Source organism: Erigeron canadensis, chromosome 4 (assembly GCF_010389155.1).
Source record: "Erigeron canadensis isolate Cc75 chromosome 4, C_canadensis_v1, whole genome shotgun sequence".
NCBI classification, from domain to species: domain Eukaryota; kingdom Viridiplantae; phylum Streptophyta; class Magnoliopsida; order Asterales; family Asteraceae; genus Erigeron; species Erigeron canadensis.
Window position 1 is genome coordinate 29,894,518 of NC_057764.1, and position 144,179 is coordinate 30,038,696.

At 31.6% G+C, this 144,179-nt stretch overlaps 11 protein-coding genes and 1 long non-coding RNA gene across 21 annotated transcripts; 7 read left to right on the forward strand and 5 right to left on the reverse strand.

Moving 5' to 3' along the window:
* Positions 1-30,760: 30,760 nt before the first annotated feature.
* Positions 30,761-35,966, reverse strand: LOC122598276. 5 transcript variants are annotated; one of them, XR_006323575.1, is made up of 9 exons: positions 35,865-35,966; positions 35,115-35,497; positions 34,817-35,010; positions 34,667-34,704; positions 33,554-33,649; positions 32,116-33,135; positions 31,884-31,995; positions 31,044-31,153; positions 30,761-30,979 (listed from the first exon to the last, which is right to left on the reverse strand). It is a non-coding gene; the product is annotated as an uncharacterized LOC122598276 (long non-coding RNA). The 5 variants fall into 5 exon arrangements; XR_006323573.1 differs by having other exon boundaries at positions 31,884-32,236; positions 32,816-33,135; positions 35,865-35,961; XR_006323572.1 differs by having other exon boundaries at positions 31,884-33,094; positions 35,865-35,964.
* Positions 35,967-44,427: 8,461 nt separating this feature from the next.
* On the forward strand, positions 44,428-45,996 carry LOC122597365 (zinc finger protein WIP6). Its single transcript, XM_043769965.1, has 3 exons — positions 44,428-44,708; positions 44,751-44,934; positions 45,514-45,996. The coding sequence occupies exons 1-3, from the start codon at positions 44,428-44,430 to the stop codon at positions 45,994-45,996; spliced, it is 948 nt and encodes a 315-aa protein (XP_043625900.1).
* Positions 45,997-62,315: 16,319 nt separating this feature from the next.
* On the forward strand, positions 62,316-65,021 carry LOC122596195 (transcription factor HHO3-like). Of its 2 annotated transcripts, none has more exons than XM_043768728.1 (5): positions 62,316-62,613; positions 63,336-63,637; positions 63,917-64,226; positions 64,346-64,422; positions 64,539-65,021. In XM_043768728.1, the coding sequence occupies exons 1-5, from the start codon at positions 62,463-62,465 to the stop codon at positions 64,842-64,844; spliced, it is 1,146 nt and encodes a 381-aa protein (XP_043624663.1). In that variant the 5' UTR covers positions 62,316-62,462; the 3' UTR covers positions 64,845-65,021. The 2 variants fall into 2 exon arrangements, with proteins under 2 accessions (XP_043624663.1, XP_043624664.1); XM_043768729.1 differs by lacking the exon at positions 62,316-62,613 and adding an exon at positions 63,160-63,181.
* An 11,076-nt stretch (positions 65,022-76,097) lies between these two features.
* LOC122596227 lies at positions 76,098-80,058 on the reverse strand. Its single transcript, XM_043768769.1, has 8 exons — positions 79,665-80,058; positions 78,989-79,073; positions 77,655-77,780; positions 77,113-77,271; positions 76,869-76,987; positions 76,585-76,773; positions 76,384-76,474; positions 76,098-76,283 (listed from the first exon to the last, which is right to left on the reverse strand). The coding sequence occupies exons 1-8, from the start codon at positions 79,847-79,849 to the stop codon at positions 76,203-76,205; spliced, it is 1,035 nt and encodes a 344-aa protein (XP_043624704.1). The 5' UTR covers positions 79,850-80,058; the 3' UTR covers positions 76,098-76,202.
* Positions 80,059-84,938: 4,880 nt separating this feature from the next.
* LOC122597366 (umecyanin-like) lies at positions 84,939-85,334 on the reverse strand. Its single transcript, XM_043769966.1, has one exon. The coding sequence runs from the start codon at positions 85,332-85,334 to the stop codon at positions 84,939-84,941; it is 396 nt and encodes a 131-aa protein (XP_043625901.1).
* Positions 85,335-86,725: 1,391 nt separating this feature from the next.
* Positions 86,726-89,233, forward strand: LOC122597741 (F-box/FBD/LRR-repeat protein At1g13570-like). 3 transcript variants are annotated; one of them, XM_043770311.1, is made up of 5 exons: positions 86,726-86,802; positions 87,615-88,398; positions 88,507-88,665; positions 88,744-88,866; positions 88,980-89,233. In XM_043770311.1, exons 2-5 carry the CDS (start codon positions 87,619-87,621, stop codon positions 89,091-89,093), a joined length of 1,176 nt encoding a protein of 391 aa, XP_043626246.1. In that variant the 5' UTR covers positions 86,726-86,802; positions 87,615-87,618; the 3' UTR covers positions 89,094-89,233. The 3 variants fall into 3 exon arrangements, with proteins under 3 accessions (XP_043626246.1, XP_043626244.1, XP_043626245.1); XM_043770309.1 differs by having other exon boundaries at positions 88,744-89,233; XM_043770310.1 differs by lacking the exon at positions 86,726-86,802 and having other exon boundaries at positions 87,558-88,398; positions 88,744-89,233.
* Positions 89,234-90,074: 841 nt separating this feature from the next.
* Positions 90,075-92,989, reverse strand: LOC122596160. The gene is made up of 6 exons (XM_043768690.1): positions 92,792-92,989; positions 91,902-92,066; positions 91,554-91,815; positions 91,078-91,244; positions 90,842-90,991; positions 90,075-90,759 (listed from the first exon to the last, which is right to left on the reverse strand). Exons 1-6 carry the CDS (start codon positions 92,831-92,833, stop codon positions 90,412-90,414), a joined length of 1,134 nt encoding a protein of 377 aa, XP_043624625.1. The 5' UTR covers positions 92,834-92,989; the 3' UTR covers positions 90,075-90,411.
* Positions 92,990-95,530: 2,541 nt separating this feature from the next.
* LOC122598038 (mediator of RNA polymerase II transcription subunit 25-like) lies at positions 95,531-102,783 on the forward strand. The gene is made up of 15 exons (XM_043770643.1): positions 95,531-95,750; positions 96,066-96,090; positions 97,298-97,361; positions 97,470-97,600; positions 97,714-97,920; positions 97,987-98,052; positions 98,129-98,336; positions 99,968-100,035; positions 100,385-101,269; positions 101,365-101,418; positions 101,516-101,544; positions 101,676-101,744; positions 101,830-101,914; positions 102,001-102,087; positions 102,169-102,783. Exons 1-15 carry the CDS (start codon positions 95,650-95,652, stop codon positions 102,544-102,546), a joined length of 2,457 nt encoding a protein of 818 aa, XP_043626578.1. The 5' UTR covers positions 95,531-95,649; the 3' UTR covers positions 102,547-102,783.
* Positions 102,784-106,434: 3,651 nt separating this feature from the next.
* Positions 106,435-110,266, forward strand: LOC122598040 (lysine histidine transporter-like 6). Its single transcript, XM_043770644.1, has 8 exons — positions 106,435-106,550; positions 107,517-107,653; positions 107,769-108,152; positions 108,598-108,991; positions 109,094-109,199; positions 109,309-109,400; positions 109,527-109,595; positions 109,990-110,266. Exons 1-8 carry the CDS (start codon positions 106,518-106,520, stop codon positions 110,086-110,088), a joined length of 1,314 nt encoding a protein of 437 aa, XP_043626579.1. The 5' UTR covers positions 106,435-106,517; the 3' UTR covers positions 110,089-110,266.
* LOC122598041 (GDT1-like protein 4) lies at positions 109,134-114,040 on the reverse strand. Of its 3 annotated transcripts, none has more exons than XR_006323517.1 (14): positions 113,783-114,040; positions 113,611-113,679; positions 112,389-112,448; positions 112,241-112,288; positions 112,046-112,134; positions 111,928-111,964; positions 111,797-111,844; positions 111,583-111,651; positions 111,468-111,512; positions 111,324-111,385; positions 111,171-111,243; positions 111,007-111,093; positions 110,488-110,662; positions 109,134-109,432 (listed from the first exon to the last, which is right to left on the reverse strand). XR_006323517.1 is itself a non-coding variant. In XM_043770646.1 (14 exons), the coding sequence occupies exons 4-13, from the start codon at positions 112,437-112,439 to the stop codon at positions 111,022-111,024; spliced, it is 594 nt and encodes a 197-aa protein (XP_043626581.1). In that variant the 5' UTR covers positions 112,440-112,448; positions 112,576-112,628; positions 113,611-113,679; positions 113,783-113,800; the 3' UTR covers positions 110,379-110,662; positions 111,007-111,021. The 3 variants fall into 3 exon arrangements, 2 of the variants coding, with proteins under 2 accessions (XP_043626581.1, XP_043626580.1); XM_043770646.1 differs by lacking the exon at positions 109,134-109,432 and adding an exon at positions 112,576-112,628 and having other exon boundaries at positions 110,379-110,662; positions 113,783-113,800; XM_043770645.1 differs by lacking the exon at positions 109,134-109,432 and having other exon boundaries at positions 110,379-110,662.
* A 3,636-nt stretch (positions 114,041-117,676) lies between these two features.
* Positions 117,677-119,518, forward strand: LOC122597820 (protein ASPARTIC PROTEASE IN GUARD CELL 1-like). Its single transcript, XM_043770396.1, has 2 exons — positions 117,677-119,266; positions 119,354-119,518. Exon 1 carries the CDS (start codon positions 117,763-117,765, stop codon positions 119,248-119,250), a length of 1,488 nt encoding a protein of 495 aa, XP_043626331.1. The 5' UTR covers positions 117,677-117,762; the 3' UTR covers positions 119,251-119,266; positions 119,354-119,518.
* Positions 119,519-125,300: 5,782 nt separating this feature from the next.
* On the forward strand, positions 125,301-128,713 carry LOC122596449 (CTL-like protein DDB_G0274487). Its single transcript, XM_043769028.1, has 7 exons — positions 125,301-125,406; positions 126,672-127,144; positions 127,232-127,415; positions 127,515-127,739; positions 127,820-127,936; positions 128,025-128,258; positions 128,345-128,713. Exons 1-7 carry the CDS (start codon positions 125,338-125,340, stop codon positions 128,558-128,560), a joined length of 1,518 nt encoding a protein of 505 aa, XP_043624963.1. The 5' UTR covers positions 125,301-125,337; the 3' UTR covers positions 128,561-128,713.
* Positions 128,714-144,179: the final 15,466 nt, after the last annotated feature.

Consider the following 144,179-nt stretch of genomic DNA (forward strand, 5'->3'; position numbering starts at 1 on the left):
TAAATTTAAGTTTTAAGATACAACTTCAAAGCTAAATATGCATATACATACATTTCTATGTCGTGGTGTATATACCTAAGTACACACATGAGTACATGACACATCAAACAAGTAAAACAAATTATCTGCATAAAGAAACAAGTAATTTAAGCAACTACTTACTCATTCTTTCTCTGTTTTTTGGTCAAACAAACATAAAAATGGAAGGGATCTTTCTGGTCACATAAAAGTGTAAAACATTGAGTTATATTGTCAAATGGAAGGGATCTTTCTGCATAAAGGGTTGTGTTTCTGGCCGAAAACCAACAGCAACCAAAAGATGAATTTCATCAGGGTATGCCAAATTTTGAAAATAACAGGGGAACTCTACTATACACTCTCTTCTTCTATAGATGATGAAGGTGGGCCATGGCCAACCCTACCCAGGGCCGGCCCAACAAGTTAGTTGGGTTAGGCAGCAGTTTAGGGCCCCATATATTCAGGCCACAAATTTTATTTAAGTTTTGGGCTTTAAAATATTGATTGGGCTTTTTTTTAACAAATAAAACTTTGTATGGCCTATGTGTGGTGTCCTGGAACTTCGCCTTTCACTCTTTTTCTTTATCTCTCTCATTAACACGCATATAGACAGCCTTTTACATACACATCTTATCTTATAATTTATATATATTTCTTTTCAAACACATTGAAAGAGTTGTCTCATTTTCTATAATTCTACACATATACATGCTACTTTATAATGTCTTTTATAGTTAAATTAATGGCATTTTATTTTATATTAATTTAACCTTAAGTTACACAATATCTTATTTTGAAAGTTAGTACTTAGTAGATCTGATTTCATTATGAACTAATCTGTTAATATTTTTGAACTTTACTTTACCTATTTATTATTTGTTTAGTTTATTGATTTTTTTACTAGGAGGACAAATAAATAAATTGAAGATGTAAAGAACTAAATTAATAAGGATACTCATACTAATTTTAATAATATGAAACAAATCTTATAAATACTAGTCTGTTCACTCCCGATTGTTCAAATATATATTTGAAAATTTTTGCAAGTATAGTATGTTTTAGATATACTTATATAGAAACGTAACAGCTCTAACATGTGCTTAATATTGATCATTAGTTTATTTTTGATGTCTTAAGCTCGAATAAAAAAGAAAAGCTTTTACAAAAAAAAATCTAAAAAAGCCCCTGAAACTGATCTTGTTTTAGGCACTCAAAAGGTCTAGCCGGCACTGACCCTACCCCCATGTACCTCCGCCCATGTGACGTCCAATGATATTTAACTTCAACCATGCATAAACCTTTTATAGGTTACCTATATCGTATTATAAAACAAATTCATTTTTAATTCAAGACAGGAAGAAAAACAAAAGTGAGATATTGCATGTAGATGTTTAAAGTGCGGGAAAAAAACATTGTATTAGTTAATCACTCTTAATCGATTAATATTATAATAACTAATAATATTTATTTTTTATTCTTTGACACAGGAAGCCAACAATTTAATGGAAACTAAAACCTATCAAAAGACGAGGCTAATTTGTAAAAATATCATTATACCTTTATTTATGGTCTTTTTTTATGTTATCCATTTTGTTTTTGCTCAGGGTGGTCTTAGAGTAAAAAGTATTAATATACCAGATATATTTGTTCAGTTTAATTTAAACAACATAAGCCATACGATATTAGTGGAAGCCAATTTTACCATAGGAACTAGTTTTAAAACGACCGGTGGCTTTGAGCTCTCCCCAATATCGGTGCAATACGGGTTGAACACGCACGTTCTTGATAGATATCCAATTAGCATTTCGGCTAATAGTACGTTCCAAATCTCTAAATTGGAATGTAGATCAGTAGTGAAGTTTGAGGATCATCGGATAATGTTGCCGGAAGAGCAAATTTCCATCTTCCAAGAGGAATTGCGTAAAGGGAATGTATGGATAATCCTTGAGGGTGATTTCATATGGCGTCACAAGCACTCTTGGATGCTAATATATCCCGAAACCCCAAGACATACTCGTTTAACATGTACATTTCATTATATTTATATGCCGGTTGTTGATGTACATATGACAGGATGTGAAATGGACTAATTATTTGTATACCCCATGTAATAATATACATAGTATAAACTTTTGGGACTTATTTAATATAATTGCTATTGATATATTCCAAGTCAAATGTTTTACTTTTTAGTTATTATTATTGCTTTTGATTGGATACTTTATGTAATCTTAGATATAGTTGTTAGGTACAGACTACAGTGTATATTAGTAAACAGTATTAATTTAACAGACAGTGTGACCACTATATATTTTTCATATAATAAATGCTCCATAGTGTATCCGTGTTTTGTTTTGGATGCAAAAAATAAATATAAACAAACATAGCGTAAGTAATTAAACTTTGTATTTTAAAAGATACTTATAAGGTTTGTTTGATGATAGATAAAAACAAAACATCATTGGTTAGTAAATTATAAATATTGGCTGATAATAATTACTATATTGTTATTACTGTAAGTTGCAAACTACGTCAAAATCATAAATTTCTCCTTTCTTGTATTATTAACAAGTGATTTTCTGACTGTGCATTTTAAAATTGACATTGTGCTATGTAAGGCAGTTTATTATAAGAAACTTAGTATATTAACAAAAGACGTATTAAAGTTGTGTTTGCAATATTCAAATAAAAAAAAAAAAATTTTAAATACAAAATGTGCTACAAAAGGTCAATTTATATTCTTTAAAATACATTTTTAGCTAATAAAACCACTTCACCAAAATTTATAATTAGTTGAATGACAATGAGTCAATGACCATGTTGCTAGGCATCATAAATAGCTCATGTTGTTCAGATTAATATTTGTGCGTGTGCGTAAAAAGTAAAAACACTCAAGGTTGGAGTAATTTTTCTTTTGGCCTTATATATTAGCAAAATTTTAGTGGTCATAGGGTTTTTCACGATGTGGTTCTTTCTTGGGGGTTTTGAAGTTCAAATCCTGTCACATGTAAATGTAGTCAGTGCCGGTTCTGAGTTATTTAATGTTCAGGGCATGATAGCCAAAATTTACCCATACTAAAACTTTGTTGTTTGTCAGGCTAGTGTCTCATTTATATACTATTTCTTTTTTAAATACGTAAGATATTTCAAATATGAGTTGAGAAAATAAACTCCAGATTAAAAGTTTTATATTACCAATCACTTAAATTGACGTATTTCTTTTCATTTTGAAGCAAAAACATTAACATTTTTAATTATAAGTCAATATTTAGCTAAATTGCTTTTTTGCATACAGATTTTTATTACATTCGATCTATCTTGAAAGTATTTGATAATATTTTTCAACAAAATAGTAAATCGAGTTGTTTCGAGTAATTAAATCGATAGCGCCCTTAAATCAACAAAAGCACAATAATTATTACTTTTTAGTTATCAAGCATCTAGAGTTTTAAATCAAAATATATCGAACATGTAATAATAGAATATTTATGAGTCTTAAACACTTACAACATCAAAAACTTTTATTATTCTACGAGTATTAAAAAAGTATATACATATACATACATGAAATAAAACTACATAGCCTAAAATTTGAAAATATGGGCATGTCTAGTTCTCTGCATAGTTTCTATTTAACAAAAGATAAAATGAAAAAGTGAAAGAGCCACATAGTTTGAGGACTAATATAGAATTTTAGATAGTTATAAGGGGTTGTAGAAAACAAAATAGATACCAAATGAAGTATACTGTAGATCTTCTTCTTTATGAAGAACCCATCTCACATTAAAACAAAAATATAAGTTTTATTTTCAATTTTAACCTCATCATAGTTAGATAACAAATACTTATTTCGTAATCAAACATGGTTACAGTTATACTGATCATACAAAATTTATATAATAACCAATGTAAATCGCGAAACATGCTCAGATCTGGTTTTAGTTGACCCAAGATTTACTGCCCCTTATAAGTTCCTGCTCAGGGCTGTCGTCCAGCCCGCCCATGGCCAGGGTCGGCTTTGAATGTAGTGAGGGGGTCTTAGCAATGTTATATCCATGTAACATATGGGGAGCAAACCCTTTAAGGCATTGTCAGGAATCGAACCAACATGGGCGCATCTGCGTAGGGGATTCATTGCCTAACATACTATACTTGTTGATCCGGCCTCGACTATCCTTATCATTAGTGTCATCTGTAACACCCCGAGCTAGACTCAAAATATTACCGAAAAGATATAACGTATGCATGGAATTATCGTAGAATACGTCTAAATGAATAAAAAGGATCCGGTGAATCCAACCTCAATATAAAGTACAAATGCATAATCAAATATGGCTATCGATCCTAAGCATAAAGTAAAGCAATGGGCGAATAAATCCTTGATCCACAAAAGTCCAAACCCGAGTCCAACATAAGTATCTATCAAACTTCACATCCAATAATTTCTTGATTACCTGAAAAGTGTACTAAACAAGTCAACACGAAGTTGGTGAGTTCGTAGTAATGGTTTGCAAGGAACCATTGTCAATAGTCACAATGTCAAATCACAATGAGAATATATGGCATAAAATAGTTACGTGTAATAAATGAATGAGTGAATGAGCACAAGTGGTGCAAATATCCAAGTCATGTATTGTGTGTATGCATATGTCGGGACGGATATCCAATGTAGACCAACCATGTCACAATGTCATATCAGAATAAGATCATATGTGTAGTTGCGTGTAAAGCGCGACAATATGTATAGTTGCGTGTAAAGCGCGACAATATGTATAAATTGCGTGTAAAGCGCGAAAATATGTATAGTTGCGTGTAAAGCGCGACAATATGTATAGTTGCGTGTAAAGCGCGATAATATGTATAAGTTGCGTGTAAAGCGCGAAAATATGTATAGTTGCGTGTAAAGCGCGACAATATGTATAAGTTGCGTGTAAAGCACGTAAAGTCTCTCATCCCACAAATCATCCAAACCACAATGCACATACATTTCATATGACTTTACATTTAAGGAATCATTGATGCTTATATATAGGGTCACCCGTAGCCTTCCCACCACATCTCAAATTCATTAAATGTATCATCGTCTTCCATATATGTACAACTATCCTAACCACATCTCATAATCATAAACGAATGTATAATCAACCAACTGACATATGAGTATATGATGCATAGTAAATACGTGTAATGAATGGCCACAAGTAGTGCCAATATCGAATCATGCATTGTATGTATGTCCATGTCATAATGCATATCAAATGTATGTCAACCATGTCACTAAAGTACCAAATAGGGTGTGCTTGCGTGGAAACCGCTCCAATCGTGTATAACAATGCGTATATGTTCATAACATTACAATTAAGCCAAACCAATCCAAACAATCAACAAATCCATCAAACCGACAAACAAACAATTCAAGCAATCAAACAAGTAGTAAGACAATCGTAACTCAAGCCAATCAAGCAATCAATCAAACAATCAAGCATGTATGTATACACTTTTCAGCCCGAATCTCAATTGAGTAGGGAGCTACGGAACTCACCTTGATCAGCAAAAGCAAGTAATATTGGGTTAGATTTGAGTTATAACCGCTCAACAACCGCCACGTAATCACCACCTATCAAAGTATTACATAATATCATCATTGTCCATTCTAAATCCCAAACAAGTCGGTCTAGTTAGTGATGTGTAAAATCTAGTCGATCTTAAATTTATAAAGAAGAAAATACTAATAGTTAGACTTCTACACACAGGCAGTGTACCTTATCATTGTATAGTAAAGCTATCAGTAAGTCCAGGATCGAACACAGGGACTGATTTAGAGCAAGCGAGTTTAATGCAGTTTAAAAAGAGTTTGGATTTTAAGGACTCCCGTCACCTTGGATTTTGAAAAGTTAGTTAATTTGAAAAAGTTAGTAATTCCGTAGAATTAATTGAAAAGAGAAATTTTAACATCAATATTAATTAAAAGATCATCTACTTCGACTCCATGACACTATAAATTCAGGTTACACTTAAATGAAGAACCAATTCATATATGTTGATTAATAACCGAGAACTAAACAAAGACTCACCCCGTACCCGTCAAGTTCGTTACTTTATTCAATTCCCTTAATTAACTAGTTTCATTACTAAAACCGGTACCCCAAGACGCCTTTCATAACTTTCCTAGTCAACTAATTGTTTAACAATTGTGTCTATTGATTGTACCCAACCATTAACCCATTAATTCTTATTAACTATTAATTACTTTCTACCGTACCCGTCATAGAAACAATCGCTTCTAACCAAGCAATCAAAATAACTTTTACACAACCTAGTTACCACTAAGATCATGCAAAAACTATCCGCAATTAAGAGTTAAATAACAAAGAATTAATAAGCTAAGATCTCGACACAACGTTAAATCAAATCAACTTGAATTCAAAAGATTTATGCAACCATTATTCAATGTATCATTTCATCTTAGTAGATGATGAATTATTTAGCTACTCATGACAAAACTAATAAAATTAACAATCATCGAATAAATAATATCCATAATAATAATTATATAGTAATATAATCTTGTAATAATATAACTAATAACTTAAATAATAATAATAAAAAGGTAAAAAGAGTTCAAACTAAATTTGGTTGTGATTGCTGTGTCGAAATCAAAACCAAAAGGTAATGTGCTGCCCTCTTGATTTCGTCTTATGCGAACTGACCTCCTAAACCAATTTTAATTCGATCCCTGCCTTAAAATCCTCGACCAACTTGCTGCCGATTCCCTCCTTACTAGCCACGTACGAAATTGTGGCAACCTTTTTTTTTTAATTTGAGCAGCTTCTCAACTATATATAATAGTTGTTGATGTTGTTTGCTCACCGACCTATTTCACCAAAGCCAAAGGCTTCGGCCCATTTGGGATTCTTCTTCCTTTCTTTTTGCTCGAGCCCAGCAGCCAACACAAAGACTTTGGCCTTCTTTTCTCCTTTTGTGGCTTCAGCCCACGTGAACAACACAAGTCCAAACCAACTTTCCAATTCGTGAATAATAGTAATTTAATTATGATGATATATGTAGGCTAGAATTATTTGTTTGTCGGCTACGTATCATCTACGCCGCTTCATCTCTCGGCTCAATTATTAATTTAAAATGTTGTGTTGCAGCTTTCTAACCGAGCTCATAATCAAATCTTGGATTACCCTTATATCTTCACATACAGGATACTTGGTCTTTTCTATAATTCTATAGATCTATGTGACACAAAAAATAATGTGTCACATTCTTCATCTTTTCAGCTCCCATCTTTATTTCTTTGCAAATGGTCTTTATTTAGTCCACTTTCGAAATATTTCATCTTTTAGACCTATAATTCAATAAAAGCATATATTAAGTATAAAGTCTATCAAAATAGTAATAATTCACACATAAAAGAAACGATATCGCATAAAATAAATATATATAAAATAGGCGATATCAATTAGTTTAAGTCATGCCATGATTCCTAAGAAGGTTTGAGTAAGTTCTCGTAACCCATAGACTCCCACAAATCAAGTACAGAAGTTAAACGAAGCAAAAAGTTAGACTCCAGATAGTGAGCCTCACTAAGAAGTTGGTGTTGGTTGATACCTGATTAAAACCAGCAACTAGTGAGCCTCACTAGAATATGGGTGGGGCGCACTAGACTAACTCTGACCACAAAAAATGAACCAGTGGGTAGCACTAGAAACCAGTGATCCCCACTGACCCAGATTTCAAACCAAAAACGGGTTTTGACATCAAAATCGACCAACCTAGAAGCTAAATCGAGTTTTCAAACTTTAACATAACCAAATTCAAGTATAACCACACCATAAAAACATACCAATTCAGAAACCCACTTCCACAATCTCAAGATCCTCTTTTAAACCCGTTTTTAAGCAAAAACAATCATTTTACACTCAAATCGACCACAAATCGTTTAGGTCTATAACACGGAAGTATTCTTTTAGTTAAGGGGAACATTTTGAGCTATAGGACACTTACCAATTTGACCCGAAGCTAAAAAATCCGGTTTTGGAGCTCTTGAAGATGAACACTCATATAACCCAAAAATCTTGAAGTTTTGCAAGAGGTAATTATTATACAATGTTTAATTAACAATTTGATGCTACAAAACCCTAAATTTTTGGATCCAAGAAGAAGGAGGAAGAAAATGGTGTTTGTGTGTGAGTGTTCTAGTGTTTTAGAGAGAAAAGAGAGAGTGTGTGTTTTTGTGTGTGAAGAGATAAGGGAGAAATGAGAGGTGGGGAGGGGTTTTGTTCCCCTCTTGCACTCTCGCGACTAGTTCCGGTTTCTCTTGAGAAATGATTTGTTTCGTTAAGACTTCTAACACGAGACTCGTTCAAATTGTTCGTTGACAAAGCCAAACATATTTTGGAATTACGTTTCTAATGACTATTCACATGCTTACCTTTTCATTACAAAAGTTTATTTACTTGAATTTGACTAATTCCTGTTTTACGAGTTCGCTAGCGTTGACCGGTCAGGCGGGTGTTACATCATCTTTCATGTTCCTTACAAAATACTGCAATACCATCTTTATGTATCCCAGTATTGAAAAATAAATTCGATCTTTACGAATTCGGGATTCGATAGAAATAGCTTTATTGTTTTTTTTTCATGACATTAACATAATTTTAGTACCATCAACTCAAACCTCAATTCTTTGGAATAATGCATACTCATAATATTTGGTGGAGCATTGGAAAACTCATATTGGAGGCTGACTTTATATTGAATAAATATGGTTGTTGATTTAGTAATACGATTATATACAAGTATCTTTTATTTGTAGGTCTTACTTTAAGTATTTAGGAGGCAATTTTGTTAGAGTATTTAGATGGATAAGTTTCTTTTTCTGGCAGGAATCGAGATATAGTTAAGATACAAAATAAGAAATATAAGTAATTAAAGACAAATATTTATCCAAAATTGTCAATTGACTCAAATATAGAGAGAAGGGAGTAGTTATTAGGCTACACCCATAAGCAGCTAATATATTCTCCTAATATATATTTATATATGTACGAACATGGTATCCGTGTAATGCAGTTACGATGGTGGGGAAGACGGTCTAGTGGCGTCGATGATCAATGGTACTATCAGTGGTGGTGGCGATGTTAAGTGGTATAGATTGATGTAATTGTGATAGTAGAAATTTTTTAGAATACAAGGGCTTAAAGTGTTAATTATTTAAAAAAAAGTTTAGAGTGTAAATTAATTCATTAAGAGCAAATTTGGTATTTTTTAAAAACTCTTTATATAGTGAATGTTTATTAAGGGTAATTTAGTTTCGTATGTAACTATTGTGTAACTAAAAATGGAGGGTGTGATAATTTTTATAAAGAAATATAGATATAGATATATACTATTGTATGTAGATGGGAAATGTTATATTAGGAACCCCAAAAATTGCAGGAATCTTTAAGAACCTTTTTACATTTAAAAATTATTTATTATATGATTGCTTACACATGTTCATATGACTATATAACTGCTTACAGATATTTATATAACTATCTATATACATTTGATCATCACCAATATCATGAAAACATAAATTTATAAAATATTTGCATACATATGATCTACATCATATTTGTGCTCATAAAACTATTCGTGCACATATGATCATAAAATTCATGTCTCAAAAAATTATATAATGGATGACAATCAATGTCTCTACGTAATTGTAAAATCCAAAATTACACCTAAATAACTTTAAAAAACAATCAAAATTCAATCACCATGATTAACCTTGATTCAAAAAGTTCCTAGAAATTCTTAGAATTTTTAAGGTTTATAAAATAACTTTTCATGTATGTAGATAAGTCTTACAATAAAAATAAGATAAAATGAAATATTGTTTAAATGTTGTAACATACGTCTCTAATGTTTAGGTATATTTTGTTGTGATTAGAATAACTATTAGATCATTTGTGTTTTAGTATATATAAAAATCAAGATTAAGATGATCAACATATATTTTTATGTAAATGTAAATATAGTATTATAACCTTAGATAAGGAAATTAATATTCATAACTTGATCTAATCACCATTTATCACTGAGACAACAAATACATACACTACAATAACACTTTGCGTATGCTATCCGTTTCATTCCGGGTGTGGTAAGACATTCTGCATCACAAGTACGGCTATCGCAAGGATTTGGTGCATAATCATAAGCATAAGATTTGAAATCATCAGGTATACCACCTGTTTGACAACCAACAAATATCTATTATAAAAACATATAAACAATTTTAAGATTTCTTTCTTTTCCCCGATAGTTTTTCGCATACACTAAATATGTTAGAGAAATGGTGTAAAACAAATTCAAACCCACAAATAAGTTATTACCTCGGTGCCGACAAAATTCTTCAGGGGTTGAAATTACATACATAAAATTTATAACTAAAGCGTAAGAGAAAATAAAACACATTACATGTTTATCCATTATTAACAAAAAAAGTTATATCTATATATATATATTCAATTGAACTGAAGTCCGTGAATTTATAGTGATTATTTACAACTTTTAATATGCTACATTATTACAAGTTATTAGATATGCGAGAATAAATATAAAAACATCTTCAAATATATTATAATATATCATGTCATATCATATATTATAGTATATCACAATGTATCATATTACATATCTACTAATTAATTTAGTTTAATCAAAAGGGGATTGAAAGTTTATTAAAAGACATGTGGTATAGTATTTGAACGTCACGTGTCTTTTATATTAAACTCAATTTCAAAATTAACTAAGTAATTACATTTACAACAACAATAACTAGATTAACACCCGGTTGGTGACCGGGTTATCAAATAAACCTTAGAAACTTTTACCCCAAAATACAAATTTGTATTAAATCGAGCGTATGTTAAAATAAAGTCTTAAATCTTGTATACTTTTTGATATGAAGTATATACAATCGGTTTGATAAGTATTAAAATTGTCAATACTCGACCTTATCCGATATTTGACTTGAAATCGACCCAAAAATTTGGTTAGGGTTTTGAATTCCGATATGGTAACCCGTCAACTTGAGTTTTTTGGGTTGGGTTGAGTTGACATTTTTGTTTAAAAGATCAACCCCTAACCAAGTTTTAATAGGTTGACTTACCAACTCATTTGATCTGACAACCTACAACCCATTTTTCGTGAAATCAACTCGTTAATCCACTAACTCATATGATCTAAATCAACTCACCAAACTATTTAACCCGTCAACCTGTCAACCCATCAACCCATTTGACCTGAAATCAACCCACCAAAATTTAACTTGCCAACTCGATTTCTTTTGGGTTGGTTGTTGGCTTCGGGTTGACGGGCTCGTAGATCTTGGTTGTGATTTTCAACCCACCAACCCGAACCCATTAGCCTAAACTCGTTATAATTATATTATAGTTATAGTTATATATTTATTCTAGTTATTGTTCTATGTAAAGTTATTTACCCGTACATTATAAATTTTAAGTCGACATTTGGTGAAGTGAACCGTTATCACGTTCATCCGTTTTCATAAGTAACTTCTAGTGTGTTGGGTTAGGTTCTGAAATTTTTTATCCGCCAACCCAAAACCACTAACCCGAACCTATTGATCAATTACTATATAGTATAGTATATCAATTAATAAATAGAATTGAATTAATCTATCGTTAATTGCCGATTTTAATATCTTTTAATTTGTTCCTACTTATATTATCAAAATCTAAAATTTTATGTTATATGAATATTGAATGCAAGTTTGATATCAATCAAGATCTTTAAAATAACATAAAAGATTTTGAAATACTGATATATACATTTGAGGATATTCTTAGGATAAAATAGAATGATGTAGTATTAGCTTTTCAGAAAGAATTTTTTTTATTTTTTTTATTGAATTTAACATGGATCTATCTAGTTAATATTTTTTTTATATTGAAGTTAGCATAGATGATAGATGTATCAGGGCAAGCCCTAACACCAAATAAATTGAGGTGACTATTATTATATATACTAAAAAGCATGAATCGGTTTGCATGCGCCACACATTTTCAACACTTTTAGTCTCTGTCGTTAAATTTGTTACAGCAATAGTCCTCATCAGCTAAAGGCTGTTAATTTTTTCCTGCAATTATAGTCTCTGTCGTTAAATTTGTTACAACAATGGTCCCTATCAGCCAACTCTAACCTTTTAACTTTAGGTTTCTTAATATTTGCCACATAACTTTAACCTTTTAAATTTTGTCACATAACTTTAATTTCTTTTACTTTTATCACAAAAGTTTGCTTTTATTTAGTTTTTAAACATATGTTTTTCTAACTTTTGCCACGAAAGTTTCATTTTTTTACTTTTTATGACATAAACTTTTAACTTTTAACTTTATTTCACTTAAATTTAATTTCTTTTATTTTTGGCACGAAAGCTTTGTTTTATTTAGTTTTTAAACTTTTATTTTTCTAATTTCTTCCATGAAAATTCATTCTTTTTACTTTTTATCACAGAAACTTTTAAATTTTTACTTTTTGTCACATAACTTTTATTTCTTTTATTTCTTGCACTAAATTTTTGTGTTATTTACTTTTTATACATTTGTTTTTCTAACTTTTGTCATGAAAGTTTCATTCTCTTTACTTTTTATCACATAAATTTATGAATTTTTCGTCATTTTACTTTTTGCCACATCACTTTTATTTTTACTACTTTTTACACAAAGTTTTGTTCTATTTACTTTTTATACTTTTATTTTTTCAACTTCAGCCACCAACATTTCAATTTTCTTTACTTTTTATCACATAACTTTTTACTCTTTAACTTTTGCCACGAAAATTTCATTTTTTATAATTTTTCACATGTTTACATGTCACGTAATGTCTCCCGGGGCAACGCCCGGAGACAAAAAACTAGTTAGTACCAATTAACATGAACATTTGATTATTTATTTCTTTTCTTTCACCGGAATACCGATTTATTATCCTCATTTTCTTTTTAAACATTTATTGTTTTTCTCATTTAGCTATAAACCTCAGCATGGAAATTTTTTTAGTTAGCATAAACTATCTGTAATAACAATCCGTGTGATTATTAGTAGGGTCTAACATGTCTTGCATACTAACGTCGTGATGCCAAGATACACGAATTAATTTAGGTTTTATTTAGTTTTTAGTTTTTTTTTTTAATTTATATTTATTCTCTTTTCAATTAAGTCATTAAAAAAAAATATTAAAATGTCAGTGAGGAGTGAAAAAAAAGCCTAAGACTATTTTTTGTTTCGTAATCTTTCAGCCAGTGCATATATTTTTTAGGGAAATGATTAATCCTCTTAATTAGTTAGCCTAAAAATCCTCCTAACAACAAGATGATAACATGTGAAAAAAATCAGGGGCAAGATTATGAAAAAGAATTAGTGGATACCACTAGTCACCTTCTTAATGTATTAAGAAGATTATTAGGTTATTTGATTAAGAGGATTTATCATTTTCTATCTTTTTAACTTTTTATAGTTTCGTTCAACCAACAACAAACATGTTAACTAATACCTTACCTGGATGTCATTTTGAGTCATTTTCGAGTTTCAAACTTAAACTTAAATTTTAATATTTGATTTTAAATTTTAACATCAAAATACGTATCATCAATAACCTATATTACTCGTCATCGCCACCAGTGCCGTCACCACCACCCGTGTCATCACCGACGTAGCCATTACATCGCCACCATCTCCACACGCCACCACAACTCGTCACTGCCACCACCAGCTCCATTATGTGACTGCATCGCGCGGACTAACTTTAGTATATAAATATATAACAATTTCGGAATAACTCAACCATTGTGCAATACAGTATATAAATTGATAAATATCCGAGGATGCCTAAATATATAGATATATTACATTTTGGGTATAACTTAACCAACATTGTGTTGTGTAATTAGAAATGATAATTCCTCCTAACTAAACCTTTTAAGTTACCTCCTAATGATAATATCATTATGATATTTGGCAAAATTAAAAGTTGAGATTAAGAAAGAGAATTAATGGAATACACCTGTTATGATTTGAAGGTTTTAAGAGGATATTTAGAAGGATTAATCCTTTTCCTTGTTTAATATATGTAATTAAGTTGCTAATTAATATCTGACACTAACACCATAATATGAATTAAAGAGCCGACGCGTATACGTTAATTCTCTCTGGCATTTTATTAAGAATAATAGAACACTAAAAAGGTGTTTGGAATTGAGTTATGAAATAGTTTTTCATATGTTTAAAAATCGTAAATAATTAACTTTTAGTATTTGGTAAAAAAATTCCAAAAGGTGAGTTTTTGCGTTTGAAATGTTCTAAAACACAGATTTCCAAAAGCGTATACAACCTTAATACACCAAAACACGTTTCTCTAAAATTAGTTTCCCGCCACATATTTTACTTCAATACCTTTTGTTAATTCCTTCTCTTAGATTATTTGTAACCGTTTATTTTTTCACATACACTTTTTCATATCACCTCAGTATCACCTTCTCATTTCCTTCTCTTTTCACTTTTTCCTTTTAACCATTCACCTATCATTTGGTCTCCACTTTTATTTTATACCTCACAATGTAGCCAATCAAAATAAAACAAAATAACAAAAATAATATAGATAAATTAAAGTGGACCCACATCAATCTTTTCACCTAGGCTAAACCATTCACCTATCTCCCTTTCACCTTCTCCTATCACTTATGTGCCTTAAGACCATTCTTAAAGGGAAGGTGAAGAGTATAGGTGAATGAAGATAGTAGATAAGTGAATTGTTAAGGCACATAGGTGATAGGAGAAGGTGAAGGGGGGATAGGTGAATGGTTTAGCCTAAGTGAAAAGATTGATGTGAGTCCATTTTAATTTATCTATATTATTTGTATTATTTTGTTTTATTTTGATTGGCTACATTGTGAGGTATAAAATAAAAGTGGGGACCAAATGATAGGTGAATGGTTAAAGGGAAAAAGTAGAAAGGGAAAGAAATGAGAAGGTGATACTGAGGTGACATGAAAAAGTGTAAGTTAAAAGGTGAACAGTTACGAATGGTCTAACAATTCACCTATTTATTATCTACATTTACCTATACTATTCACCTTCCCTTTAAGAATGGTCTTATATATAAGGGCTCATAGATGATAGTAAATATACTTTATACAAAAATATTCTAATATTCAGATTACCTTTTCGCTCCTCAAGGTCTCTTCTTTGTATTCCTGTTTCTATTTCAGCCGTCATCTACAAATCTTCGGTAATGTACTTTGATATTTAATTGATTTATATGTTACATAATTATTTTTATTGATATCATCTATGTTTCCAAATAAACAAGTGTTTTTAAACATAAATAATAAGATAATATTTTTTTTGAAACCCCAAGATAAATATATAGGTCCCATCAAAACTATAAATTAATAATTCCTTAAATATTCCAAAATTTTAATATGGTTTAGTAAAAATCAAACTATAGTCACTTGTTTTTTTTAACTTTAAATCTATGCTAAATATATCTTTAAATTTCTACATTGCACTTAAGAGTTGAGATATTGTCGCAATAAAAAGTTGTGAAGAGTTGTTTACCGCTTGCAATGCTTCTTTTCGAATGATCGATTTCAAAATTATTGTATCGTCCTAAACTAGATTTTAAACAATATCCATCACAATTTCTTCAATGCTTTAAACCTCATAACATTCATTACTTTCACCAGGATAATCTCGTAACTCATTCACATCTGTTTTGTGCTAATAATGCATACTCGTAATCAATCTCTCAAGCTCACAAATGTCTTGTCCATAATTTACATCGTTTAAATTACTTGAGCCAAATGAATTCATTGCATGAATTTTATCATGTTAAAAGCACTTTGCTTTGAACTCTTATTTCATTTAATGTGCCTAATTAATGTTATCATGGAATACACGTGTTATGTTGTCCTAAGTATTTTAAATAAAGATTTTTTTATTAATAAATATAAGAGAAATAAATAATTAATTAATAAAGGGTAGAATAGTTATTTTGCATGGGGACATATTTATGAGAGAGATTGTTAAAAAGTTTTAGGACATATAGTGTGATAATTTTATAAGAAAAAAAGATTAATGTGCCTAATTTGTATGTCTAAAGATAAGCTTAAAAGAGAGATCAAAACATGTGACAAGATCAAAGGTAGAAATGATAAAAAAAAAAAAAAAAAGGAAGGAAAGGAAAGAAAAAATGAGAGTGTTTTGATCTAAAACTTTTCCAGCCACTTATGACATGATTTGGAAGGAAAAGTGTTAAACTTATTATTATACCCTTCAAACTTATATTGTATATAAGTTTTAATGACTATAAGGCTGACTAATTTGTAAAGGTAACATTATACCTTTATTTATGGTCTACTTTTATGTTATCCATTTTGCTTTTGTTAAGGGTGGTCTTAGGCTGCAATATTGAGTTTTGTTTTGAGGAGATAAGAAAATAAAGGTAAGAAATTTTTTGTTTTTGCATTTTTTAGTTTTTTTATTAAAAGAAAAGGAAGGAAAGGGAAGGAAAAATGAGAGTGTTTTGATCTAAAACTTTTCCAGCCACTTTTGACATGATTTTGGAAGGAAAAGTGTTAAATTTATCATTATACCCTTCAAACTTATATTGTATATAGGTTTTAATTACTATAAGGCTATAAATGTAAAATTATTTTTTTTTATCTCTTTTTTTTCCTTCTCTTCTAACTCAAGACTACATTCAACTTTTAACTTTCTTTTATTTTCTTTGATTTTTCTTTAAACTTAAAAATGCTTTTTTTGATATATTTTTTCTCCTTATCCAATCCATTCTTATCATGAATTCTCGAAAATGCAGTGTTAAAGTATTTTATATACCAAATATATCTGTTGAGTTTAATGTAAACAATATAAGCCATACAATATTAGTGGAATCAAATTTTACCAAATAGGGAAGTATTATAACACCCCTAGTATCCCTATTATTTATTAACTCTTCCACTATATATATGTATTCTTTTTATTCTAGCTTCACTCATCTCCCCTATATATACGTTGATTCACTAAAAGGGTGTCATCTTGTGAGATTGTTAAAGGCTGCATACCAGATTTTGTTTGCTATTAAAATATAAGAATCTTGGCTCGAAATTTTTTTGGTAAGTGTTCGTATAATGCATTCTAGCTAATATTTACTGTGTATATAGATGAATTAATTTAAAAACTTTGATTGTCATATTTCATCTCACATTTTCATATTAGTTATTATATGTTTATGTACTATAAAACCAATATTTTATAGTATACTTTTTTTAATTGTTGCGTCAACTTTTTATTACCTTTAATATTTACCGAACGAAACTCTTAAAAAGCTTCCTAATCTAACAATAACTCCAGTCTTATTTGGATTACTTGAATTTAAAAAATCTATTGTCAAACATGTAGTGTTGTAGAGAAGATGCGAGCTTATATCTAATGTTTACATATATGTATAGTGATTCTTTTCTTTAATCACATATATATATATATATATATATATAATGTAGTGTAATTTATTATATGTCACATAATTTCATTTTTTCCCCTCAAATCTACAATAATGATGGAAATTTAGTTACAGTAAGTTTTAAAAAATACTCCGTTTTAGTACGTAGTTATTACAACAATTTGAATATTGTTCATATGATACATTTTAGCCCTTCAATTTAATCCAAACTATACAATTTTATTAAAAGTGTTCAAACTATATTATCATATTCGTATATCGTACGGGTAATGAAACAACGTACCATATATGTATAATAACTTAGAGTATCATCGATACATTTATTTTTCACAGGATTGGAAGTACAAATGGCCAACGTCCACAGGCGTGTCTGTTGGGTTATATAACTATTTATCAGAACAAATCACAAAGCACGCAACGGAAGACAAGATCTATGCAGTTTAATTAATTAACCAAAGTATAGAAGATGTACCTTATAATGGAGAGATTAAAACAAGAACAAGGTTTAAATTAACATCTCTACGATTGCACACTCAACGTTGGAACGTATGTATGCTAGTACTTGATCACGAACCGAACAACCCTTTGTTTCTTGTTATAATTTTCGACCCAAACAAAAACCAAAAACCCCTTTTTTCTTGTTGTAGTCGAACGAACCAAGAGGGAGAGAGAGAGAAGAGATTTTTAGGGTTTTAGAAAACCTAATTAATTGTGTGTGAAAAACAATTAACCTAGGCTTCTATTTATAGGTTTGGGAAACTTAATGACCAAGTCTTGAGGGTTTTGAGGCCCTAGTCGACCGTCCCCCCCCCCCTAGAACATTCTAGAGGGGTTTCCTAATTGTTTCCTAATTTCAACTCTTCTCCGTTAAGTTCGTTAATTAAGTACCGTTAACTTTTAACTCTTTTAATGAACCTCCGTTAGTTTTTCGTGATCAAATTAATTAATAAATTACATTTAATATATTAATCAATTTATAGTTACATTCACGTTGAGGTGTGACCCCGTAGGCTTAAATATTTTTCGGACATACGTTCATTTTACGTGATCATATTCCAACAGCTCCCACTTGAGCTCGTAACGAATGAAGGTAATAACATTGGTAAGCGTCTAGCAACCCCCAATGCTCCCGAAAACATTTAAGTACTGTTTAAATGGTTAAGGTATTTATTATCCCTTTGTTCTGATACCTTTGTTAAATATGAATATGGATCGAGATCATTTCATAATTTAACGATTATGTTTCTCATTCTATAACTAATTAATGATTACCAAATATAATCGAGAACAATCTGGATTTATTTGGGCACGACCATGCAAACATCTTAATTAGTCCTAATGAGGGCGCCAAACAGTATCATACTTCAATTTCAAATTGAAGGAACAAATCCCATATTGACTACACGTGTCAGTCATCATATTTCACGACACTTTTGAAAATAGCCCTTTATGTACCCCCTTATTCAGGTGAGTTAGAACTATATCAAGTGAGTGCGATTCATATATGCTAACCTACTTGTATCTCAAGTCAAAGGATCAATAAAAGTAACCATTTGCGAATTTCACTTAATGACAATGATCCATAAAGTGATAATTCGTTAGTGGGGTAGTCCGATATGCATCCACTATGGATATCATGTGAGTTTGGTGGGAACCATCCATTACATATTCCAAGAATATAACCAATCACTCACATTTGTCTTCGTTTAATTATATTCCCATATAATTAATCGACAATGGACAATTTAAAATATTCAATAATATATAAATATTAAATGAAATATTCAAGGATTAAACATGCAAATATAGGACACAATTTAATGTTGAATGAAATCAAACATATCAAGTACTTTATTTCATTATGGAAAATATAATTTGTTTAACATCCCTTATCCAAATACCGAAACAACAGATTTACATGAAATAACTAACTAATTTAAGTCCTATGCCATCGGCATGCCTTTCAAGCTTGGGCCTAGATAAAGCTTTTGTGAAAGGATCAGCTAAGTTAAAATCTGTGTGAACTTTGAGTAATTTGATTTCACCTAGTTCGATCTGCTCACGAACATAGTGATATCGTCTAGCATAATGTCTGGCACCTTTCTGAACTCCAGGTTCGTTGGGAATGATTAATGCACCAATATTATCATAGTACATATCATTGGGCAATTCATTTAAGGGGATCACGTCAAGCCCGCTAGTGAACTTCCTTATCCAGACTGCTTCCATTGCGGCTTCTGAGGCGGCAATGTACTCAGACTCTATTGTAGGTACAACAACTGTGGTTTTTAGCTCATAGCATTCCACCGTGCCTTCATTTAAATAATGAAGACGTATCCCGACTGATATTTTGAATCACATTTATCAGTCTAAAATCCAACATCACAGTATCTATTCACTTTGAATTCTGGATCAGGATTTCTTCCATACACTAAGAATAACTATTTAGTAGCACACATGTACTTAAGAATATTCTTTACAGCAATTCAATGATCCTATCCAGGATTTTGCTGATAGGGGTTAACTATATTTTGCGCGAACGCAATATCAGGTCTAGTGCATCTTACCGCATACATAATAGATCCCACAACAGAAGCATAAGGGATTTTTTGCATACGCTCCACCTCATTAGGTGTAGAAACACTGTTCTTGCTAGATAAGTTAAGTCCTTGCATGAGTGTAAACCCACACTTAGAATGCTTCAAGATTCTTATAAATATAAGCACTTTCACTTAGTTTAAACAACCGCTTTGATCTCGATTCCAAGAATAAATGCTACTTTACCTTAATCTTTCATGGAAAAACACTTTCCAAGATGGGATTTAACATCTTGCAACATTGGAATGTGTTTTCCTATGATTAATATGTCATCGACATATAAGACAAGGAAAGTAACATTACTCCCACTAGCTTTGCGATATACACATGGCTCATCGGGATTTTGAACGAAACCAACCTTTTTGATTTCTTCATCAAATCGTTTATTCCAACTTCTTGATGCTTGCTTTAGTCCATAAATGGATCTTTGAAGCTTGCATACTTTGTTGGGATGTTTCGGATCAATAAAACCTTCCGGTTGATCCATATAGACTTCTTCATCCAAGTAACCATTTAAGAAGGCAGTCTTAACATCCATTTGCCATATCTCAAAATCATAGTATGCTGCTATGGCTAAGAGAATCCTAATAGCTCTAATGTCCGTAACTGGAGAAAAGGTTTCTTCATAATCAACACCGAAACGTTGAGAATAACCTTTCGCCACGAGACGAGCTTTATAGGTGTGTACATTTCCATCCATGTCCATCTTCTTCTTGAAGATCCACTTACACCCAACAGATTGAGCATTTTGTGGAAGATCAACCAAGCTCCAGACTTGATTGTCTTTCATGGATTTCATTTTCACCTTCGCAGCTTCAAGCCATTTGTCAGATTCCAGATCTGATAATGCAGCTTTGAAATTCGGAGGCTCACCGAGATCTCCAACAACGTCTTCTTTTACCATCAGACATAGTCTTTCGGTAGGACGTCTTGTCCTTTCGGACCTACGAAGTGGAATCGCTTCATTATCATCGACTTGAGGTTCATCACTTTGAACATCCCCCCCCCCCAAGTTGATGATTGCTAGTATCTTCAAAAGGTGACACATCTTCCTCTTGAGTCTCATCAAGTTCTACAACCCTCACACTGTTCTCTTGAACTAATTTCTTTTCAAAGAACTCAGCATAACGAGCAACGCGAACAGTGTTTCTGGCGGGATCATAGAAGTCGTAACCCATCGTTTCCTTAGGGTATCCGACAAAGATGCACTTAGTAGTTCTGGGTTCAAGTTTGTCAGGCGTATCGCGCTTCACAAGTGCCTCACATCCCCAGACTCTTAAGTAAGACAAATTAGGGACATCACCATGCCATAATTCGTACGGTGTCTTGTCAACCTTCTTGGTTGGAACCATACTGAGAATGCGTACAGCAGTCTCTAAAGCATAACGAAAATGGGAGAGTTGTACGGGTCATCATTGATCTCACCATGTCTAGCAAGGTTTGATTTCTCCTTTCAGACACTCCATTATGCTGAGGAGTGTATGGAAGAGTAAGCGGTTGGACAATTCCACATGCTTTAAGATAATCCTTAAACCCTTGGCTTAAGTATTCACCACCTCGATCCGAACAAAGAATGGTTTTACCGAGTTGATTTTCTACTTCATTTTTAAATTCTTTGAATGTTTCAAAGACTTCATGTTTATGTTTAAGCAAGTAAACATAACCATAACGACTGAAATCATCCGTAGAATAATGAAGTAGCTAGCATTTTTCCTTGACATATGTCTAAAAGGGCTACATACATCGATATATATTAGTCCAAGTAGTTCCTTAGCCCTCTCCGGTTTTATGCGGAAAGGGTATTCTTGTTATATTTCCGAAAATACAAGATATGCATTTTTCAAATGATTCATCATTTGATTGTAAGATCCCTTCACGTTGAAGTTTTCAATGCTTTTCTTGCTAATGGAAATTTGAAAGACACGCATTTATCAAACGATTCATCATTTGATTTGTAAGATCTCTTCACATTGAAGACTTTTAATGTGTTTCTTGCTACTTATAATACCGAAGACACGCATTTATCAAATGATTCATCATTTGATTTGTAAGATATCTTCACATTGAAGTCTTTAAATGCGTTTCTTGAAAAAAATGAAACAAGATGACCATGTCAAAGATAGAGTCCAAGTTAACTTGACTCTTTTGCTATTGAATTATCATTTGAATCTCATCAACACTTATAATTCAGTTAAGAAGATACTTGAAGAACTGGTTAAACCAACTTGCTTCTTCATCTTGTTCAACTCAGCTAGATACTTTAGGACAATTCCTCTTCCAGTGTCTCACTATAGCATAGTGATGACAAGCCTGGTCTTTAGTCGTATGCTCCTTTTTCCAAAAGGTCTTTTAAGGTTTTGAGACTAAACACTTTGTTTCCTCTTACCTAAGTTCTTGCCTTTAGCTTTACGGTTGTTTTTCTTTCTAAACCATTCCCCCCTTGATCATAAGAACTTGGGGTATCTCAGATTTCTTGAAAGATTTTCTTCATACTCAATCAACTTGATATGAAGTCCAACTATGCAAATCTGCAATTATTTTTTATACCAATAAGAATCGACAGAAGATACGCACAGTTTAAACCTTTCCATAATGCTCAAAGTGACTCTTCATCTTGAGTACATGAGCACTTACCGGTTTCCCATACTCGTGTTCAAGTTATGGAGTGACTCAATTAACTCAAGTAATTCAACTCCAACTTGTTTTCCGTACATAGACTTGAGTTATTTGATCTTATCACACGGATTTTGCAATCCAAATTGCCTTTTGAAGCTTAGGAGACATGCTTCTAGCATCAAATAAGCAACCTCAATATGTTTATTGTACCGAGTATTTTATACTTCCAACTGCAAAGCAGTGGCATTCGCATTTGAAATAGCGGTATCTGAGTTTCAATGACATCGGTTTTCTTTTCAACTCTTAGAACAATTCTCTATTGACAAAAACAGTCATTGAAATTGGTTTTAGAAAGTTTCCTCTTTCTAGCATCGACCTGAAAGCCGATTGGTGTATGTTTTGTGAAGGATTTGTTGCCATTTACAAAACAGATTTAAGTTCAATTATCGGTATTTTCGATAATAAATCCTTAAGAATTTAATTACCCAATGTTTATAAAATAAACAATTAATTTCATTAAGGCTAGGATCCAATTGACATGCAACCATTTCATCAGTTGATCTGCTAGAAATGATTGCACTCAAAAGGTTAGTGACGATCAGTAATTGCATTACAAGTGCAATTCCTAGAAAGTATGGGACCTACGTAAGACGCTCGATTCATCAAGCGATCTTTTTGTTTTGTCCCATCTTTTGCCATGGGTCAAGGACTCACCGCTTAACTCGCTTTAAGTCGTCCAACTAAGAACGTGCAAAATTGACCACCACTGTGTACCAGTGAATGGGTTTTGCCATGCAATCGTCATTTCACCACTGTGTACCAGTGAGTAAAACAACGACCCCATGTGTCCTTGACAAATTGGATGACAATGACTTAAGTTTATTGGGTCATACAATTTGATATGTGATCAAAAAGTTATGTTTAGAAGATTTATGCATATCTTCTAAACATAATATTTAATAAAATCATTTGTATAGTCTTAGCAACACAAGAGAGCTCGGTAGCTCCATTTGAACGCACAAAGAAGCGCAAGGGCAAAGGTATACGATAAACGCTATTTAAAAACCCGCCCTTTTAGAAGGCTAGAGCACTTCGACTTATACCTCTCTTACAGTTTGTTCAAATGGTTGAGCCGGTGTATCTCAAGGTTGTAGGACTCCAATTTTATTAAAAAATCCCTTATTTCGATATTGCTTAGTCAAGTTTATCTTTTCTCAAAACAATTTTACATCACAATTTATATCTCAATAAATATGCAAAATTATAAATATAACTATTAAGCATGCAACGAGTTATGGTAGGCCACCTAAACATATCACTATGTTTATTTATGTCTAATCCGGCTCCCCTTTCAAAGAAGAGGACCACATACATCAAGTTGCCTTGATTGCGTAAGCCTTAAACATGTACATCACAAACAATTATCATATAATCACATAGTTAGCTTTCTGGAAATTCCAGTAGCTTCACGACCTGTTTAGACCTGTTTCTGGTCCGATTTAGATTTCGAACAGAACTACAAAGTTTTAGCCCTATGTGTTGAGAATCTACATTTCAAAGCACGACCTCTAACTCATTACGTATTAAAAGATATGAATTTTTTAGTAAACTGTCGCAAAACAGAAAGTTTATACGAAAAATTCACATTGTCACACAATTAATTATACAATTATCTAGCATAATTAACCCTAATGATCAAGATTTTATATCAATATATCTAAGTAAGAATCATGAATGATTTGCATGTAAAATTCATGATTTTTACTTCTTTTTAACAATTTAAATTAAAGGTACAACACATAATTACATACAATTTAGCACATAAACATGTAATTAATCAAAACTTGGATTAGGAACCCTAAAAAAAACCTTTTTTTTTATTTTCTGGAAAATCTCGAACCATATATATATATATATTAAATAAAACTTTTTTCATATTTAAATAATGTAATTAAATTACAATATCAATTTAAATATATACATATATATATATATAGCCAAAAAATTCAATAATCAAGAACCCTAACCCCCCTTCAAGTTTTGATCTTTTGGTAATCAAAAAACATATATAGTAGGCTCGTGATACCACTGTTGGGTTATATAACTATTTATCACAACAAATCACAAAGCACGCAACGGAAGACAAGATCTATGCAGTTTAATTAATTAACCAAAGTATAGAAGATGTACCTTATAATGGAGAGATTAAAACAAGAACAAGGTTTAAATTAACATCTCTACGATTGCACACTCAACGTTGGAACGTATGTATGCTAGTACTTGATCACGAACCGAACAACCCTTTGTTTCTTGTTATAATTTTCGACCCAAACAAAAACCAAAAACCCCTTTTTTCTTGTTGTAGTCGAACGAACCAAGAGGGAGAGAGAGAGAAGAGATTTTTAGGGTTTTAGAAAACCTAATTAATTGTGTGTGAAAAACAATTAACCTAGGCTTCTATTTATAGGTTTGGGAAACTTAATGACCAAGTCTTGAGGGTTTTGAGGCCCTAGTCGACCGTCCCCCCTAGAACATTTTAGAGGGGTTTCTTAATTGTTTCCTAATTTCAACTCTTCTCCGTTAAGTCCGTTAATTAAGTACCGTTAACTTTTAACTCTTTTAACGAACCTCCGTTAGTTTTTCATGATCAAATTAATTAATAAATTACATTTAATATATTAATCAATTTATAGTTACATTCACATTGAGGTGTGACCCCGTAGGCTTAAATATTTTTCGGACATACGTTCATTTTACGTGATCATATTCCAACAGTGTCAACATATCAGAGATACATGAGGTTTCCGATGACGAGAACACCTACACTACGTCAGTACATATACCGCTGCCATCCCCGAACAACAACGCGTCGTTAGAGACAGCCGAGAACCGCCGCTGCAACACAAACAGCATATGGTACAGGTTCTGGACGCTCTTAGATCAAGGTATGTTGGTTTCATTCCCCTTACTCGCGTTCGTGTGTGTATATATATATATATATATATTCTATGTTTAGCAAGTAATAAATAACATTACTACATTGACTCATTACTCATAAGAGATCGATACAAAAACAATGTGTAAGATCGCCAACCCGGTTATTTAAAATAAAAACCAGACACTCTTTTTTATCTACACGAATAAATAATGTATAAAAATGTTGAAATGTTGAATTAAATAAGACTCATACACTTGGATGCATGATCGATTAATTAAACTGATTATACATGCACACACTCTAATATAAAGTGCAAAATGCTTCCACCTCTTCTGCCATGTAGACCTCCATAGGGACCAATGATATTTTACCTCAAACCATGCATGAGCTACGTACAATAAACCTTTTATACTTTATTAGTTTAATATTAGTAATTCTCAACGTGGTGCATCTGTAATTAAAGTTATTTTTATGATTAATATTAATACTACATGTGTTATACTGTAATAGATATGTAAATTACATCATTTTTATGATTAATATTTAATACTATATGTTAAATAATAACGAATACTTTTCATAAGTTGTTGTTTTACTATGTTTGTTAATTAGTTTATGGTCGTGTGAAATAATTATATAAGAGAGTTATATATCGATATACATTGATCAGGTTATTTAGCGATATACAAATTTACATTTTGTCAAAAATTAATTTTTTAAAATATGTTATATGTTTTAATACAATTATATAATACCAACAAATACTTTATTGTGTTCGATAAAATGTATTCAATGATGAAAAAGTGAAATTATATACTCGATCGTATATAAGAAAATAAAAATAAAATATAAGAAAAAAAGCTAGGCCGTGCATAATAAATTTGAGACCATTCACCATTTGTTTCAGAAGATACGTTTCTTTAAGTCTATGCATTTAGAAATTGTACAATCTGCTCTAAGAAGAGTATAGAAATAGACAATATATATATAATTTCATTCACAATCTCATATTACCAAATACAATAGTAAATATGAAAAGCATTCTTATTGTACATTTGTACCCTGAGCATAACATGTTGTAAGAAGCATTTTACTTTTTTAATTACACGAATAAATGATGTATAAAAAGGTTAAATTAATTAAATAAGACTCACGTTTGGATAACTAAATTAAACAAATTAGATTGACTATACAGCACACACTCTAATTTAGTAAGTTACGTACACACAAAGCACAATAAGAATGAATATGATAAATTTCTGATTAATCCAACAAAAGATGGGAAAAGATTACATTTATAGTAGTGACACCACATCTCAAGCCACTACATCGATCCACTAACATAAAAATAGATAAACGTCAACGCGATCGAGAATAAACTAACTACCCACGACTAATATATAACTTCTTGAATACATAATATAAAGTGCAGAACTGATAATTGATAAACCAAATTTTGTATTATAAAGAAGCTTAAAGAGTGAATTCAGGGGTTCCTGGCAGGCGATAGGGGCTTCGGTCGCCGGCTCCCCTGTCATCAAGGGCGGGACTATGTTGGGGCTGGGAGGGATTCTAACCCCCAAAAAGTTCGGTTATATACATTGTTTTTAAAGAAAATAATATGTGATACCTTAGATCAGCTGGTTAATCCACCTATGTAAAGATACTTGCATGAGATAGAGATTGCCAGTTCGATCCTTACTTGCTCATTTTTGTTTCCTAAGTATTTATGTCACTTTTTACTTTTCAATTGTAAATGATAGTGTAAGTGTCTATTTATAATCTACTTAATTTACCTATATATTTGTTATGTTTCAACTATTAATAATTTACCAAGTAACTACTTATGCGAACTATACTTTTTATTTTATAAAAATTGTAACAAATTATATTTAATAATCACTTTATTTGTAATAAGGTTTATTATTTATACATATACATGTACATACCATTGCTTAACATTTGGTAGTGAGTATATATTTTGTATGATTGATCAAAATTCAAATACTTTATGATCTTTTAAGTAGTCACATATCTAAATTTTCTTTACATAATAGAAATAAAAACATGTAAAATTAATTATCTTTTTTTGACAAATGATAAAAATTAATAAAGTCTACCCATGAACATTTGAACTTGTCCCTCTAAAAGTTTTGTTCAAGTTCCGCCATTGTAAAGAAGCATATTACATTATGCAATATGCATTGACAAATTGTACCAAGTGCTGTAAAAAGAGTATACAATAGACAATGTAAATTTATTCACAATCTCATGTTACCAAGTACAATAGTAAAAATGAAAAACATGCTTATTGTACCTTGAGCATAACATGTTGTAAAAAGATTTTTAGTTTATAGATAATGTGTACACATCATCCTATTAATGCTAATTAATAATTAATAACATCTAAATATATGTTTTGTTGTTTGACACAGGAAGTTGACGAATTTATGCAAACCACTACGTACCATAAGTTGAGGCTTGTCCGTAATGTTGTTATGCCTCTAATTTTGGTGTGCTTTTATTTGGTCCACATTGCTTTTGCCATGGGTGGCCTTAGGATAACAAGTATACACATACCAGACACATATGTTAGGTATAATATAAATAATGTTAGTAACACAATCCTAGTGGAAGCAAGTTTTACAATAGGATTTAGCTTTGAAAAACAAGGTATCGTTGAACTGTCCCCCAAATTGGTAAAATTCTCATTGAAAACAGACATGCTTAATTACCTCCCGATAAGCATATCGGCTAATAAAACGTTCCAAATTTCCAAAACGAAACAAATTTCGGTAGTCAAATTTGAGGATCAGCAGATATTGTTACCGGAAAAACAAATTCACTTTTTTCAAGAGATTTTGCTTGAAGGGAAAGTGTGGATGACTCTGGATGCCGACTTCATATGGCAGCCCAAGCGCCCTTGGATGCTCATGTCTCCTGATACTCCAAGACATACATATTTTGCTTGTGGATTTCATTATTCCGTTGATAGTATACAGATGAAAGGATGTGAAATTCCTTAGTATCATGCATCCTTATATACATTGTAATAATAATGTTATAGTGATACTTTGTATTAACTCTTGGACTTACTATTATCATTATTAGTATTACGAGGGTTTAAAACCCGTGCTACGCACGTCATGTTTTAAATATACTATTTGCATGTATAATGTTGCTGGTTTATACTTGTTGGACTTAAAGTGTTGGGAGCCAAAATGAGCCGTTTTGACCCATTAAAGCCCTGCCTGATATATACTGTATATTTGAAGACATATACATGTGTGTGTGTGTGAGAGAGAGAGAGAGGGAGAAGCTATCATATAAACCACATCATGATCAGAACTGGGCTCACTTCTATAATCTATTATACTGAACGCGGAAGATCAAAAACCCCAAGATAATTTAGTAACACAGCTAGTGCAACTAGACCTGGCAATCCATACCCACATCACTTAGATTGGGCTATATTGGATAAATAATTCAACTGTGCGCGGGTCTGCAACAACTCCAACAAACGATGTCACTGATTTCGGTAGTTCTTTTAATTTGACATGTCAAGCGGGCTTGACCACTCATGAGAATCTCACCCATATGAAAGAAACTTAAAGATGATGAAACAATTAGATGTAACCACCACCGCTGGCCGGCAAAACGGCGCAACCACCAGAGCCTTCTCACCGGTTGCGTGCCATTTCCGGTCATTACCCCGTCGTTGTTTACCACGTGGTTGGTGAAGTGCAATATTTAACGATTTTGGGGTTTAAGATCCATTGTTCAACTGCAAGAAAATTAACGGCGATATGTATGTAACTTGTCTTCAAGTATTATTATATGAATAAAACTTTAGTTAGGTTCATTGTATGTAAACAACCCGGTAAACTGAATGAATTATGTAAGTCACCGGACAAAAAATGTTGCGTTCCGGTCACATGCCAACGGGCCATGTCCTTTTCATTGACCAAGTAGTAATCTAAAATTCAAACCCAGTTATCATTTCGACCCGGTTCTTTTCATCCCTCTTTTCTCTTAAAAATACTAAAAAACTTGTCCAAAAATTTCAATAAATCACCACCCAAAAAAACACAAAAAAATATGATTAAACAATATCAAGATTCAAACCCACAACAACACCACCCAACAGTTTGCGGCCAATGTGGAATCGAGAAAAAAAAATAGCTTTTTCACAAGGTTTGTCTATGTGGCAACTTCCGCCGTCTCTGCACAAACTGCATCCTCCATCTCCACCCACAATGTTTCTGCCCATGGATTCTCGGCGCGTTCGACAAAACCCCACCAGATGACACCGTGGTATGTTTCAAATGCTATTCTTCTTCATACCCAAATTGTGTTATTTCACAGCCGATGTCCATGAGTAAGGAGGAGATAGCGGCGGCGATGGAGGCGGATTACATGCATGGGGTCAGAAACAATTCCGGCCATCAAAAGTATATATAGATGATTAGATGGGGAAGTACATGGTGGTGATGTTATCGAAATCCATCCATCCGCCCATCGAAAATTCCAGCGAAAACAACCCAGATAAAAAAATGTAAGGAATCAAGTTAATATAAAAAAAATGTTAACCGGCTGCCATTATGGCAGGTCAGTGATTACACGATTCATTCAATTTTTACATATTGTTTACATATAATAAACCCAAATAAAGTTTCTTTCTTACGATAGTAATTAAAGACAAGTTACATACACAGATACTTTTCCATATATATATATATATATATGTATATGTATGTGCGTATGTCGGAGATGGTTGCCGTTAAAAAAAAAAAAAGAGTGGGAGATGGTGAAGTGATGAACATCACACACACATATATGAATATGAAAGTTGACTGAAGTTTTTTGTGTGGAAGAAACAAGATATACGTTTCTACTTCATTTGTATGTCATTTTATTGATTGTTAAAATTCATGTGTATATACTTCACGTGTATATAACTATATACTGTAACTATCCATGTTTTAAAATAAAAAAAAAAAAAAATTCTTAATTTTTAGCATTAGTGGTTCTAACTAAATCATGAAATAGTGTTTAATGGTTTTGCTAAAAATAATTAATCCGTTCAGTTAACTTAATGAAAATTTACAAAAAAAGTCATTAATAGTACAAGTAATAAATTTTAGTGAAAAATTGTGGGTTGACCCGCACCCGACCCGCTTTGACCCGTACCCGCATGACCCGCAATCATGAAATGACCCGCTTGGACCCGCGCCTGTTTCGACCCGCATCCGTTTTTACCCGTTCCTGCATAACTAATTGGTTAGCCATCAGACATAGAGTTCATTTTATTCAACTTATCTCGTTTTACCTCGTGACAGTAATTTGTGCAATTGGTTCCTTTTATTATTGTCAAGAGTAGCATATACTGCTGCTATGGAATACTGGACTGCATGCTCAACAAAGGGGTTGCTTGATTCACTGTAATATAATCGACAATCGATGAATGTCAGTTATTACACTTTAACTCACACCTTAGAATCATTTTTAGTTATTAAACATACAACACTTGATTACGAATCACCACGATCTATAAACATAGAAGTAAGACAAAGTAAACACATTAAATATTCTAGTACAAAAATTATTGAATAAACACATTAAGGCAAGTATCAACTATGATTACAAAAATCAAACATTGACTCTTTGCAGTTCTACAATTAATTGATCATTCTTTTTGATAAAATTTTCATAATTTAATTTCACCTTTTTTTTTTTGCCTAGAAAGCGTTCAAAACAACAAAAATGATATCATTTGTGTATCTAGCTTGAAGAAATATACACATAAAAATGAGGACTGAACAATTTTAGCATTCAAAAGTGACTGTATATATTAAACACAACTTCGGTACTAAACTACTAATTGTTTTTGGTTTGGAATAATAACTTTGAAATCGGAATTAAAGTGATCGTGATTATTTATAAGCAGCTAGAGTGATAAGCAAACTCCAATCTGAATTTTTAGAATCAGAGTAAATATTTCAGTTGAATCTGAAAAGAATATTATATACAAAAAAAAATACAAACAGATATCATATATATATAACCCGGACTTCTATAAAACAAATCATACATTAATATAGCTGTAAGTCGCAAGGGTCCATGAATTGCCAGCCAATACATGTGACATGTGCAGGGTGCAAAGGGTTACCTTGGTTGGAATACTTGACATGAGCGTTGCATCCTTTGAAATGGAACCGACCATTATCTAGTGTAACTCCCCTTCGGCAGCGGTTGTGGAGTGAAGTTAAACCATCTGTATTCTGATTGACATGTTGTGTCATCTACACGCACACAACTAAATCCAAAAGAAGGCGTACATCCAGTTGACGAAACCTACACTGGGCAACAAATTGTTGCAAGAAAGTGGGATTTAGGATAACCTGAGGGAAAATTTGAATGTGTTCAAGACAGGTATATCATCACTATCAAGCAGAAGAGTGGATGATATGCTTGAAAGGCAGAAAGCATCTGAAACGCAGTCAGAAGTATGAGCATGAGAACCTGCAAGGGAAAAAGGGTTGTGTATAAAACTGAACGTGATAATTCCTAGCACTTATAGCTGATATTTTTTGGGAATGACTCGAATACATTTTGTGTGGTTTTCAGCCAGGTATCTTCAATATATTAAATCGGAGAGCTGAGAGTAAAAGGTTAGCAATTTCAAACCTTCTATTTTTAAATGGTTAGCTTGGGTTGTGTTGTATCTCAAATGAGTCGGGGATAATAATGATTAATGATACATCTAAGAGAAGATCATTTTTTATTTTACAAAATGAAGAAAAATTCACAAATTGATCCAACCGGACTCGTCATATTTTAACTATCTACTAAAAGATGCCCTATTACAACCTAAACCCTTTTGACACATTACCCAACACGCCTAACCCTTATGACTTGAACCATACAGATAGAGGGATTTAGCTGAACTTTGACTTAACTATAAGAGATGATGCACCTGAAGAGCCAAATAAGTATGTCAGAACTATAGCGTAACTACAGATAATAGAATAAGTCGAATTCCTTATGCTATACTATCTTCAGGAACGTTTGCATAAACAGCTAATCACCCATGACTATAACCTTTTGATTTTCTTGTCCGATAGGCCAGTAGGTAGGATGTGGACAGTTCAAATGATGGTTCTTGTTTTTGGGCCGATAATGTAGCCCCAGCTAGGGTCATTGCACCTGAACGACAAAATAAGTAAGCTGGGCCGACAATCCGACATTGTGTTGGCACATAACTCTGCCTTATATCGACCCGTCCACAAAGATATAGATACTGGTGGAGAAGGTCAACATTCGTGTTCTCTTCGGTGGTCCACGCCCGTGTCCACATAGCCCAAGGTGTAAGGCTAGCCCCTGTTTCAACCGGAACACCTTATGGGGTATTAAAAAATCCCCTAAAACCATAAGAAAAACCTTAGTCTAATTTTGAAAAATGACAACATTAATTGGACTAAATATGATCAATAATCTGTCACTGGAAGCTGCTCGTTTTCACCAATGAAGATATTTTGATATGTAAGGACTCTGATGACAACACAACACCAATAGATGGACCAATGCAATAGACCGAATGATGCTTCCATGCCCCCACTCACCACAGCTAGGCCAAAGTTAAACTGCTGGGTTCATGGAAGCACCATGAAACGCACCACCAACCAAGATGTTGGCACCCACAATTACATTCTGCTACACATTGGTTGAACCCAATTTACGCACAATAAGTTAATTTAAAAAATTAAAAGCGAACTTTTCAAAAAAAAAAAAAATTAAAAACGACCTAAAAACTGAAAAAAGGAGAAGCAAAACATGTACCATCTGTCTTGGACTCTCAGCAGATCTCTGCTAAAGCAACTGAACAATATTGCACTTCAGTCCTCGGCCTAATTGCAGACGTATACAACATAATTTCTGTACACAAAATAAAACAATAAAAACTTCTACGTCCCAAAAATCAAAAATAAAAAATTCAAATAAAAAGAAGAAAAAAGAGGAAGTTATTTTCTGATGTGTCTTCTCAGGGTGGAAATTCAACATGGCCAAATATTTGTACGATGAACGCTGAGCCAGGTTAACTGGCTTATAAGCGTTAGCTGCATGCCATTAGCAATTGAAATATAATTTGACTTTACATACTATATTCTTTTGACAAATCTATTTATAGGTTATTGCATAGGAAAATAAATCAATTTCTTGTATAAGTATTCACTAAAGGCACAGATCTTACCTTACAAATCCCTGAAGTAAATAAACCAAAACCATGCAAATTTCTAACCTTATAAAACTTGTGATGACGGACTATGAAAGACATGTCAGTTTAAAACAGGTTGGAAAGATGTCGTGCCTTATTTGTAATGTGTATGTATTTTTTTTTTCAGAAAAAAGTATGCCATAAGTAATACGAAAGCATGAGGGATAAGCATTTATATTAACTTTATACAGGTTGGGTTAGGCTGATATACTTTAGTTTAGGCGAGCAACCTGGCATATAAAGAGACATTTAATACCGAAAGTTAAAAAGGGCGCTATTGACCTCAGGGGGGTGACACCAGTTTTTTTTGTCCAGTTTTCTGTTGAACCTGAAATTACACGGGCTTCCAAAAGGCAACTATAACCAATTTGAGCACTTGTGTTCAAATTGAATCCCAACCTTTCAAAAAAAATAATAATAATAATATGATACACTAAATCAACGTCCCACATTATACAGGCTCCGCGTGCACATGCTGTTGTTTAGGTTTACTGTCGTGATATGCATACTTTGAGCACTTGTCAGATTAATATTGCAACCATAGAACCATATCTCTAAAGTGCTGGTTGATATTATGAATACGTGTAACGGCATACCAGAAATACACAGAACTAAAAGCATATGAACTGGAAATAACTACGGTACAGAATGCAGATATAGATTTTTTACATTAATACCCATAACAGAAGCATTTTCCATAGTGAATCCATCAAAACTGCAATCGAAAGAAACAGGTCAAATGCATCAAAAATGAATATAACCTAATTTATTAATCATATAAAGTTGAGACTGACAACAATAACAAAATGCATAGGAAGCTAACCGACCTGAGAATCAACAAACTTAAGAACCTCAACAGGGTTGTCATGGAACCTATCATATGCAGGGCCAGCAATAGTCTTAAGAGTACCCTCTATTGTCTCAACTCATGATCACTTGCACAAACTGTTGATGCATATAGAATCCAATGGAGCATGGCCACTTGCACAAACTCTAGTTTATTGAACTTCTCCTATTCACTCTGCTCAAAAAATGCCAAATAAACTCAAACTGGATATATTAGCTGGCTAAGTACAAAATAAGTATAATTAATAAATAAATAATTAACATTAGAAAAAGACTTACCGTGGTTGATTAGCAGCACTAACATTGTTTTTTGCTTGTTCAGAAGTTGTATGTATATCTTCCACAATATTATAATATCGGAGCTTAAATCAAATGTGAGCCTGGATTGATTTCGTGTTGCATGACTTTGCCCATAATTAGAACTACGAAATATTCATGGAATTGGCATATTTATCACAGTAGCCATTAAATAAACTCAAATTCCTTGGGTTTTATCAATTCAAAGATGAAAACTCGACTTGATATAATGAAGCATACATAGGATGCATACACCAATAACATTAACAACATAACTTTCATTTGTACTCAAAACCATCAAAATTTCATATAGAATCCAAAGTTGGCCAATAAATACACCTTGCATCCTCTGTTTCATAATTTTCCTGTTCAATAATAAGAAACCAATACCAAAAAAATGTAAGAAAAGTAAAATATCAATAACACTTCAGGAATCATGGTAAGATGATGCTAACTTGAATTCAAAGTTCTATTTGTAGGGAACAATTAAAAACAAAAAATATACACATACGGAGATTCATTTGATCCTTACAAATATCATACACACATAATCAATTAATAATACACAAAATACATATTAACCTCATTAGATCGTTATTAATTTCAACACACATGATCAATGAGAATCGCTACATGACTGGAATGCCATAGTCGTGATCATAAAATGAAAAAAAAAAGTGAATAGATACCGATACATGTATGTATATATGGAGACTGAGAGATAGGGCATACCTTGAGAGAGAAAATACAAAGCGAAGCAGTTAGTCTTGTGGATATGGAAGATGGATAAAGCAATAATATTTGATTGTAACCGTTTTCTTTACATGGAAGAAAGATGGTCGGATAATATCTATCTATCTATATCTATACTATATTATAATTATAAAGCAGATCTTTCCCTTTTTATATTTTAAATTTAATATTTACTTTCTTAAAATACTCATATATCAATTTTATATTTAGCTAATATTCTTTCTCTCTCCTCAAATCTCAACCAATCATTTTTTTTCTCTCTCCTCCATTAATCATTTCTTCCTCCAATTCATTCAAAATTTTTTATCTCAAAAACCATACATCGATAAATTATAAAAATTGTATAGGTGTTCTTAAAATTTAATGCTCTTTCATTAGAGATGTTATTCGATATACTTTCGACGAATTTTTAAATCCGAGGGCGAAACCCGTACAGTTAAGGCATTTGGCTATCACACTCTATGACTTATCATCATCGGCGGAACTTCCATAGGGCGGGGGGGGGGGGTGTTGTCCCCTTCCAAAACTGAGTTGTAACTGTAAATTTTATACAAGAGGGTTTAAAAAAAAAATAATGTTACAAGTTGACCCCTCCTGATCTTTTACCAGTACAAATTGACCCCCTCGAAACAATTGGTCAAGTTCCGCCACTGCCTATCAACCCACCATCTCACCGCTGCAACACGCGGGTACCTGCTCTTGTCTAATATAAAAGTTAATTTTTGAATCAATGCTTAAACTACAACTTCTCTACTCTTAATGATCATGTAAGCATATTTTTGATTTATGTTGTTAATGATCCTATTCTCTTTTCTTAATAAGCATATAAGTATTTATTTTCTTTGGTGATAGTCATATGTCTTATTAAGTTAAATGTTGGTGATTTATGAATGATGAGTCTTTTGATATATATGGCTTTGCATTTTGAATTTTAATGAGGTATAGTCGAACGTTTTTTTCTTTTTTGTTGTCATTCCATTGGTTTTTTGAAATAATGAATGTAAAAGGTTTGACACGTAAAGAAGCTCCATTACGTATTGCTCGCCCTCGGTATATATATTGTCTCTCCACATTCTCCTTTTCATTAAAACATTTGTCTCCAAGAATCATTGTGTCCTCATTTCTCCTTTAGATTTTTTTTTCTATGTGTTTGTTTGTTTTGGTTGATTAATTCATATTTTATCATCTAAGGAGTTTTTAAATTGCTTTAGATCTTCATCTCCTATATATATACTCTAATTTTTTGTGTGGCTTGAGTGTTAGTATAAGGTGTTTGCATAATTTCATTTATATCGATTCCCAAGGTTATATATATTTTTTTATTTCTATCAACAGGTTGTATCTATTTTTGGATTCAACTTCTCCGTCTATAAAAAGTCGCCATTGAAATTGGTAATGTTTTATAACCCAAGGATTTATATTTCATTAAATACTATTTTTGATGGTGTTTATATTGGTGCATTTGATATTGATTGGTTTATGCAAATTCATAGTTTAGTTTTATGATTGTTTACGGTGGTTAATGAGGTTAGCCATTTTTTCTTCATAAATGTTACATTTCCATTATTCTATTTGAGTTGAGAATACATTTTAGTCCAAGCAATAATCATGAAAATTGGTCATGGAATACCATATTGGACAACAAAATACAGTAGATTACTACTACATCTTACAAGGAAGAATTGAAGACGAGAAGGCAGACCATTTTCACCCTCAAAGATGCTAGATATATACGGATAAAAGTAACAATATTCAACAATTGATAATTAAAAAATACTAAAAAACTACATACATAGCAACGAGGTAGTTCGGGTAACACTTTCGAAAGAATAGTGATGGCGAGAAACAGATTTGATAGGGAGGCAAATGAAATGCAAGCGAGCTGACATTACAAATACATATTTGGTACTTAAATATCATAGTTATGTTTATCGCAAATAAGATGAGTAATCTGGTCTGCGTAGGCCGTAGGTAGCTTTTGTACCTTCATATTTCTGTTTATATATTCCTTACCAAGTATGATCTTTTGTTTGTTGGATTTTATAGAAGATGGTTTTCTTATATAATGTAGGTATGAGAAGTAGCAAGTTCATGGATCCACTAATAAATTATGAGTTTATGACCACCGCAGCACGCAAGGGTATTTCATATTTTGTTAACCGACCGAAACATAAGTTATAGAAATCAAAAATTTTGGCGCATTGTTTGCATAAGTCTGTCTCCATGGGAACATGGCTGGTGTGAAGAATTCTTTTATTGGTATTTTTATCGCATCATACGGTTGGACTTATTTTCAATAAAAGAATTCAACTAATCTGTATTATATTATAAAGTAAATATGGTTTCAACTTTTAATTTCAATAATATACAAATGATAATGTATGATGTACCATACATCAATGCCTACAACTTTCTCTCTCTTTCATAAATCATTTTATTTCTCTAATTCTTTCAAAAAAATTTATCTCAAAAACCGTACATCGATAAATTATAAAAATTATATGTGTGTTCTTAAAATTTCATGCTCTTTCATTAGAGATGTCATTCAATATACTTTCGACGAATTTTTAAATCCGAGGGTGGAGCACATACGGCTAAGAAATTTGGCTATGACTATCTATCACATATCACCTCCTATGACCTATCACATATCACCTACCTAATAGGAATGAATAGATATATGTTATAATTATTTCATTAAGGATATTATAGGTATATTAAATAGAGATGTTTTAATTAATGAATAAAGGATATGGGTATTTTAGGTACTTCAATTTCTTAATTGAGATTTTTAAAGAATGAATTGTTGTTTTATTATGTATTATAGATACACTTTCATTTAAAATTTTCAATAAAACTATTATTTTCAGAAAAAAGTTTAAAAATGTAAATTGATGATGTAAAAAAAAAGTGTAAATTATATTATGACATGTTAATTCAATTAAATTAGAAAATTTAAAAGCTCTTTAAGATTAAGATGTAATTATGTATACAATTATACATGATACTATTACCTATATGATATATATGATATGATGTATGCAGACAGTGATGTATATATACTATGAGTGTGTGAGAGTAAAAGATGGATATAACTTGCCTTATGGACTCGAAGTTTGGGTTTATCTTCATAAGGCTTAGACAGTGCTAGTTGGGTCGCTTAGAGGTTGCTAGATGGGTCTGTTTATCTGTAAGTTTGTTATAATAAGCATTAATTTTGATACTTGAAAGTATCTGTTTTTTCCCCCCTTCTTATCAAATAAGGTGAAATGGAGTAGTAATATTCAAATTTATATAAATATTATTTGAATCTTTAATATATATGGGAATAGGGAATATAAGACTATTCGACACCTAAGTTTAGGTGTGGAACCCCTCACATACTAATATTTTATTATTTCTTGTTTAATGAATAAATGCATGACCCCCATGATTTTTATGGATTAAAAAATAATATGTGAGTGTTCCACACCTAAGCTTAAATACCCGACAGCCTTATATTTCCATTCCCTATATATATATATATATATAAAGTTAAACTAACAAGTCATTAGTCCATGTGATCATCTCCAAACTTTATGTGAGGAAACCCACTAATGTTGAAAATTCATAATATGGATCTCTCAATTTTTATTACAAGTATGACTTGAACTTTTATTTTTTTTTTTCCTTTTTAAAACCAAATTTGTAACTTAGAAATTTCCATTTTAGTGTATTTCAGTGACGGTTTAAGATTTTTGAAAGCTTTAAGCAAGATCAAATTTGAGTGCTTAGTTAATTAACATACTAATTGAAGTAAACAAAGAAAGAAAGAAAAAAAAACATGTAACTCAATTTATCTTATTGAACTACTACTACTAAAAAATTATAAAGGTTGATACAAAATCAATAAAGGTATTATTGTAGTGTAAATTGTATGATGATACCTAACCCAAAATCCAAATACTTAGTCCATTATACAAAATTTGTAGCTTCAGATTTTTTGAAGCCTAAAATGATTGCTTAGCCTCTTGTAAATATAGAGCCGGCTATATATGGTGCATTCTCGATCTAAGTTTATAATGATAGTTCTTTTGGTTAAAAACTTCAAAAATGGCGATAACGTGATCAATTTCAAATTTTGTCACGTTTTGAACTCGTTTTTGCCATCTTTATGTCCATTTTGTTGTCACGGTTGACATGGTGATTTTGATAGCTTTGGTGGATGATTCTCGTTGATTTTGGTCTCACATTCGAATTAAATTCTGAATAGGTATTAGGTAATTCCTACCGCTTAAATTACGAGTAATTGATATAATAAATTAGCATACTCCATACTCAAAATGATCGATTAGGAAGAAATTCATTTGTCACATTTACGAAAGTTAAAGGTATGATTGAATTGAATAGGAATAATATATACTACTAGCTCAATGTCCAGTTGAAGTTGGTTCAATTGATGTACTATTTTTCATGACAATTATTATTGTAACTCGCTACTGGCTTTTTTTATGCATATAATTAAACTGCTGTAGACCATACTTATTTTATATAGGTGTAGCAAAAAACCATGATAAGCTTGCAATAGGTGAAACCAAGACCTATACTTTTGAAAACAAGTTGTCCTATCATATCATATATTATGAATATGTTTTGTGAATTAGACTTTTCATGTGACTATATATCATGAGAATAATGAAAAAAGAATATGAATAATAATAATATTAACTTTTTGTTTGTATGATATTTGATAGATCCTTGGTTTGCACTATGTAGTGTAACATCTTCCATCATTGTAATGCTGGCATATACATCTCTTTCAACATCTCCTTTACATGTTAATTACAAAAGTGAGTGTGTGTGTGTGAAAGAGAGAGAAAAAATAGATAGAAAGACCCACGCTTGCCATAAAATTTGTACTTCTTTCATGTAGTTGCGTTGTCCAGATGTACATATATCTCCCTGTCACGGTGAGTGTGAGTGCTTTAATTTTATTATCAACCTGTTTGAAATATGAATTGCTAATTGGTAACGTAGATAGATTCCATACATATATACAAAAAGTAATATGATACATTTGTTCTTCAATTGATATACCCACTAAAAAGTATTCACATTTGTCTCACACTATTTAAACACGACGATTCATTGAAATATAATTGGTATTTACTACTATGTATTACGTAGTCGTATATGATATTAAGCATTAATTTGTTTTAAAAATGGTATTGCTCATAACAGAGATCATGGTTCAATCTTCATCTCATACAAAGGTTGGAGAGCTTTTTCTACCATTTAGGTAGAAACTGAAAGCAGCATCTCTACATAGGTAGGGGTAAGGTCTGTCTACATCTTAACCTCCCCCTACACCGTCGAGGTATTGAAGCTCAAAACCCGCAGAAAGCGGCACTGAGTAGTTTCTTTCTTTAATTCTTTCATTATTTTTTGTTAATAGCATTGTCATTGATGGCACAACTTCGAAATATGAGGAAAAACAGAGAGTTACATCCTCCAAATGGACACCGGAGTCCGGATAAATAACCAAATTTGTATCTAGATATTTTATGGCATGTACGCCGCTAAGAGATGATGAGATGTTTTAGACTCCACAAGTAAAAAAAAAAATTTAACAATATTTACATACTAATTTAGATTCTAATTTCGATAAATGCATATATATAGAATGACACTAAGGGTGATCGTAATGATCGCACCATCACATCAACACCACACTCACACTATACGCTCATCACACTATGTTTGTAACAATGATAACTTTAAAAATTAACCTCACAATACTCTAATTATACACGATCGATAAAAAAAAATATCTACCAATAAACTAAAACAGGATTGAGATATTCTTAAAACGACACGTGGTTTAATCCTTGATCGACATGTGTCCTTTTAATTTATTTATTTTTATTAAAATAAATTAGCTTTCGTAATTGTATATATATATATATTCAATTTCCTTATTAGAATTTTAATTAAACTCTAACTCTTGGCTTATAAATATTAAATACATAACACATTATAACTTAATTTGATTGATCATTTTCTCATTAATAAAATTGTCTCTTTTTCTTTCTCAATTCTTCAACTCCTATTACTTATAATAATAAGTTATTTACATGAAGACTGCAATAATTGAGTTTACGATCCGACTCACAAGACTATTTGCAGTCATCCATTATGCATACAAATTCTGATTTTGATGTGATTGTAAAAATTTAAGGTAATTCAAAACTCTAACTAAACATATATTATATTTATCATTACTCATTGCCTTTTATTATAACTTAGCTTAGATTATTGATTTACTTTAACCACAATTTGTTTCATACTCATGAATCATATTTGAATTTTTTTTATGATACAATCTATATAAATACCGTACATTGTACGGGTATTAGGACTAATATATATATATATACATATATATTTGTATTGAACGACCCCAACTTATGCCCGGCGTCGAAACACAGGCCGGCCTTCCACACCACAATTACCCCCCAACGACCCCATTCGCTCTAACAGTCCGCGCCACCATTCCGGCGTTCTTCGTGGCTCTGTGTCCACGCTAGCTAGTCACAGACGCCTTAAGACCAAACAATTAAGAACACATGAGAACTTGAAATTCAAGTGACCAAATTAAGTGAATATCTAACTTCCAAATTACCCACTATTTAAACCGACTGATATCACTAAAAGACAATCGATCACACCAGTAAAAATTAAAGCACAGACTGGCCGGGATAACCGAACCAGGATCCTCAAGTTAACCGAAGTAAGCTTGTAACCGACTAGAATCTCAGTTTCGACCACACAATGATCCAACCAAATGGGGCATGCACTACAAAAATTAAAGAATAAAGATGCTTAATTCACCGATAACACCTTGAATAATGTATATTGTAGTAATAATAATTCATCTACTGAAAAGAGCACTGCAAAACGTGACCCTTAGTACCCCCTCAGCCATTGCTGCAACAAATCGATAGAGAACAAGCACATGAAAATAAAAATTGACCAAAAACTAACCATTCTCTACCAACACGACTTTAAATGGCTAGAAAAGTCTAGAGACCGAAAATCACTTGTTCCAAAACCGAAATTGACAACTCCAAACTGACCAAAAATACTAGAACTAAATTAGCTGACATCATCATTATTTATCAGAATTAACTCGATGGTCACTCAGCATAGAACACTAAAAGGCCAAATCGATCTGCTTGCAAGCCACACCCAAGCGTACCATGAATTGAACCATCAACTCTAACACGTACACATGAATCTTGCAAAAACTCAAAGGAGAAAGAAAAAAATAAAAGTTAACGAGAGGGAGAGAAAGATTGACCGGAGAGAGGGTAGATTGATTGTCTTCAATTCTTAATTTGTACGAGTATAAGGCAAAAAAAGAAAATTGAATATCTATGTATGTAACTGCATGTTTTTCCTAATTTTTAGGGTTGGCTCCAAGTGAATGACCAAGCTTATACTAAAAGAGCCTTATTAATGAATGATTATTTTGGGGCTTAGGATCGAGACAAGGTTTACTTCAAGACAATCTTGGGATATTCGACGACTGAATCAGGTGTACCATTTGTCAAATCATCATATATGAATTGTATTTTAATTTATATGAATATTTTTTGAACAATTAGTTAGTTAGTTGCATCCTAATTAAGAAAATGCATCCAAACGGACAATCGTCTCTAAGCTAGATTTGAACTCTCGACCCATGTACAGGATAATGGACGTTCATATATACTCAACCCTTGACCAACCCGCGCCTTCTATAATCAAAACTAATACGTGTGGTGTATTTCAGGTGGGTTACCGACAACTATTCACTTTTTATAAGAATAATAAATCCCAATCTTAATTAATTTATTTGGTCATTGGGAATTAAGCTTATATGAAACAACATATGAGCTAGATTTTAGTAAATTTGCTTAGATTTGAAAGATATATTAACCATTTTCCTCTCACGTGCATCTTTCACTACTACTACTACTAATAATATCTTATTGTTGACTATGCTAACATAAATTTTCGATTAAAAAATAAAATAAAAACAAGAAAGCTAATTTTATTCGGGCTATATAGAGATTAGAGGATATAATCGAAATGAAAATAATTGGGATGGTGAATGGTATAGTTACGTACACATTAATCTATGTAGTGCAGTTTCTTTCTTTCTATCTATCTCACCTGTACGTACGTGTTTTGCCAAGTCCTTGTCTCCCTCATTTCCAAACACGCCAAAACATCACCTTCCAAATTTTTACTAACCCTATCCACGTGCATCCCCTGCCCCTCCCTCATCTCAAATTATTCACATTCATAATATTTCAACTATCATCTTCATTTGCCTTCTCTACCAATGCATAAATTAAGCTTTACACCTTCTTTCTTTAGGTATCTTTTTGTACATGTAAATGCACACATGACTCTCCTCTACAATAATTGTAGTGTAGATATATATATCTCATCAAAACCTATTTAAATATAAATCTATTTCTCCATGCAAACTCATCATTCTAGTAGCTTTATAAACATGTCTACAACAAGTGAAAGTAATTATGTATGCTTGGAAGGTGATGAAGATCCTATTCTACTCTCTCTTAGCCCTCCTGGCCAATTAACCCAACACCACCACAATAATAATGTATCCAAATATTCAAACTACGATCCTCACCGTCACATTTCGAATATCTCATTACCTAACAAAGATCTTAACCTTAATCTTAATCTCAGTACATTAAGTACTAATGATAATGTTAAGGAAGGTGTGACCGTGGCACTTCACATCGGTCAACAACCACCAATTAGTACTATGTCATCATCATCTTTAATTGAAGGAGGAGGAGGAGCTGCCAGTAGCTTTTCATCCACTAATTACCAGCTGCTTAACAATAATATGAGCATTTATAATAATGCACCTGATAATTATCATCATCATTTACAATATTGGATCCCAACAGCAGCACAAATCATGGTTGGTCCTACACAGTTTTCTTGCACTGTTTGCAACAAAACATTCAACCGATACAACAACATGCAGGTTATAATTTCTCACCAATCACTTTAGGGCCGGGAATATTATATATATCCTTATTTTATGTGTTTTTTTTTTTATCTTTTGTAACTAACTTAAATATTGAACATATATTCTGCTAATGAAGTACGTCCTACTTTGTACTGTTAATTTATTGTCGCACATGGACAAAAAAATAGTAAACGAGTAATTTTTGAAGGGTAACATTCCTTTTTGGCTATTTTCCTTTTTTGAAAAAAATTTGGCGTGTTTAATGCTGCTGATTATTATACTTAAAATGGGGAGTATTTTTTTCGAGTGTTTATTACTCATGTGTTTTCTTTTATTGTCGACTCATTAAAATTTACTCATGTTTGGCTTTAATGATTTATCATGGTAGACCTAATTAAAAGAAAGTCAAAACTTTTGCATGATGTAATTAAACTCATAAGTTGATAAAATGTGTCAAGGTATAACTTAATTAACATTTGGGATTATTCTAATATATTTCATGTTCGTTAATAACTTTGTACTTCTACTATATTTATTGTATCATATATTATGATGTTATATATTTATAAGATTTTTTTTTATTTATGTATATAGATGCATATGTGGGGGCATGGATCACAATATAGAAAAGGTCCAGAATCCTTAAGAGGCACAAAGCCAGCATCATCAATGTTAAGATTACCATGTTATTGTTGTGCGGAGGGTTGCAAGAACAACATTGACCACCCGCGATCAAAGCCACTTAAAGATTTCAGGACGCTTCAAACGCACTACAAAAGAAAGCACGGCGAGAAGCCTTTTGGGTGTCGAAAATGTGGGAAGCCCTTTGCAGTAAGAGGGGATTGGAGGACTCATGAAAAGAATTGTGGGAAATTATGGTATTGTGTTTGTGGGTCGGATTTTAAGCATAAAAGGTCTCTTAAAGATCATGTTCTTGCCTTTGGAAATGGTCATGCGCCTCATTACACATCCGAAGATTTGATCGAAATGCAGGATGATCATGATGAAGAGGAAATTAATAATCTTGATGAAGAAGACAATAAGAGTAGTAATGGAGGTAGCTTTTTAATGATTTGAGTTGGACTGAATTGTTGATTAGTGACATTATGCTTAGATAAAAATTACTTTTGATGTACACATATATATTGGTCTATTTTATGTCACTAGCAGAGAAATGCATGTTAGAACAATTTTGGAAAACTTTTGTATGGATTCATTTGTTCTCATGTTAGAGAAGACTAGATTCTTACCACGATGCCTTGTCCTTTTCTTTGTCCCCACATTGTTTGCCCTGGATCCAATACCCATTTGTTTGGATATGTACTCTTCTAAACTCTTGACTCATAATAACTTCGGCCAATTAGGTATTGAAATTGAAAGATATACTACCATACATGTAGTAAACATAAAGGTAAAATTACTCTATATGCATGTTACTCGTATAAATTTGATCATGTGTTTATTAAGCCGTCACCAAGTTAACTTTTTTTAATATAGTAGTGGCAACTAAATTTGTATTAGCAGCGTAGCGTCATTATATTAATGGATTGAGATCTATAAAGTTTAAATATCCACTATATTAGTAAAATCAACAAATAAAAGGCTTCAGATGTTAAATCTGTAGTAGATGTATTATGTTGTACTTTCTTTGATGCACTTGTATTGAGACACACACACACACATATATATATATATATATTGATAAATGATAATGTAATTGCGGTTTTGCTTTTCTTCATCACAGTTTGGTACATCGATGATATCTCTTTAGATTGGTCCTATTGGTTGAATGAGTTACCTATTTCACATAACTCTGTACTATAAAGGCTCTAGCTAGCTCACTCCATAATTAGGACACTAGTGTTTTTTTTTAGAACGGCATAAAATTTTAGTGATGCCTTTTTAAAAATAAAATAAAATTTTAATTAGTACACTAGTGCTTAATTTACACAATTTGAATGCCTTCAAAGAACTATTGCATGCATTGGCCTTGTCATATCATGGATATGCTAACATGTTAATTTTCCGTAAAAAACATCAGCAAATATACTGTTAATAAAAAGTACAGTAAAAAAAAATTACTCGTACATCTTTAACCTTGATAATATAGGCCATAGGTATCAGATGGATTTACAACCATAAATGAGACAATTTCTGTGCATGTTTATGTAAGCATAAGGAGTGCACAAAAAGGGGATGTATGCTAGCCATGCATGATGCATTTATCTGTCTCTATGTAACATTAATTGATGTTGGATGATGTCCAACTTCATCCTCATCCATCTAGTGTAATACTAACGTCCACCATTAATTGGCCTAATTATATATAAAGAAGTTCGAATCTTACTAGCTAAACATATTCAGGAATCTATAATAATAAAAAGGGAACATTTGGAAACGAAAACGGTAATTCTATGATTAAGCCACATATATCTAAGTCAAAAATTCTCGCTACAAACAATATTGTTTTTGTTCATACTTTTAAGTGAATGGGAACAAATTAAAAATTTTGTCACGCTTTTTAGTGTATAAAAATATATTGAATTAAAAATGTATGGAAATTTCTTCACGTACACTAAAAAGTGTGTATAAATAAAAGTTCACACTAAAAGTGTGAACATTCATAGTTATTTTGTCATACCTCATTTGTTCACGGTAACTTTTTTAGTTACCGTGGGCAAATGGAGTGTGACAAAATAATTATGAAAATTCACACTAAAAAGTATGAACTTTTATTTCTACACACTTTTTAGTGAGGAGAAATTTCCACACACTTTTAATTCAATATATTTCTACTCACTAAAAATCGTAACAAAAATTTTAATTTGTTCACACTCACCTAAAAATGTAAACGAATGCAATATGATTTATAGTGGCTTTTAATTTTTTCTTTTCTCCATATAATTTGAATAAGAAAAACATTATCGTTCTCGAAAAAAGAAATGAATGAGTCAAAGTGGTGAATAAGTATGGTCAACTGAAGTTCATGATCAATGCAGATAACATTTGTTAAACATATATAGCAGACATGTCTAAAGTACTACTATATCACAGATCATACTACTGTTGCTTAGGTTTGCAACTGCATCATCACACACACTAATATCTCTCTCTCACACACACACATATACAAAAATACACACACATGAGAGATTCATTGCAGTCTTTTTTTGAGATGACTGATACTAATACTAACACTTTGATCGAGTCTTTTGTCAAAAGGTAACCATGGACCACTGATCAATCTTACTGCTTTTGGTGTTTCACCCAAAACTTTACCCATTCTTTCCCTTTAATTATATTATATATTTACATGCAGAAAATCACTATATGATTCAGAAAAAAACTGTTTATTAATTTCAACTTTAAACTAATACAAGATGGAATGCAGTGGGCATGGCAAGCATACAGTGTAACCTTCCTATATTGGACTTGCATTGCTTTAACTTTATATCTCATCAGTTCATTTTCATATACAATTTGTCTTTTTAAATAATACTCCACCATATATATACATTGTGTTTGTATGCATATGGTACATTTATTCCGATGCTACATATATATATATATGGGGATGAGAATATAAGACTTTCGGGTATTTAAGTTTAGGTGTGGAACACTCACATATTGTTTTTTTAATCCATTAAAATCATGGGGCCCATGCATTTATTCATTAAACAAGAAATAATAAAATATTAGTATGTGAGGGGTTCCACACCTAAGCTTAGGTATCGGACAACCTTATATTCCCTTTTCCATATATATATGTGTGTGTGTGTGTGTCTATATTTACTAGTCCTAATAGTAATCGTCGTTGTACGGTATCATAAAAAATTTTGAATATGTCTCATGCATGATTCGTGCGTATGAAATAAATTGTAGTTAAAGTAAATCAATGACCGAAGCTAAATTATAATAAACAGTAATGATAAATATAATATATGTTTAGTTAAATTTTGGATTTACCTTAAATTTTTAGAACCACATTAAAATCGAAACTTGTAAGCATAGTAGATGATGGCAAATAATCGTGTGTGATTTCGGATCGTAAACTCAATTTTTTTATGTTTTCATGTTAATAACTTATTATAATTAATATAACTAATAGGAGTTGAAGAATTGAGAAATAAAAAAAGACAATTTATTAATGAGAAAACGATTAATATCTTTTGTATTAATAAGCTAAGAGTTATAGTTTGATTCTAAATTTAATAAGGAAATTGAATTTATATACAACTAAAAAAGTTAATTTAACAAATAAATAAATTAAATGGACAAGTGTCGATCAAGGATTACGCTATGTGTCGTTTCAAGAACATGTCAATCCTGTTTTAGTTTATTGGTAAATACGGAGTATATGTCATATTATATGTATGAGTAAGTTTAATGTGAAAACAAAATATAGGAGAGAACCGTGAGATCCATTAGTTTTCCTCTTTTTCTCCTTTTTGGTGTGGTTTTTTTATTTTTTATTTTTTATTTTTTGATTTTCTTTTAACAAAAACTTGTTCCAAAAAAAATATATTAAAATTTTTTTATTTTTTTTTGTAAAAAATCATACGGGTTGTGTGTTAAAAACGTATGGATACGATACGGGTGTTTCCCTTATCCGTTCTAAAATGGTTGTCATCAGACACATATGAAAATGGTATAAATTTGGTGGGCGGCGATTTAAGAGATGATGACGATTGGTTACGGTACATTATAGCCCTTAACTCTAACGGCTAAGCCCTTAAAGATAGTTTTTTAATGGTTGTCATGGTTCTCGTCATATTTTGGTTCTTACTCCATCACTTCACTTACATATATGTATATATGCAAAACATTTTTGGTACTTGGCCTTCACACATGCAACTTTAATTTATTACCATTGATTAGCTGTACATTGTGTACTTGGTTTATGGGTTGTGTTGTCGTTGTTTTCTACTATACTAACTGACTAACTGAGCGTAATTCTTTTTAACCTTGTGAAACATAATAATTTTGAAATATATAATATCTCCTTTTAATTGAAGTCATCGATAGTGTATGTACGCATAATATAGCTTGCGTTCGATTAGAAAAAGACACGCAGCAATATCCTTGATAAGTTTAGGCTCTCATCATATGTTTGGATTGGAAGAAATAACAAATTAGTGTTAGCAATGACGATCTTTTAGACTTGATGTGTTTAAGAAGTTCAAAGTCTAAGGGCGTTTTTGGTTTACAAAATGTTTTTGTATGAAATGGAATCTCTCAAATGAATTAAGGTCTCAGAGAATGAAATTTGATTAAATGTTTTTTGTTTTCTTGAAATTCAAGAGAATGAATGAATATATGAAATTTGATCGAATAACCCAAGGAATGAAGATTCCATCAAATGATGGAATGTTTACATTCCAATGGAATAAAATTTCATCATCTTTTGACAACCAAACGTACTTCGGAATAGAATTCAATTCCAATTCCATCAGATTTCATCAAATCAAATCTGTGAACCAAACGCTCCCTAAAAGATTGAATTGAAAGAGATTTTAAAAGAAAGCAGTATTCAATAAAGAATATAATAAATGGGGATATCATTCGTGTTGTAACATTAAGCAACCTTAGCTACTTACTCTCAGATACTGGGAATTAAATTATACTAATCTTCCGACTAGGCTAGTGTCCAAGTAAAACATTTAATAAACTCCGTGGACAAAATAGAAAAAAAAATTAACAAATCTGCATTATGAATCATTTTCTCTATAATTAATTAATTTATTAATTTTGTTTTTCAATACTTCTTCATGCTTCAATCACAACTTTACAACCTCAAATATTAATCCTAAGGAAAACGATCAACTTTTTTATAATTCTTCTAAAAGATCCTTCTAATTAATACCACCAAAATATAACATGGATCTCATTAACTCTCTAACTTAATCCTATCTTTTAGTTTTATCATATGTCATGATTTTGATTTTGTAGTTAAAAACATATATCATTTCCCTTAAATATAATATATACTTGTTTACCCTACATGTTTGCATCCTCCAAACTTTCTCCTTCTGTAAACTATCCAAGGTTTAGGCCCGCTGGGCTGCTGGTCCAACAACTGATCCATATCACCTTCTTTTATCAATCTCTCAAACATATTACTATACAGATAATTCGTCACGATAATTGATCTAGTTTTTTCTTTAGCTCATAAATCTGGGCTTAGCTATTTTATTAGGAAGTGCATTCTTTTCTTCCTTTTTTTAAACGTTAGACCCTCAGGATTTTTAACCCGTCCTTAAAGACCAATTATTTAACAATAAGTTTGATTTTTCAATGTTGTTCAAGTAATATCACTTATACAGTTATACACACATATTTTAACGGTGTAGATAATGTTGGAGTGTGATCATGTTAATTATAAATGTATATCCAGAATTAATTTAAGCCTACGGGGTCACACGAAATAACACGGTAACTCTATTATTAATTAGTATATTAAAGTAATATATTAATTAATATAATCACGAATTAATTAATTTAAATATATTAAAGGGTTAATAGTCTTTAAATTAATTAAAAGGAGGTGTTTAAGTGTAATTAGGATTAGTAGAAGTTTCCTAATTCTAAGTTGAAATAAATTAGGGCCGAAATTTAAACCCTATAATAATAATAATCTTATTATTAATAATATTATTGGAAGCTTTGCGCAAAGGTACATGTTTCAATTCTCTCTTTGTTAATTAATTTGATTACATATGTTTCGATTCTTTCCGCTGCGTACTCGTGAATTGTTATATGTTTATGTGCTCATATTCTAACAGATAAACCCTTTTATAATATAACAAACTAAATTTAAAAAATTAAGGCAGAATTTACTATTCTTCCAATTGCATCACTATCTAAAAGTTCACTAAGGCTGTGGGGAGTGTGGCGAACCCATCCCTGGTTCGCTGGCCATGTCACTCAAAACACCCCCCCCCCCCCCCAGGAGGTGATAGCTCCAAAATTGCGAGGATGGCGATAGAAAATAGTCGGCCAAAGCTTCTCTTTCTCCAACAAAAAGTGCAGGTAACTCTCGCTCTCCCTCTCTCGCTTTATTACCCTCAACCAAGAGACGCTTGTCGAAAGTCCCCTAACACTATTACATAACCCCACTCCCCCAATTTTAAAGGGCTACCCACTTAGTGACATGGCACCACATGACACAAGTTCCTCTTTCCATGGGTAGTCTCACTCCCTTTAGCCTAAAACAACACGCTTTTCTTAAAAGTAAAAATTTTTTTGCATGACTTAAATCCCAAAAATGCTAATACTCTAATATTTGTGACACGCATTTAATATCTAATAGACCCAAGATTTCGCAACCTTTTAGTTGCAAATCATTACCATCAACACTTCGTAATATATGAAAACGCAAATGACAACAACATGAACTAAAGTTTAATACAGTTTTCTTTATTTAGAAATTTCGAAGGTTACATATTTATTGTTGTTCATATCCAGTGACTTTAGCCTAAATTGTGGCTATCCTGGACTTGGAGAAGCAAGTAAATAATGAATATGAAAAGTTGGGCTCATAAAATCAAATACTAAGTAAAGCAAGTAGCCCAATAGAAGGATAGCTTAACCCATATATAACACTCCAGTAGAGCATAAGCCATGGGCCAGAATATAGCCAAGAAATATAACCCGTTATTATATCAACCAATTACATTTATGTCGATTCCCACTCTTTAATATTTTGTAATCTATCGTTAGAACATAATTTTAGACCCATGTATACATTATACATAGACCATATACGAAACGTTAAATTTTAAAAATGCTATAAACATTAATATCTGATTATTAATCTTATATGGATTATATGAGGAGTTATATTACATAACCACATGTTAAAATATTACGAATGAGATGAGTTATATTACATAACCACGTGTTAAAATATTACGAAGTATATATTTAAAATGTTACAAATATTGCTGTACATATGCTGTAGATTATAATGGAAGTTAACATATATATATTTTTTTAAAATTTAGTCCAGTATATAAAAGATATTTGTAAATTTAATACGTCAGATAGTTTCAATTTTGATGCAACTTAATAATCATGATCAGTATATGCTGATACATATAAAATTGCAATGCGATAATATATATTAAAGATGCTATCTCTTTAGAAAAAAGAATTTAAGACAAATAAATAATAAAACATGTGCCAATGACTTATAATGTTGATGGTTGAAAATGATGTCGATTTAAGACAAATAATTAAACATGTGCCAATGACTTCTAAAATATTTACTCTCGCCATGAACAAATGTCACAACTGATCACAACGCCTACCGAAATGAATTTATTTCGATAAAACCTACCACAAATTAAATTAAAAGGTAATATAAGTAGAATGATTTGGTTCAAAAAGAATAACATCAAATGCCTTGCAAAAGAAAAAAGTATATCTTTATTTGGTAAAATGCTAGACGTTATATACTTTTGCTCTTGTTCTTTTTTTCTTAAGGCGTATAGTACAATTCATAAATAAAAGTGAAAATCGATTAAATGTTGCTGTACTACGAACTTTATACGAAAAAGAGGTTTGAAAATTGAAAAGAATGCCCGATACTTTTATTACCACGGATCAATTTCGAAAAAAGCATAGTGAAACTTACACAAAAAATAACATTACGATTATCAATACTTATTAATTAGCGTGAATAGATTATATAAGTTTCTCATGCTTTTATGTGTTTAAAATAATTTAAAATTGAAAATGAGTAGAAATTTATCCACACTAAAAAGAAGTATGAAAGTCCACATGGACATATGTGGTGCAACAAAAATATGAAAGTCCACAACTAAAATTGTGGATTTTTAAAATTCACACTTTTTAGTGTGAATAATACATCTTACACACTAGAACACTCCTAACAATGAGCGGTTATAAATTATATTAGCTCAATATCAAAATTCGTATTTTAAACTGACACCAATGAGCGGTTATGAAGCTTGATCATTCAAGCTTCCTGGCACACTAGAATGCTCCTAACAGTGATGCGCTCATGTTTTTTTTTAATTTGTTAATTATATTAGCTCAGTATCAAATCAGCATTTTAAACTAACACCTACAAAACAACAGAGAAGAAAATAGCTAAATAGAACACATGTACATACATGTATATACACACAAACAAGTTCATCTCGCCGTTTTACGGGGAAAAAATAACTAACGAGCACAAGTAAATAGGTTTATAGGTGATGCCAACGGTGATTATGTATGTATAGGATTCAAAAGTCAACCCGTATCTCATTAGTAGATCCTTTTTAATTTTAAATGACAAATAAATTATACTAGTATTAAACTAAAACCAAATCATATTAAATTATCTCATATACTCATTACCAAATATTGAATTTGATTTTTATCTCAAAAGGTAAAAGTCTCTATTAAACAGGTTAACCTATTGTAGCCGTATCAAATCCAGGCCAGTCTTATTCGCTTGATTCCTCAACGATGGCTTGTCTTATTTAACTATTTATTTTATATCTTCTTTAGTCTTTACCAAGGTCCAGGGTTGTTCTTGCAACAACATAGAAGACCGGCACCATTCTTATATTACAAAGCTGATCAAAGAATATTCCACAAAATATCCACCGATGGATCCAACTAGGATCCGAATTGGGCTGCCGCGCGTTAACTCACGTATTACTATTAGCGAAGGTGGAAGTATTAATTGATTGCGGAAAACGTGAAAAAGCGACCTCGTAGAGAAAAGGTCCCTTGAGGTCCCGAATAGCCAAACAACAATTGATAAGGACCTAACTATATTTTAACAAAATTTTAACAAGGGGATGGGGGCACGTGGTATACCAACCTTCTATTCTATTCTATCATGATAAATAAAATATGAATTCAATTGAAGAATCTTTTTTATTTTTGATGGTTTGTTCTATCTTTTGATTCTTAACCCACTCTTAAAAGGATATTCGAAAATCTAGACACGGAATCTCTATGCTTTAATTAGCCAAACCAATTTCGAAAGGAATATATTGTTTTTTATACAACTAAAAGGCTATTGAAATTAAAATTTGCAACAAAGATTAGATAGGTTATATGCAATATGAAATGTCAAATTGCAAGATTACGTTTTATCTATCTATTTTTTTCAAATATCAGTTGGTTTACGGCATCCGAAAAATTCATCGTATAATAGTAAAGTATTACACATACCCTACACAACAAGATGTTAATTATGGGTCGTCACAAGTATTCGGTAGGAAAAATCTTAAAGCTTGCGATCCATGAGGATCAAACTCAAACCCTTGGATAAAATCGTGAATACTTCTGATCAGCTGGCTGACAATCATTTACTTTTCATATTTTAGTGAAACATACATACTTCGGTACTTGTATTAAAACATAAACTTTCTTATATTTACCACCTTTTGAAAATAATGAGAATATGCAATACTTTTATGTATATTAATTATGTGGTAAGTTTTTGAAATTATTTTATACTCGAAAGATTGGCATTAAGTCTTTAAATCGATCATTTTCTGTATATTGTGTTGGAATTAATATGATTCGTATCGTAAACATAATGAAAACATGATAATAATAATGTGTATCTAACGATCTAGAGGACCTTGTGAGAGCAAGAATGATTGTCATTGATGTCGGGCTTCCAGAACGAGATGATTGATTAAGGATGGGTAAGAGTATGGAAGTGAAAAACATTTACAAAGAGGTGGAAGATTAGTCTTAAAAATGTTGTACATGCCTCTCTATTTATAGAGGGAGCATTTACTATTTTAGCCCCTGATGTTTAGTATGTGCAATATAAGTCTCCATAGTTCCAATCATCTAATGGGAAACCCTATAATATGTCTTTAAGAGTAAATACGCCCATCCTATATTTACTAGACATAGGAATTTCAGTTATCGTCAATTATCATATCACGAATGATAAACGATCAGTGACGGTCACATTTAACGTGGTTCCAACATATTGATCTAAAGCTCGGCTTTTGTCCTACTTTTCACTAATGAATTAAAGACTGGAAAATTGGAATCGAGTTTAAAGATAAAGGAAGTGAATAAATTGATGATACGCCCGCTTTGCACTAAAAAAATTGGATTTATATGTACACATAATAATTTGGTGCGGCTGATTGGCTGAATGAAAAATGAAATGTTTCATTTTAGGAAAATGGTAAATGAATCCCTACACTGAACGTGCATTAAAAGGTTTTACAATTCTATATTAAATGTCGGCCTTATGATTTTTATGGTAAGTGTACAACTAATTAATGTATTTTAACGAAAGCCCTTAGGAATTTGTTTAACAAAATCTTTCCTTTTATATGGTCATTAATTTGTGATTATCATGCTCTGAAACTACTCATTGGACATATAAATCTTTTACGCTTCAGAACCTATTTACACCAAATAGCTTGTCTCGAGACTTGAAATTGTTAGAGTACCCGGTTACTACTTAGACTAAAAGGAGTGGGAGTGTTGGGAGGAGGGGGCGACTTGAGCCATGTGGCATGAGGGATAGAAAGAGTTGCCCCTCAAAAAAGGTGGAAATGGATGGATTTTTAAGGGTGGGACGACTTACGCCATGTGTCACTTTCAATAATTGTTTTTTTATATATATATTTATATATTTAAAACAGAAACATATATTATGATAGCTATATATTTTTATTCATTTTAATAACTAAACCCATATTCTATCAAAAACTCAATAAATACTTAAAAAAAGACTGTTGTATAAGTTTTTTAAAAGAAAAAGGTTTAAGGGTAAAAATCACAAAGACTTGAGGGGTGTAAAATGAAAAACTTATAAAATAATAAAATAAAAACACAAAAGTCCAACAATCCAAACAGGAGTCTTCTTCTCCTTCATCCAACCATGGCCTTTTTTTTTTTACCTGCAACAAACACCACACACACACATATAATATAAAAAATCCATAAAAACAGATTAAATAAAAAAGAAAAAAAAAACCCACTTTTGGCATGGGAGGATGTGAGGGATTCATTGGAGTGTGGGCCGGTCAAAGGAAAAGCGGGCGAGCTCTGGAGATCGGGCGAGAGGTAAGTCGGCCAAGAGGGGTGGTGTGGGGGGCGATTTTTGCTGACTTGGGGCGAAAGTCGGGCGGAGTACGCACCACTCCGTTCAGTCTTATATCCTCCAATATGAACCGTTGGTTAATGGTTATTACTGTATCCTAATGTGAAAATAGGAATAATCGAACTTTTTCAACTTTATATGGTTTTAATCCAACACTTGTAAAAATAAATTTTGGGTTTGATATATATATATATAGGGTAACACTCCGGTGAGAACACTTTTAAAATAAGAACGGTGAGAACACTTAAAAACATCATTTTAATGCATTAAAAGTCCATAAAACTAACATAGTGCTTAACTAATTATCATTATTTAAGTGTTTAACAACACATTGATCCGTCAAAATCGAAAAAAACACTTTTTTTGTACATCCATCTTGGATGCATATTCATCAATATGATGCATCCAACAAAAAACGAGATTTTTTCGATTTTGACGGATCAATGTGTTGTTAAACACTTAAATAATGATAATTAGTTATACACTATGTCAGTTTTATGGACTTTTAATGCATCAAAATGTAGTTTTTAAGTGTTCTCATTTTAATTTTCTTCTCATTTGATTGTCACCCTATATATATATATATTCTTTCATTTAACTTTCGTATGAAAAAGTAGATACTACAAGTGGATATTATTCTTTACATTATCTATCCGGAATGGGATTTTCTCAAGTTTTCCCAACTTTACATTGATTGAAAATCAAGAGCTAAGATTAAATAAGTATCATTGAATTTTAACCCTTAATTTTTATCCAAAGGTCAAGATCCTTCCAATTTGACTGTCAAGTTAGAGAAATTTGAGGGCCACATATATAAGTTCTACGTGGAAAATGAATACTCAATGTAAAGTTGTAAACACGTTCCTAATTCATAGAACATTTGTAACAGAAAATTACGTGGCGAAACAGGGTTTAAAAAAATACAGACGATGGTAATTAAAAAAAAATGGTTCCTAAAACAATTTTTTAATACTGATAGCTGGGTTTTTCAAAGTAATGCTCGCTAGGCATTAATATTAATTGATCTTAATATTTTTAATAACTTATATTTATAATTTAAACTTTAAATAAGTCAAAATTCCATGCTATTAACTTGAATATGTATTTTTTTCTAAAAAAAAAAATTTACGAGTTATTAAATATCTGTAACAAGTATATATCAATTGAAAAACACTTTTTTTTAAAAAACATGTTAGAATTACCAGATATTTTACACTTCCTGACTTTTACATCTTTGTGGCTTTCTTATACAAGCAGTATTTCTACCTTTAATTAAGTAAATATATTACTATCTACAACTCACTAGTCTCACTCAAAGATTGGGTCCTGTTATTGTTGATGTTAGAATTATTTGCCGATACAAATTGTGTTAGGGGGAGAGGTGTATTGCCAAAGATTTGGCTAATTGGCAAATTGGCAAACTTTTAAGCCAATCGTAAGGTGACATGTGTCCGATCTAAAATTAGCTAAAAACTTGTCAATTTACATGCTATGGTGCCAATTCTTGCCAATTTGTCAATTGAAAAAAATTTACAAAACAAACCTTAAACTTTAATTAAACTTAAAAAACATAATACAACTAATTAAAACATTACATTTATTTAAAACATAAAATACACAAATACTTAAAAATAAAAACACAAGATCACTAAACATCGATATCTAGCTCTCCCACTACCTTCGTAATATCATGACGTAACATGTAATGCGTCTCTTCGTTACGTAAGCGATGGAGAAAATTAGGGTCGGTAGCACGAATATCGTTAGGAGGATCCCTGATGTACACCGGTGAAGACGACGACGACGAGAATTCAAGAATTATATACACAGGTAGTTCATCGTCAGACATTTTGCCTTATGAAATTTGATAGTTTGGTGTTTGATGATAGTATAGATGTCTGTTGTTTGAGATGGTAAATATGTGATAAATGTGTATGTATATATAGAAGTTGAAAATGGAAAGAAAAAAAAATCACAGACGCTCCCAACGTTCACTTTTAGAAAAAAAAACAAAAACAATGGTCACTTTCAAACGCTCCCAACGTTAATATGCATCGGTCAAAACTAGCCGATCTTCTTTGCCAAAACTTGCCGATTGTGCTTGCTGATTCACGTGCTATAGTGTAGCCGATTTTGCCGATGATTTTAGCCGATTACACCTCTCCCCCTTATAAGTAAAAAGATCGTGACAATAATCGAATGGATTAAGATCCATCAAATTCTCAAGTTTTATTAATCTAAGTTAGAAATATATTAATCATTGAATTAATTTTAAAAATTAAGATTAAATTACTATTTTTAAACCATCACTTTTAATTTTTACAAATATCTTTTTCATTTGACCTTTTAACTTTTGAAGTGTAAACAACTTGAAAAGGGTTTTATTTTAAATCGAACCGCACAATGCGGCGGCGATGACATTAGTTGCGATGTGGTGGCGTTTGCGTCAAGTGGTGTTGGTAATTTATACAAAGATATTTGATTTTTAGGGATAGTGAATATCTTTTAAAAGATTATGAAATGGTTGTGTAAGTTAATTAATTATGAGTAAAATGGTAATTTTGTATGTCCCAAAATTATAAACTTTTCAATATAGGGCTATAATTTTTATATAATAGTATAGATAAAGTTATAAAAAAAAATGAAAAAGGAAAATGTGGTAAAAAAATCAATGATAATTCAATTTTGGTTGATCTTATCTACAAATCCATGTGATGACGTCACTGCCAACTCAGAGACAGGAATCAGTCTGGAATATTCAAACTACTCTCCCCAATCTCTTCTGCCTTTATTACATCTCTTCCTCTTTCTCTCTACCTAACAAAGATTTCTACTATTTCCAGGTGAAAATTTACATTAAACAAATAATATACAACAAGTTGAGCACAATGTACAACCGTGTGCTGCGTACTTTATGTTTATTAAATTATTATGTGTCTGGAAAATGGTGTTTTTGGAAAACCTCTTATCAAAGATTCGTTTCGTACGCGACGACACGACTTTGATACCTTCTCCAATACACCTTCGATTTCTCCCCGACTTTACCCAATACCACAGTATTAAATCTAAAAAATAATAATAAAACAAGGAAAATGATAATGACAACCTTAAGGGCTGTCACTAACAACATATTACATGCTTAAAAAGTTGTACATTATATATTAAAAATCGTCCCTTGATTTTTCTGACAGCAAGGTACAAAATTTAATGCACTCAATTAGTTTTTACTGACAACCCTAAGGGCTGTCACTGACAAAACTCATAAAACAAAGACTTTCCTTTATAACTTTTCTTTCATATTCTTGTTAAACATATAAAGTTATAACCAAAATTGAAAATGATCCCTACACAAGATCTTTTAGCCATACACATTGTATGTATAATATAATTATACAGTACAACAATATAATGCATGTATTTGTTGTGTATGGCAAAAATAAATTATGTAAGTATCATTTCCCATGCACCATTTACTTTTTTTTTTCTGATGACGATAAATGTCTGATCAGTTGTATTAAATTTTACTACTAATATATATTTTATTTTAATAATTTTAAACAACATTTTTTGTTTATTTTTACAATAGTTATTTATTGGTTAACTCATTACATTCTTATCTATATTTCTTTACTGTTAGACAAAAATTTTACACTTTTATTGTAAAGTTGAAGAAAATAAGCATACAAAATGATCATATTCTGCAAAATTTTGGAGGGTTGCCCGATTAAGAAAAATATTTGATGTACACATACGACGAAAATCCAAAGTTAGGTTGTTCGGAGTGGGGCGCGTTTCCCCAATAATCGTCGCCCCTATATTGCTCCAAGAGGCCTTTTTCTTGAAACAATTTCTCTCTCTTTCTTCACAGCGAATATCTTTCGCTCTTGTCTCATCTCTCTTATTATATATATATATATATATAGAGAGAGAGAGAGGCAACTCTTTGATGGGTCTCATCCCCACAAAGCAGAAAATGCCTCTTGAGACGCTTTTAAAAAAGCCACACTCCTAAAGTATTGTATAGAATGATTCTCATTTTATCACAAATTTGATACAGTATTTGGTGCGTATAAAAGATATAAAAGATGTTTTAGTAGGTGTCTGGTTTACGAGTATGAAAAAAATAAAAATGAGTATATTACAAACTAAATTCAATGGGAATATAGAGGTTTTATATTTTCTGTAAATCTATCAAGGTCCAGATTTTACTCTTCTTTTTTATTTTATTTTATTTGTAGAAGTAGATTTATTGAGATGGTTATTTTAGAGTCTTGTGTTTCATTTCAGACATATGTGGTTCCAACTCTGCATACTATCCTATTGGATGTTATTTGGTGTCTCAAATGCTAACGGGTAACTACTAACTCATTGTTTAGAAAAACCTCTTCAAAATATCAAAAATGAAAAAAATATAATAATAGGTCAAATGAAGTATATAACTAAATGAATAGTGTTTATTTTGTTTCATTTTTAATAAGTTATAAATTCGTTCAGATTGTTTTATATAGCTTTTGAGCTTGTAAAAAACATAAGCTATTAAAAGTTTTAATTTTTAATTAACTTACGAGCTTAAGTTGATAAAATCATACCTTAAATATATTCTTTTATTATATATATATATATAACTTGATGATAATTATACCAATGAAAACATATTTAAAACAATCAATTTAATTATATAACTTTTATCAGTTATCATCTAACACAAACAAAATTATTTAAGATCAAAATTTAAGAAGTTAGACTTAAAATGTTTAAAACATGACATTTTTAATGGGACGAAAAAAGTAATAAAGTAAACTTTCATAAATTTTATTAGGCCGCTCGTATTAGAGGTAGGACAAGCTCGTCCATAGGCTCTTCCTCAAGGAAGTTATCGTTAGCGGGTAGTTCGTGCTCTTCGCCTTCCTCCCCCTTCCTATTTAAGAACCGATTCGACGAGTAAGTGTAGGGCCTGAGGAGCGTTGTTGTCGTCCAAATAAATGAAAACCTTTTTATGCTAGGGTTGAAATAAAGAAGATGTGAGAAAAGGGTCTTAATGCTATGGATAATATTTGGAAAGAAAAAAACCGACGAAAAAGAGGTGAATAAAAGAATGAAGAGAGGCTTTAGAATCCTTGGCTCTTTGCAACAAACACCCAAAATGCCTCTTGTGGTCTTGTGGATTTAATTATATAGTCAAATAAATAAAGTCCTATATTCCCCTTTTTTTTATTCTCTCACTGGCGTTATATATACACAAAAATTATAAATTATCTTGTATTCCAAGTTTATTCCTTTTTCTGATTCTTCTTTAGATCCTTTTATTCTCGTTCAAACCGGATCTCTTTTTGCCCCCTTCTAAGACATAATCTCTTTCACATTTATTAATGCCCCAAATTTCATACCACTACAAATCTTGATCCAAAACAACAACAGAAAGAAAAAGTTATCTCTCTCAATGGTTTTTGATCATAATAATAACAATATGGCTGATTTTGGTGACAAAATGGTAAGATGTAAAGAATATATGGAAGCTTTGGAAATAGAAAGAAAAAAGATTCAAGTCTTTGAAAGAGAGCTTCCTCTGTGTCTTGAACTTGTTACTCAAGGTATGTTACTAGCTTTTCCTTTCTTGAAATACACACAGTTGTATGTGAATTTTTGTGTTAACACCCTTTTCATTTTTATAAACTTTGATGTCTTATTTTTGGTAGCTTTTTGGTGGGTTTTTGCTTTTATGAATTGGGTTCTTGTTGTTTTGGAAAAACATTAAAGTTTTTTGTAAATATACACGCAGTTGTACACATTCACTGTTGTGTGTTTTTCATATTATGCAAGATTTTGGCATATTTCTTCCAAGATATTTGATGGGTTTTTGTTTTTGTGGATTGGGTATTTTTCTTGTCAAGAAATATATGAAGCTTCTGGTTTAAAGTCACCATCTTTAAAATACACAAAGACACATATACTTTGTATGTGCAAATTGATTTTTTTTTCCTTAAGATTTAACCATTTTTCCTTTGGATTCTTGATGGAATTTTGGTTCTTAAAAATGGGTTCTCTACTTTTTTTTTTTTGTTGTTCTTTCAAAAAGGATTCTTGCTAGTTAGCTTGTTCCTTTTTGATATATAGAAATATACAAAACAAACTCAATATGTGTATGTAAATAGCTAAAATGTATGTAAAAACACTTTTTATCTGCATTTATCTCAACAAATTGTAAATAGCTTTTACCTTTTATAAGTAGGTTTTAAAGTTTAAGAATAATATTTTAAATAAGCTCACATATTTTGAAGAAAAATTCATTTTTTTGTATTTTTTTTTTTTTTAGCAATTGAAGGATGTAGACAACAAATGTCTGGAACAACAACAACCGATTACTTCAATGGTCAATCTGAATGTTCTGAGCAAATATCAAGTGAAGGTCCAATTTTGGAAGAATTTATTCCAATAAAAAGAACTTCATCATTAGAAGAAGAAGAAGAAGATGATCATGAACACACACATCAACAATTAAATTATAAGCCCAAAAATATTCCAAACAAGTTTTTAGATAAATCATCCTCATCATCTTCCAAGAAATCAGACTGGTTAAGATCTGCTCAACTCTCTATTCAGACCCCAGATCCACTGGTAATTATCTAAATTCCATAATTAAATTTTTAAGTTTTTATTTAATAAAAAATGGAATTTCTACACATTTTTTAGGAGTATTAATTAAGTCATTCTATTTTATTGGCTATCTACTTGTTTCATTAGTGCTTTTTAATAAAACAAGATATTTTTCAGCTGAAAAGGTCTTATGAATAAGCAAAATCTCAAATATCCTCTGAATTCCAAAAACTAAAATTGTACATTTTCTTGAATAATGTTTTTAATTAATTAAAGATTGTATTTTTATGTAACTTTTAGGAAATATCACCAAAAAGAGTGCCAGTTGTGGAAGTAAAGACAAATGGGTGTGGTGCTTTTCATCCATTTAAGAAAGAAAAAAGCTGCGACGGAGCTCCGGCCGCCGGAAAGGTGAAATTATCAGCTACACCCACCACAGATCTTACAGCTACCGCCAGTTCCACGGCGGACACCCGTAGTGGTAGTGGTGGCTGTGACGGAAACAAGAATGACGATAAAGGACAGTCAAATAGGAAAACTCGACGGTGTTGGTCGCCGGAGTTACACCGGCGGTTCCTCCATGCTTTACAACAACTCGGTGGTGCTCATGGTCAGTACTATTACTATTATCATTTATTACTATCATTATTATTATTATATTATAATGTTTTTAATTTGACTCCATTTATAAATTTTGATAGTCTAACTTTATTTATTTTTATAATACAGTTGCTACACCTAAACAAATTAGGGAATTAATGAAAGTTGATGGGCTCACAAATGATGAAGTAAAAAGCCATTTACAGGTTTGTAATTTTTTTTTTTGTTACATATTGTTTATCATATGTGTATCTAAGTACATTTTACTTATGTTCTGTGATATATGTTATACTAATATACTTAATTTTTTGTAATTTGATAGAAATATCGTTTGCATACAAGAAGGCCAAGTCCTACAATACATAACAATAACAACCCACAAACACCTCAATTTGTGGTGGTGGGAGGAATATGGATGCCGCCACCGGAATACGCCACCATGGCAGCCAACTCAACCCCGACTTCCGGTGATACCAACAATTCCAAAAATGTATATGCTCCTGTTGCTTCTCATCCGCAATCCATAGCAGAAGCATCCATGTCTCTAAACAAAAGCAATTCCCATGGTAACAATGGTGATGATAGCCACCATGATTCGCAATCGACTTCCTCATCCACACACACCTGACACTATGACGACTTATCGATATTTTGACTTTTTGACGAGGGGTTATTTCCGCTCGGCTTTGTGTAGAATATTTTTGTAACGAGGCCATTTTTTGATGTTGGTTTCTATATATAGCCTTGTTGGTTGAATATTGTAAAAGTATAAGAAAATGTTAAGAGGTTATTTTGGTTTAGTTTATAAGTTATGCGTGTGTACAGGGGTCTTAACGAGTCATTGCTATTCAAGTTTGAGCTCATTTAAATGGAGTTCGACCATGTATAGTAATTTTCAAACTCCAAGTCGAAGTTATACACAATCTTACTACTCGCTTAGTTTTACGAGTCAAGCTTGATAAAAGTAAATACTCAACTCGGCTAGTTTGAAAATTCTGTTATTTGAGTCGGCGAGTTCAATTAAAATGAATTTTATTTGTTTTTTAATTATAATAGTTAGATGATTACAAATAATGACATAATTCGAGTTCTAGTAATTATACGAGTTTATTAGGTTTGATGATTAGAAGTTGAATAAAAATATTAAAAAACATAAAGTAATATTAACTTTCGATGATAAATGAATATCTGAACTCAAAATTTTTAAGCGAATCGAACTTAAGAAAGCGTATGGTTCTTGCAATGCAATGGAATTGGAGTTGAAAATTTTAATTACTTTCAATATTCTTATATAAATCATACTAGTTTTAGGCTCGTCCGATAGACGGACAGTCTTAAAATATATACTCGTATATCAAATGTTAATATCATAATAATAAATAATAAAACATTTGAAAAAAATAACAAAACATGAACAAAACAAATTAAAAAAATATATCGTTTTGTAGTAGAATAATAAGTCATAATTGAAATACAATTAATAACAAATTAAATTAAAAAAGATGAAAAATAAAAGTAACATAACAGTTCAATATTAAATAATAAACAAACACGAATTAATTATCAAAAGTAAAGTTAAAGTAATATAAAAAAAAGCGTATGTTTTTTTTTTCTTGAGAAATTTACATAACTTGATTTGTTTATAAAATATAGAACGAAGATGAATAATATGAATGAAAATGATTAATACAAATTTAGGTTGTATATATATTATTGAAAGTTTTAAGGATATTATATATCTTTAAAATTTAAAAAGATTTGTATTGATAAAAGAGGATTTATGATACAATTTTAAATATATCTATTTATATAATAATTAAATAAAAAATTTAGAGAAAAAAAGAGAGTTATAGAGTAATTAGGAGAGAGTTTTAGATCTAAAAAAACTTTAGGGGTGTCAAGTGTATTTCAACCTTCTATTTTGATTGTAGTGTAGATTAAGTGTATCCCAACTAATAATCAATGAATTATTTTAACTAATGGAATTTGAAACTAATGAATTAAAACTATTTAACTTAGGTTGGGAAAATTCTTTCATTATAACTTTTTTTCATTAGTTAAAATTCTAGTGATCAAAGGAGTTCATTACTTTCAAATTCATTCATTATCCAAACTTCAAATAATTTTGAAGGTAAATATTTCTAATTTCAAAGCTATAAACCATTCCATTAGGATATAAACTACAATTTTATTGGTATATATATTTTTCTATTTTTATATAAAATAATTTTTTCTTTTAATATAATTCAAAGTTTAAACATTGAAGTTATTATATTACTTCTCTTTTTTATTTATTAAGCTAAACAACTTCACTTAATACTTTTAATGAAATAATTTATAACATATATATCTCTCAATCTTTAAATAATCATACTACCTCTTTTATATCAATTACTTTTATATTCATTACAACACCACTGCCACCACCATTAGTCAACTCCCCTCATCGTTATTACCACCATCATCGTCGTATTAAGCGAGGATATGTCAAGTATTAATATTGATGGAGTAATGATAAAAAGTCTAGTGGAAGTGACAAATGCTTAGTTTTTTTTTTTTTTTAATTCACATGAACTTCTAATGCATACAAATTATTATGATAATGTAGCTTTTAATTGATCAATCTAATTAAGGTGTTTCTTTGGTACAAGTGATCAACTAATCAAGGTTCAAGGCTTGTTACAAAGATTATTTATTTTTTGACATAATACTCAATGTAGGAAGATCTACGTACGGGGCTTCAACTACCGGTTCAATACCAAGGGAGGTGGGTTTCATCACTAGTGGGTCTTTGAGCAGGTAAGTTTTTCCCGAAACGTGAAGTTAAGTGGACTAGGATCTTCATGCCAATATGTGCATACCTTTAGCTATTAAGACACCACACACGAAATTTCTTACACTGTCTTATTTAATTTGGTCGTTAAAAAAAATGATTTTTTGTTTATCCCGTTAAGGTAAGGGCATGTCATGTATATAAAAAATCTCTACTGCAACAAAATATATTTTTATCTTAATATTTATATCTTAAAATCTAAATTAACCACCTTATATAGTTATATCGACATATTAGATAGTCTTTATTTTACACTAACACTGTCCATTTTTGAACGATGTTAATTGCAATAAACATTTTCACTTAGGATAAAGTTACGTTAAAAATGAAAATTATAATTTTCGTGAACAATAATAAGAGCACAAGAAGTAAAGACATTTATTTATTGTAAGCAAATATTTATGGTTTTGACTTAACAATATTATGCATTTTAATTCAATATAATCCAATACATTTTATCATTTTTCTTCATACTTATATCAGCTGAAAATGATATTTATTATAATAAAGTTTAATATGCAATGTTTTACATGTGTTGCATTCAAAAACATTAAGTAGGATAACCAATTTTGCAAGTTAAAGTCAAAACAATAAATATTTGCTTAGAATAAACTAGCATTGTACCCGCGCAATGCGACGACGGTGACGGCGACGGTGGTTTAGTGGTGTCGGTGACGGGTGGTGATCGATGACATCGACAATTGGTGTCGAGTGGTCTAACCGTGTAAGTTGATACAATGGTGATAGTGATATTTTAGAAGATAAGGGTTTAAAGTGTAAATTAATTCATTAAGGGTAATTTTGGTAATATCTAATAACCCTTTCCTTAAGGGTTGTTTATTAAGAGCAATCTAGTTTTTCCCATCTAGCTATTTTCTAACCCTTTCTTAAAATAGGGGGTGAATAATCATTATAAAGGAATAGTAGATAAATGTCTTTACTTCTTGTGCTCTTACTATTTTTAACGTAATTTTATCCTAAGAGAAAATGTTTATTGTAGAATTGCAGTTAACACTTATAAATTATGACTTCTAGCTGGGATAAGATTCTTTCAAGTTATCCAATTTTTAAATAGTATGAAAATTTTGAAATTTTGACCTTTAATTTAAAATCAAGAGTTAATAAATAAAAGATCATCTTTTAATCTTAACCCTTAATTTTAAATCCAAAATCAAGATTGGTTTAAGTTGACCTCTCAAGTCATTTTTAACTTGAGAGGATCTTTCTATTACCATTATCGTTCATTTAATTCTACACTATGTTGTTAATCACTAGTAATCAAAAATTGGGATTGCTAGCTTCCAATGGTTGGACAATGGAGACCATTGACCGCCATTATCGACTTCCTTAAACGTTGATTCCCATAAAAAAAACCACTAAAAACACAATTTCAAATATTATTATTGTTTGATAAATTGTGAGGAATTGTTTCTACGATTGAATTTGCATATATGACGATACTTTATTAGAAATTAAAGATTTATGCTAAATTTATTTTTGTACAATCGTGCTTAAAAGTGTTGAACCTTCAAGATAGTTATATTTTTTTAAACTAATATATAAGATTTTTAAGATTAGTTTCTTATATGTATTTTTCGAGTACAAGAAAGCTATTATTTAAATTTTATCAATTACGAAGATTTTTTCTTGACCAAAAGATACTACTATGCCCAATAAAAATAATCTTGCAAATTCTTATATTATTTTACTATTAGACTACTCAATAAAGGGGCATGATTGATTTGTAATTCTTATATTATTTTACCACTTAATTACTCAAAACTCAAAAGGGTTAGAGGGGTGGGGGGTATGTAAGGGGAAGGCCGGTGTAATGAGATCCAACCTCCACGTTAAAGAATAATCAATGAGGAGAAGATGGAGAATCTTGACTATTTGTAACATATATTATCCTTCTTCATCTTTCTATAATTCTATATCATGCGTTTGCATGTACGTATATAGGTAACCTATACATACATTTTTGAATGTATATATCGTATTATATATATAATTATATATACACACATTGATTTTGACTTTTGAGTCAATCAAACACTTGACATAGCTATTTGTCTTAAAATTATACTTTTTATATCAAAATTTACACTAAATTTTATGTGAAGTGTATAATAATATTTTATACATGCTAAATATAACTTTGTATCAATCCAAAATCATATAGTGAAATTTTGGATTATAACTACCACCAAGATTGCGTGCAGTAATGGTTAGCCATCATGTTTCCACATAATTAGGTGGTTCAAGTTCCAAATATATTTACATAAACATCTTCATATGATAATCTAATTAAATTGTATATATCTTAAAACAATATTCATCGTCTACGCATAACCATAATGGAAAGAAACTTATTTGTAATTGAAATTTCGAGTAATCTTCCATGCAACGTTACATAGTGTGCTTTGGAGACTTTTTTTTTTTAGTAAGGGCAACAAATTAAAGAATAAAAACTTTTTAATTAATAATGTAGAAAATGAAAAGTTATACGAGCGGAGTTTGAGTAAAAGAGTAAAGACGACTGACTTTGGAAATTATGGAACTCGAACCAATTTAAGCTATTCCGACTCCTTATTAACCATAACATGTATTATTGATTACATACAGGCCAACTACAATATTCACACATTTTATATTAATTCAAACCAGAAGGAAAACAAAAATCATAGTGTCAATTTCTTATATTCATATATATATGACTCCAAAATCCGTACGAGATTGTTACTAACGTGGCGCCTTGATATTAATTTGGCGACGGTACCAAACACAAATAATACAAGCATCATTTCGTTTTCAAAGCCTCGAAGCATAAGACAACCCTCCTCTTTAACCTTCCAATTTCCACGTACTTATATTAAAAAGTTATATGATGGATTAGCTAAAGTATTGTACAAGATAATTTTTTTGAAAACGTACGTGTTTTAATTAGAAAAGGTTATATTCATTTGACATTTTGAAAAATTAGAAAACATGTTATAAATAAATATTTTTTGAAAAACTATGATGGGAACGTAAGTATTTTCAGTTTTCAATGTTTTTATGGAAAATAAAAATGAAAAGCAAAAATGTTTTTTTAATTAAACACACCTTAAAATTGTTTTTTCTTGGAAAATTTCATTATCAAATCAAATGTTGTTATTTTCTTCACTCTTCAGTTTCAAAGATTGAATATATTATTAGTTTTCTTGCAAAGTTTAGTTAATAGATGGTCCTAAGAAATTAGATAATATAAATTAAATAAGTAGTACAGTATATGGTTTTAAAATTTAGATAATATAAATTAAATAAGTAGTACAGTATATGGTTTTAAAATTTAGATAATATAAAATATTCTTTGGGGTCCATGCTAAATAAATGTCTATATCGGACTTATTTTAGTGGTTAAATATTCGAATATTCGATGGGCATTTGTTAGATATATAGTCATTGCCCATTGGTGGAGTATATTCTTCATTTTATTAATATTATCATCTAGACTAGATTCTATTTTATTACAAGTAACTTCTCATGCATCCAGAGCCCCAGAGGTGCCGAAAAGTACCGGTTTCATATCCGGGTTCAACTATTCGAGTTTTGGATAATTTGGCAGTTTAAATCTGGTTCGAGTACTATTCGGGCATTTAATTGGACCAGGTATAGATGAAGTAGAGATCGGGTATTCGGTTTAAAACCAATCCGGTTATGATCAAAACCGATTTTAATTCCTTTAACCAAAGACCGGTTCAGGCTCATGTCTGGTTTGCTTTGGGCAAAAGCAAAACCCTGTTTTTGGGCACGACTACATGTATCACCACCGTCTGTTGTATTACAAACACATTAAAACTTTGATTTATCATTTATTTAGTTCGTGGACACAAACATATTGGTAAATTCAGTTACAAATATATTATCGACTTAATCTAATCAGGCCGGTTATGAAAAGAACACATATTTTCTTATCTTACTAACTAGAGGCAACTTATTATATAAGGAGTGATAAATATTCTCATGTATACATACGCATATTTATGAATCAATGTGTTTTTTGTTTAGTGGTTAGTTTAAGGAAAAAGTGAAAGGTTTTGCCTATCAAATATATTTCACGTTTAAATCTAGGCATGAGTGATTAATCATTAATCTGAAGTGTCATCTTACAGGTTGTTAAGTTAGCCTAATGGATTATGCCAGGCCATTAAAAGAATATATACATGCTATGTGAATGTGAATATAGATATGTATGTATTTATTCATAAAAATTGTGGGAGTATATTCATTTAAAGAACTTGAAAGACAAAAGGCCAGTAACCTAAGAATGTGAATATGTGATCTTAAAGATATACATGAATGTGAAATCCAAACGAATTGAAATGCAACATGTATGGATAGATTTCAACTCGTAGCCAATCTTTAAAAGATTCATTGTATACTTTGACTTTTTGTATTTCGAAAGGCAACAATACAGCTTATAATAAATCTAGCACGTATTTATTAGTATATATCACTAGCACGTTATCCGTACAATACGTTGATAGTCGTGGCGATGACGTTGTATTGGTGGGGAAGACTGTTGGTTGTAGATGAAGCGTCGAATGGTGTAGATAATTGATGTTAAGGGTTAATAGGGATATATTAAAAAATAAAGGATTAATAATATAATTCAATCATTAATGTTAAGTGGATAGTATATGTAAAAATATTTTAAGGGATGCTAAGTGATAGTATTACATATTTTTAACACTTCTAAAAATAAAATGGTACTTTTTTATAATATAGTATGGATACGGATAAACTAGAATTTACAAAATAAAAACTTATGGATCATAATATATACAGAGTATTATACAATGCAAAAGTTTAAATTCCACACTTATTTATAAAGTGTGTATAATGAATTAAATCAAGAAGTTATTACCGGCGGAACTAGTATTGACCAAAATGACCCTTAACACATATTTTTTTTTGTTATTAGGCTTGTATCGGTATAAAGTAACAATAACGACTCAAATTGTTACGATTTTTAGCATTTTAAATATTTTTTGGCTATTTTTAGTGGTTTTTAATAGTTTTTTGGCATTTTGGTAGCTTTAATTTCTTCTTTAGTTGCACAAATATGTTTTCATAATTTTTATTGTTAAAAAAATCTTTTAAAAGTTTATAGTTAAAACATTGACCAAAATCCTTTATTAGTTTAACATGTAACATCAATAAATAATACATCAATTGTAAAAAAAATAATTGTAATATCATTAAACTTTGAGTTTATGAACAATGCTACATGCCACGTGGCACCGTTAATTGGCCCACCCACTTAACTCCGAATCACTATTCGGATTTTGTTATATCGGATTCCGTTTGAGTTTTTTTGTCTTTCGGGTTTTTTTGGTTGTTTTATTTTTTTTTGCTTTTATGCCCTCTTCTATTCGTTCATCTTATACCTCACATTAGTATTTGGATTATGCCATATCAGGTTCCGTTTGAGTTTTTATTTCCGGTTTTTATTTACACTAAGCTACGACTATCTGTTATGTGATTCCACCTATGCTAACTTATAAAACAATGAAATTATAACTTTATGCTACATAAAAGAAAGTAGAAAGATTAAAGATTCATTGAATCTGATTTCTCTGCACAAAATATTATCCTTACAACAAACAGAAAAGGGTTAATTATTTTCATAAAGCGTGTGTTATCTTTTTATGAATAAAAACTTTTTTGGTACAGTATATAACAGGATTGTATTCATATGGATCCTTAAAAAATAGTGGAAACCAAGGGACTAATCTAAGCCCTTGGATCGATTATCATCAAAATCCAATCAAACATGATTGCTTACTCCAATGAATTACTCCGACGACTGTGCAATCATATTTGATTGGTCAAGCCAATCAAGCTTGATTGGTTACTCCGGTGACATTGTCCAATCATATTTGATTGGTCAAGCCAATCAAGCTTGATTGGTTACTCCGGCGACATTTTCTAATCATATTTGATTGGTCAAGCCAATCAAGCTTGATTGGTAATCACTAAGACACTAACGCCGTCGAATCTTCTCCGGCTAATCAATTTTGTTTTCGGGTGGATACGGAACGGGCCAGAGACCCTTATCCGTTCTAAACTGACCGTCAAGGGACGCATATGGGAATGATATGGATTTGATGGGCGGCAATCCAAGAGCTGGTGGATTTTTATTTTTCCGGCGACACTATGATTTTTACGGCGAGCTCAAAAACAGTATTTATTGGCTAGGGTTTGTGCGGAATGTGTTTCTGATTGATTTGGCACAAGTTTCATGCATTAATTCGAAGAAATAACAAAGCTATAGTGTTTTTTAATTTTTCTGGTGAGTTTTTCAAGTTTTCCGGCGAGTATAGATCGGACTAATTTCTGGTCAAGGTTTGTTTGCGGTGTGATTGTGAGTGTTTTGGTGTAAGTGTGATGTTATAATTCGAAGGAACGAAGGTTTTATCGGCATTTGAAGTTTTCCGGCGAATTTGTTGCATTTGCCGGTGGTTGTATCGCCGGAAAAGAAGGAGGAGGAGTTGGTCGCCGTCGCCGGTCAGAGATAAAGGTGGAGATGGCGGTAGTTCAAGATCCCGTCGCCGGAGAGACGTTGCTGGAAAAGTGGGGGAGAGAGTGAGAGTCAGATTTTTTTTGTGTGTGTGGTGGGGGGAAGGAGACGACGGGAAGGGGAGGATATCAAGGGTTGAGATTTATTTTTGAGGGGATAATCCAATGGTTAAGATTTATCCTCTAGTTTCTGAAAAAAATTCAAGACTCAAATGAACAAAACTTGTATATAACAATTTAAAAAGCTAAATCCACAAGGTAAATTATATTTTGTTTACATTCAAAATGTATAAAAATTAAGGTGTCATATACATGATCGATCAAGTTATCAAACAATGAAATACGTCCCTTGGGCGCTCGAAAGGTCATTTTGTCTCTTTCTACTTCAACATCAAAATATGCATTAAACATGTACGAAAAGAATATTCGAAACAGTCAGATTAAGAATCAAAATTCATCGATATCCTGTATAAATGTTCATGATACATGATCTGTAAATATAGATGTGATTTTGGATTAATCTAATAATATCAGTTGGCTAACTTTTAATAGTCAGATTAAAAATTAAAATTAATCGATATATGAATGCGAACGATACATGAAACGCAATGGTTTTGGATTTAATATCATGAGTAAATAAGCTAGTCCTTGCCTGACTAGTTGGCTACATATTAATAGTCAGATTTAAAATAAAAATTCATCGATATTTCATATAAATCTAAATAACGCATAACCCGCAAATACTCGTATAAAAGTGGATTTCGATTAATTAACATAACAAGTAGTAAACTAGTCGTTGTTTACCAGTCAGCTCATTTTTAATAGTCAGAATAAAATTAAAAAACCTCAATATTTTTGTAAGAATGTGCACAATAATACATGGCCCAAAATTATAGAGGTGATCCAATAAGTGAACTAGTCGTCGCCTGACCTATTAACTAACTTTTAATCATCAGATTAAAATTCAAGTTCATTTGATTAATCTATTAAGTGAAGAAGTCCATAGACTGTGTTCTTCGCTTGTCACAATTATTACTAGAATCATATCTAGAGTTATAGACAATTGTGACATAATGTAACTGAATGTATGTAAATGAATAAGCCAGAAAAATTGGACTCACAATCTATGAATCCGTAACTCTTTTTAATACTTTTGTGTCTCTTTCTCTCTCTTTCTCGATAGTTAATTTAACACTAAATTAGGCTCCAAATGGTTAAGAGTCAATGATTTTTTGAAAAATTCTTCGATTTTGATCTGTCAAAGTAAAGAAAAAGACAGTGAATTGATAAAAGGACTTTTTGTATAATATCTTTAGACTTCGATTTTGTTCTATACTTGGATATTTTACTAATGTTTATCACTTGCTAAAATAAGGTCAAACATCATTTGGGATTATTTTTTATGTTAGAACCACATGACCAGGCCATATTTAGTTTAGGTATAATTAATTTACCCATAATCAAATTGGGCCATTGGGCATATAAGTTCTCATGAGACTCGTGAACTCATGATTGATAAAATCGAATAGCTAAAAGCTATTACAGACCAAATTATGTAACCAGGTCTATATATTTATCAGAAGTGAGACTTGAACCTACACTATATCGTTGAGCCAAAAGCTCGACAATGTTCCTTTATAAAATAGAATCAAACTAGCCAATTCGATATGTATATATCCATGTACCGTGGTTGACCACAGACTCACTTTTCTTATATAATATATATATATATATAGGGGACAATCAAATAAGAACAGTCTTAAAATAAGAACGGTGAGAACACTTAAAAAACATCATTTTGATGCATTAAAAGTCCATAAAACTAACATAGTGCATAACTAATTATCATTATTTAAGTGTATAACAACACATTGGCCTGTTAAAATGAAGAAAATCATGTTTTTTGTTTTATGCATCCATCTTGGATGCATTTTCTTCAAAATGATGCATCCATAAAAAAGCGTGATTTTTTCGATTTTGATGGATCAATGTGTTGTTAAACACTTAAATGATGATAATTAGCTCTACACTATGTTAGTTTTATGGACTTTTAATGCATCAAAATGATGTTTTTTAAGTGTTCTCACCGTTCTTATTTTAAGACTGTTCTCACCGGAGTATTATATATATATATATATTCTAATATCCATTCGGCAATTCATCAAATATATACAAACTAGAAGTAAGGCTAGACTTTACAAACAAAATCTCTGATATACAAGTATAATCTGTTACCACCAACAGACTGAATTTTTAACTGTGAAATACACTACTACTACTAGTCTACTACTACATAAACACAAGTCACATGTCTTACTGTTCAGTTTATGTATATATATATATTATTTTTAACTACAAAATTTATTTTTATAAAAACAACAGGCATATGTGCATATCTAATGCCCTTCTAGATCAGCCCTCGTCAGCAGTGGCACTGGCACGGTGACTGTTTATCTATATAACAAGAAGCTATACACGAAGGAATGAAGAAAGGGAGGATGTGGGACCATTCCACTCATTCGATGTACGGCTTTGAAAGCTTACACATGCGAAATAGTCCAGGAAATTAGATAACACGTATAATGGAATTTAAGATACTGATATATCGAGGGCTACACCAGGTATAGGCTCTAGTGTCTTTACACCGGGTAGTTCCTTTGATAAAAGCTCCTGCATCACAAAGTTACCAGCATTTCACTTGCAACTTGTATTAAATAAAATAATAACAGATGCAACCGTTTTACTTTCAGTAAAAGTCTAAGACCTATACCTTGAATGATTCTGTGGTTCCGGCAGACTTCACTATAGCTGCAAGAATACCTTTACCATCAAGATCTCCATTTTTCATTGCCACGACAAATCTGTAGAAATAAAGAAGAAAAAGACCCGTTAAGGCAACACTATATCAATGTCTCCACAATAATAGCATCATTTACTTCACAACCCAAGATCAAGGTTCTTCTTAAATTACTTGGAATGTAGTAACTTTGCAAGTTGAACAGCATCTTCCTGTCCTGATACCAATGTAAAACCTGGCAAAAGCTGCTTAACAACAGGTGTAATGACGATATCGGCCTTTTCCTTTTCAATCTTTTCATTGTCGTATACACAATGAGGTTCATAGTAAAGACTTTGCCCTTGTGGGGATGTTACAATGTACCTAAACCATGTAAACAAATTGAGCTTCAACAAATGATTTTCTCATTCTTTCCTATTTACAACTCAAAAAAAAAAAAAAAAAAAACTAAAACGTACCCATTTTCAGGTCGTTGCCAAGGAGGACCAAGAACTGGCCCAGGAGTTGCCCTTACTTTGACGATAGAACCGTTGCTTGTTTGAATCTCAAAGTTTTGACCAGGTTCTAAATATATTACCTGAAGTGTGAATGCATGATGTTAGTTATTTACTACTTACTTTTGAACATAATAAATCAAGATTATCAACGTCATAATATTTATTTAAAATTTTAAGTGATTATAAACTGTAGCATTATACTTACATTTGTGAATAGAGGATCCAAGAGTACTTTTGCATTTGGAGTGGCTATCACTCTAAGATTGGGTGACTTTTCAGAAAGTGATCTTAATGTCCTCAAATGGCAATGATCATCAAGGCTTTGGGTAATCAATACACAATCAAGTTCAGGAAGATCGTTAAGCTGCAATAAAGCTACATAATGTTAAACATAACACCAAACTTTAGAATCAAAATGAGTATGATAATAATACAGTAATCTCTACGGCAATATGACCAGCATCTAAGTCGATATATAGTTTTAGGATGATTCATCAGATATCAAAAGCACCAGTAAATTAATTGTCTGATATCCATCAGATAAATCAACATTGAAGTTAGATATTCCTTTTATCCTCAACCTGTGTAACCTTTCTATAGTTAGGCTCTGACTTATATGTTTAAAGTTATCAAACTTCATAGAGTATTAGTAATTAGCAATTGACATCAAAGACAGTCCAATACCATACATAATAAAATATAGGCATCAATTTGAATAAAGCGTAGTTCAAGACCTCAAAAATGTACCGTGAAATTCTTCAAGTATTTCTTGGCAGCGTCATAAAGGATAGGTATTCCAAAATCCAAGTTACCCACCAATATTGGATCAACCAAAATCTTCACTCCACTAACCTCCCATAACCAACTATTGCCCTGAATTAAAACCGTCCAACAATGTGCTAGTTAAAGACCACTACAAATAAAACACATAAAACTTGATGAAACAAAAGCCTTGTTTGGGAATTCATGTGTGATCTACAAAAGCAAAAAATGTGCAGCTTGAATGGTATCCAGGATTGTACCCCTTTTGGTGACTCAATAAGGATTTTTGGCACCACTATTCACAGACAAAGCGACTTTGATTGCATTGAGAGTTTTTATACTGTTGTAGTTATGCTGATTTTGCATACAGTGATTACTATAACTTATGCCAATTATAAACTCGGATGTCATAAGTCAAGACAAGGTTGTTATCCTCAAAAGGAATTCAGAAGTTGGGTGTTGAAAGTAAGTACATGACAATAAATAAAATCCGTCGTTATAAAATTTGGTGCAGCTGAGATATAGTTTGTAAATGTTTCTACTGCTGCATTACACATTACACTTATTCAAGGAAGAAACATATATGAAACAGTTTGTATCTAAATGATCATTTGTATATGACATCTTAAAAAGATCAAAAGGGTTAGGTGTGGTATGTCCACAAAAGTATTGTATGTATACTACTTTAAAACTTGTTATTTAATGTATATGATCTTTTATAACTTATAACTTGGTAACGTGACGATTTTATGACATCTACTGTATATATTGTTAAGAAGTCATCAAATACACACAATATCACTTGTTCAAGGCTCAATATATACAATATCGAGGTTAGGATATACAGTACTTTACAGAAAGTTGGATAATTTACAAACAATTAACCCATATTATAACCAGGAACAAGATCAAGTTTGGGAACCAATTCAGTTTTAAAGTCTATTGTATACATAAACGCATCGGACTTAAAATATTCTATCATGTATATATAACTTGTCGGGGTCATCGAACACCCCATATATGTAACGCTATGTAAATTTTAGCCTATAGTTTGATAGGACCAACCGGGTTAGATCAAAAGAGCCCGCCTCTGAAGACAGAGGTCAAGGGTTCAATTCTCATGTCAGGAAGGCTGGAGGTCTGGTTACCTTAAATGGAACCAGTCTTTATCTTAAGTAGTGGCAGAGGCTGACTATATCTCAACCGCCCCATACACCGTATTGGGTCTCATACTAGTTTGATACATTTTCAAATGTCTAATCTAATATATATAAACAGTAACATACATCCCTAAAGTATCGACGAATTACAAAACAGACCTCCAAATAAGTTAGCTTGAACGCATCAGCATTGTTGGAAGCCGATCCTCCCACTCTCTCTTCCGAAACCAAGGCAGAAACAACCCTGCATAATGCATACCATCATAACCATATCCATATATCCAAAATTCAAATTGCGGCCAAAAAAAAAACCATCATCAAGTAGTCTAGCAGCAAGAAGCCCTATTTCCTAGGTCTCCGGTTTGAATCTGTACACCTAGGTATATATATTGGGGGTGCCAGGGAAACGGTTCGAACTGGACACGGGCAAAGGAAAAGAAAACAGGCTGGGCATTTACATTACTCACCATCGGGTAACCCGAAGCCGGCTCTACAGTATCCTTGGGCTAAGCAATCGCTTTGGGCCCCAAAAAATCTTGGGTCTCAATTTTTTTTTATTGTAAGCTTGGTGTTTGGAATTTGGACTAAGTAACATTATACAATTTGCATATTCTTATTGGTTTTTTCATCAACCTATACAACTTTTTTTTAGTAGTAGTTAAACAATATAAGTTGACGCTTTAAGCTGTCCTTTTTTTTTTTTACCTTTCTTTGTTTAGTTTAACTGTATGCTAATGAAATAGACCCCAAAACTAATCTCAACCTCCAAAACCTACTTAAGTAAGCACACAGACAATATAAAAAAATTAAATAATCTTGAAACCATAAAAAACACCTGTTATTCGATATCTTCCGGGCATTAGAGATGATAGACAACTGGTTAATTTTTCGAGCTGAAAAGACACGATGACAAGTGTTGAAAATAAATAATGGGCTAAATTGTTGTTGGTATGTTGATATTGTTTTGTGAGGGAATAGAGGAATAGAATTGGTATTAAAACAATGGACAGCCATCATCATAATCTTGACAGTCACAGACTCACAGTCGTATGATGTTTGAGTGTGTGTTTTGTACTCATTGTTTTATTTATTTTTATGATGATGATTTATTTTAAATTTTCTGTTTTGGTTAGTTGGTAGGCGTGGATGGTTGAGATCCACGGGAGGAATTTGGGCGCGAATTGCTTTTGTTGACTTCTACCCACCCAATTGTGCGGCTCAAATTCTCCCGATAACATAACACACCTCATATTCCCACCACGCCACCAGTGACCAGTTTTTCAACTAGTGATATGAAGTATGCCAATATTCAGGTAACTTTAGGATTATTTAATAGGGAAATGATTAATTTTCCCAATTTCATTAGCTTAAATTTTTTTTAAAATTATTGAATGATGACATGTGAAAATTCAAGAGGGAAAATAAAAAAAATATTAAATAGAATCCACTTGTCACATTCATAGATTTTAGCAAGATTTTTATGCTAACGTTTAAAAGGATTAATCATTCCCTATTTAATAACCTAAGTTATTAAACGAAAATTTAAACATATGACTAGATTGTGTTATTTAAAAAGATAAATACAATCAAAGAACTTTAAGTATTAATTATAAATTATAAAAACATTAATTTACATTTTTTTTCATTATTAATTTACACTTTTCATTAATTTATAGTTTTTCACAATGTTTTAAATACCGGTAAATACCGGTCGGTATTACCGGTACCGGAAACCACGCCGGTATTTTAAGTCCGATATTTTTCTGGTATTTTCATTATTCAATACCGGCCGGTATTTCCGGTATTTTCAAAAAATAAATTTTGATTTTTAAAAAAAATTAATTTTATGATACTTTAATGTTATTTTTTGTTACTTGTGAACTTTAAAACCTATATTTTGTTATGAAATACATATTTGGTATTATTTTTGTTAAATTGTAATAAGTTTTGTAAGATTTTTACACAAAAAAATATAATAAATTAAAAATAGTCGTACCGGCCGGTATTTCCGGTATTAACGATAATACCGGAAAATTTTTCCACGCCGGTATAACTAAAATACCGGTTTTTAAAACATTGGTTTTTCAAATGAATTTGAGGAAGCTGATAATGAGAGGGATGTAAACCACTATTTTTGAAAAACCATAGGGATGAAATTTTTTTAAAAAACTAGAGAGGGATGTAAACCGCAATTTTGTGTAAACCACATGGACGTTTTATACAATTAACTCAAAGCGAAAAAACGAAACAGCCCTGGCATGCATGCACGTGATGAGCTTTAACACGGAGAGAGTGATGTCGTTAGTGAAAGGGATGTAAACCACTATTTTTGAAATGAAAGTGATATTCGTACCACATGTTCTGATAAATCTACCACACATGTGTTTTAATAACTTGTACAGTGTGTTCAAAAATTTATACAGTATGGTACATTTATCAACATCTGTGATACGAATATCATTACCCCTTTTTGAAAACCATAGGGATGAAAAACTTCAAAAAAAACATAAGACGGGTTGTAAACCGCAATTTTGTGTAAACCGCATATACGTTTTATGCAAGTAACTCATACATTAATTTACACTTTTTTGTTTTCTATGTATTACTTTTTTGCTTTTCATAATTAATTTACATTTTTTTATCACTAACTAGCATTATATCCGACCTTTGGTTAGAGACAACACCAGGAAATGGACTTAAGCTCAAATTAATTGCTTTAACATGTTAATACCACCAAACAAAAAAAAAACATACGTTATAAAACAATACACTGTAAATCTTAGCTAAAAAAAATTAGTTTATAAAATAAAGGCTAAAAAGTTTGGTGGCTACAAAAGAAAGACCAAAATCTTATGACAAAATTTTAATATAAAAAACCATTGGGTAATAGCGCAGTGGCCATCAGCCGTCACTTTTCAGGGGAGGTCTTGGGTTCGAGTCTTGCCAAAAGGCAAACTTGAGATAATCGGGGCTTATTAAGTGGTTGAGAATCACTTGGACACTAGCTTGAGTGGGGGATTAGTGGGTATCAAATGATACATAGGATCATGGGTTTCCATCCAATTATTTTTTTTTAAATTTTGATACAAAAAAAGATAGAAAAATTTGTGGGTAAAATAGAAAAAGCAAGAGTTTGGTGACTAAAATATAGATAAAACAAAAAAAAGTTGTTAAGTTAAAGATAATATATTTGGTGGCTAAATCAAAATATCCAAAACTTTAAAGGCAAAAGTAAGAAAACAAAATAGTTTATTATTAACCCCAAAACATTTACTTAAAAGATAAACTGTTTGATGCTTAAGTTAAAAAATAGATTACTTTAGTGGCAAAAGTAAGAAAACTAAATAGTTTATTATTAACCTCAAAACATTTTAATTAGTGTATAATATATTTGGTGGCTAAATCAAAATTTTCAAAACTTAAAGGCAAAAGCAAGAAAACAGAATATTTGTTAAGTAAAAGATAATATACTTGGTGGCTAAATCAAAATATCCAAAACTTTAAAGGCAAAAGCAAGAAAACAAAATAGTTTATTATTAATCTCAAAACATTTACTTAAAAGATAAACTATTTGATGCTTAAGTTAAAAACTAAAAAACTTTAGTAACAAAAGTAAGAAAACTATATAGTTTTTACTATTTACCTCAAAACATTTTAATTGGTATATAACATAATATAATATTTAATTTAGAAGAGGTATATTTTGATTAATCATTTAGAGGATGTTTGGTAGGATTGAATGGAAATGGTGAAAATGAAAATATGGAATGAGAATCGCTTCCTTTGTTTGATTAAATGAGATAATGGAAATGAAGAAGTAGAAGGGGGAATCATTTCCATTTTCATAATTCCTCCCAAAATGGTTAAGAATGGTGAGAATGGAATCAAGTTAATTTCTTTTTCTATTTTTTTTTTCTCATTGATTTAACTATAAATTTTAATTAGTTATATCATGGTATTATAATTAATTTTTGATAATTTTTATTTCATATTAATTTTTATTTTTTATATTTCTCTTATATTCATTATCTGTTGTTACCAAACGTTGTAATATATTCTCTTTCCTACGATTTTCTTTTTTTATTACATTTCCATCATCTATGATTCCCTCCTAGCAAACGCCCCCTTAAAGTGTAAGGATTAATATTGTCTTTAACCAATTAAGAAATTAAATAACATGATCTAGTGGCCATAAATCAAAATCGTAAAACATCTAACGGTTCTTATTTATTTAAAGATGATTTTAGAACTTTAAACCAATGGGAGATATAAAAGGTCTTATATATGAGGTTAAACTTGGTTAGGTCTTGTGATTCATTTACATAAGTATAATGGTTTTAATAATTATTCTTTATATATATTTCTTGACATTAAAATGAAAATCCAAAAACAATAGTATTTTTATTCTTTTTACACTATAATATAAAAAAATTATTAATCTTTTAAAACTTTAACCTAATAATTTTCTTAATGTCACAAATATAAAATATATATAAAATATAAATCATTAATTAATAGAGGTTTCTCACTTATAGAAACTATAATAAGTTGAACTTTCCATATGGAGATTATTACAAAAAGTTTTAACATCTTTAATATATATTAAAACAAAACCCTTAATTCCAAATTTAAAATGTATGGATCATTGCTTGAATTTGCTATCTTATTTTTCACCATTAGATATATTGATGGCATCATCAATTATCAAAGAATTAATCAATAACACTTTTGGTCCTTAAACTTGTATATTAATGTGTTTTATAAAGTCATTAATTTTATTTATTTTAATTTAATAAATAACTTAATTGAATATCATTCAATAACTTTGTTAACTACATCATTTTAATAATAGTACTCTGAATTTCTTAATGTTAGTAACTTATAATTATATAAAATTATATCCGACACTATATATATTTTCATGTATATAAAGTTTTTTATATATATTATATTTCTAATGTCGTGTAAATGATGCGACTTTTTGATAAAATTTTCATTTAAAATTCATTGACAAATTGAATATGGTATTTAAATTTTGATAAATTTAACATACGTTTATTTATTTGTCGCTAACTTATACCATTTGTTTCATAATTTTCTTTTGTTAACAATCTTAGTTGTGTTATTTATTTATTGTTATCTTTAATATTTGTTCATAATAAAACTTTAAAAATATGATATTATTACGAGAAATTTCAATTACATTTTTCTTTTCTTTTATTCCTGAACCTTTAATTTCAAGGACCTACAAGTATTTTTCTGATACTTTAATATTACATGGTTTTTAGACGTATTTCTTAAATCCATGGATTAAAATAACACATTTTGTATATTCTTAATATAAGTAAATGATATGTAGTTTAAATGTAGTGTTAATAAATATGTCTATTTAATATTTTACAACTACGATAATGATGAACTAACCAACTCCACCTAGGTGGGTTGGCAAAGATATATTCTAAATCTACTATCTGGGCCTCGGAGGTGAGTTTTTTCCAAGGTCTTGGGTTCGAATCTTGGGTTTCTCATCTCAAGGTATTTTTCATGATGAGGGGGTTGGAGTTATAGCAAATTGTTGGTTAAAATTGCCTCTAACACGTCTGAATCAAAACTAACTTTAAAAAAAAAAAAGATAAATGATAAACTACACTTATTAGGATAAATGTGCTCCATGTATAAATTTTAAATTTATAGTTGAAAAAATTATTTGGTAACATTTTTACTTGATAGTAAACATGATATTGTAATTGTGGTTCAAAATATGTAAATATTTATTTAAATGTCAATCATTTTCATATATTAAAAGTTTTTTTAAGTAAAAAAATATATACAAATTTCGCGGGTAATAAGCTAGTTTTGTTTATTCAAATATTATTGGGCTCCAAAACCCTAAAAATAGTGTTGTTTGTGTACAACTTTAGATATGAAGAAATAATTTATTATTTCGTTTTGGAGATGTAAAAACTTAATGTCGGGCCTTATTCATGAAGGAAACCCGATTAGTATTTTGTAAATTTAACCACATACAATGTAAATTCAAGTATAAAAAGAACAATATAATTCATTTATTACTTTTTAACTATATGTCTCAATTTTTGCATTAAAAAATTTAACTACCGACAACAATAATAACTAACTTTTGATTGGCCATACAATGTCCATTAAATCTACAAATGTAGTACTGCTCTCCAGACTCTGTCAAGTTGAAGATTCCCGGGCCATCCGTGATTATGGTGCTAGCACCATCGTCATTGCATTGATCAAATCCGTCTTTTAATACTTTTGCAACGTCATGAGCTCCTGAGTTAAAATTAAACTGTAAAGTGTCGCCCACAGTAAAAGTTTCTTTCGATGCCCAATCATTATAAAAGTTTGGGTCGTTCGGAATAATCCACCCAATGTCGCCTCCCACAACATGTTGGGTATCCGCTACAGAGTAATGGAACATCATGAATGCTATGACCATTGCCATAAAAACTAGAAGGTTAAACTTGGATGCTGCCATGGTTTTATTATTTTCTAGTTTTTAATTTTCCAAGGTATTCAATTTCATGAAGCTAAATGTGGACTTAAATAGTTGTGGTGTGCCTACTTTAATTTAATTTGGTTTTTGGACCTTTGCGTATTATCTGTATGTTAGAAATATTATTCTTAGAATACACATAAATAGTTATTATAATTAATTTTTCTAACAGCTAAATATTACATCGAATTTACTCATGCTCTTAAAATAACGCAAAATATATAAGTGAGTTAATTATAAGAATCATTCTTGTGGTTTGTTCATTTCCGTGGTTTACATTCATTACCAAATATTTTAGTGAAATTGGTCCAAACTCCGTATGAACTACCAAGTTATACTTATAATTGCCTATGTTAATTATGCGAATACTTTTCACATGAACGTATATATATATATAGATGGTAATATAAGACTGTTAGGTACCTAAGCTTAAGTATGGAACACTCACATATTGTTTTTTTAATCTATAAAATTCATGAGGGCTCAAACATTTATTTATTAATCAAGAAATATTAAAAACTTGTATATGAAGGGTTCTCTACCTAAGCTTAAGTGCGCCTTATATATAGGGGACCCTTATTTTGAGAACCCATTTTTTTGTAAGAACCGTGAGAACTCTTAAATTTCATATTGGAACACATCGTTTTTTTGGTTATTCACATGTGAAACGTTGTAAAAACATATGTTGCAGAAGAAATTTTTTTTCGAAACCTTATATAGCCGTTTGTCACATGTGAACAAAAAACGTGAACAAATTCATTCACTAGTTCATAAAAAGCTAATTTGAAGGTTTCTTAAAAAACTTTCCTTCAACAACATATATTTTTATATCATTTCACATGTGAATGAACAAAAAAAACATGTGAACAAATATATACGAGTAATTTAAGAGTTCTCATAGTTTTACAAAAAAAATGATTCTCAAAATAAGAAAACACACTCTCTCTCTCTCTCTCTCTCTCTATATATATATATATATCACCAAAACAAAACAAACCCACCTTCCCTTAATTCGGACCTGAAAATAAAAAACTATTATCGTTCTCGCCACTAATATAAGGCAGATGATAAATGTACCACAAGTTTTGATAAATTTACCATACTGTATAAGTTTTACAGAAAAATGTACAAATAGGTAATGCATGAATGTGGTAAAACTATCAAAATATGGTACAAATATCACCTCCCTTAATATAATGTGCTGTGGTAACCTACTAATCTATCCAAAGGACCATTTATGCAACTAGTTTAAAAATAACGGATGATTCATATACTTTCCAATCTTAAAGGTCTAAATGTGCAACTAGATGTAAGCTAGATGGACCATTTGTGTAGCTTACTCTCTTGCTCCTTTGATTACTTCACACCAAAAAACCAAAGTGAAACCTAGAACACCAATGGCGATTTAACTAAAGTTGGAAGAAATCAAACAAATATCACTCATTTGAAGGTATAACTGTTTCTTCTGTATCCAATTTATATATATATATATGTATGTGTGTGTGTGTGTATTTTAGTATTTATATACTCAGGTTAGGGTAAGGTAGCTATATCTAGGGATAGCTTTGTACTCAAAATGTGAGGGCACCATTAAAATGGGATTTGCACGTTTGGTTTGAATCGAACATAAGATTCTATACATTATATATAGAAGTTTTATTTATAAAAAAATGTATATTTTTGTTATTAATTCCATTAAGAGCCATTTTTTTTAGTCATTAAGTGCTGAAGCGGCTGAATGTATAAATAATGTCTGTATGCCGTAAAAAATAGGTAATTGATGGTTATTTTTGTTTATTAAACATGAACTCTAACTGAATATTAAGTCCATTAATTAAAAAAAGAACAGGTGACAGGTTCTATGATATATTTTGATTTGTTATTGTAGTAAACAAATACCGAATATACTTACTACTATTTTTGCATTAATATTTCGACCCGGTTTGATAACTAACCTTACCCATGAAGCCTACTCAAAATTTGGCTCTTGATCTTAAGAAATATATGGTCCTTTAAACTTAACTAAAAGGGGAAAAAGCCCATAAAACGATTTCTTTTGTTACAGTTAATACCAAAGACATACAAACTGGATATGCATCAGTATCATAGATTAAGTTATGTGTATAATGTTGATTTTAGATGTCCTGCCATTATAATTCGTTGTTTTGTTATTCCGGTGATTTTTAGTTGCAGTTACGTGTAGTGTATATTTTGCCTTTCAAAAAGTAAATAAATTATAGTGTATATTTCTCTTGTTTTTAGAGTAATGGAACAGGTTCATGGGACACATAACGAATCCAAATTTAAATCTAAAGATATCATTAGTACCATGCCGGAAAATGTGATCACTAATATTCTCAACCGTTTGCCATTGGGAGATGCCTTGGCGACTGCCCTTTTGGCCAGAAACTGGAGGCTTAAGTGGACTTTGCTCACCGAACTCGTATTTGACAAGGAATTCTTTGATTTGGTAGACGAGTTTAAAGAGGAATATGATTGGACGATTATAAGTAGCCTTTTACTTCATATTAAAGGCCCCGTAACAAAGTTTGTCCTCTATGTACCATGTGACAACAAATCGGACCTTAAGGATATAATTCACTGGGTTCTGTTTTTATCCAAAAGAGGAATGAATGAGTTCACTCTTATAAATATGCATCGAGATAAACTTAAGTTGCCCAGCCATCTTTTATCTTGTCTAGAGTTGAAACATCTGAAACTCTGTAACTGTTGTCTTAATCAAGCACCTAGCTTTTGTGGTTTTCCGAATTTACTCAGCCTAGACTTGTATCGGGTAACAATTGAAGGCGAGAATTGTGGCAAGTTTATCACTCAATGCCCATTACTCGAGATGCTAGAAATTAGTTATCACGATCCTACTAGGAAAGTGAAACTAGTTGAGATTGCAAAACTTGGAAATCTCATAAAGTTATCTTTGCCATTGTGTAAGCTTGATGATATAGCGATCACAAGTTCCAGTATCTTTCAGCTTGGGACGTATCTTCCTAAACTTCAAGAGCTTTTTCTGGATTTTCGAAATCACAAGGTAATTTCAAGTTGGGTCTCTTAAAAATTTACTTTACACCATATCAAACGAAGGTTTAAGAACTGTGTAACCAACTAAAGTTTCTTTTCTTGCATCATTTTATTACAGTTCATTGGAGAAGTTAGTGCTAGAAAGTGGGGGTGTACCTTCTTCCCCTGCCTCAAGAGTCTTACATTACACCCAATTGATTTTAACAGTGATACTATGTTATCATGTTTGTTTGAAATGATCCAGGGCTCCCCAAATTTGCAGATCTTAAATATCAAAGTGAGTTGATGGACCTGTTTCGTATTGCTTGTCATGATATATAATATGCGAGCACCTGATTATTATCTAACTTTGTAGGCTGCATACGATGGTGTCATTCCACCACCTGCATTTTCTTTCCCAAAGGTAGACAATAACACAATGGGACCGCTACAACTACAGCATGTGGTGTTTTCTTCGTTTAGAGGTTCAGAGAATGAGGTATATTTGATAAAGTATTTACTTGGCTCTTCACCTTTGCTAAAGAAGATGGTTATTCAACCACACTCAGATGCAGTGTTTGGCGGTGCTAATGGTACGTTTATGTTTGCTAGGAAGTTGTTGAAGCTCCATCGAGCCTCCACCATAGCCGAAGTAGACCTCTACTAGTTTTTCAGTCTTTTGAACAGCATCATCCATTTTCTGTAGTTTGGTATAAATTTGGTTAATTTTTTGGCAGTCGCAGGACTCCAATGTAATCTATGTGAAGCTACTGTTTCACCTATGGGTGATGGTTTATGTTTCGTCTCCTAGGTCGGCCTAATGTTTTGAAACAGCATAACAAGTAATGAAAATTCAGTTTCTAGTATCCATATTTAATGCATTACTTGAGTCGTCTTGAACAATAGCAGCGTTAACGTCTTACCGTTGCCATTTATTCTCATTCGGTTCAAGTTTTTGAAATAACTTTATGGTCGGCTCATTTAATAATAACTTGGCTCAAACTCGAATAACTTTTCAAAAGTGTGCTAGAACTCAAATATTTAGTTATTGTTTGAGCTTGGTAGACTTTGTACGTGCTTTTTAGCCGTTTTTATAAAGTTATATTTCAACACCTTCAATTTATAAACTTGTCTTAATCTAACTTGAACTCGGATAATTTCATTTGTGATAATGAATAAATTTATCTTATCTTTGAAAAACTCATAAAAACTCACTTTAGCTATCTTTGTTGGGCTTGCGTGACTCGTGAAGCTCGAATATCCCACTCGATTTAAATAACCAAACAAACTTTCATATGAGACGAGCCAAATATAAATAAATTAAGCTCCACTTGTGTAACGAGTTTAACTCGAGTTTGAAAACTACTATACTCGAACTCCAATAGCCTGGTGCCCGCGCGTTACAGCGAAACCCGTTAAAAAGCAGTTGTTAAATGTGGCGGTTCGTGGATATGACCAATTACGGAGGCGACGGCCCGATTATGTGTTTTTTAGGATGTGTGTGTTTTTGTTTGTGAATATGTGTTTCTAGGATGTGTGGGTTTTTTGTTTGAGTGGAAGGGTAATTTTAAAACTTCAAGGATAAAGTGAATGTATTTTGGGGAAAAAAATATGATTAATGTGTTGTTTACGCGACACACTTGTACATATATAATCTAAAGGTTCTAATTTTGTAAATTAAATTATGTTTATCAACGAAGGTAAAAAGATTAACAAAAGCCTCTATTTGCATTTAGTATCCTCCAAAATATGATATCAATAACAATTGATATAACCAAAATAGAAACAAATGAGCCGTTCGATTCACAATTCACCACCACATCTACCAACTAATATCATACATCTGTGTACCCCGGCCATCTAATAACGTCCTACCACTGTCACTCAATTCACCAGCATGATCGTATATTCGACAAGTACAAATTGCCTCTTCAATCACCTCATAATCCAAGCAACAAATTGAAAATCCTAGTGAAGGAAAGTTATATAGCAGACAACGTTGTGGAAATAACTACCTTTCCGCATGTGTGGAAATATCATACGTTTATATCTTCAGGGCTAGAGTTCTTTCCCATTTTTCAGGATGATAAGGGATGCAACTTGTTATCTTTTTGCCTTCTAGCAACGGCAAATCCTCATCATAGGGTATTTTTTCTTGCCAATACAACCCATTCTCGTTCTCAAACTCTCTTAGTAAATCAGACAGAGTTTCCCTTTCTTGCTTGATAACCATTCGCCATGACTCCATCCCTCCCACATTCTTTTGCACATTTTTTAATGCCATGCGTAGAAGACCAATTGCAGTTCCGATCAGTCCATCTGTTCTTAGAGCTTGTGCCATGTACTTGTAACTTCTTAACTCATGCACCACCTTACAACAAGAAATGAAATCCTGCACAAATAACCAAATAGATAAGGACCACAAAATCTTTGCATACGGATGTGACGGTTCTAAATCAAAACTTCATATATACCATCAATATTGGTGAGAAATCTTTGCATTCTGTGGCTGCTGTCTTAAAATGATTGGCTGCCTCATCGAAAAACAATACAACACCATAATGCAACTTCGACAAAAGTCCATCAGAGATTCGTTTCTCTTCAGCCTTCATTATACTTGCTATCTGCATTCTAACTATAATTATTTTTATGTTTAAAATTTACAAAAAGCATCAAATATAAAATGAAAAATGGAAGCTTAAACCCTGACCTGAGCCTCGGCCAAGCAAATGAAACTCATAACCGAAGAAACAGGTGCAGTTGCTTCAGGTGGACCTTCAGGGGTGAGTGCATCTTTTATAGATGGAAGAACATCATGAGCCAAATAATGATAAACCCCTGCAGCTTTTCTGAATAGGGACATCGATTGTACTAAATCTATAACCATTCATAATAAGCAAAAAGAATAACTTATCAATAACCACTTAAGGGCAAATTGAATAAAAAGTAACAAACTTTGGTTTACTTCTAAATCAGACAACACTATCTATCTGTACTAAATGAAAGGCTATCTTCTAACTTAACCAGTTACTTCGAATCAAATTTTCAACGATGGTCGCCCTATCATGGGTGAATGCAGAGATAACTACCCAAAACAAAAACAATGTCCCAATGTGGGCTATCTTATATGAAATTTACAGTAGAAATGATTAAACATATGAATCTTTTCAGAAATTTACTTCCTACCTGTCAATAGCACTTGAGAAGCCCATTCTCGGAGCATTGCACCATAAAAGAACAAAACATTTCCAAGCTCAAAACGCAGATTATCAATCTGAAAGAACTTTGGACCCATGAGGTTGAAGAAAGATGAAGGACTAAGAGGACTAGTCCACCTTATCTTCAGACTTTCATTCCAACGAATCACCCGTGGGTCATCACTAATTAAATCAACATGGTGAACCAAGTTCTCCAATAACGGCAGATATAGTTCTAGCTTTTGAATATCCTGATAATACATAAAAATGGTCAAAATTTCACAATGTTACGAGGTTACAAATAGCAATACAAGACAGTGTTACCATAAAACATTACCTGTTCACATTGAGAAGTCAATCCCCCAGACATTTCCCTTGCAATTGCATCCGTAATGGAGCTGTTATTGTTGATAGATTCAACATTTACCCTCTTAGAGCTTAACTCTTTTAGTTGTTCCAGAGTCCCTGAATCTTGAGCACGGTATACCGCTTCAAACACAATCTGTCCAAAACAAACCAACGTTAGTTTATATTTTATTAATAATACTTACTCTGAACTAAGCATATACGCAGTTGCATTAAAACGCTTAAAATTGCTAATATGTTTTAAAAAAAAGGATCCGATAAACACTGAACGAGCAATTTTAGTGGTCTTGTAAAAATTATCTGTTTGTAATTTCTGCAAACCATTATTATCTTCCGTTAAAGAGAAAACGCATCATTTTTAAAAAAACCGTACATAATAAGATTAGGAGTTAAATGTTCCGTTATACAAACGCAATGCCTAACACCCCCAAATTCCTCAAAACATAAAAAACACTTAAAGGTGAATAACAAAAGTGATCAAAACTAGTTTTTATGACTTAAGGGTGTTCGAATTGTGATCCTATCATTGATCATACCTCTTTTAAATCGCTTTTTCAAGAAGCCGGTCTCAACATTTAAAAAAACACAACAATCACTTTTTTTTACCACATGCCATTCTCAATTATCTAAATTTTCTAAAACGCGATAATCAGATAATCACTTGAACAAACACTCCCAAGAAACTCACATAACAATAAAATTCGCATAAAGATTCAATCTTTTTTGAATTATAACATAATCTAAATAACCCATCATATCATACACCCACAAAAATCTTTAAAATATTCAAAGAAACAATAAATAAATGTGATCACATACTCATGTATACATATATAAGTGTGTATGTATATAAAGATTCACCTTTTTAGTTCTGAGTTTTGAAGGATCTGGAAAGTGCAACATCTTTCTGCCAATCAAAACAAGAAATGTTATTATTTGGGTTTTCTTTTTAAAATAAAACAAAAAGGTGGTTTTGATAACAAGCTTTAAATGAAGTGGGTACTAATTGAATTTGGGTCAGACAAAAATTGACTGATGAAAAAATGAGATTGAATTTACAGTTTTTTTTTTTTTTTGCATGATGATGGGGTTTTGATGGTGATGTTATTAAACCCCAAAAGTCTTTTTTTTCTTGATTAAATTTTTTATTTCTTGTTTGCTAAGAATTCGGGATTGATGGTGATCGTTAATTAGTTTGGATTCCGGAATCTTCTATTTTGATTCAAAGGTGAGTCACAACTGAGTCAACTCGTTTCAGTTCATGTTAGATTTTTAGGATGTTAAATCATGGTGTTACAATTACACCAATTTTCATATATGTTACGAGTTTAAAAAATCCCACGGGTTTGTAAGAGAAACATCATATAATATGATGTTAACGATGAATTATCTTTAATCCCTAATAAAGCAAATTCTCCATCTATTAGATATTTATGTCTTTGAAATATCTTATTTATCCTTACACTTTTTTATTTTTTTTTCTTTACGTAACTATTTAAAATCCCTAATAAAGCAGACCGCCTCTCCCACTACTACCTCCGCATTGCGCGGGTACCATGCTCGTTTCTTTTTATAATTTCATGTTCATTATAATTTTTAATCTATCCAGATGTACTCAGTTCCATTTTTTTAGTTCCTTCATCGGCAAAGCACAGAACGCTGGTTTCCTACCCCACTTCTCACCGAGGATCGACTAGCTGTTTCGGTTCATTAAATCGGCCCCATGCAACCGATGTGAATGAATGTTGATTTAATTTAGACATGTGTTATTTAATTCATTTTTAAAAATTGAAGACTATGATTAGTCTATTGAGATTAAGTCATATGCCTTTTAACAGATATTAAAATTAGAATTGAGATTAAAATAGTGAAAAAGTATTTAATGAGTAATATATATCGATAAAATAACAAACCATATGGATGGTTTTTGATAATTCATTCTATGGTTATTTTATAAGAATTGTATTTTTTTAACCATAAATTTAGGTTTAATAACATATCATAATATATCCAACTCCAATTATAAAAAAACTTATTTTTTAAAAAATCTTTTATTTTTGTTATTGAAAAAAATATTACTTGCACCAAAATTTATAGTTCAAACTCTAACTTTAATTTTCGCTTATACCACCATTACCCATCTATCTATTGTGTTTGTTAAATGCATTAATAAAAAAGTCGTGACTTAATTAAAAATATTAAGTCTATTAAGTCATTAAAAGTATGTCTTAGATCAAGTGGCCATCTAGAACCTTCTATGGGGTTCTGGAGGAGGAAATGTTAGCTTAGAGACCAGGGTTTTCCTCATGGTTTTAGGCATTTACCTCTTTAAATGCGTGTTGGTCGTGTTATCGCATCCTTAGTCTCCAGGGGTGCCTTCGGGTTCCAACCTTTAACATACTGCCCAGTTGAATATCACTGCTAGGGTTCGAGTCAATAACCAACTAACACATCATTCTAAAAAAGTGTTTATTTTTAACTTAATAAATAAAACATGTATGTAGACTTAATCAATACAAACATCATTTATCCATTTAATCACTATTATAAAACAAACTATCACTCCTCACTTTCTACCTTTAAAATACTTAAAATATCCTTAAACTTCAACACATTTTCAACTCACTCACTAAATGTATCCAAAATATTTTTAAAATATTTTCCAACCATATTTATCCAAACTATCTATCTTTTTTATTCATTAATTTAAATATTTTCATATAATAGCTCTATTATACTTTTAAATAAAATTATTTATATAAGATACATTCATTAACCATGTAAATTACACCGGTGATGCCGGTAAGGTAAGTAGTGGCGGAGACAACGACGGGTGGTGGCGGTGGCGGTGACCTAGTGATGTGTGTATTAATGTAAAAGTAATTGATCTAATAATGTAAAATTAATTAATTTCATTAAGGGTATTATAGGTACATTAGATAGACATATTTAAATTAGTAAATAAAGGGAAGTGATAATTTAAGTATGAAAGTTAAAAAAAAAAAAAGTGATTTGTGTTACCATCACCGCCACCACCACTACTTTGTTGCCACCAATGCCGTTGTCGCATTACACGAGTACTATCTTTATATTAAATAAAAGAGGATTGTTGTGACATCATTATTCCATAAATATTGCTTATTTGTCACATCCAAATTATTTCTTAATATTAATCTTTTTTTTTTAAATGTACTTATGATTTCATAAACACTCTCATTCTTAAAGTTTATTGTATTTTTGTTTTTGTTATTTTATAAATTTGTTTTAGAGATATATATTTTTTAATTTTTTTAGAAAAAAACTCTAATAAATCATACATTGTCTTATAAGTTTCATCGTCTAAAAAATTTTTATCATAACATATTTTTAATTATTCACATATTATGCGAGTTAATAAACTAATTATAACTTATAAGATATATTATTTTGAGGAGACGAGTGTTCTTAAAATATCGCAACTTCGATAGCGAAAATGCGATTTTATAAAACTTTGATTGATATGCTCAGATTAAACTTAGGTTAATTAGCTAATTTAGTTATTAAAATAGATTTTCAAGGCTTTTTCGTGCGTTCTCTCTCTCTTTTAACCCGGAAGACCAAATCAAAAGAGCAAAAAATGTCTTAAAACAGTCTGTGAGTAAATTACACCGTCAACTGTGTGTGTCTTCTTCTTTTTTTTGATCACAATTTATTCAGTGAAACATTTTAACAAACAAAAAATGGGTGACAAAAAGCAGCTGATTTTAGTAGTTGAAGGTACTGCTGCTTTAGGCCCTTATTGGCGAACAATTGTCTCAGATTACCTTGATAAAGTTATCAGGTGTGTATATCTATATCTATATATGTATCTATATATGCATATTGTTGAGCCCTAGTTTATATTTTTTTAATTTTTCTTGATTTTTTAGTTTTCCCAAGATTGAATTTTTATTTAGTTTTAATGTAATTGGCTAATGGGTTATGAACAAGTTATTGTATTGTAAAATGGGTTATTAATTTTTTAAATTTTTTTTAAAAAAAGATGGAAATTTGTATGCTTTGGTAGGAAATGATGCATATTGAACAATGGGGTTTCTTTTGTTTTCTTAAAGTTGGGATTTTTTTTTTGTTATCTAATTGGTGTTTGTTCGTGCAGGTCTTTTTGCGATAATGATCCGTTGGTAAGTATCTTTACTCGAAAATGAATTCATGTATCTGTAATTCTGTATGTATTTGTTTGTTAAGCGAAATATTGGTCACAGTGAATAAAATTTTGCTTGCTATTTTGGTGATTGTGAGAGAAGTGCGTTGGAAGTTGGATAATGATTGCATACACAATGTGTAAATACTAGCATGGAAATGTGATCAGTAATTTAGCTTGCTTAAGTGAGGAAGTAGGTTAACAAATCCTAGACAACATTAAGGAAACTTCTGATTGAACTTTATAATCCACAAAACGGAGAAAGGAGAACAAATGGTGTTCTTAAACAAGAAGAGAGAAGTTATAGGTTAATGAAATGAGTATATCTTTACATTTTATCTTACACATCGATGTATAAGCAAACACACGGAAAATAACTCAAATGGGTGTTTAAAATAAGATTGATTAGAATGATGTGTGTAGAACAGGTTTTCTGAATATTTGTTATTTCAAAGATGGAGTTTCTGACTATAGAATGAAAGTTCAAGGAAAAAATGTATGCATGTAGATCTGGGAACCTTTAGAACGTTCTGATTGTCATTGAACAACAGGCCTTTTTTCGGATAATTAAAGGTAAGTTCCAAGTACCAAGTTAACCAACCAAACTTAAATCTGTGTACTTTTTTTTGTGAACACGTCTCAATTGTGTTATTTAGAGATGGATTAGTAATATAGGCAAGGATGGTATCTATAGTCAAAGTAGGTATTGATGTATTTTCATAACTTCAACGGTGAAATGTATTTATCGACATTGAAGCAACTATATATAACCAGGGATTAAAAGTCAAATATTATGCTTTACAGGATTGTTTATTTAGGGTTAGTTGAATCATTTGAGACTACCCGACTCTGTAATGCATACTGAAACAGAGTCTTTAGTATTGCATTATGGGGTTAATAAATCGTGATGTGTATCTATTATGAAAATATATATACACCTGAATTTCTATTGCAGATTGTTTTGCTGTCAGATTAGTCTCTAAGATGTATATATAAATACATATGTACTGCTATTAACTTTTTTATTTATTTTATATCATATATGTTTTTGAAAACTGGCAATCATAAACCTGATCATGTGTTATGCGTTCTCCCTCCTGCTAAAATCCTACGGAGGTGAAGTCAAATTTCTTTCGTGCAGTTATTCTTATAATTTTTTTTTGTTTTGTTTTGTTTTTCATATGCAGAAATCACCTGGGACTATCTTTGAGTTGGCTCTGATAATATTTAATGCACATGGATCTTACAGCCGTGTGTATTTTTCTTCCTCGTATTGTTTCTAATGAAATAATATAGATTTTCTGAATTCTGATTGATTAGTTTACTTGTATTTTGTGTCTTCTACTATTTCAAATGCAGCTTGCTTGGTACAACGTAGTGGGTGGACCCGAAATGTTGATTACTTCTTTGAATGGCTATCATCTATACACTTTAGTGGTGGCGGTTTTTGTGATGCTGCAATTGCAGAGGGACTTGGTGAAGCTCTAATGGTAATTTTTATTGTTTGTTCTATGTCTGTGAACTTGTCCAGTGAGTTTAAAAAATTTCAATGGTACTTTTGGTTCAATCAGTTTAAACATTTCCCTACTTTATATATGACCAGATGTTTCCTTCTGTAAATGTGCCGCAAAATCAACACAATGTAGCTGTTCAAAGGCATTGCGTTCTTGTTGCTGCAAGTAATCCATATCCATTGCCGACATCAGTTTATCGACCATCAGTGCAGAAAGTAGAGCCAACTGATAACAGCGAGGCACAGTCTGAAAGCCGTTTATCAGATGCTGAGACTCTCGCTAAAATATTTCCACAGGTATCAATAATGGAGTTTTATAGTATGCTACTGGGGACTTTATACTGATGTCTCTTTTTGCTGCAGTGTTCTGTTTCCTTGTCAGTTATATGTCCAAAACAGCTTCCAAAACTAAAAGCAATATATAATGCGGTAAGCGCTAGATATCTTATTGTTGAGCTCTTCATATATGCTCTCGGGATATTGACTTTGCATTTAAAATCTGTAGGGAAAAAGGAACCCGACATCAGCTGATCCTACAATTGATGTTGTGAAGAATCCACATTATCTTGTGCTCATTTCAGAAACATTCATGGAAGCACGTGCTGCTTTAAGTCGATCAGGAATTACAAATTTGTCCTCTCAAACTCCTATCAAAGTCGATGTATCATCACTTCCTCCAGTATCAGGGACTGCTCCATCTTCAGTTCCAACAGGTTTGTTGCCACTTAGTTGTTATTTCCCTTTACGGCTTAAGCTTTCTGTATGTCATTATAAATGGCATTCAAGTATGTTTACTACCCAAAAGCATTTTTTAGAATATTTTAAAAAAAATCCCCATGAGACACCTGCTAGGTATTTTGAACTATTTCCCTATTAATTGATATTGTAGTTGTCTAAATTAATGTCTTTATCACTTTTAGAAGGCTTCTGATAAATTATCGCCGCATGGTGCATTGGCATAATGAATTAATCACCTTTATCAATATCAACATCAGTACTTATATTTTATGAAGCATTTGGGTAAAACTCTTAGACCATCTCCAATAGTTTTGTTTTTCAAAATCCTTGAAATTCTTAGTTAAAGATTTGTTTCTCAACCATTGGAGCATATCCATTTTTAGAAATCCTTAAGAAGAAATTCTTATCCAAGGATATGATTTAGGAAATCCTTACACTTCATGTTTGTTTGTATATGAAAGATGTGTGGTGATATGAAAAATGTAAGGATGTTTGTATGGTTGGAGGTTAAATTAAGGATTTTAAGGATTTGTAAGGATTTTTAAGGATATGATGTGGCAGCTGAAGGATGAGTAAGAATTCATTAACCATTGGAGATGGTCTTAGCATCTGCAATTTTAAGTAATGATAATTTACTACTCTACCCCTTATGGTTATTACAAGTTTACAATTAATTGATTGATATATAATGAAAATCACTTATTTGGAAAGCCAATAAAAATCCTGCAAACTAAATACTAATTGTCAGTTGAAATGACACTTTGTTTGAGAGGCTGCTTGACTTAGTAGTAGTATGTGCGAGTATCTGAATATTTGGGAGACAATTCTGAAAAAAAGTGATTCATTCATGTTAGTTAACCACTCCTATCGTATCTTAACATCTGGAGTTCTGCTCGAACCTCCCACAAAAACGTCAATAGCCCGTTGTAGTACCGGTGAGATATGAGTCATTCATGTTATGGCCTCACAGACGACTTATGTTTTGCGTAATTGGACATTTCAGCAACCAGTTCTGATGTAATTTTGTGGTGTATAATATTCTATTTATTGACATTGTGTGGTAATTAGCTCTAAGTACATATATTAAGCCTTAACCAGGAAACCAAAGAAATTCAAACAAATAAACTGTATTAAATCGAATTCTCATAGCTGACGATCTATGTTACGCTAAGAGCTTATATTTATGCCATTAGATACATATAATATCATAATTGTTAAACTAGACGAGTCAGGAACCAAGTTCATTCACTCTCAAAATGAGGCGACTCCTAGTGTCATCTGTTAATTCGCTTGACTTGAAATTTGTCTTGCTTGTCATGGACCAACTTGTTTTGTGGCAATATGGCTTGTAGTTTGCATCAGTTGTAGAAAAGAAGAAATATGTCTGACCTTTATGTAAGAATTTTCAGCACTTTTTATGTACATATTATCACTCTTCAGCAACCTCTCGGTAGAAGTTCATGCAGTTTGTAAGAAATACGTGGAAACATTTATGTAAGAATCTTTAACATAAAGGTAGCTGATAAACTAGCAGCAGCAAGACTGGTTGTCTTATGTTTATGTGTATGTTAACTCTTATATTTTGCGTGTTTTTCTTTCTTTTTAGTTAATGGATCTTTAATGAATCGACAACCAGTTTCTGTAGGAACCATTCATCCTACAACTGTAAAAGTGGTAAGTCCCATTAAATTTCTGATCTGTATATGTCATTTCAGTTGTACCATAACAAAGAAGGATATCTATTAGACTAATACTGATATCTATATATATAATATATATATTAATATATATATTATATATATAGGTTTGAGCTAAAATAAAACAAGTATTAAAGTAAAACAAATAAAACAATATGTTTTTATTCATTGAAAATCACCGTGCATCATAAAAATCATCAGTCATCAATTGTTTCGTGAATCTTCGTGCATCAATTTAATTATGATCTAACGGCCAAGATCTTGTCTTATTTGTTTTACCTTAATATATGTTTTACAATACCCAACCCCTATATATATATATTCAGGAACCAATCACAGTTTCTTCAACGCTACCTTCACCTGTACCTGCACCCTCATTTCAACATGTTCCATCTGTTCCTCGTCCTACCTCGCAAGGAATCCCAACCATGCAAACATCTTCACCATTATCCGTGTCTCAAGAAATGCTCTCAAATAACGATACTGTGCAAGATATGAAACCAATTGTCAGTGGTATACAACCACCAATGCGTCCCACAGGTCCTGCAAATGTTAACATTCTCAATAATCTCTCACAAGCCCGCTTGATGAACTCCGCTGCCCTCGGTGGTGGCACATCCATGGGACTGCCATCAATTGCCGGGAATCCCATGGCCATGCATATGTCCAACATGATATCTAGTGGAATGGCATCAACTGTACCTGTTTCCCAAACTGTAATGTCATCTGGACAATCGGGTATTACATCTATTCCCGGGTCTGGGACGCTTTCGGGGACCACACAGGGTACTGTGTCTGTACCTGGTTCGTTTGCTTCAACCAATTCTAACATGTCTGGGAGTTCTAGCCAACCGTTGGGAAATCTTCAGGGAAGTGTTGGAATGGGTCAGCCTGTTGCAGGAATCAGCCAGACTAACCTTCCTGGCCCACAAATGGTGCAGAGTGGCATGGGAATGAATCAAAATATGATGAATGGTATGGGTCAACCAGGTATCGCTGGATCCGGGGTTGGAGCTGGAACTGGAAGTGGGGCTGGAAATGGCTCCATGATGCCAACTCCTGGGATGGCTCAGCAGCAAGCACAAGGAATGCAAACTCTCGGTGTAAATAATAACACAGCAGCTAACGTTGGTCTCCAGCAACAAGCACCAGGTGGTGCCGGTGCCGGTGCCCTACAATCAGCACAGTCAAAATATGTGAAAGTTTGGGAGGTAAGTCCAATATTACCAATAGCTATACATTTCTTTTTTGTTTGTTTAATGATTTTCGCTTACTTGCAGTAATGTAAATGGTCTAAATGTAACAGGGGAATCTATCTGGGCAGAGACAAGGTCAACCTGTGTTTATTACCAGATTAGAAGTAAGTTGCTTTATAGTTGATATATAGTTACCCTATTTTGAATTTTCAGGCTTGAAATATGTGGATTTATGCTTGTTTATTTATGTAATTATGGCAGGGGTACCGGAGTGCTTCAGCTTCCGAATCGTAAGTTATTTATATTTGCATATAAATGTTAGCTTCATATTCGTAGGTTTTTCAAAGTAGGTAGAGGGTCTTCAGTATAAAGCTTGTTTTATGAAATCAAAAAGCTTGTAAAAATTGGCATTGTTTCTCAGGCTTGCAGCTAATTGGCCGCCAACGATGCAAATAGTTCGGCTTATATCTCAAGATCATATGAATAACAAGTATGCTTTTCCTTCTAGAAACTTGTGACAATTTCTCCCTGCTTGTTTCACAATTGTCATGTAATGATTTTCATACCCATTCTAGGCAATATGTCGGAAAGGCAGATTTCTTGGTTTTCCGGGCAATGAACCAACATGGATTTCTTGGACAGCTTCAAGAAAAAAAACTTGTAAGTTATCTAAGAACTATCATTTATTAAGTAATGATTTGTTTTACTTAGTCCTCTAATAACGAATACGATATCGTGAAATGTAGTGTGCAGTCATACAGTTACCGTCACAGACGCTTCTACTGTCTGTTTCTGATAAAGCATGCCGATTGATCGGAATGCTTTTCCCTGGGGTAAGTTATTATTATTATTTTCATAAGTGTTGCATATAATTCTAAACTTCAGTTAAATTTTTGACGTGTCACTTTATTCAGGACATGGTGGTGTTTAAGCCACAGATAGCCGGTCAGCCACAACAACTTCAACCCCAACAGCACCCACAAATGCAGCAACAACAGCAGCAGCAGCAGCAGCAACAACAACTGCAGCATATGCAGCAACAACAGCAGCAGATTCCGCAGTTGCAGCAACAGCAGCAGCAGCAGATGCAACAGCCGTCACAACAACAGCAACCACAACAACCGATGCAACAGCAGCAGCAGCAACAACAACAACCACAACAACAAATGGTTGGAACCGGGATGAACCAAGGTTATGTCCAAGGTCCTGGCGGACGAACCCAATTAGTCTCTCAGGGACAGGTTCCTTCACAAGGCCCACAAAGCATGTCTAATGGGAGCTTTATAAACTAAAACTTTAACTCTGCATGAAAGAAGACCACTGGGAATACATTCCCACGTCTGATATTTTGTGCATCTGAAGGGTTTTGCTACCTTATTTACGTGGTAGGATGAACGAATAATATTTGGCTATCTAAAAAGACTATATATGATAAGCTATATAGTTTGTATATCTATGATGATGATGATGTTAAGTTGAAGTGTAATTTTTGGAAGAATAGTGAAATCTGGATAACAATTAATATCGTATATGGGGATTGGTATGATTAGATTACCTAAGAAGTTCATTTGTGCCTTTTGGGATATTGGGATATATATTACGAGGATAACTTATATGTTGTTAACATGTACCCGTGTGATGCTGACATAATTTAACATTTTCTCATACTATACTATTTATGTTTCTTTTCTATACAATTATTCGTAACATAGTTATTAGATTGTGGGTCTAAGTATCGTTGTGAATAAAAATGTGAATAATATGCGTTGATTATACTTTTTTTCTACTAACACTTCTACATATTTTAACTTGAGAGAGATAAATTACATAGTTTTTTTCTAAACTTTTTCTTTTATTGATATGCTGATAACTGCATAATAATACTAGTGAAAGGAGATGGTAACTTCTTGCATGGAATAATATCTCTCGTTGTTAAAGGTAAGCCCTGGGTCAACCCGTGCTCTATTCTTTCAAAGTACATAGTAGCCGTATTCACTAAGGGGGTGGTTCATAGCAAGAAATTATAAGGAATGGAAATGTAATACAAAATAAAAATAATAGGAAATAGGATTAATATTTTGAAAAAGAATGAATTATTTGTAGAAAATGGAGAGAATAAAACCATTCTCACTTTTCCATTATCGATTCTATTCTTCTGTGTAACAAACAAGAGAAATGGTTTTAATTCCCTTTCTCATATTTCCATTTCATCGTACCAAACTTCCCCAAAGGTGATCTTGATTATATATATACTTAAAAAGTAAAAGATAGTGTCTGTAGGTCCATTTGTTTACCTTTCTTACCTTGTTAAAGCTACTTGACAGTTCCACGCTAACTAACTTTTCACGAAACAACACCACTTGTGTAGTTATTTAATTATTAGGTTTACGCTATATTAATTATTAAGTTCAACCCATACGATATTTATGTTACTTTTCACTAATTCCATGTAAATTATATAAGATTGTAGAACTTGGGATGAAAAATTAAATATCATAATATATATTCGTATTATAAAAAGTGTTTTTGAACAAAAAGAGTATTGTTATAATAATATGAGACTCTAGCAAGACGTTAGAGCTTACCCAAAAATTCTAGAAATACAAACAATTTTTTTTTCCGAACATTCAGTCGGTATAGATTTTGAAGAAACTTCACCGTATAATGGAAACTTAGCACATATCCTAGACAACAAAATGTTGACCATGAGCTGTTACTAGTTGACAGGGTTTATCAACAAATAATTAGATTAGAATTTTTTTACTAAATACAACAACGAATTACTAAAAGTTGAGGCCTTGCAAGCTCAATAGTCCTGTGCTCACTTTTACAACACCTGCCAATATCTTTCGTTCTGTTGTACAATAATGATTATATTAATTTTATGGTAAAAAAAAAAAATCTGTGAAGTACTTTAGTTGATAATTGTGGGAAATGATTAATCCTTAAACCTAGATAGTCTAAAATTTCCCCTAATCATGACAAGGAAAGAGAATTAATAAATAACATATGTCACCCTTTTATAATTTTAGGAGGATTTTTAGGCTAATATTTAGAAGGATTTATCATTTTTCATTGTGATTAACAATTTAACATGGAAAATGATAAATCATCTTAAAGATTAGTTTAAAAATCTTCCTATAAGAAAGTGACATGTGGTATTTATTAATTATTTTTTCTAATTTTGCCTTTTCATTTTTTTAAATATCACCCTTTAATAGTTAGAAAATTTTTAAGCTATAGTTTTAAGAGTTAGTGGCCAATTATAACTTGTGTAGTTGTGTGATGATGTCAAATGTGCGTATGTGTGTATATCAACTTGACAAAGTTAAACAGAGAAGTAATCATTTCAAGTGACACCACAAACTTCAGTTAACCAACCTCCATCAGGCAATAACCCCATTCTCCATTATTTTATGCAACTCCTCCAAGGACTATTTTTCTGCACTCGGGTCCATCCACTTTCAACATTATTTGATATCAAGATCAATATTTTACAAACTGTTTGAAGATACTTGTACTTTGTTTAGAAAAGCAAAACATTAAGCAAGCCAAATTTGATTAAGCAGATTACAATATATATAAAAAAAAATATAAAATAGACCTGCTTATATTGCTGTAACTTCTATATATGATATATATATTACGACTGTACTTTACATTAAACAAGCCAAAACATTAAGAAACTCCTATCATCTAGAGAGCTGAAAGAAAAAACTCACCCAAGCTCATGTTGAAATTGCCAATTTGTTTAGACTATGGGGCGCAAAATTATTAGACTGTTGGTTAAACACTGTTTTCTTAATATATAGTTTTGAATCAAGTAAGTAAGTTTTCTTAATTAGGTGACATATCTTTGTCATATTTTCAGTACGTACAAAAGTATTTCCTTTGCTTCTACTCAAATATCAAATCATGCTAACCTTGGATCAGATTCTGCCTTTTGTAAATAACTTTAACATTATAAAATTGATCTTTAAAGATTATGAGTAAATTAAAGCAAGCAAGTAAACATACATGTTTAATCGAGGAGGAATGATATTATTACAACAATATTTAATCATCTACAACAATAGTTTTATTATACGATCTAACTGTACAATAAAATTTATATATTTGTATAAAATTTATATATTTGTTGTAGATGGATAAGTATGGTTATAGGAAATATCATTCCCCATTATCAAGCAGGGGCAAACTAGTTGATATTTACAAAACAAATTATCATTATCTTGTTACAAGATATTGCAAGTAATTAATTATATTTTATATATTTTCTATAACTGTGTCAGTTTTACACTTAATTAACACTAACCATGGTTATCAAAAAGTATAAATTCAAACATGATGAAGTGTTGAACAATACTTATATTTACCAGACGTAAAGTCTTTTACCTAAAAAAAAATGTTGGACACTTTTGTAATACAAAAATTTATTACCAAATCTTCAAGAGGTGTGTGTGTGTGTTTGGACTTTTGGTGCAATTCGATATCATACTAAATCGTAAAATCAATAAATAATAATTCTTTTTTCCACAAAACACATGACTAATTGATCAACTTTCTCTCTTATGAGTATGCATGCACTATATCATAGTCCCATGACCATCATTGCTGACATTAACACCCACATTTTTCCTACTAATTTTTATTGTAAATTAACTTACAAATTGAGCTTATTATATTGTAACATGAATTAAGTGCTTCAATTCCTCTAATATGGGAGATAGAGACGACGACTTCACTTAATATTTTGTTCTAAAATAAAGTCTAGATTTGTTTTCACTCAATTTTGTAAATTTTTTCCAAACATAACATAAAATGTGTATTAGTTAGTTATATACGTAATTCATATGCATATGTTATTGTTTTGTTCCAAAAAACGATTGCTAGATAAGATTAATACGGTACCGCATCTCGACTGTATCTAGATGTATAATGTATTATGTCAAATAGAAAAAATTGTAAACTAATGTAAATGATTGATACTTCATGATATACAAAGCATTACGAAAACACTATACTGAGTTATTTACAATAATGGTTTAAGGAAGAGTGACTAACTTTATTCGACCAAATGAATAAACAAGAAATTAATCTTTTTGGAGAGTGAGAGCTAGCTCCACCACAACTACATATAAACATGATGATGGTCTTGGACTCTTGGTGAATATTGATCAGCTGAGACATCACTCATCAATCCCACATTCACTTCTTTTTGGAGACTGCTCCAACTTCCGATCTTTTTTCTTTCCTGTCTCCAATGGTTTCTGCTTCTTCTCCTCCACTTCCGAAGGTTAGCAATCCCTCGATATATTCTGTATGTTGTATATAAGTACGTTGTCATCTTTTAATTTCATCTCTATTGCGATTTAAAACTTGTTATGAGCATGTTTATGTTCTATATATACAAAGGAAAGTCGGAATTTAACTACCATTTCAATAACTAGTTAGTAACGTAGCTAGTCGATATATAGTACTCAAAATTTTAAAAAAGTAAAAGTTTGACTTGCCAATGGGTTGGTGGTCCATTGGTTAGACCTTGAGGAAATCCATTAGGGTTCGAATCTCACTTTCTACATTTGTAAAAGTGAACTATCATTTATTTATTTATTTTGGAGGGGGGGGGGGTGTTCGAGAGTCGTGGGTTTCCTCCCAGGCATGCATAGTTCGAGCTTCACAGCTGCCTAATTGGATGTCATTGTGGTGTCACGAATGCTAACTATTAACTAATAACTACTAACTCGCTGTTAAAAAAAGGTAAAAGTCTGACTATTACATATAACTCAAGCCAATTATTTGAAAACAAAGAGTATCATGTGATTTTCATTCCTCTAGTATATTACGAGTAGTTACAGGTTAAACGAGCTACTTTCGAAATTAGAATTGTATACATCTTACTATACAACGAAAAACACAGTACTATAGATACAAATAAAGGTCATTACTAGAAGAAATAAAGTTATATAAACATGAATATCATACACTAATTTCATAGTGTTGGAATCAATGGTTAAACATGCTAGAGTTGACATGTAAATCATATCATATGTTTAAGGTTACAAACTATGAGTGGTTAATATATTACTAATATATGTGTATTACTGTATTAGATACATAACCACTCAATATTAGTACTTTGGATGTGAATCACCAATTAAAAGTGCTTGTTGCATATATTCCTACACTAATAAAGTAATTAGTGAAAATGGTATAATTCTTTTCTTTATGTATGTAATTATGTGTGTATGTATGTATATAGGAAGCTCCGGTGGAGGGAGAATGGGAAGAAGGGCCACGAAGGGAGGCAAAATGGTGGTACTCCACTTTTCACACAGTCACCGCCATGGTTGGTGCTGGTGTTCTTAGCTTGCCTTATGCTATGTCCTACCTCGGATGGTATCATTATTTCTCTCTTAACTTGTTCAACGTCCTAATTAACTAATTTTATTTCAAAAAGACGTCGATTTTCTAAAATGTTAAACGGGCTAAAAAAACACTCTACATGTGACAGGGGTCCAGGTATGGCCTTAATGGTGATATCATGGTGCATGACCTTACACACAATGTGGCTCTTGGTCCAACTACACGAGTCTACCCCAGGCACTCGTTATGACCGTTACATAGACCTAGCCAGGCATGCTTTTGGCCAGAAACTCGGCCCGTGGATAGTACTACCACAACAGCTGATAGTTCAAGTTGGGGTGAACATTGTGTACATGGTAACAGGTGGAACCTGCCTCCAAAAGTTCATGGAACTGGTCTGCACTGACTGCACTAGGCTACGACATTCGTATTGGATTATTATCTTTGGTTCCACACATTTTTTTCTCTCTCAGCTTCCAAATTTCAATTCGGTTTCTGGTGTTTCACTAGCTGCCGCTGTTATGTCACTATGGTAAGACAAAATGTATCACTTTTAGCATATATGATACCTTTAAAATGTAATAAAAATGAACCAAATCGAAAAAAAGATGAACATCATATAAGTAGCCCAATTTAGCAACTGTTTACAACTTTCAGAATTACTTAATTTAAAATAGTAACTCTACTTTCTTAATAGTTTTACTAATGTTTAACTGCAATTACTATCAATAAAATCATAGAAAATATGTAGGCAGGGTTTTCTGATCAATCTGACCCGACCCAAATTGACTGTCACATAGAATTGACATGTTTCCCTGACCCGTTTGAAGTTTTGACTCCTATCTATAGTCTACATGTTTAACCCATTCATTCTATACATGTTATAACATATTCAAGATTGATCTACTTATAGTTTTCTAATCTACATATGTATAAATTAAACCTACTGCATCTAACTGTATTGTTTAATGTGATAGTTATTCAACAATAGCGTGGGCCGGTTGCCTAAGCAAAGGCAAACAACCGGATGTAAGCTATGCATACAGAAAAACCAGTGGGGCGGATTCCATATTCCGCATTTTCAATGCATTAGGTCAGATTTCATTTGCATATGCAGGCCATGCAGTTGCACTTGAAATCCAAGCCACTATACCTTCCACTCCGGGTAAACCCTCAAAAGTAGCAATGTGGAAAGGCGCGATAGGAGCATACGTTGTCAATGCCATATGTTATTTCCCAGTAGCAATTATCGGTTACTGGGCATTTGGACAAGATGTTACTGATAACGTCCTTGTTGCACTACAAAAACCGTTATGGCTCATTGCCTCGGCAAATTTGATGGTGGTGGTTCATGTTCTCGGTAGCTATCAGGTAGTGTTTCAACTTTCCAGACTGTTGATAGTTCATAAATTGTTAAAATTTATAACATTTTGTTACCATTCCAGTTTTTTTTAACAAGCAAAATACTTTTAGGTGTTTGCAATGCCATTATTTGATTTGATGGAAAAAGGACTGATGAAAAAATTTAGTATCCCTTCTGGACTTCCACTTAGACTGGTTGTTCGTTCTACTTATGTTGGTAAATACTTTTTGCCTCTGTTTCTTTTTCTTTCCGAAATATAACTAATTGGTTTTCCCAATATAACCAAGAATGCTAATACAATGTTAGTATCTATCAAAAATTGCAGCATTCACATTGTTCATGGCAGTGACGTTTCCTTTCTTTGGCGATCTTCTTGGTTTTTTTGGCGGATTTGGATTTGCCCCCACTTCTTACTTTGTAAGCATTGGAAGCTAAGGAGAAAAAAACACCTAAATTGAAAGGATAAAAATAACTGAAACAATCATTACATTACATTTAATATGAATCTAAACTTATAATATAATGAATAATTGGATTTTGCAGCTTCCAAGCATAATATGGCTCATACTCAAGAAACCCAAGAGATTCAGTACCCATTGGCTTGTTAATTGGGTAAGCATTTAGAGTCATTCATAAGACATGACTTATATTAAGTTTTGTCAAAACTTTGAAAGAAATTAACATGTTAAAGCTTAGGACTAAGTGTGTTTTCGTAAACTAACTGACCTCTTAAAGCCTTTAAACCAATATGGTAGCTAATATGACCATCATGACAGCAAAAATCTTTCAGAATATGAAAGATTAATGGTAACTCGTTAAAAAAAACACCGAATACATAAAATGACAACTTAAAGTCCAATACATGAAAATGGTACAGAAGTATATGATACACATGATGGCAATACCCGATAAGTACATTTGGCGTTCGTCCTAATATAACGACGCCCCTTGTATATATGTAACCTTTGGAGTAACAATAATCCATTTTATATGAATGTTTTTTCAGGTGGGAATATTCATAGGAGTGTTCATTATGTTAGCATCAACCATCGGTGGATTCAGGAATATAATTGCAGACTCGTCAAGTTATGATTTCTATCAGTAAATCAATTTGATTTCATACTTTTGTATAAATAATGATGTATCTGTACGTATAGTCGTATGTTTGAAGATGAAAATTCTATGCTTCATACTGAGAATACATGTATGTAAAATGAACTTAAAGATGAAACTTGCAACAGATTTGGTTGGATACAATATATATGAATCTTATTTGTTTGATATACCAAGTTTATGTATGTTTATCCATATCAATAGGTACATCTATGAACCTATTATAAAAGCAGGACATGCAAATGAAACAAGAAGTACATAGTAAAAGAGAATTAAACCAAGTATGAAGAAGGGCCGAAAAGGCAGAAACTATCAAATTGGAGCAAGTAAACCAAGGGTGATGACGGAGTAACAAAATCTTAAAGAAATGTCACAGGTGGTAGCAAAATACCTTGAGTTATCAACCACCACAATGATACAAGTGATATGAGCATAAGCTCTTTCGAATGGCAATGATAAAAACGCTTTCAATTTGTTCAACTTTGATTTCACAAAATCTTGAACTTTTGCCAAATGGGAAATACAACCACTGTTTTCTTCAATGCCACCAACTCGTTCCTAGTTTTCTGCATAAAGAAAGCACGGCATAAGGTTAGATAGTTGTTGGAATTAGTTAGCGCAAGTAGTCACTCCAGTAAGAATAGGCATCTACATTTGGTTTTTGAGGTCAAAGTGTCAAACTTATTGTTTTACATGGGTAAATTCTGATTCTATGTTCCCAGTTTGATACCAATTAGTAATAGCACGTGTTATCAATTAAAATGAAGTCTAATTGTAAAAAATACAAAGAAAACAAAGGACAGCATATCAATTTTAAAGGTGGAACGTAATGCATTATGCATCTGACCTAAAAAGTCAAATTTAAGCAAAAGAAGTGTTTTGTTCGATATAAGAGATGCTGAACACCAACCAGTCCCATTCGGAATCAGGAGTTGGCCGTTGATAACAATGATTGGATGCCAAAGACAATGAAAAGAAGTCCACCCGATAGTGCAATCTGCATCACATTTGCAAAACTTTTATTTCAAATGTACAAGTAGGAAGACAAGCAAAAAAAGCAGCAAGTTCACGTACAAATCTCTCAGATATTTGAGTCGCTAAGCTCTTTCCTCCAAAGACAGCAGCAATCTGACACAACGCTTGCCCTCTGACAAGGGAACAATCCATTAGCAAAACATTGTATTTAAAAGTCAAAGCCAACGACTATGATAGAATGACTGGACTTACAAGATCCCACCAAGAACAACGCCCAATGGGTTCTCAGCTGCAGCCAAACCTATTGTAGCCAACTGAAAATTAAAATTAAGTCAAAGCCAATTAATATGAATATGACTGAATGAAGGTCTATGATACTTTAAGATTAATGTTCACCTGACTTTTGTCGCCCCATTCACCAAAGAAAGTTATAGAAAACGCCTGCCCAATTAGCCATCCGTTAGATATTGCATGAATTTGATAAAGATGATAAGTTTAAAAAAGGTAATGCCTTTAGAAAGATGGGCGAGAAGAATTGAGTCATAAATGGCCTATTCTTTTTCTTCGAATCATCGTCACCCTGCAAGAAAATAATGTGGATGAAATCAAACCATATTGAAGACAAGTAGATATGTATAACGCGTGCTATTAGTTCCAACTTTCTAACACAATAATGGTCAAAACATACAAATGAATACGAATTCGAGATGCAAATTTTGCATTACCTTGTTATTTGATTTAGGTTTTCCGCCATCAGCTTTTATATCAGCATCCTAAACACAATATTATTAGAAAACTGTAGGCAGAAACATAGAAACAAATTATGGCTAGTCTCCGCAAGACGATCAACACATACCAATTCAGCTTCAACTTCAGCCAACTCTTCAGACTCTCTGTTAGTATAAAACAGATTGAGATGCTATTTGATTGGGAGTATATATATTTTTATACATATGAGAGAGAACAAGAGTTACCCATCCTCATTATATGCATCCCATAAAGACCATAGTCCAAAACCAAAAAACAATACAGTGGCTATATGCTTAGTCAATGTTCGAGAAATCTGCATGAGTACAAATGTACAATCATATCACATTCATCAACAAGGAAGAAAAGAAAGTTAAATAAGAGTGCGATAATGCAGAAACACATGTTGTCCAAGAACGTACAAGGTTTGGAGCAGCCATTCCAACAGCAGCAGATAAAATGGTCATAACCTAAAAATACATACATTGATTTTTCAAGACTTCTAGAATACGGAGCTGATGTTTGAAAAAATATCGAGAAACAAGCAGAGGTACCAAGAAAAAAACTTACAATCAGAGATGAAAGACAGCCAGCCAAGACTTGTCTCCTTGGATGGCGCATTGCCAAGATCTAAAACCAAAAGTCAAACAAGTTGAGGCAATTATTCTAACAAGAGGTATAAAATACAGAAAGTATTGGTTTATCCATCACAGCGAAAAACTTTGACTTCAGTTTTACCAATTCCGTCAAATTTCACCTTTGAGCGTATTCAAATAAGAAACAACGGCACATGCTTAATCATATAATGGCCTGCATAATTTCGAGCTAATTGTATGAGAAAGTATCGAACTTTACACATTTTAACAACTTGACTATCATATACAGTGCCACATTATCTGTTACATCATTATAACAAGTGCCACGTCACTGGTTTACATGTGAAGGGGGTAGGACACGTAGAACAGTAATATTTGTAAGTTTGATACATATGGATTACGACATTTTTTTTCAATTCAAATAATAACAAGTGTAAAGTTCAATACTTTCTAAAATAATTTGCCCTGTAATTTAGGACTAACAACTTATCAATCTTTAAAAACCATAATTTAAAAAAATTGTATATACACTTTCATTTTGATATTGAACATTCAAAAGAAACCATGTTTCAACATCAAAAATTGACATGAAATAAGAGCTTCTTCAGGAAAAAGAATCCGATAGCGACCTTCGAATTTATAACATGTGCCAAAAATGGCACTATTTTCCAGATATATTTATATATTTTTTTTAATTTTAGGTTCAGATACTAAAACCTATTAGGAGCGTGGTTTGGATCAGCGGAAAACACCTGGAGACAGAGGTCAAGGGTTCAATCCTCATCCCATGCAAAAAGGCCTAAGGTCTTTTTCTACCATTTAGGTAGAACCTGGAAGCAACCTCTCTACCTTGGTAGGGATAAAGTCTGCCTACATCATAACCTCCCCCATACACCGTCGAGGTACTGGGGCTCAAAACCCACGGAAGGCGGCAGTGAGCGGTTTCTTTCTTTCTTTTTTATACTAAAATCTATTAGCTCGATCATTTCTAGGCAAATTCTAAAATGGCACTATTGATTAAAAACAATAAATTTGTATATCTAAGGACTAAGGCATCAATCAATAATGATATAACTGTACTTGATAAAATGATAAATTCATATATATATATATATATATAATGTCACACATTTATTAATTAACTTCATCAATGAAATAATTATTAAAAAAAAAAAAAAGATAAAGAAAAAACTTACAGCAGCTGCAAAAAATGTTTTATCACCAATTTCAGAGATCACAGTCATTGCAAGTGATTTGGTGAATCCCTAATTTCACACCACAAAAAAAAAACCCAAAAAATTAGAATAAATTAATAATCATAATTAAAAACTAAGAGATATAATTAAGAAAGATGAAAAAAAAAAATACTTGAAAAATTGATAAACTCATGCTTGTGGGTTATCTTCTTCGCCTGTGTGTGAGTGAGTGAGTGAGAGTGAGGTATGTATGTATATATGAAATAAAAATATAGATATAGTAATAAATATATATAATGATGATGGTGGTGGATGGTGAGAATATAATAATAGTGCTGCCTGCCCTTTCTTCATCATGTGATAATTTAATATGGTGGAAAGAGTTGTTGCTGAGGAAGGACGCATCTCCATCTCATTTCTTCAACCCTGTTAATTGATACGTAAGCAACGAAGACAAGGGTGTAATGCTAAAATCGTTGGTAAATTGGTAAGTTTTCAACTAATCAAACGACGCCACGTGGTTTTGCCAAATTCTTGTCATTTAAATGCTTGCCAAAGTAGATAGCGTAATGCAATAAAATTAGTTAAACTTACCGATTCTTTTCAAAAAAAAGACAAACAAGGAAAAAAAGAGAATCTTTGTATTTTTTTTTTTGGAAAGGAGAATCTTTATACCAAACGTTCACTAGAATCGGCTAAAAGTAGCCGATGTCACTTGTCAAACTTGCCAATTAAAGTTGTCAATTCATGTGCTATAACATTGCCAAACCAACTTGCCAATCTTTTTTGCCGATTACACCCTTGCACCTAAGACTTGTTTAAAAGTTACTAAAATTGCATTATAAAAGTCACTATTTTAATATGAAAAAAACAAATATGCTACTAAAAGTATGTATGTTTCTCCATTCCCTCCCCTTGAAAATCATATGTGTAAATACAAAATCATCCTCTCTCGTAAAATCATGCTAGAAGCATACTTGACTACTTGTTATCCCCTTTTAAATTTTAATATTAGTTTAATGAAGGAAAAAAAAAACTTTTTAAAAGATTTTTCATTTTTGAATTAAAATAGATACGTTATTGATAATAAGTTAAACTTATAGTGGAAAGGTGATATGACAAAATTGATAAATTTTCTAATGCTTATATGCATCGATGCTTTGATACTTTTTATTGTTGCCATAGCTTAATTTTATAGTAGCAAGTTAACTTGGCTTACAAAATAATTAGAAAGAGATATGAGTGGATTTTACATGTAATGTTTTAAAGTTATTAGACTATTTATGAGAAGATATATCATTATCCCAAGCTAAATAATTAGAAAGAGATATAAGTGGATTGTTAGATTATTTATGAGAAGATACATCATTATCCCAAACTAAATAGTCTTACTATGATATTTCCTTTTGAGTCGTAAATGGACATCATATGATATCATATAATTAAGTTCGTACTTTTGGAATATAAAATTAAGTTCTGAATTTACCAAATCTAATAATCAACTGTTTGATAAAAATCATAAAAAACAAGCAAAATAAAATGACAAGTGGTTTTTACTTTTTAGCATTAGCTAATTCCGATCATATATTCTTCTTCACCATAGTATAAGAAGACTTATGTAATTATGTCAACAAAACACCCTTGGCCAATACATAATAATAAAGTACGGAGTGTCAACCTGAAGTTCAAAATTACTACAAAAATGATTGTTACTCTGACTTTTAGTTCCTTAAACATAATACTGATACTTAAATTTTTAATAGTAGTATACATGTAATTCATTTAGTTCAAAATTGTTTAATGTATATGGGTTTAACAAGACCCATGAAATATGGGTTTCCTAGAAGCTAGCTGGACTAGTGGATTATAAAAAGCCCATAGAGTTTAAACTTTTATCCCTTCCAGACTTCTAGTCTTCTACAAAGCAAAAATTTTAATGGTCAAATGGCCAACTATATTTTTGTACGTAGATGGCTCATGGCTTGATGGCTACATATACGTACGTTCATAACTTCATATGCCTATGATCAAGCTATTGAACTGTTGTGATCAAGCTAATGAATGTCTTAATATGATCTAAAAAAATTCAATTTTCTGAATATTATTTGTTAATACGATGTTAAGACAATCTTTATCACTGAGCGGTTGCCACAGTTTGCAAATATTATATTCAAAAAAAGAAAAGTAATTGTATTTCAATCTTCAACGAACATGTCCTCTGATTCAATCTACATTGTTACAAAGTTCACGCCACATGTCTTTGTATGATTTGGAGATCATTTTAATATTTTATTATACATAATCAATAATAGCCATATTAGTATTTCTTTAATATCTTACATTCTAGAGTTAATTTCACGGAATGTCCCTGTGGTTTACCCAAAAAATCGCGTTTTGTCCTTATGGTTTAGAAACGACACTGGTGATCCTTTATAGGGATAAGGTTCAGGGTCAGTCCTTTATGTTAACGTCTGTTTGTTGGGCTCTGTTTTCTCCCTCACATGCTTTCCATGTGAGGGTATTTATGTCTTTTTCCTTCCTAAATGATTAAACTTGATAATTTTCTAAAATACTCCGTACCTTTTTCTTCAACCTTCCACCTTCTTGTTCATAGAAACATGGAAAGATGTACATGAAAGAGTGAAGGAAAGAGGAAGTATTGTTGCCAGATGTAAATTACGTTTATGTTTTTGTGTAGTTGTTTTTGTTGTTGCTTTAAGTCAACAACTTTATTTTAATTGAAACATTATTGATAGGATGTAAATGAAAGAGTTTATAAAATAGGCTGAAAGTTGGGGTAAAAAGACGTAAATACCCTCACATGGGGGAGAAAACGGAGCTCAGTAAACGGACGTTAAAATAAAGGACTGATCCAGAACCTTATCCTACTATAAAAGATCACCAGTGTCACTTTTAAACCATAAGAACGAAACACGACTTTTTGGGTAAACCACAAGGACGATCCATGAAATTAACTCTACATTCTATACACTTTTATTAAAAGGAAAATGATAATGACAGCCCTAAGAATTGTCATTAACAACTTATTACATGCATAAAAAATAGTACTTTATATATCAATAACCGCCCCTAAATTTTCACAAAACAAAGTACAAATTTTAATGCATCAAATTAATTAATGCTGATAACCCTAATGGTTGTCATTAACAAAACTATTTTTTGATATATTTTTTCATACATTTACTGTTATTATTAAACAACAGGATTAATGACGAGTTTTTACACGACATATTTCAAAGATAAATGTCATTATGCAATCTTATTTACCCAAAGTAACAAAAAATATACATGAATGAGTGAATCAGATTAGTATTACAGTGCTTTTTCGTTTCTTTTTGACAAAAGATAAAGAAACACGACTTCAATTACACTCCAATCCCTTAATTGAAGCCGCTGCTTTTTCCCACCAAATTTGTTTCCTACTCTCCTAGAAATCTTATAGCTATCTTTAACATATACCAAAGTTATGTCTTAATTTTCTACTAAAACTCACGACCCTCGAGTGTTATTTATAGTTGTCACTCTTCCCCCTTATTAGTTGTTATATAAGTCTATTTTACTTTTATACCTACGTAATGAAAGATAAAAGGTTACATATTTATGCATTCATTCTTCTTATCTCCATCTTATGCATCTAACATATATAACATAATAATACGACATGATAGATTGACCACGGCAGAATCATATAGATACTTAAATATTTATCTATCGAAACTTGGGTATAAGTCTTAAATTAACTGGTAATTATAAAGCACTATTTTTTTATATATATGTATTTGTTATCAATTGTTACAATATATACATACCCATAGTAATTTTTGAACTCTTTGAAATATATAGTAATTTAGGGCTCTCTAAATTTCAAAGGCTCTATGTATAATTGTACATCGTGTACACTGGTAGTGGTCGACAATATTTTAGAGGACGAGTGTGGAAAAACCTATAATAAAGGTTGGTTTTCCCAATAAAGAAATTGCCTTTAACCGAAACAAACATACCACGAGGATAACACTTTCAATTTCTTTACTCAACAAATCTTTTAAGTTCTTAACTTCATCACTTTTTTTTTATATATACATCCCATTTTCCCTATTCCAACTTTCACTCCTTCCCTCTCGAAAATCAAACATGACAAAATTAGGATTTTACTTCATATCCATTCTTCTATCTTTATCACTTCCTTCACTTCATTCTCATACACTTTCAACCACTTCACAACTTGATATCTCTAAATCCATCCTAAACACCCTAAATGTGATAACAGCAATATCTAATCCCGTCAAAGAAAACGAATCCAAAACGACTTCGTTTTCTGAAAACATTTCCCCCTCCTCATCATTCCTCTCATTACAACTTCATCCACGAGCCACGGTTCACAAATCCACTCACCAAAATTACGAGTCACTCACATTGTCCCGACTTGCTCGTGACTCGGCACGAGTCAAGGCAATTCAAACAAAAGTTAACTTAGCCGTTAATGGTTTCACAAAAACCGATCTTAAACCATATGATATTAATGATGATGTTAACACCCATGAAGAGTTACAAGTTCCCGTTATTTCCGGAGCTGGTCAAGGAAGTGGTGAGTATTTCTGCCGCATTGGAATCGGTCATCCACCGAGTCAAGTATATATGGTGTTAGATACAGGAAGTGATGTAAACTGGCTACAATGTGCGCCATGCGCAGATTGTTACCAACAAGCTGACCCGATATTCGAGCCAGCTACTTCGTCTAGTTACTCTCCACTCACGTGCGACGCACGTGAGTGCAAGTCACTAGACGTGTCAGAGTGTCGTAACAATACATGTTTGTACGAAGTCTCCTACGGTGATGGGTCATACACTGTAGGAGACTTCGTAACAGAAACTGTTACATTTTCTCAAGGAAATGTTATTAAAAATATTGCTATAGGTTGTGGACATAATAATGAAGGATTGTTTGTTGGGGCTGCTGGATTATTGGGCCTTGGTGGTGGTCCATTGTCTTTCCCTTCGCAAATCAATGCGACATCGTATTCGTATTGTCTTGTTGATCGTGACTCTGACGTGGCGTCTACTATCGAATTCAACCTTGAACCTTTGTTAAAAGAGAGTGTCAATGTTATTAAAGCTCCCTTGTTAAGCAATAACAAATTGAGTACGTTTTATTATATCGGGTTAAGAGGGATGAGTGTGTCAGGTAAAATGGTACACATCCCGTCGTCAGTATTTAAACTGACTAACGACGGAGATGGAGGTGTGATCGTGGACTCTGGGACCGCGATCACCAGGTTAAGAAAAGACGCGTACAACGCGTTACGAGATGCATTTGTTGGAAAATTAAGTAAGGATATGGTGAAAGTGGATGGTGTGGCATTGTTTGATACTTGTTTTGATTTGGGAAAGAAAAAGAGTGTACAAGTGCCAACGGTCTCATTTCATTTTAGTAACGGTAAAGTGTTGGATTTAGCGGCTAAGAATTATATGATACCGGTTGATTCAAATGGGACGTTTTGTTTTGCGTTTGCTCCTACATTGGGTTCATTGTCGATTATTGGAAATGTACAACAACAAGGGACACGTGTCAGTTATGACCTTGAAAATAAGCTCATTGGATTCTCACCTAATGAATGCTAAAAAATTATAACGTTATGTAAGATACTTGTCCTTTTCTTATATTTATTCAATTTAACTTTTTCATTAGAGTACTTACTTTTTAAATGTTTTTTTATGAGACTAGCTCTCTTGGATGTGTCTAAAGTGCTTTGTGACTTCGGGAGAAACTATGGTCTTCTTATTTATCTTGTCGGGTCTGGCATATAGTATGGTGAAATCAGAATTGAACATGATGTGTAGGATATTATATTTAATTTTTCATAATTATTTTACATCCATCATATCAAGTGATGACAACAATTACTTTTTGATAATTTTAATCATTTTTAAAAAAATTAGCAATTTCAAACTTCTTTAAAAATTTTATAGCTCTATAACTTCATTGCTTCAAAGAATCCCTTGAAAGATTAAATTAGCTCCAATGACATATATCCAAGAAAAATCATAAACCTTTTACCAAAAAATAACAATAATAAGAGGGGAAAAAAACCGATATGTAACGTAGACACTCATACTACCCCCAGAGATGTCTCGTTGGTTTTATCGGCATGTTCAATTATTAGGGGCAAGGGTGTAGTGCCAAATTCTTGGTAAATTGGCAAGTTTTCAACCAATCACACAACGTCACGTGGTTTTGCCAAATCCTTGCCAAATGCTTGCCAAAGTAGGTGGTGTAGTGCAATAAAACTAGCCAAACTTGCCAATTCTTGCCACAAAAAAAAAAAGACAAAGAAGAAAAAAACAAAAAAAGGAGTATATTTGTACTAGCCAAAACTTGCCAATCCTTGGTTGCCATCGGCCAAAACCTACCGATGTCACTTGCCAAACTTGGCAAATAAACTTGCCAAATCACATGCTATAGGCTTGCCAATTTGTCAAACCTTACCAAAACTTGTCAAAAGAACTTGCCGATGACTACACTCTTGCCCTTTATTATCATCTATAAATTAGTCCCTAGATAAAATAATTAGATTTGAAGATGGTTATGTAGAATTATAAACATGGTTACAAGTTTCAAACAATAATTTACACAATGGGGTCAAAGTTCATTTACACATTAATTAGGTTTGTGCTTATAAAGTGGAGTTTTTTGGAGCTTCTTATCTGCCAACTCAGCATCACATCACCTAGGATTCTACTCAGGACTTTCATTGTCTATAAAAAAAAAGCTATTTAGAACTTCTTTCTACATCATCAATTATTTTATAATTTATCTCACACACACAAATACACACACACACACACATATATATATATATATCCGCACATATATATAAAAAAAACAACACTGAGACCCCACCTTTCCGGCATCCACAAACTTCTTCGTGTGGACTCCAACCCAAAGACGCTCCACAAGGACACTCGGTGTCCATAACCGTCCTGCGTCCCAAGCATAGAAGACGCTCCCCACGAAGTTTATAAGCACCGACCTTACATATCACACAACATTTCATACTTTTTAGTTAACTATAAGTCTATAAGTATTATTCAACATGGATTCAAATTGACTTGTTAGAAAACTTTAATCAATAATTTTATAAAATATTTAAATTGTTTATTCTTAGGCTTCCAACTTCATTATAGATTTATGTCCCAAAGATTATATCAAACTAAAATTGTTATTCTTGACTGTAAAATTAGCATGTGAACATACAATAACCTCAAGTCCGGCCTCAAGTTAAAAAAATCTCAAAACGTGAATGGGATAATCAAACTTATAGCGCGTTTGGTTCACAGAATGTTCTTAGGAGGAATGAAATCTTTCAATGGAATTGGAATTTGATGGAATATTTTTGATTTTTTGAAAATTCAAGTTACATATGGAATGAGATTTCTTCCCCTACCCTCAAAGAATGGAGATTTTATCGAATGAAGGATTTAATGTTTACATTCCAATGGAATGAAATTCTTTCGTCTTTAAACAACCAAACACACTAAGGATTAAAATCTCATTTCAATTCTATCAAAATCTATGAAACAAATGCGACATTAGAGATTAAATGACACACATATTAGATGATGTAAAATGGTTAAAGGAAAAAGAAATGACAATACTGATGGGCTCTTCTTTTGGGCTACTTAATCAGCCTATTTAGTATTTACATAGATTGAAATTTCAGAAATATAGTCATATACATCATCAAAATACTCATTTATTCGTCTTTTAATTTTCCATTTTTTTTAATTTTACTTTGAAGAGTGTAAATTACGCGCTAAAGAGTCTCATCACCTTTAATACCTAGTAGAAGGAGGACCCCCTAATCTAAACCGTCCAAATACACGACATTTAATTTGGATAAAACTTTACCCCTCTGTAATATTTAAACTTGTTTTACTGAAGGACTTTATTTGTAAATTTTTTCATCACATTATACTTAAACTTGCCCCCTGATTTTCTAATAGCAAGGTACAAATTTTAATGCACCTAATTAGTTTTTACTGACAACCCTAAGGGCTGTCACTAACAAAACCCTATATTAAAAATCGCCCCCTGATTTTTCCAACAGTAAGGTACAAATTTTAATGCACCCAATTAGTTTTCACTGATAACCCTAAGGGGCTGTCACTAACAACAATATATTGATTAATTTCTGCTCTTAATTATATCACAAATTTGCAAGTCAAATATGCGATAAAAACAAAGATAATTTTTTTTTAAAGGTGAATAATAATATTTATATTATAGAACTACAAATAATAAAAGTAACCAGATTTAAATCTTAAATTATCTCTAGAAACTTTTTTGTCTTTAAAGAAAATAAAAAAGACTTCAAAAACTTTTTTTATACATTATCCTTAAGAAGTTGAACTGTCTAGATGACGAGGACATAGTTAACCGGCCGATTAACTAGATACTGATTTAATCGGTTAAATTAGCCGCTTAAAATTGTTTTTGAAAACATCGAATGTACTGTATCCCTATACATTATACGTTATCCTTTTGTTTTTGTGGTTTCACTTTCCTTTATAAGTAGTCAAAGGTTAAGTGATTGTATCTATAGCATGCATGTCACGGGAATCACCGACAAACATGCACTTTAATCACATATGAGGCATCGTTAAAACTTTATAAAGGGACTATTATGCATATACCTTTTATTCTCGGCATGTCAAAGTTCTGATCTTCTGATAACGATTTTTCAGTAGTTCATTTTATGTATGAATAATTGAATAAGATCAAATATTAAAACTTTTAAATTCTAAAATTACAAATTCCACCAAATATAAATACGTAACCTTTCACTACAACAAAAATGTCAATTGCTCACAATTATTTTCTCGCATTTCTAAAAAATGTGAAAAAAATTGTTAATTTGTTCACATTTAAAATTGTATAAAAAATTTTCACACTTACAAGTGTGAAAAAATTAATACAGTCATACTTTTTTCACATGTATAAACAAAATGTTAAGCATTTTCACACTTAAAAGTGTGAGAGCTAATTTATCACACTCAAATTCCTCGCACTTCCTTTTGTGTGAGGAAATTTGGTGTCACAAATTACTTTCTCACTTTTAAATGTGAACAATTATATATTTTTAGACAATTGAAAATGCGAACTTTTTGTTTCTACATATATAATTGTGAAACTTTTTTGATCCTTTAACTTTATTCACAGTTTTAAATGTGAGTTCTTTTTCACACATTTATAAGTGTGAACAAGTTAACAACTTTTTTAATATTTTTAAAAAGTGTTAAGAAATAACATATTTGTTGTAGTGGTTGTTGACAGATGCGAAATAGAACAATATATCATTTATATAAAATCATGCCATTTTACTTTCTTTTATTTCCATGTAGTTGGTAACTTCAATTTTGGTTATTTCCTTTTTTTTTTCCCTTCATCTTTCTACTACTTCAATCATATTGTTTTTGGATCGGACGTGTGAGCCAATCAACGTCATACGCCTAGGATATAAATGCTTGCCCAAAAGTTAATTGTGTTAAATGGTGGTTGTATATGTGTAGTGGACTAGAATCTTATAGTAGTGACGTTCAATTATCGTTTTGTGGAAATTTGTCATTTGGTTGAATTCACTCAATGTGTATGTGGTATATATATATCGTCAAACATCAAAGTTTAACTAAAAAACACTTCGTAATTCGTATAATCATATCTAAGGATATATATCAAGCATAAAGAAAATTCCAATTACACATTATGATCACAATGCCGACTCACTATGTCTTATAACTTTATGTTTTCGTGTGATATATCAAAGATCAAATTTGATAAAAAAAATGGATAAAAGTTATTAATGTTGCATTAAAATAATACTAATTCAATTTAGTACATCAGTTTAGATAACTTTTTATATAAAGTTGGAGATATATATAGTCCAATAAAGCTTTTTTTTTTTAAAAAAATAAAATAAAATTAAAGAAGAGATTTAATTTGCTAAACAAAGTCTTAAGGGCTTCAATTAAGATGCATTATATAGCTGTCACATATTATAAAATTCAAAAGTGAACTTTTAATATTGAAAGTATAACTTTTTTTAACGTACGTACATTAGATAAGATTATTTCCTTGAAAATAAAAACATTGAATAAATCTTTATCCCGACGATATCAAAAGAAAAAAAATATTTTCTTTTTGATTCCAAAATACAATATTTTTTATTGATTTAAATGTTATGATAAAATTGAGAAAGAAACATATACATCATTCAACCAACATTAGAATCTTGATCAAGAATCAAACCATACTAAAGTGTAAAAGGTAAATACAACCAAAACGTTCACAATTAGAGTCACTTGACCAATGAAATACTGAAGGCATGTGGCAAATTTATGAAGTTGGACCATGCTTTTCTTAAAAGTAGATTTAAAATTACCAAAAGCTAAAGCGGAAACCTATATGACAAAAGTTATAAACGACAACTAGTCATCATCAAAAATAAGAAGTGGCTTGATGTCTGGCTTTGAAAACTCTTAGAAAGGCTAGTTTAATGATAATTAATCAACCGAAATACTTGATTAAAACAATGGATATACATTCTAGCTTCTAATCGACAATACCCTTGATTTTCCGAGCCGATAGTAGAAGAAGCTCTAAGGTTGCTTTCAGAGCATTTGATTACCAAATCAACAATTCTGATTTATTATTATTATTATTTTTTTTGAACAATAACAATTCTGATTTGATCAAAAAGAAAGTTATTTAGTACAGTATTAGTTATTTGGTCTTAAATAATGAATACAGAAAGTCAAGTGGGTCATGACCTCTTGAGGGGCATGACTACTAAAGGCAACAATCCATGTGACGATTTTAACAATATTTACTTAGACTACGAAACTCAATGAATTTATAACGCGAGCAAACAAAATGTGCTTAGCAACAAAATCTGTTACTTAGCAAACATAATGAATAACCAACATGTAATCATCAAAACTGTTCTGTAATTTTTGTTACCTAGTCTTAAGTTATTAGACAAACTTTGTTACTCGTATTTAGCAAAGTTTGTCCAGTAGTTCATCCAATACCCTTGTAACAATGTTAACAAAATTTATTTAATCTTAAAATAACAAAGTTTAACGTTAACTCATCCAACATGTAACCATCAAAAACGGTTTTGTAACTTATTAAAGCCATTTTTTTATAAAAAAAATGTAAAACTATTTAAGTTACATCTGTCATTGAAACCTTAAGCAATTAACCAAATGCACGATTTCTCCAACACAATGTTATCATACATTTATAAGATGTGAAATGACTTGTATACCACAAACTCAATCATTAAAAAAATAAAGAAAATCCACATATATTATACCAACATAGATTCTTTAGTAGAAAGAGTACAATAGCTTTAACAGAAAACATGCATTAAAATATTTTTCTAAAAAAGAAAGTATCTTTCCAATATCTAATTATTATTTATCTAAAACAAAGTTGTCAAAAATAAATAATCTATATAGTTAGTTAAGATTAACATTATCCCCCATCTGTCTGTTGTCTCTCTCTGAATGTAACTGTTCCTACATTTGATCACTCACTTTTATGTTTTGTCCGGCCGTTGCATTTCACTTTCTTTCCTTTTCTTTTCTTAGTACGTATTTATTATAACAATACTAATTAATCAATTAATTAATTATTAATTAATAAAAATGAATCACACTCAGAGCCAGTTTTCTTCTGACGATGATGATGCCGGTAGCATGACCACGGCGCAGCAGGTTTTAACTTTTTATATATATATATATATATGTACTTTTTATGTTCAATTTTTTGAATCACTAGTATAAAAATAGTTTTATGTAATACTTTTATTATTATTATTATTATTATTATTATTATTATTATTATTATTATTATTATTATTATTATTATTATTATTATTATTATTATTATTATTATTATTATTATATGCATTGTTATAGTATAAGGTTTTGTTTGTTTGTTTGTGATCGTAATTACCGCCCGCTTCAGTTTGTTACTAATCGTAGTTAATGTGGAAGTAAATTGTTGATTAAATGAGTATTTAAGCAGAAAATTGATGTAGTTAGAGTGATCAGTTTTAAGAAATGTATTCTGGTTTGCACCTTTTGCTATTGTATTTGTATGTATTCACCTTCGGGTTTGAACTATTGATGTAACAAACTTTAAAGTAGCTACTATTGTAACAAATGTATTCTGTTTTGATGACGTGACAACTTATATGGTTTACATGCCAGGAATAATTTGAAAATAATATAAAAATAGGTGTAGTTTTAAATTTACCTCATGAGTTTGGTTCATGAAATGGTAAAAGTAAGCATCCAATGCCGTCTTCCACGGGTTTTGAGTCACAATACCTTGACGGTGTATGGGAGAGGTTAAGATATAGACAACGTTACCCCTACAACGACGGTGTAGAGAGGCTGCTTCCAGGTTACATCTAAGATAGAAAAGGATCTACAGCCTTAAAATTCGATACGTACAAATTTTATGGTACATGAAAAGGTAAGTTTTAAAATTCGATACATATTACATACGATTGCAAATTAGGTATGGTTTGATGCACCAAAATAGTAAAAAAAAAAATGATGAAAGTTGGTTACATCAAAATGGTGTAATGAAAGTTTGTTTTATCAAAGGGTATGTTTTGAAAGTTCGTTTCACCAAAAGGCAATTACATTGTCCAGTACATACAATAGCAACTCGTGTTTGGTTGGATACATTTTCTTATAGTTTGGCCTAGAGAGTTTTTATTGAATTTGTAGATTCAAAATATTTGTCTTTGGTAGTATACTAGTATTTATCGTAAGTAATGAGCAAACATACGTTGTCCTGCTAATAATCATTATTAACTGGCAAACCTACGGTCCATTTAGATGGGATTATAGATGTTTTCTGATTAAATACCCCGTATCTTTTGGTGGCAATTGGTCTATAGGATTGTTGATGCCTGTCTTATTAACTTTCATTAAATAACTGATTGATGGGTGACACTGTATTGTAGAGTATAGGGAGAAGTCACTTAAGTGAAGACAGTGGTAACACCGTACCAATGGGAGCAACTCTTGGAGGTTCACGCCATTGGCGAGATGTTTTCTGGCTGGGAATATTTCTTTTACATTTAATCGTAGCAGGTCTTGCTCTTGGTGTACTTGGATTAAATAGGTTTAGGAAGAAAGATAGGCTTAACATTGATCAATATACAGATAGGTTTCTTGAAAATCAACCTGGTTTAACCGAGGACTACTGGCCACTATATGCTATCGCTGGTGCAATTAGTACAGTTATTGGATGGGCTTGGTTATTGCTGCTTGGTTCGCGCTCAGATCAGATGATGAGAGTCTCTGTCCATATATTGACTACTTATCTTGCGGTTCTCAGCGTTTTGTGTTTTTGGGGAAAATTTGTGTTTTGGGGTATCGCTTTTGCCATGTGTTCTGGGTTACAGTTCTTATATATCTTGTCAGTGATAGACAGGTAATAACATATCTCAATTTGTGTATGTATATATTTCAGACATATAAAAGTCTTAACTTCTCAACCAGTTCTTTGGACTTTATATAGACTTCCATTTACGATGTTGGTTCTGCAAAGAGCTGTGAAAATGGTATGGACTCTTCCGGAAGTTATGAAAGTAGCGTGTGCTTTTATGCTAGTCATGCTACTTTGGCTAGCATTATGGTCTTTCGGCGCTGCTGGTGTTGTGGCATCCAGCATAGGAGATAGTGGACGCTGGTGGCTTCTTGTGGTGAGGTGGCCAGTTTTGCTTATGAGCTAAATTGTATTGCTAATAACGTCAAAGTTTGTTCTTTTGCACATTTTCAAAAACTGTAAATTTGGCATGCAGGTTTTCTCAGTGAGTTTGTTTTGGACAGGGGCGGTTCTTTGTAATACCGTTCATGTTATCGTATCCGGTATGGTGTTTCTTGTGCTTATCCATGGTGGCCGAGAGGCTGCATCAATGCCTAGGAACCCATTGCTTCAATCTTTACGGTATGCTGTAACTACTTCTTTTGGGAGCATCTGTTACGGCTCTCTTTTCACAGCTGCTATTCGCACACTTCGGTGGGAGGTATATTATCATTCTGTTTCATTTTTCTTGAATTCAATCTCAGTGTCAGTGCCGGTCCTAAAACTTGTTCTGTATTTCAGATCAGGGGATTCAGGTCAAAAATTGGCAATAATGAGTGTCTGTTATGCTGTGTCGATTTCCTGTTTCATCTAGTAGAGACACTTGTTCGTTTCTTCAACAAATATGCATATGTACAGGTGCTTAATTTTTTTTAACAGTAGACCAAATTCTGGGCTTTTTAAAAACAGATTTTATATATGAAATCATCCATCTTGTATATTTTAGATTGCAGTGTATGGCAAAAGCTTCAATCACTCGGCAAGAGATGCGTGGGAGTTATTTCAATCCACTGGTGTGGAAGCGCTAATTGCCTATGACTGTTCGGGGGCAGTTTTACTCATGGGTACACTCTTGGGTGGGCTGATTACCGGAACATGTGCTGTAGTTTTGACCAGGATTAAACATTCTGACAGAGAGTTGATGATGGGGTCTACTGCCCTATTGATGGGCATGGTCTTGGTAGTTTATTTGCCAATTTTTTTATTAATGCTTTAGACATTACATAACTTTTGAGATTAAATATCACTATGATGGATTAATGGTAGGTTGGGTTGGCTATGGTGGTGGTGGAAAGTGCGGTTACGTCCATATACATTTGCTACGCTGAAGATCCGTTGTTGATACACAGGTGGGATCCGGAATTCTTCACTCAGATGTCTGAGACATTACACCAACGTCTCCAACACAGAAGTGCTCGAGTAAGGGAAGGATCAAGTCAAAATCCACTTTCTGACCAAATACAAGACACTATATCCATCTGATTATAAATAGTCCTTTTGGTTTTCTAAAATGTCATGTTGGTTGTATAAGTTCAATGACATGGTAATTGTTCCCATTTGCTTTGCCGGATCTGATCTAAGATTGGATTCGTCGTGTCTAAAATATGTATCAATATCTCAACAATATGCTTCCAATTCTCAGAGTAGAAATTTAAACAAATGCGCCCGAATTTTGAAAAAAATAGGAGATATGAATATATAAATCATGTTATATCATTATAGCTAGTCTAGATCAAGACTTGTGTTATTACAATTTCATATACCAGTACTTTGTACAAACGATGAATAATGAATGAATGCTAGCAACATGCGTAGAACTAGCTAGTTGTATATATAATCACCCATGAATCATTTGTTGAGTTGATGTATGCATCTTCCCTCCATTGTTCTTTCTTGACCGACGATGCCTTCTTCTACCAGGTTTAGCAGTAGCCACTACACGAGGTATGAACACTCCTGTTCCGCCACCATTACTTGACCACAAGCTTTCCATCCAACTGGGTACCTCCATACTTCTCCCACCCTCCAACCAACCAAATTGCTTACTAGATATCGAGGACCCAATGCCACTAATCGGTCTCCTCCTTTCAGTACTTGATCTCCGTGCATACGTCTCATCGTCTTCTTCATCCATAAGACACAATATTTGCCTTGTTAGGTGTGCGTAAAAAGCGGTATCTTCAGCATCATATATGTCCATGCTGCTTGCCATTTGATGACTACTATAGTTCAAGTTCAGGTTAATGGGAGAAAAGGATAATTTGAGATGAGTGTGTTTTGAAGTTTGATTGAGTTATGTTTGGAGTATTTATAGGCTGAAAACAAGTGAATGAATCTTGATGTGTGTACAAAATCATGTTGAACTTACAAATGGGACCATGTATTCCACTTGAAATAATCAAATAGAAAGATTCAAGTAGTAGTCAAAGTTATTTAATACAACTACTTAGATAAATACAAAAAATTCTTTTATTATTAGCGTGTTTAGTGTTTATATTAAGTCAAAAGTGTCAACTGGCCTACTTGCGAAAAGGTGGATTAAGGCCTGCAAATTGTGAATATTACCAAAAAATAGTATTTGATTGGGATAAGAAATACTCGTAAGTAACACTGGATCTGGTCAAAAGATTAAGACCTGGCCAATATATGTCATGTCGGCTGGCTATTATATTGGGCATGAATTAGTATTTTATAAAATTCTACTTTTGGTATTTATAAGTTTGACAGTAAGTTTATAAGTCTAAGTCTAGCTACTTTGGCTAATATGTACATCAACAAATTAAGAGTAAAGTTCTATTGCTTTACTAAGCTAGTAAACAAAATGTTAATGATTTCTTAGTGACGGAAATACACGTCTAGAAATAGGGGTGGCATTCTGTATAGTTGTAATTAATTTGCATGTAACAACTGGAATATGGATGTATGCCAACCACCAAAATTTCATCAAATACCACTTGCAATACATTAACATCTTTGGATGAAGGTAAAATTCTACGATTTGGTGTGAACCAATAAAGCAGCTATGTCAATGTTGGGTTGGGCAATTTGCAAAATAAAGTTCAGACTAAAAAAAATAAAAAAAATGACTCAAACCGGCGAGTAACAAACTCGGTTTTATAAATATCGAAAGAATTTATGAAAAAAATCATGAGAACTTTTTAACTTTAAAGTTTACATATGAATGCATGGTATATGTGAAAGAGATTTATTCACATATAAACGGATCAAATTATACCTAATATTATTTATGTTTATATGTGAATGGTTCTCACATAAATCTTACCCTATAAATGTAATTATGTAAATGTAGATGTAACACTCAATGTTGTCTTTTATGAGTTTTAGGTCTCAATACCTCGACGATGTATGAGAATGTTGAGATGTAGACAACCTTATCTCTACCTAAATAGAAAAGTTGCTCTCAAGTTCTATCTAAATGATAAAAAAAAGACCTCTGACTTTTCATGTAGTGAAGATTGAACTCATAACATTCGTCTTCAAAGATATATAGGTACACATATACCTTCTTTATATATCATATGCACACCTAAAGTATATATATTTTAAAAACATTAATTAATTTACATGATGTATTATGTATTATATTTAGAGAGTGAAGGGATAAGTGAGAATAATAAATATGGAGATAACCGTGAGAACCACTAAAAAACATTTTTAGAGTTAAAGGTTACGCCTGTACCGTATCAAACCGTCATCATCTCTTGGATCGCTGCCCATCAAATTCATAGCATTTCCATATGCGTCTGGTGACAATCCCTTTAAAACGGATGAGGACAACGTTCGTACCATATTCATACGTTTTTAACATGTAACCCATATGATTTTTACAAATTTTTTTCTTTTTTTGGAATGGTTTTTGTCAAAAGAAAATAAAAACAAAAAAAATTTCGAAAAAAGAAAATTAAAAAATTAAAATACCACACCAAAAAAGAGAGAGAGAAGGAAAGTAGTGGTTCTCACAGTTCTCTCTATATTTATTGTTTTCACATTAACCCTACCTTATTTAGAGGTTTATAAAGATATTTAATATTTGTTTAAGAAAAAAAATGGCTTGTCATGCCTTTTAAGGCCTTTGTCAACCCTGGAGCTCTTCCTTCTCCTTCCTCACTGTCACATCAGTTTTTCTCTCTTAAATCGTCTCTTCCTCACTCACTACCAACCTTGCATCTTCCTCACCTCTTCCTCACAAAAAAAATACTATTTAAACGAAAACGTTTTTTTTTTTGAAGTGAACCGGACCCCACATAAGTTTGCTTTTCTCTTGTCTTCACTCGGCGACCCAAGGATGAGAAGGAGAAAGAAGAGCCTTGGAAAAGGTTGTTGCCAATTCAAGAAGTGTGAAAGAAAGCAAGGAAAAGAGGAAGAAAGAGCGCACCGGCTAAAACATGAAAACCTCTTCCAATTTTATAAAAGAAACGATAAACTTTTTTAATATGTATATATGATTATTACTGAAATTAAATGTGATTATTACTTGAGTTGAAAAATATAATTATCTATTTATCTCACAACTTGATATATAATCACATTTCATAGATGAATAATTACGTAAATGCTAAAATCTCAACCTACTATTATTTTGTTTGTATGTGGACTGTTAAACTTGTCCAATGAAAGAAAGATATTTAAACTTAATTCGGAGTATACATGTGTGTATGTAACACGTGATGATCAAGATTACTTTATCTAATCAAGTCTATAATTTAAAAATAATATGTAATAAAATAAGTAACGTGTATATATAATAACACTTACATAAAAGATCTTGAGCTCATTCCAAGTTATTCGATATTTTGTATGTTAATTACTTGACCATTTCAGTGGCATATGCATATCTATCTATCTATATCTATCTATATATTTATTAAAATAACTAGGTTTTTGACCCGCGCGATACGCGAGCTGTATAGAAAACTATATAATACACTTTATATATGAAGAAACGATAGCGAACATATTTCATTAGAATTACGTGATGTGAACTATATAAATAGTTTAGTAATATATAAACATATGGTTGGACAGAAATAGATTCAACCAAAAGCTTAACAAAATATGAACTTAAAGAGATAGAAAGACTTAAGCTATTAAGCTATACTTTAAATTATCATTAAGAATTTAGTAATATGTTTTTCTTCTAGTAATTCTAGTAATTTGCCTTTTGTTGCCACTAAATGATCTACATCTAGAACATGTATCATGTAGTCGTCTTGTTACAACAGAACTCAAAGACATACAATTTGATCCTTAATGTAGAGTGACAATTCCACTACATTTCTCTCCAAAAAAGTTAAAAGTCACATGAAAAATTACAATTGGCTGGATATATAATTCAAAGAGGATAATTTGACTATGCCTTGTGTGTTGAATGTTCTACTTAACATCCAAAAAGTAAAACAGTTATGTTCATCTGAAGGTGTTACTGCGATTTTTAAAAATGGATTATCAACACCATGGTGGTTTTAATTTTTGTTTAATCTAATTGACTAATCCAGAAGAGGTAGAATGTGCCGTTCCAAAAAAGAAAGAACGAAAAAATTATAGTTTTGAAAACTTCCATATAATCATCATAAGAAAAAAAGGAAAAGAACTTTATGTAATGTTGAATAAAAAAAATAATGAAATATCATTAGGTATAGACGTGATGTTTTAGTTAAAAAGAAGATATCATTTTATCTAATAAGAAGATCTTAGATTTCTACAATATATTTATTTATTTATTAATTAATAAATATATATAAGTTTATTTTTTTTCTAAATATATAGTTTATTTTTGAAAAAAATATAGAATTGACACATAGGATAAAATCTTATGTGACATTTTTTTAATATAGTTTTAGATTGCAAGAGGGCTTTAAAAAGCTTGGTTAACTACTTTTTTATAAGAGTTATAGATAGGAATCCTAACCTTTTAAAGCCCTCCTCAATATAAAGCTATTTTTGAAATTATTACATTTTTTTACAATATTTATCCATTAAATATTAAATAAAAAAGATATTTATATACAAACTTAAGAAACCAAATCCCTTATATTTTAGAAACAAATCTCATATGCAAAAAAGAAATTTAAAACCGTATAAACTTAAATATGAGTTTAAATTTTCTATATATTTTTTTTCCCTGTAAAGGCAATATTCTTTATCTAACTTTTTTGATCTTGGATTCATTTAATCAAATCGTATATTACCAAAATCGTTTCATTATAGGAATTTAAATATTTCTAACTAGATAATGATATAACAATTTTATTCATTGAAGTTACGGGTTATGCAGGTTCATTTCTTTCATGGGTAGCAATTGTTTTAATAAATACATGGGTTGTAATTATAATTAATCCTGATCAAATAAGATATTTAGAACAAATATGCAGCCACAAGATAATGGCAATCTCATTTAAACTAATTTTCACTATCCAAGTAGCACGACACCATTAGGTTTCTAAATATGTTCAAATAAGTTTAATTTTTTTTTGGTATTTTTTTTTTTGAACGGCAATTTTTTTTTGGTATTTAAATGTTGAAAATTATATATATTATTGATTTCAATGTCAATATTAAAACTTTTAAAAAATAAATTTAATATCCGCACATCGTACAGGTAAAAAACCTTATACTTTATATTTAATTATGCATCAATAATATACTTGACTTGACTCTCTCTTTATTGCTTTCGACCTAAATAGTAGTCCGACTTATTAAATCTTGGGGCAAATTAAGAGGAAAAATAAGGTACTCGGGCCCATTAACATAAAAATATCAAAATTTACAGGTATTAAATCTAGATCTGAAGTATCATATATCGACTCTTTTAATAATAGTTTTGAGTTAGACCTCTTGAATTAAGATATACTGTATGTGTTTTATTTTTCTAAAATTTTTTGTTGGGTTTTGTTTACTGTTCCAAACCTAAAAACTGAATGTTCAAAAATAAACGATGAAATTAGATAAAAGTGTATCGAGTTCATCATATCTTTTTGAAGACTTTAAGCCATTTTAAGTTATTTAAATATTCGTCACATTTGTAATCATAGGTCACGCTGAATTTTTGTGAAAACATGAAAAATAATAGAATAAAAAACAGGATCCACGGTAAAGATCCAACAAATATTTACACTTACAAAAATCACAACATGACCTATATCAAGTTGTTTCTATACTTGAAAAACATCCTTATTCATCATGTAATTTGTATCCTATATATCGAGTTCATAACCTTTTTCTTAAAAACCCAAATGGAGTACTTATAATTTAGTTTAATTGATCAATGATTAGAGAGTACTGATGATGGTGTTTTCATGATTGGTTGAAACTTAGAAGTATATTCCCCATATAAAAAAACTAACATAAGTATAGTTTTGAACGAATCTTGATTAATTAGAATCAAAGTCAACACAAACTATTTTGACCTTCCAAATGGAGCTAACTTAATTAATATCCATGTCTATATACGAAAAAGGTTCAAATGAGAACCATTTGAATTAAAAGAACCATGAGAACCTTTTAATTATAACTTGGTGTTCATATGTGAATGGTCTATGTGAACAAATACATGCACATATGAACATGTCAAGTTATAACTAATATTACCTATGTTCATATATGAATGATTCTCAAATGAACATACGTGAACGAATATGTTCACATATACCTATCACATATGAACATCTAGTTATAATATAGTGGTTCTCATGGTTCTTCCAATTTAAATGGTTCTTAATTGAACCTTACCCGTCTATATACATATATATATATATACTCGTTTAGACCCTATACGTTGCACGTTTACATGTACTTCATCCTAATTTCTATTAGTTATATAAAGTAAAAACAGACATAAAAATTGAGATGAATGATTAAATATTGTAAAATAAACGTTGATGTAGATTCAAGCAAAAACATAGTTTAGCTTATCACGAGTATATCCATGTTAACCGAAGTTTTTTCATTACAATGTCAACTGGGTCTAATAAAGGTAGTCATTTTGATAATAAACACCCCCTTCTCATTTTTAGAAAGAGTTACAAAAAAGTTAAATTTGAATTGAGCACAATAACCTTAATAAAACCCCCAATTTTTAAAGAGTCAGATGCGAAATGACCAATCAACCCTCAATGAATTAATTTACATCATCAGTTCATAAACTTTAATCATATCTCCACTACCACTTTGGATCAATTACCATTACATAAATTACCTACACCACGCATCTCCATCACGACCACACTGTCGTCACCGCCAGCGTCGTCGCATTAGGCGGGTATTGTGCTATTTTGTATAAAAGAAACTCTGTTACACCATCCAGCTTTGATATGATTTAGCATTCAGTATTTACATTTGAATATCTCAATTTTTTTAAAGTTATTTTTACATTTTCACGTATAAGTATTTTGCTATTTCATATACTAATTTGTATATTGATAATAATGTAAAATCTGTGTATTTGACATGGGTCTAAAATTTAATTAACATGTTAATTCCTATTGATTAAGGATTTGATAATATTTAGCCATATTCAGTTATTCACTATATAATAAACTTGATATAATTGAAAAACTTCCACATAATTGAAATTCTCTATGGAATAGAAAATATATATATTTATTTGGGAGATTAAGGTAAGGACAAAAACCATATACTTTAGTCGTGAGATCCGAAAAAAATAACAAATGCTATTCAAGATGAATTGGGCTTATGTTTTCTAAATCTCGTGATCATGCTAAGTGGCGTGGGTTCGAGTCCCGGTTTATGTTTTTTATTTCATGTTAATATAAATAGAGATAATAAAAATAAAAAAATGCACAGGTGGTAGCTTATGTGTCAACATTCGAGAGAGACGATAGAAAATTTTATATATATAGAGATATACTCGGATGTATTCCACTTGAAAGAATAAAAGAAGATGAATAGAAACAAATGATAGGCCACATGTAAAAAGAACAGTGAAATTACAACAACGTTTGTACATAAAAAAGCGCTTTACATGTTTAATGTTATAAGAGTCAAACTAAAAGGGATGAACCACACGTACCCCACACATATGAAGTAGTATATGTCGGCCTGCTTGGAAATTACAAAAGAAAACATAAGTTTCTTTTTAAACAAAAGAAAACATAAGTTATTTGTATATGATTGTCGACCGTCGGAATAAACAACGGTGGAGAATTTATAAACATTATGAGACATATATAAAGTCTGTCGGGCATAGCCGGCTAATAAACAGTAATAACACTATTGTGTTATTTTTAACATTTGGTTACATGCTACGAGATATGTTAATAGGTAGCTAGTACAATATATATGGTCCAAGCTAATTATATTTTTCTGCGAATGGCGAGTTGTTAACAAACTGGGACTTCTGGACTTATTTTGTTTTGATTCGAACATATATAAAAAAGAGTATATCCTGCTGGCCTCGATGTGGGGGATTTTTTCTTTTCTTTTGATTTAACTGTAATTGTCATGAGTTTTATGACCTTTTTGACCATTTTCATATTTAATTTATCGGATATTGTCTAGAATATAGGTAACATTGCTACATTTTAAAACTCCACTTCCCGCGTCTTTGTTTGAATCACTGACCATTTGAGTAGGCCCGCTGGACTGTAATTCTGAAAAGAAGGAATGTCCGGCTTTTCCTATTCTATTGCAGGTTCTTCCTTATAAATCGCTTCACTTTGAGTGGACTTGGCCCGTGCCTTGTATAATTTAACAACTTGAATTTTACTAAATATATTTTATTAACATAATGTTTTTTACTAACATAATGTTTACTATTAAAAAAAGGAATCTTTGAAAAGAATAATAATGGATTTATCTTAACTTTCTTAATTTTAAAGGATGTAAAATACTTTTGAACAAAGAAAAGGATTGAAAGTTTTTAGATAAAAATAACATAACTTCAATCGTTTTAAAAATAAAATAACTTGCGTATTCAAAAAAATTATAACATAATAAAAAATAGATTAAGATTTTTTTAATAATTATTGGTAATAAACTAAATTTTCAAAAATTAAAAAGATATATTATAAACTTTTTAATAATTAATTATTATAAACTTAGAATTTGTTTATTATATTTGAACGACAATTTAGACTAAACAACATACTTCTTCATATATATATATATATACTAGGTCTTTTACCCGCACGATGTGCGGCTATTTAAAATAACCTATGTAAAAAAGAATAAAAATGAACATGAACTAATATATAATAATACATTAAAACATATAAATTTTTTTAGAAATATAATGATGTATAAGACACATAAAAATTAACAACCCAATTTTCATATTAAAAGTCGAAAAGAATTTGAAGATGAAATCAAAAACCAACTTTAAAAAATAAAATATGACAATGGTGTGATGTGTCGACACAATTATGTAATCTATATATGAAACTAATGTTGGTTTTTAGAAAACAAAATCAATTTTATTAATTTCATAATTTTATTTTTTACATATCAATATATATTTAATATTTTTTATTGCATAAATAAATATATATTGTGGAAAATTATAGAGATGACACGTAGGATGAAATACTATGTGGCAAGTTTTAAAAATAGTTTTAAATTAAAGAGAGTTTTAAAAAGCTAGGATTCCTACTGTTTTATTATTTAAAATATATATATATATATATATCCAATTATAATTATAAAGAAAACTCATTTTGAAAAAACATATCTCTATTCTTAAAACATTTTTTTCAAACTAAAATTTGAACTTAAAACCTGAATTCTTAAACTCCCGTAAATACTAATCCATCTTACATGAACATGACGATAAAGAATTATGTATTAAATAACTTTGACTAATATTTGAATCTTTCTATTTGACTATTTCAAGTGCAATGCATGGTCGTTCCATTTGTAAGTTCAACATGATTTTGTCAAGGTTCATTCCCGTATTTTTCAGCCTATAAATACTCCATACATAAGTCAATCAAACATCATATCAAAGCAAAATCATATATAATTATCATTAATAATTTCTCCCATGAACATGAACCTGAACTACAATAGTCATCATCAAATGGCAAGCAGCATGGACACACAAGATGCTGAAGATACCGCTTTTTACGCACAACTAACAAGGCAAATATTGTGTCTTATGGATGAAGAAGACGATGATCAAACATATGCAAGGAGATCAAGTACCGAAAGGAGGAGATTGGTTAGCGGTGTTGGGTCCTCGATTTCTAGTAAGCGATTTGGGGATTGGTTGGAGGGTGGTGGGAGAAGTTTGGAGGTACCTAGTTGGATGGAAACCTTGTGGTCAAGTAATGGTGGTGGAACAGGCGTGTTTATACCTCGTGTGGTGGCTACTAGTAAACCTGCAGCTGGTAGAAGAAGGCATCGTCGGTCAAGAAAGAATAATGGATCGAGGCGAGAAGATGCATACATCAACTCAACAAATGATTCATGGTTAATTGATAGATTATTATATATATACAACTAGCTAGCTAGCTAGCTAGTACTACGGTCTACGCACCTTGCATGCTAGCATTCATTCGATCGTTATTTAACGTATACGTTTGTACAGAGTATATATGCTAGAGCCTAGAGTATTATGCATGTAATCGATCACAATTACACCATTAAGTCTTGGTCTAGCTACACTCGATTTAATAATCTTATATGATTTATATTTTTACTAGCTAGATTTTACCTATGTACGTAATGCATGCGCAGAATGATTATTTAAAAACTTTTAAGAGTGTTTATAAAAACTTTATAATTTGTTCATTTATTAATATATGGGCCGGCCGGTGAAAAGGGGATGTGCCCAACTTTCGGTTTAGCTAGCTGGCAGTTGGTTCTAGATTGTTTAGTGTATATGTAAAACGTATTTGTTACAGTATTATTGCTACAAAATTTAAAAGTGGAGATAATTATATACACAGATTTTATATACAGATAGTATAAAATATTAAATAATAAGGTAAAAAGAATGCTACATAGATTTCAAAAATCAAAGATATTGATGTGGTACTCAATTGGCACAATTAATAATGGATTGGTTTTGGTTTGAAAAACTGATAACTTACATTAATTTGGTTTTTGTTTGATTTTTGGTTATAAATATTGATGTGGTACTCAATAACCGATCCTTACTTACCCATAACTTTTTTCGGTCTCTCTTCGATCCATTAGAACGAAAGAAACATATATGTAGTACATGAGTGAGTTGTTGGTATTTTTGTTAATTAGCTAGACATAAGTTAAGCAGCTAACATGTCCGGCCAATATGGTAGTTGAGTCGATCTTTGGATCGATGGCGATACTCAAATTCAATAAAATCGATTAACTTACACCAAACTATATCGATATAAATATCATTTAATCTGTGCACTATAAATCCGCTACCATACACAAAGTATGACTGTAAGTTGTCAAAACCTCGATCATCACATGTAGAATGATTATAGGAGCACCATATGATAGAGGCTACTATACATTAACACTACATCACTTTTAATTATCAGGCCCGGCCTTGAGCAAATGCAGGCAGCACAATTAAACAGGGCCTCAAAATTTTAGGGGCGCACTAAATTTTGCAAGATTCCTTAATATATATATGTCTGTTATGCATGTATTATTAGGAGCGCACTTTTAATTATCACTCCACCGTCTAAGACTAGTGGATAGTAAAGCCCAACTTTGGTTAAAGAGTAAAAGTCTAATACTTTTTATTCTATAGAATTATATTGTATTGAATATATATATATATATTAAACGAACCCATCTATTTTTTTTTTTTATGTTTTCGACTTTTCTGAACAAATTGCATAGATCCAAACGCAAACTGTAAGTTAAAATTAAACATAATTGCATAGAGCGCATCGATTATGAAGAGTTGATTAATAATTTTGCTTCCAAAAATGCTAAGAGAATGACACTATTGAAAGCATAATTTTTAATGCATTCATCGATTAAGTTATAGAACTTTGTTAAATTGTTTTTTTTTTAAAGATATTATTGTTTTAGTTGTTTTAAACGTTTATAAACATCTACTATCTCTTTCATTTTTAATTTTTTTTTAATGTTTAATGGACACCTTTTATATTGTCGAACAAGATACCTAAAATTTATGGGACAGCCTGTTAATTATGTTATTATGCATAACGATAATGCATATTGTATGACTAATAATACCCCTTATAATTACTAATAAAACTACGTACGGAACATCATATATATCAAATGGCATTGAAAGGTCGATACCACCATACAACCTTGACCCTGAATGGACTCGTGGGTACGATCATCGAACCATATGTCAGACACTAAGTCTGAACTTTGCCAAATTTGGGTTTTCAAATAGCCTATTTTGTTTATTCGGTAAGTAAAATTCTAACAACTATATAGCCTAAAAATCCAAAATATATACCAATATACAACAAAATGAAGGCTTTAGGTTAGTAGGGCCCAAAGTCATTGCTTAACCCACATATATTATAGAGCCGTCTTTGATCCTCGAACAATGCCTGATACGAAGTCTGTACGTTGCCAGATACGAAGCCGAACGATCCAAAACCTATATGGATGCTAATAAGTGAAAGGAATGGAATTTAAATTTCAATTTTTATGAATTCTTGAGAATTACATGAACCAAGCATCTCCTTACTAGTAACGAGTTGACTCTTAAGTAAAAATGAAGCAACTCGTTAAGTGATTCTTTTTACTCCCGAGTCTTACAAGTCGGAGTACAAACTTGGACCGAGTCATTAATTTATAAATGTATCAAAATAATCAAACTTTAAGTTTTGTTTTAAAAACTTCGCATATAATATCATGTTGTACGGAATATATAAAAATGCTAACACTTTTGTAAATCGAGTAGTCAAAGTTTTTACTACACTAGTCAAAGAATATCATGTTTTAGATTTGAGTCAAAAAGAAAAATACAGCTAGACAACCATGTCAAACCATCGCGAGGGGTTAAGCTGATTAAAAAAAATAAAATTGAAGTTGATTAACACACACACACACTTCTCGCCGCCTAATGGAAGGCTTAGGCTGATCAAAAAAAAAATTGAATTCTCCGGTGAATCCTTTTTCTCCGGCGAGCTATCATAAAAAAAAACCATAAAATTGTTCACAATTAACCACACTGATAGGAATACAAATTGCACATATGGAAATTGAAGACGCCGTGGCTGCTGAATCGACACATTTTGAACAGACACCAGAGTTGGAAGGTAAACTGATACTCTACTTATTTGTTGATTGTTATATAAGAGTATGTTTATAGCTAGGTTTATATATGTTTTATATGATTGATTAGATGTAATAATATATGTATATATCTATCTATATAATTATTAAAACAGTAATTAATCGGATGATTCTAGAGTCTTTCCAACCTAAAACTAGCTTCTAACATTGCCATGTAGGATTTAATCCTTTGTGTCATTCTCATATTTTTTTTACAATTACAATATTAATATTTTATTTTATAAACAAAATTAATGTGGAACGGATTGGATCCAAAACATTTGGCATGATTAAAAATATATCAAATTATATATTGTTAAATCAAAATCCCAAACACTCTCTTATTGATAGGAATACACGTTTTCATACAAACACTTTTTTAGATAATTTACCTTTTACAAATTTAATAATCTGATAATCACTTTAAATCAAAATCCCAAACACTCTATTATTACACGTTTGGTTCCAGTATGGTCCGAGTAGATTTTAGGAGACGTTGGGTATGATCCGCTTAATATCGAAAAGAAAGGTATCAAACCAACAATATTGCGCAAACGTTAGGTACCATTTTAAGTAATTAATTAACTCTAAAACTTAAGGCCTCTTGTGAAGACATTCGGGACACATCATTATATATATTCCTAAAATTTGTATTAAGTTTAAACATTTATATCATTTACCTGAATACAACAATAACCGTATCCAATCTAGCAAAAGTGGCTTCAAAGATGTTAAGGGTAGGGGGAAAGGTATTGCTAGAATAGCAGACTTCATCAAGCAAAGGAGTAGTATTCCTAGATGCTATCTGCCGAAGGTGAAGAAACCACTTAGTCTAAGATCAAGTGACTACCTAGGCCCTTTTTTGGGGGGGGGGGGGGGGGTGGTGGTTTGGGGGTTCTGAGGAGGAAATATTGGCTTGGAGACCAAGAATCAGATCTCAATTCTTCATGATTTTGGACATTTACCTTTTGGAATGCGTGCGGGTCGTATTATCGCACCATTGGTTTGCAGAGGTGCCATCGGGTTCAAAACTCTAATATACTATCCATTTGGATATCACTGTTAGGGTTCGAACCACTAATCAATTAACACGTCATTTAAAAAAAAGGTGAAGGGTATGATGGGATGAGAAAGTTGTTCCTTTAAGTACATATCAGTAAAATGGGATTGATGCATAGGCAGCAAGGAAAAAGATAGGAAGAAAAGGCAGGGAAAATGAAACCCTTTTAACACCCATTTATAATTCTCAAATTCAGCATCCTTTATAAGTTGTGTATATAATAGCAGCCCTTCCTAAATAGTTTTTGAGTAAGCTAAGAGAGAAAGAAGAAATGATAAGAGTAAATATCTGATTTGAACCATGAGTGATAGCACAAGTTCATGAGACATTGGCTTACAAAATCCAACTGCTGACAAGAGACTCGAAAAATGGAGAATCTCCAATGTTAGCTCCAAAATGCTTTTAGATTGTCTATGGCATTGGTTTACTAAATTGACATACAAGAAGGTTGATTCTTTTGTAGAATGCAAGTTGCACAGTGGTAAAGACTTCTAGAAGATAACGCAAACAATGACATTGTGAATTAATAGTTCAACAATTTCCAACAAGAAGCTCAAAAGATGGAGCATCTATAATTTTCGCTCCACAATGCTTCGTTCAATTGTCTGCGGCTTTTTATTCTAACCAATGGTTTTTTGGTTTAGACTACAACTTGATTAGCTTACAAGCGTAAACCACATACTAGAAAAAAATAATGGAAAAAAGTACTTGATCATGGAAGCTTTTAGCATTAGGGATGGCAAGCGAGGAAGCACATTATAAGGTGATCTGTTAAAAACCTACATTTATGGTTTTTGCCATGACCACAATGCAATGTTGGACCGACAGCAAACAGATAAAAGACCCTGTCCTGGGGGCTGGCGAGCTCCACGTCGGATCACTTAGGATCTGGCTTCTGAGCAAAATCAGGCAACACCCATCACTTGAGCGAAGTCTTTTAAAGTCAGCTCTTTGTATATTTTTGGATCCAGTTATTTAAGCATTAGCAAAATATAGCAAGGAATACTCAAATTATAGATAGCCACAGACCTAAAGATGAGACATAAGCATATAGGAACAACATTACAAAAGCATTGAACATTTAGAGAATCATTGAAAAACATTATAAACTTTATAACCTTACCTGTCTTCAAGTTTCACAAGTAGCTTTTAAAACAAGGTTCAAACAAATTACACAAAATGGTCAGTCCCAAATCTTCCCTAAAAACCCAAGTTTCAATTCACAACACGTTGAACAACAGGTTGACCAGCCCTACGCTGGAATCTCGTTGGGGACTTCAAAATCTTCATATTATAAAAATGTTTTGCTGTTAGCTCCCTTTCTTTTTCAATAAGCGCATTCCTTATAGCCCAATAGTCAGCTTCCTCTTTCTTTCGCCTTTCAGCCTCTGCTGCATCTGAGATCCAAACAAAGCACAAAAAATACAGTTAACCCAAACATTTCCTCATGAGAGTAAGAGATACAACCATAAAACATGAAGTATCCAAAAGAGCTTAATTTACTGTATACAAACACACAGTTCACTTTTAAAAAAGATGAATAATAATTTGACCTTCTTCAGGCAACCTCTTGAGCTTTTCCTCCCTGTGGGCTTGGTCCTCTACCTAACTAGGCTCATCAACTATCCCTCGGAACAACATCTGGAATCCAATTACATAGCAACAGTATATTGACATCATACAAGTTTTAAAAAAAAATATCTATAAATACTAGCTAGATAGTGCCTATTACACCCGTAATGTTCAATATAAAACCACAAATAGGTTATTTTGGCAACTTTTAGCGTGTATGTGACATATACC

Coding starts and splice junctions, on each gene's coding strand:
- LOC122597365 (XM_043769965.1), top strand. CDS start 44,428: ATGTCTACAACAAGTGAAAGTAATTATGTATGCTTGGAAGGTGATGAA. Junction 44,709..44,750: donor CAACCACCAATTAGTACTAT/GTCATCATCATC, acceptor AGGAGCTGCCAG/TAGCTTTTCATCCACTAATT. Junction 44,935..45,513: donor ACCGATACAACAACATGCAG/GTTATAATTTCT, acceptor TTATGTATATAG/ATGCATATGTGGGGGCATGG.
- LOC122596195 (XM_043768728.1), top strand. CDS start 62,463: ATGGTTTTTGATCATAATAATAACAATATGGCTGATTTTGGTGACAAA. Junction 64,227..64,345: donor ACAACTCGGTGGTGCTCATG/GTCAGTACTATT, acceptor TTTATAATACAG/TTGCTACACCTAAACAAATT. Junction 64,423..64,538: donor AAGTAAAAAGCCATTTACAG/GTTTGTAATTTT, acceptor GTAATTTGATAG/AAATATCGTTTGCATACAAG.
- LOC122596227 (XM_043768769.1), bottom strand. CDS start 79,849: ATGATGATGGCTGTCCATTGTTTTAATACCAATTCTATTCCTCTATTC. Junction 77,781..78,988: donor TCAAGCTAACTTATTTGGAG/GTCTGTTTTGTA, acceptor GTTTTAATTCAG/GGCAATAGTTGGTTATGGGA. Junction 76,774..76,868: donor TGGCAACGACCTGAAAATGG/GTACGTTTTAGT, acceptor TACATGGTTTAG/GTACATTGTAACATCCCCAC.
- LOC122597366 (XM_043769966.1), bottom strand. CDS start 85,334: ATGGCAGCATCCAAGTTTAACCTTCTAGTTTTTATGGCAATGGTCATA.
- LOC122597741 (XM_043770309.1), top strand. CDS start 87,619: ATGGAACAGGTTCATGGGACACATAACGAATCCAAATTTAAATCTAAA. Junction 88,399..88,506: donor TGGATTTTCGAAATCACAAG/GTAATTTCAAGT, acceptor ATTTTATTACAG/TTCATTGGAGAAGTTAGTGC. Junction 88,666..88,743: donor TGCAGATCTTAAATATCAAA/GTGAGTTGATGG, acceptor CTAACTTTGTAG/GCTGCATACGATGGTGTCAT.
- LOC122596160 (XM_043768690.1), bottom strand. CDS start 92,833: ATGTTGCACTTTCCAGATCCTTCAAAACTCAGAACTAAAAAG. Junction 92,067..92,791: donor CAAAACTCAGAACTAAAAAG/GTGAATCTTTAT, acceptor TGTTTTGGACAG/ATTGTGTTTGAAGCGGTATA. Junction 91,245..91,553: donor TTCTCAAGTGCTATTGACAG/GTAGGAAGTAAA, acceptor GAATGGTTATAG/ATTTAGTACAATCGATGTCC.
- LOC122598038 (XM_043770643.1), top strand. CDS start 95,650: ATGGGTGACAAAAAGCAGCTGATTTTAGTAGTTGAAGGTACTGCTGCT. Junction 96,091..97,297: donor TTTGCGATAATGATCCGTTG/GTAAGTATCTTT, acceptor TTTCATATGCAG/AAATCACCTGGGACTATCTT. Junction 98,337..99,967: donor TCCATCTTCAGTTCCAACAG/GTTTGTTGCCAC, acceptor CTTTCTTTTTAG/TTAATGGATCTTTAATGAAT.
- LOC122598040 (XM_043770644.1), top strand. CDS start 106,518: ATGGTTTCTGCTTCTTCTCCTCCACTTCCGAAG. Junction 108,153..108,597: donor GCCGCTGTTATGTCACTATG/GTAAGACAAAAT, acceptor TTAATGTGATAG/TTATTCAACAATAGCGTGGG. Junction 108,992..109,093: donor ATGTTCTCGGTAGCTATCAG/GTAGTGTTTCAA, acceptor AAATACTTTTAG/GTGTTTGCAATGCCATTATT.
- LOC122598041 (XM_043770645.1), bottom strand. CDS start 113,803: ATGAGTTTATCAATTTTTCAA. Junction 112,135..112,240: donor GAATGGCTGCTCCAAACCTT/GTACGTTCTTGG, acceptor GTACTCATGCAG/ATTTCTCGAACATTGACTAA. Junction 111,386..111,467: donor AATGGGGCGACAAAAGTCAG/GTGAACATTAAT, acceptor TTTAATTTTCAG/TTGGCTACAATAGGTTTGGC.
- LOC122597820 (XM_043770396.1), top strand. CDS start 117,763: ATGACAAAATTAGGATTTTACTTCATATCCATTCTTCTATCTTTATCA.
- LOC122596449 (XM_043769028.1), top strand. CDS start 125,338: ATGAATCACACTCAGAGCCAGTTTTCTTCTGACGATGATGATGCCGGT. Junction 125,407..126,671: donor GCATGACCACGGCGCAGCAG/GTTTTAACTTTT, acceptor ACTGTATTGTAG/AGTATAGGGAGAAGTCACTT. Junction 128,259..128,344: donor TATTGATGGGCATGGTCTTG/GTAGTTTATTTG, acceptor GATTAATGGTAG/GTTGGGTTGGCTATGGTGGT.